Genomic DNA, 121896 nt, shown 5'->3' with positions numbered 1-121896 from the left:
GAGAGTGGAAGAGAAGGAGCAGTTAGACCTAAGAAGAGTCCTCCCACAGGACAGGTCTGCCTGTTTCCTGGACAGATAGGGCATGTTTGTACTGCATGGCCGGCTTGGCCACAATAAATGCAAAGGCCTAATCTTCTCTGTGTTCTCTCCGAAGTCAGTTGGACTTCGGCATAGTTTCATTAGGTTCATCTTCACCCCGACACCACTTTAGATGGAATAGGCTTAGGTAGAGTCTTGACTCGGAATCTCTCCTTGGCTAGGCCCTTGGAACCTTTAACCTCTTGAACCTTGTCCCGAAGGCGCTGATCAATTCCTTGCGGTTAAACTTCATCAGGTCCTCTAAGGTCTCAGGCATTCTTCGAGCCACCAACTCATATTTCAATTGGGAGTTCAGGCCTTCAAAGAAAAGGATCTTCAGGCATATCGAGTCCCAGTTAACTCTGAAGCCAACATTTTAAACTCAATGGTGAAGTCAGGCAAGGCTTATTTCTTGCGTAAATGGACCAATGCAGATCCTGTAACAAGTGTATCTGGCAGGATGATCGAATACGGATTTGAACAGTTCCAAAAATCCAGTAAGGTCCTTCAAAATAGGGTCATCATGCTCCCACAGCCCAAGTCAGTGCTCTTCCTTCCAGATAAGACAGAATGTATGTTGTCTTGGCGTAGGCTGTGGGAAAATTGTTAGGCTGAAGTGCAAAATGCATACAGCATTGATTGAGAAATCCCCTGCATCTCCAGGCCTCTCCAGAGAAATGAATAGGAGCGGAAAGGGTACAAACAGTTTTACTGTCACCTCTGACTGTTTTTCTTCTTTACCTGAGGTAGTAGAAGCGTTCATCTGTGTGTGCAGTAGATTAAAGGCCACAGTCAAGCTATCCAGCAATTTCTGTTGTTCAACAATTTGCTGGGCCAGGCCTGGAATGGCCTGCAACTCGGTGAGCTGAGCTGAATCTATGGCGTTAGCAATCTGTTATGATATCAAGGTGTTTGGTGGATTCTCAGGGTCAACAGTGATGTTATCTCCTACAGGGAGGAGCCCTGTAGGGAGACTGATGCACCGGGCTAGACTCAATAGCACAGACACAGAGATAGTTTCTTTTATTGTACAGCTAGGATGACCACCAGAGGTGGCAGTAGGGAGCAGGTTAGCTGGTAGCAGTCTGTAATCCTTGGCGAGGGAGACCTGTCCCACAATGGTGGTGTAAGGCCCCGATGCAGATGTCCAATAAGGCACTGTAGGAGAGACAGACTGGCAGATGTTAAACACACTCCCGTAGCTGAGTAGAGAGAATCCCAATGAGCAGTAGAGAGGATAGGTGTTAGCAGTCTGTGGTCCTAGGCAAAGGTGGTGTAGGTTCCGATGCAGAGAGAGTGAGGAACTGATGAAAGACAGACTGGTAGAAGTGTACTCACTCTCTGTAGCTGATAGATGGATTTCCAACAGGTTGAAGAATGGAGCAGGCACCAGGAAAGACATATAGGCCCTCGAGGAGCAAGTACCTGTAAGAGGATAGGCACCTGTAAATAAGCATACTTGCTGTGATGTATATGCACTAGCTACATATTTCTTTTTTTTTTTCTCTTTTGTGATTACCTCTCCCCACTAATATGTTGGACGTGAGCTAGACATATATCTTATGATTAGTTGTTTAATTTATTTTTTTTTGTTTGTATTTCATTGAAATTTGTTCTAATTTCCCTTTAGTATCATTGTTAATCTATTTTTTCTGGATTTTTTATGATATAAGTTTCAATAAATAATTGAGGGACTCAAAAAACAAAGCTTTGGATCCATAATTTACTGACTATTATTGCCTTCACTGTCGCTATCACATGGCATTGCTGTGTGGTTAAGAAAAAGTTCTTCTGATTTGATATGAACACAACTACACTGAATATCATTGCGATATCATCAATGTTAACTTATCCAAGTCCTGGTTCAATCAATTGCCCCTGAGGCAGCTCTGTGCAAAAGAGCGAAACTCGGCCAGAGTTGGGCATTTTAATAAAGGGCTTGTTTTTATCATCCGATTCCTATTGTCTTCAATAAATAATTGAGGCAATTTTCAGAAGGTGCAAAGTATCCATAGCAATGGATTTCTTCACTTTTCTATTCCTGGGGAGCTTATGGTCATATTCAGGTTTATCACAACCATGGAGCATGTACCCTATCTGGCCACATTGTAATTATTCCTCAATTGTTGCAGCCACTGGACCTCTTGTTTTTTCCTTATTCAATATTTGTCACACAAGAGCTGTGGAGAAATATCAAGTAATTTGACTCCTTCCATATCTTGAAATCTGATTACTATAAGGAGCATGGTATGGAGAAGGTCTTATTGGCTCTGGTGAATAGTATCAGAATACGGACATATCCGGGGGTAGTTTCATTCCACATTTTGCATAACTTATCAGTGACATTCAATATCATTGAAAATGAGCAGCATCATAAGGACATAAGAACTTAAGAAATTGCCATGCTGGGTCAGACCAAGGGTCCATCAAGCCCAGCATTCTGTTTCCAACAGAGGCCAAACCAGACCACAAGAACCTGGCAATTACCTAAGTAAACTTGATTAATAGCAGTTAATGGACTTCTCCTCCAAGAACTTATCTAAACCTTTTTTGAACCCAGCTACATTAACTGCACTAACCACATCCTCTGGCAACAAATTCCAGAGATTAATTGTGCACTGAGTGAAAAAGAATTTTCTCTGATTAGTCTTAAATGTGCTACTTGCTAACATCTTTTTGTCTTTGTTTTGAAGAGGAATGTCCAGAGATTGTTTTTTAAATTTTTATAGGACAGTGTACAAAAGGTAGTTTGGAATGTCTACTGATGCCCAATATTTCTTACACGTGGTATTCCCTGAGTGTCTATGCTGTGTCTTGTTCTTTTTTAATTTATATATTTATACATCTATTGACCTGAGAGCTTTGGAACCAAGTATTACATTTAGTCAATATTTAGTTGTACAATTCTGTAGAGGGAGTTCAACTGAGAGCAATAACCAGTTTGAAAACCTGTTAAGCCAAAGTGGCTGAATGGTTTTCTACAAACATTGAATCCAACAAAGTCTAAAATCTTGTGGGTAAATAGATAATACAGATCTTTAATTACCTGGCCAAAGATTTTTAGGGGTTGAACTTGGAATATTATCAGAAACTTCATTGTCCTTTGACCCTCAAATAAAAAGGGTGATACTTGGTAAAATCCTCACTAACGCATCTGTGTCAGCTAAAACAAGTTTGTCCCTTATGGAGAGGAAAGGTCTGGCCACTAGTACAAGTCAACTCAATTATTGTAATTCTTTGTATCAATGGTTACCTAAAAATATCCTAGGTCATCTCCAGCTCCTTCAGAACATAGCAGTGAAATTGCTTTTTGGGGGATAATGCTGGTTCTAGAGGAACTGGATTGGTTCCCAGTGGAAAGCAGAATTACATTTAAGATCCCATCTTTTATTTTTAAATCTTTACAATAGATGGGACCTGAATATCTGTCATTTATCTATTGACTAACTACTTTCCACTATGGGATTTGAGATCATCCCATCAAGGTTTGCTGGCCACTCTAGCAGTGAAACAGGGCAGGCAAGCAGATACTAGGTGGAAAGCCTTTAGCTTTTTGGCACCAGGATCCTGTCAGGTTGGAATCAAATTATTTTATACTTGGAAAATAAAAACCTGGCAGTTCATGCAGAATTTTGAGTTGACTTATTCTGGGACATACATACATTCTGTCTTATGCTGATTCTTGGGTTTCTTTTTTTTACTTTTTTGCCTTGGTATTTAATCACTTTTTAATCATATAAGTGTATAGTATATCATTTGTGCTGTATGTATATATTTATATGGAGATATATATTCAGATACAGACCAGATAGCAAAGTTAGCGGATAAACTTATCCGGCTAAATTTGGAGGCATATTCAAAAGTGCAGTCACACTATTGAATATAGCTGGCCATCTTACAGGCCGATTCAGTAAAAGTCGTGGGAGAGTGAGCGAGCGCACAGGCCACTCTCCTGTGCGCGCAATTCAGTATTTAAATGAAGGCCCGCGGTAAAAAGAGGCGCTAGAGACACTACGCGTCCCTAGCGCCTCTTTTTTGACAGGAGCGGCGGCTGTCAGTGAGTTTGACAGCTGACGCTCAATTTTGCCGGCGTCGGTTCTCAAACCCGCTGACAGCCACGGGTTCGTAAACCGGATGCTGGCAAAATTGAGCGTCCGGTTATCAAGCCGCAGGCCGATTAAAAAAATTTTTTTTATTTGTAATTATGTTTTAGTTTGGGACCTCCGACTTAATATCGTCATGATATTAAGTCGGAGGGTGTATAGAAAAGCAGTTTTTACTGCTTTTCTGTACACTTTCCCGGTGCCGACAGAAATTAACGCCTACCTTTGGGTAGGCGCTAATTTCTGAAAGTAAAATGTGTGGCTTGGCTGCACATTTTACTTAGTGAATTGCGCCAGAATAACTAATAGGGCCATCAACATGCATTTGCATGTTGATGGCTTTACCCCTTACTGAATAAGGGGTAAAGCTAGCACGTCGAAAACGTGCATCCAAACGTGGGTTAACAGTGCGCTCCCAGTTATGCACCTGGACTGTTCCTAACTTATCCGGCTAAATTATAGCTGCCTAACTTATTAGCTGGCTAGAATTTAGTCAGATAAAGGCTGAATATAGCCTGGTAAGCCATTTAGATGGATAACTATTACATTATCCATCTAAATGGGTTTTGAATATGGACCTCATGGATTCCAATTATATGTATGCAAATAAGCAGAACATACATTGCATACATACATAAAGCCAACTGCCTATGGTGCCAAAATTATGAAGGAACCTTCTGGTCCTACCAAAGAGCCAGAACTCAAAGAAGCATGCCAGGTGTAATCTCTCAGCAGAGCTGCGCCCATTGCAACAATGGGAAGAGAGATGAGTGTGGGTCCTGAGAGTTGGTATGTGTTGTGATCTCACCCCTTGCATAGGTATCCTTAGCAACAAGAAGTCTATGTGGGAGGAGGGGGCAGGGTCAGCATAACAGCTCACAGACCCTGGATGATCTGAACAGTGTTGCCAATTTAAAGTCCTGAAAAGGGAAGAGGAATTATAAAGGTGTCTATTGCAAGCTGGCTAAGGGCTGGCAGCAAGTGCAGAGCTTTATATGATGATGCAATAGTGCGCTTGGTTAGTTAGTCCAGGGGTGGGGACACTCACTAAGAGGTCGATTTTAAAAGTGTTGCTCGTGCAAAAATGCCTACATACACATGCATGTGGATCAAGCACAAGCAACGCAGATTTTAAAAAGCTATAAAGTATGCACATATATACTCGTATATGCATCAAAAACAAGAGGGTTGAAAAGGAACAGGGCATGGATGGATCATGGGCATTCTGGGGCAGGGCCAACAGTTACGGACCATATTTTAAAACCAGAGTCCTCAGCAGGCGTCGGCTTATTATCCCCGTATCTTTACTGCTGCTCCAGATGAGGAGCAAATCTGTAGATCTCAAGGTATAGGGCTTACAGGACAGGTGAGGGGTCTGGCTCAACTGGAGAATATACAGAATGAAGAGCCAGAGGGGTCTTGAAGACCTCGATATTAACTGGGCAAACTGGCAGACTAATTGGAAAAAGTGGGTTGTCCCTCGCACAAGGATGTTTAAAAATCTGCCTATATACATGCGTAAAAGCTGACAAAGTTGTAGGATAGATACTCAAAGTACATTTTCTCAAGCTATCTCTTAAGATTAAGCGTATACTTACATGCAGGAGGTGTATTTTAAAATGTATGTATGCAAGTGCGCTCTCGATTTCAAATTGCAGTGTGTCTCTGCATGCACACTTGTTTTATAATTATACTGCAAATGAGCACATGAGCATAGTGGAAGCATGTATGGATGTGTCAGAAAAAGAGAAAGTGTGTGTGTCTTGATTGGCTGAGAAAATGTGTGTGTCTGTGTCTGAGAGTGCATCAGTGTCTGAGCATGTCTAAGAAAGTGTGTGTGACTAAGAAAATACAACTGCGTATATGCCAGTTTCTGAGAAAGCAAGAGAATGTGTGCCAGTGTGAACCACCCCTCTTTCCCTACCAATCTGAGGCTCACTAGCTATGCTGATGCCACTGCACAACATGCTTTTAGCTATGTTTTACCCAATCTGGACACTTTTCAAAGGGATCTAGTGACTTTTTTCACATAGAAGTTTGTAACACTGGATCTGAAGTTTATTACTGCTGAAAAAGCTCCATGGCCCATGACCAGTACAGCCAAAGAGGAAGGAAAAGGGAAGGCCTGGGAAAAGGCCAAGAGGGATATGGGGTATACTCTCTTATTTCAGTGGAACCCTCCTCCACAAAGGGCATTTATTTACTTCATGTCTATTGGCACCAAAGTCTTACATTTGGCCTTGTTAACAATCTTAAAACTGACTTTTTCCCATTACCATGGGGAGGACAAGTTGCAAAACTGTTTACTTGCGTAAAATGTGTTTTACCCCCAATAACTGACTGTTTGAAAATTGACATCCCTCAATGCAGCTGAAAGACTGTACATTCTTTATTTCATTAAACCAATTTCTAGATTGCTTTTCCAGCTTAGCCCACCACAATGGTGTACATTGTTTCACAACATGCATACTTTTAGAGGCATTCGCTGGAGTGTGGTAGATGGTATTCTCAGATCTTTGCATGTACTTTTCTAGAAAAATCTACCTGTAGAAAAAGCAGACAAAATCAACCATGTGTACTTTGAGATCTATATTCAAAGAGTTTTATCTGGGTAACTTTTCAGTTACCTGGACAAATCCTATAATTTATTTATTTATTTGATTTATATTTCACATTTTAAGGCACTTCAAAGCAGATTACATTCAGATACTGTAGGTATTTCCCTGTCCCCAAAGGGCTTACAATCTATGGCCTTCATTTCCTAACCTTTTTTCCCATAGACACAGAATGGGAAAACAATCATAGTAAAGCAGACCCTAGGTTTATATCTGAGGTAATGGAAGGTGAAGTGACCTGCTCAAGGTCACAAGGAGTGGCAGCCCTGCTTCACAGCTACTACTTTAACCCCAGGCTATTCCTCTATGCCCCTTAAACATTTCTCTCCTCTCACCTGGTAAAAAGAGGACTGGAGGGGACAGGAGGCGTTCCAGGGGCAGGGCTAAAGTGTAGCCATGTAGCAGCGAGACTGAGTGGATAGGTTTGGTCAGAGAAAACACTAGCCTAATGTTACCTGGGTAACTTTAGGTGAGTATATTCAGTGTCAGACTTATCTGAGTAAGTTTTACTGAATTTCTTGCCTAAAGTTACCAGGTGCTGTTAAATATGGTGTGCTTTGTACACATGATATGTGGAGTATTGGTGCATAGCCTGGGGATAAAAGCATGATAGTCTTTCTTTTAATGTGGACAGTTTGAAAAGGGATCCACAAATGGTTTTAGTTTGTTATTAACTATACAGAAAATCATCATCAGGACTCCAAACCCACATCCCAGTTTTTCTCCTTCCACCTTGTCCTCTTTCCTTTTACAGCCTCTGCCTTATTGCCTTTCACGTTTTGAGATCCTCCTTTTTGAAACTGTTTCTGAAACATCTCAAAGATGTAATGACCCTGCCTTTTCATGTATTCCCTTTTCCTTAACTTATCTAGTCAATGAGAGTGTCTTGGTTGTCTGGTTTTTGTGTCTCCAGTCTTAATGATTTATCTGATTTTGACAGCTTCTTTTGAACCTTTGCTTTCCTTATTCAAATACAAAAAAATAATTACAAAGGAAGCAAGAAGTAGTCCTGTTTCCCTGTATTAGGTGGTAGCACTATCTTTGCACTACCAGGTCTTCCTCCCAGCATGCTCAGCTCAGGCCTTGCCGCACCTGCTGATTGACTCCAGGGAGCTGATTTTCTTATGCTCATTCAATGAGTGCTGCAGAGAGGGAAGGGAGTCAGAATTTGCTGGTTGATAGGTCTGTGCTTTCCCTACTGCCAAGCTAAAGAAATTAAAAAAGAATACAGAGATTGGCAATTAAATGATTTACTCGCTTGTTTGTTTCACAAAATGCATACAATGAGTGAATGAAAGCCCATGGGGTAAAAGTGAAAAGACACACTTATGGCATCACTGTGCTGAGTAACATGGCAACTACACATGGGCATTGGCATGAACGCCCACCTCTGGTTCTTCTTTTTTACTTCTCATAGGTAACTCCTCTTCCTCTTCCTCTTCTTTGTCATCCTCTTCAGCTTTGCAAAGCTTGTTGTATATCACAATGCAGACTCCAGCTATCCAGGCTGCCACTGTTCCACCAAAGAAAATGCCAAAGCCCACCAGGGCCAGGAAGGCGTAATCCCTCACATGGAGGTTGGTGACGCACATTTTGTTCATCTCTTTCTCCATGTCTGGCAGTGGCGTCCCACGCATTTGCAATGGTGCACTGCAGGATATATTAGCAGCATCTGCAGAATACACAAAGGGAAGTCAAGACAAAGATAGCACAAAGGAAACCACAAGCTGGGGGACAGCAGGGAGTCAGCAATCACTCTAAATAAAATACCAGGCTAAGTAGCAGAACTCTTTCACTGGGACCCTACAGGGATATAATACTCCGGGTCCCTCAATGATAACTTCCAGTTCTTGACTAAACCTTCACCCAAGGCCAAAAGTTATTTGGAGAGATTCAGCAAATACAATTATTTGGATCCAGTGTGGGGAGTATAAGTGTGCATATTTCAGAAGTTTAATTTAAATGGCATTTACTCAGGGTATTAAGATGGCCTCCTGCTAGAACTATGAAATACATCATCAGTATTTCACCTCTCCTCTCCTCACTATTGCTTTTAGATATGCTTCTTTCCATCCTACATATCTGGAATAGGGGCAGTTGTTATACACTGAGCAGGCGTGTGGCCTTCTTGCTTCACTTTGAACTGTGGCCTCCCTGGTGTTCTTGCCCTGCCTTGTGGCCTTCAGGGCTTCTAGTCTCTCCATGCCTTGCAGCCTGCTTAGGCCTTCTGTTTGTTTCTCTCTTGTCTTGTCTTACATTAGTTCCAGTTTGCCTGTGCTTGTACCCTGTTCTCATGATCCAATCCAGTCCTAGTTTTGTTATGTCCTGACAAGTCCTTGTCTTGACCAGTCCTTGTCTTGTCCTGTAGCCCCTGCTCCCTGTGGGATTGTTTCAGCCCTTGTTTCCAGCCCCTGCCTGTCTCTGGCTCCTGTCTGACTCAAGTTCTAGACCCTGTCTCGGTTCCAGGCCTTGCCTCCTGTTCTAGCCCTAGTCTTCAACCTCTGTCTGTTTTCATCTCCTGCCTGACTCCATGCCAGTCCCTATCTCCATTTCCAGGCCTTGCCTCTAGTTCCTGCCCACATTCCCAGCTCCTACCTGTTGCCAGCTCCTGCTACTCTCCAGTTCCAGTTCCTTGTCTCCAGATCCAGCCCAGCCTTCAGAACCAGCCTTATCTCCAGTTCCTGTCCTGTCCCACTGCCATCATATACTATGCAAGGAAAGTTCTGCCAGCCCCAGAACCTGCAAGCTCAACCCAAGAGAGAGGAGGGTTGGCCAGGCAGAAGACCTTGTACCCTCTCCTACTGTGAGAATTATAGAATCCAGCCTGTCTGACCGTGGCACTTAGCCGGGATATTCAGCAGCATGGCAGCACCACTGAATAGACCTGGCTATTTTAAAGTTAGCTGTATAAGTATATCCAGCTAACTTTAGAACAGCCTGTGGCCTGATCAGAGTTAGCTGGTTAACATATCTGGCTAAGTCAACTCCTCCCCAATCTACCCATTCCCTGGCTAAAACATATCTGGTTAAGTTTTATTGAATATCAGGCTCATTATTTACAGACGGTAACTTTAAAGCCAGCACACATGAGCACACATTTGTCTGCTTACACCCAGGGTCGTGGTCATTTTATAATATACACGCATATGTGTGCATGTTATGAAATAGCCTGACTGCATGCACATGTGTGCAAAAGTTTAAGTAGGTGTGAAACATAGAAACATAACATAGAAACATAGAAATGAAGGCAGAAGAAGACCAAACGGCCCATCCAGTCTGCCCAGCAAGCCATGCACTCCTCTTTTCTTTTTCTCTCTCTCATACTTGTTACGCTTGGCTTCCAGTACTCTCCAGTTCTATTTCCCCTCCCCCCACCATCAATGTAGAGAGCAACGCTGGAACTGCATCCAAGTGAATATCCAGCTCAATCAGGGGTAGTAACCGCTGCAATAAGCAGGCCACACCCCTGCCCCTGTCCACCCAGACTATGCAATCCACATACAGATCCTCCCTTCCTCATTCCCCCTGCTGTGGAAGCAGAGAGCTATGCGTTGAACGAGAAGTATCAGACTTTCTCCCCTGCCGTTGAAGCAAAGAGCTACGCTGGACATGCATTGAAAGTAAAGTATCTGCCCAGCTACACCCCGCTTCCCTGTGAATACACAATTTTTTTTTCTTCCACATTACTCTCACCGTTGAAGCCCAGAGCAATGACGGAGTCTCATCAACTGTGTGTATGTACACTGAACAAGGATATTATCTCCAGGTAGTAGCCCCCATTTCCGCGAGCCACATTAACAAACAACAAATATTGAACAAGCCTAATAATTGGCAATACCTATAGCCTATGACCTCACCGGTAATTTTACATACTCTTACCCACGCCTCTTTTTTTTTTTTGGAGTTGGCAGCCCTCCATCCTTCCAGTCCGTGAAGGTGGAACACCGACCACTGGCATCCCGCTCCGTGAATGCCTCTGTGGCTACTGCCGCTCCATGCAGTGTTCTGCCACCTCCTTCCACCTTTGGGCTTGCGGGCCCCGGTTATTGATCCCTGCATCTGCTACTTTTCGTGGCTGTGACAACTGCCCCCCCCCCCCCCCAACAAGACCTTTAATTAGGGCGTTCCTGTTCTTCTATTTTGAGCCCTTCTATCTTGAGGGCTGCTGCTTGATCAGCATTCTGTATGCGAGCCACCCCCTCTTTATTCACGTCCTCTAGACTTGATGGATCCACAGTGTTTATCCCATGCCCCTTTGAAGTCCTTCACAGTTTTTGTCTTCACCACTTCCTCCGGAAGGGCATTCCAGGCATCCACCACTCTCTCTGTGAAGAAATACTTCCTGACATTGGTTCTTAGTCTTCCTCCCTGGAGCCTCAGCTCGTGACCTCTGGTTCTGCTGATTTTTTTCTGATGGAAAAGGTTTGTTGTCTTTGGATCGTTAAAGCCTTTCAAGTATCTGAAAGTCTGAATCATATCACCCCTGCTCCTCCTTTCCTCCAGGGTGTACATATTTAGATTCTTCAATCTCTCCTCGTATGACATTTGATGAAGACCCTCCACCTTTCTGGTCGCCCTTCTCTGTACTGCTTCCAACTTGTCTCTGTCTCTTTGTAGATACGGTCTCCAGAACTGAACACAGTACTCCAGGTGAGGCCTCACCAAGGACCTGTACAAGGGGATAATCACTTCCCTTTTCTTACTTGATATTCCTCTCTGCAGCCCAGCATTCTTTTGCCTTTTGCTATCGGCTTGTCGCATTGTTTCGCAGACTTCATATCATTAGACACTATCACCCCAAGGTCTCTTTCCTGCTCCGCGCACATCAGCCTTTCCGCCCCCCCCCCCCCCCCCCATCGAATACAGTTCATTCGGATTTCCACTCCCCATATGCATGACTTTGCACTTCTTGGCATTGAATCTCAGCTGCCATATCTTCGACCACTCTTCCAGTTTCCTGAAATCCCGTCTCATCCTCTCCACTCCTTCCGGTGTGTCCACTCTGTTGCAGATCTTAATGTCATCCGCAAAAAGACAAATCTTACCTTCTATCCCGTCCGCAATGTCGCTCACAAAGATATTGAACAGGACCGTTCCCAACACCGATCCTTGCGGTACACCACTTAAAACCGCTCTCTCTTCAGAGAAAGTTCCATTTACCATCACACATTGTCTTCTGTCCGTCAACCAGTTTGCAATCCAGCCCACCACCTTGGCACTCACTCCTAAGCTTCTCGTTTTATTCACCAGTCTCTTGTGTGGAACCGTATCAAAAGCTTTGCTGAAATCCAAGTAGATGACATCGAGTGCTCTTCCTTGATCCAATTCCTTGGTTACCCAGTCAAAAAAGTCGATCAGATTTGTCTGACAGGACCTTTCTCTGGTGAATCCATGCTGCCTCTGGTCCAGCAATTCTCCAGATTCTAGATAGTTCACAATTCTCTCTTTCAACAGTGACTCCATTACTTTTCCCACCACCGAAGTGAGGCTAACCGGTCTGTAGTTACCAGCCTCCTCTCTGTTCCCACTCTTCTGAAGCGGGACCACCACAGCTCTTCTCCAATCTCTCGGCACCACTCCCGTTTCTAGGTATCTATTGAACAGGTCACACAGCGGACCCGCCAGCACATCTCTGAGCTCCCTCAGTATCCTTGGATGAATCCCATCAGGCCCCATGGCTTTGTCCACTTTCAGATTCTTTAGCTCTTCCCATACATTTTCTACTGTAAAAGGATTTTCATCTACTCCACTCCCCTCCAGTTTGCTGTGTAGAGATGGTCCTTCTCCAAATACTGCTTCTACCGCGTAAGTGGGGGGAATTTAAAAGCATGGGTGCCGACGCCATTACAAGTTTTACCAGTAATTTCTAGTTCACCCAAGTAAAGGATAGGACATCCAACACCCCCTAGTTTAAAAACCTCCCTTCTCCCCTGTTAGCCCCAACCCTTAAAACCCTACTGATACATCTATTTATTTTTATTTTATAACTTGCACGTCATGCATAGCAGAAGTAAAGTTACACAGCAGGGTCGCCAGTGCATGTAAGTATTCACATGCAAATTTCAAGATTGAATTCAGGAACGCCCATGCCCTTCCCAGACCATGCCCACACCTTTTTTTGAACTTTGCCTTAATGCGCGCAGTGGCAAGTACGCACATATCCAGGCAGCTCTTAAAATGTACTGTGTGCATGAGTCTGACTTGTGCGCATATCTCCTAGTTTTTGCACACACAAGGCTTTTAAAATTCACCTTAAAGTTAGCAAATAAGAAAAAGAGAAGCTTGAGTTCTGTGGATATAGAATAGTACAAGGATTGATTGATTGATATTGAAAGTTATTTGATGCCTGTTAATTATTACAATTGCTTTTTTACAGCTCCACAGAAAGGTTAATAAAAAATTAAAAAGTGATACCTTTTTATTGGATAACCTAATTTTCAGTTGCTACATGCTTTCCATAAATTATGCCCAAAGCATGGCAGATAAAATGCAAGCAGTCAAGTATCATCTATATAAATAAAAATGTAATTGTTCGTTTGTTCAAAATCTTATATCTCCGAAAGTTCTTCACCGATTGCTTTTAAATTTTCACACAATGTAGCATTCGATTTCGCGTGTGTTTTTATATACCTATATTATATAGATGTCATACCTGGGACAGGTAAAAACATGCTTTTCGGGAAAAACAGCGCCATCTGTTGGACGTAAAAGTGACACATTCTATCTCTGACCGACGGACCGCAAATGCGCAGTAGAGAGCAGCTCTACCACACATGTGCGGACCATAGAGCTCTGCGCTACGTGCTGGGTGTCACGGAGGGGAGGAGAAAAGGGCAGATGAGTCGCCGCTCCGAGAAATGGCTCAGCCTGTTCCTCCACCACTGGGGAATCAGGGAGGGAGTAGGGACTGCCGGACAGTTACACACAGGAGGAGGAAAGGGTACAAGAGTCGCCGAGCCAGTCCGTCCACCGCCGGGGAAGGGGGGGAGGGAGTTGGGACGGCCGGAGTAGAGCTAATGCACATTGTGAAATTAAACCAGACTGAGCCACGGCAACACGCTCCGAGCAATGGCTCAGCCCATTCCTCCGCCGCTGGGGAAGGGGGGAGGGAGTAGGGACTGCCGGACAGTTACACACAGGAGGAGGAAAGGGTAAAAGAATCGCTGAGCCAGTCAGTCCACCGCGGGGGAAGGGGGGGAGGGAGTTGGGACGGCCGGAGCAGAGCTAATGCGCATTGTGAAATTAAACGACTCAGCTACGGCATCGCATGGCCGGGTACAGCTTGTAATCAATAAAAAACATATGCATACAATAAAAATGTTAATAACAAAACAACAGCTTAAATAATACAATATTTATGATCAATAAAACAAGCCCTACAACAAAATCCATCTGGTTCTTGGCAAGGCTCTTGAAGGGACCTCTCATAGGGGCAAATCTCTTTGGCTCACCCCTTAGGGAGTGACCTGTCATGTCCTACAGTTGGCAGAAATCTAGGCCCATTGATGATATCAAGGAGTACAAAGTCAAATAGGCAAGCGCTTCCAGGTAGGAATGGAGCACTCAGGGGCCAAGGAGGCGGCTGCAGATGGCAAACAGCAGGCATGTTCTTCTCAGATGTTTGCAGGTGTTTTTTTGCCTGTGAACCTGCAGAAATCTGGGTCCATTGATGAGAGTGGGGGGAGGGTACATTTCATGACTACTTTCTAGGGGCTAATACTCCCTTTAGCAGGTCAGAGCAAAAGATGATATTGCCTAAAAGTGCATGTGAAACATAGATGATATTACAATGTTGTTGTGAATGGGAAAGAAGGATGATAGCAACGTATATGTGATATTATATAGATATTATACATACATTTGGTATATACACATACTGATTTGTTGTGTACTTTTATTCACGGTTGGAAGAAGGATTCCAGGGAACAGAGGTGGCGTGAGGAAAGGATTTACACACATACATTTGATTTTCAAAACTATGCTCATAAATTTCCATACACAAAGTTGCACCTGCTCCCGAACAGGTGCAATTTTGTGCACATAGCAGTGACATCTGCAAATTTTCAGAGCAGACTTATGTGAATAAGTCTTTTTGAAATTTTGTACTAAAGTCTGCAGATAGAAAGTGCCCGCTCTATGAGAGTTGTTATAAAATTACCCTTCCAATCAGCTTGCATACCCATGGGTGCAAAGTACCCTTGGATCTACAACCTCCCCACTATGACACTATGCCATGTCACCATGCCTGGTGACATAAAGTATAGGACACTCCTGGGGTATAGCTGCCCAGGATTGGTGGCATGTTACACTGTTTAATACTAAAAGGATAAAGACAGGATGCAGGCAAACAGATTCGAAGTGGTCCACAGAAGGGTTACCAAAATGGTGCAAGGTCTACACCACATGCCTTATGAAATAAGACTAAATGTGCATGCGCCAGCAGGAAAGAGCCAGCAGACACATTATAAAATCAGGGAATATTTTACAGCAAAAACCCACTTACTCAAGTAAAGAAAAGGCCCTTTAAAAGTTTTAAAACAGACTTCCATCCCAGCTCAAATGGCAAAGAGTTCCAGATTTCTGGGGTCACTACAGAGACTCACGATCTTGGATCTTGACTACTCTGATATGTTTCATGCTGGGAACTTCCAATAATCTTTTCTGAGAGGATTGCAGTGTATAAATTGGATAATACATATGCAAGAGCACATTCACTCACAGGCAAAAATCAAAGGCAAACAACTTGTGCACTAAAGAAATTTTATAGGTGAGTCTCCATTGTACTGGAAGTCAGTGCAGCTCTTGAAGAATTGGGGTAAGTGCTCCCTCACCAATTTACCCAAAACTATCCTAGTAGCAGTGTTCTGTAAAAGCTGCAATGTTGAAATGGGAAGACCAAAATACAAAGAATTGCAATAGTCTACGAAGGACATAATCAAGGCCTGCACTGCAAGATGAAAGTCTGATTGAGATAAAAAAAGGTTTCAGACTAGGTATCATATGTAACTTATAGAAGCTGAAGCGGGTGACTCATAAAGGTGACTTTGAAAATTTGAGTTTGAAAAACTGCCATGGAAGAAATGTCACATGCTATTTTTCTATTGTTTGCTTATTTGCATGGCAGATCTGGTAGAAAAATAACATGCACTATTTAGTAAATTATATATGAAGCTCCATGCACTTTAGTACATGAGCCTGTAAGGCTCAAACTGAGCTATAAAATGCAATGAGTGGAGGAGTAGCCCACTGGTTAGAGCAGTGATGGTGAACTCCAGTCCTTGAGTGCCACAAACAGGCCAGGTTTTCAGGATATACACAATGAATATTCATGAGATAGATTTGTATACAATGAAGGCAGTGCATGCAAATCTTTCTCATGAATATTCATTGTAGATATCCTGAAAACCTGGCCTGTCTGTGGCACTCGAAGATTGGAGTTCACCATCACTGGGTTAGAGCAATGGCCTGTGAACCAGGCAAACTAAGGTTCAAATTCCACCACCGCTCCTTGTGACTGTAGGCAAGTCACTTCAGCCTTCATTGCCTCAGGTACAAATTTAGGATTTCATTTACTAAGTATTTTTCCCATAGAGACAGAATGGGAGAAAAGCTTTAGTAAATCAGAATTTGCAAGCCCTCAACTACAGTACCTGAATGAAATATGCTTTGAAATGCCTGAAAAAGTGTAATATAAATCAAATATATAAAGGAAGTACCTATAATAATACTATCAATAATAATTTGCCATGTAGAATATCTTTAATTCAAACAGGATCTCAGTATACATTACAATTTACTACCGAGGAACAAATTTGCAGCCAAACATTTTTGATGCATGACAGCTCCCAAATGGGTTCAGGAAAAAAGAGCAATATTTATTTATTTATTTATTTATTTAAAAAAAATTTCTATACCGTCGTTAAGTTAAATACCATCACAATGGTTTACAGAAGGGCATGATAAAGAGAAATATGGGTGGTATAGATTATAAATTACTCATGTGCCATCATAGTACAGTAACAATTTAAAATAATAAACTAGGTGTGTAAGTTAAACCTGATTGTTAGGAACAAATTAGGCATTTGATTTTAACAATAATAATAATAATAATAATATTATTTCTGGTACCTTATTGTAACTTTTATTATATCCCACCTTGGGTAGACCTTTTTTTTTTTTAACATGGAGAGACAAGTTATAAATAGGAATAAATAAATATGTTGGTGAACTGAGGCACAGTCACTGGTAGACAAGTAGACAATGATTTTTGTAGCCAATTTGCCACAGTTTAATACTTCTTTAATTTCCATAGCGTTTGCTTTGGAAAGGGTGACTAAATGAGCTTGCAGGTTAATGTGTGAGTGCCTCAGTTCTGACACAATGGTTGCTGCAGACTTCCTCCCTGACTGATGATAGCTTATATCCTATGGGGTATGAGTAAAGGGTACAGATGCAATTACACACTGCTATTAAAGTTTAACTCTGTCTTCATACTGTTCCTCAGAAACCGATATGATTCACACAAAATGTGTCAGTGTTAACAGAGCCAGTACAAAGCTGCACTTTAGTGTCAATCTGCTGATTCTCAACCTGGAATAAAGACCAGATCTACAGTTAAAGGAAATAAAATCTTCAGCTATAATTACAATCAAACCTTTTGCCAGTCCAGTTATTTCTTGACTAGTAAAACTCTATTCTGTCCAATCCCAACTCTTCCATCAACCCTTTCCTAACCCATCCCAACCCCTCTTTTACTGTAGGACCATGCCTTGTAAACACCCTCTTACCCCAGCACCCTCTTACCCCACTTTCCATGTATGACCACCAAAACTTTTCAGTACTCATTTGAGAAATCAATGGAACAGTTTGCTAGCAGGCTCTTGGTCCTGATCTTCTCTGTTTATGAAAGATTCTCTCACTATTTTTTTAGTCATTAATTCTACTTTTTCCCAACTGTCTTCCCCTTACAATATCTGGGCTACTGGAGCAGGGAGTCAGGACCCAGTGACTGGGAAATGAGCAGCCAGAAATTACATTGTCAAATCCCCAGGAACCCCGCCCCCACCCTCAGAATTTCAGGGAGACACCCCCAAGGACCAGACAGCCAATGTGATGCTCAGGCCAAAAGGTTTTCCTACAATGATTCTTTTTCTGATGTGTGCCAGTGGAATTTGAGAAATCTCTTTTCTCCAAGGACAAGCAGTTTGGTAGTCCTCACACATGGGTGATATCATCAGATGGAGCCCAATGTGGTAAACTTTGACTAGGCACACTAAGCATAATCAGCATGCCCTATATCATGTGTCCATGTGGAGTCCATCTTTAGTCTCTTTTTTCTCCACGGAGCTGTTAGCATTGCAGTTGGATTGAGCTCTAAAACTTTTGGCTTCTTGCCTCATGGAAAACTTTTTTTTGCAGTTTTTTTTACAGTCTCTCTTCTAAAGTCCATCACCGGGTACCTCTAGGTGCTTCCCTGTAGTATCCTGAATCAAGGTTTTCAGCGTTTGGGTAAATTTTCTTTCACAGTCAGTTCCCCCATGGTGGTGGCGCCTCAGTGTCTGTCTTCCATTGACAGCCGTCGCCATTGTTCTGTCTTTTCCCATTTGTTTTGTCCTGTCATGGCCACATCTGTCTTCCGCTGATGCACCCATTGCCCGAGGACTATGTCAATCACTGATCCTCATGAGGGCTGTATCCTCTGCCTGGGTGCATCGACGACCGGGGTTGCCGCTTATTTGCCCAGATGATCCCAAAGGGACATCAGCTTCAACTCGACAAGATGGACAACCTCTTCAGGTTGAAGAAGTTCAAGCCATCAGCACTGATGACATTGGAGGTTCTCAGAGCCGCACCAATGGACACCATGCCATTGACATCAGCAGAACAGTCAGTCTATCATCCTCAACCGCAGCACCAGGGAAAGGCCAGGCTGAGCATTGTGGGAAGACCAAGAAGCATTGGCACTGGTCACTGTCAATGCATGGTGCTGGTCATGTTGCGCTGGTGGTAGACCCTTGGCTCGAGGTGGGGTTGACGCTACCCATAGGGCAAGCCCCATGGGTCCCCACTGTCAGGAGGTGGAGCAGACCAGGAGATGGAGGCCAACTGGAGCTTCACCTATTCCAGCCCTTGTTCCCCACAGGTTGAGTCCTTAGGTGCCGGGGCTGGCTGGTCTTAGGTGGGCCTCCGTCAGACGACTCCCAGTGGATGTTGTAGAAGGTAGCCAGGGACCAGCAGAGGTATCAGAGGGACTGAGGCAGGTCCGGATGAGGCAGGGATCCAGTGGCCCGGGCGGCATGGACAGGCCAGGAACAAGAGTAGGTGATGCCCAGGCAGCAGAAGGCCGAAGCCTGACAAGGCCAAGTCCAAGGAGATACCAGAGGTGAGGTCCAGAACAGGCTGGAGTCGGGACAGGTGGAAGAGCTGGACGAGGTACAGTGAAGCAAGAGTCAAGGCTGGTAATCAGTCTTGAGCATAGTCCAATGAAGCAAGGGTCAAAGCCAGTAATCAGTCCTGAATGTAGTTCCAATGAAGCGAGGGTCAAAGCCAGTAATCCATCCTGAGCGTGGTTTAAACATAGCAAGGGTCAAAGTCAATAATCCATTCTGAGTGTGGTTCAAACGTAGCAAGGGTCAAAGCCAGTAACCAGTCCAAGGCAAAGGGTAGGTAGGAACCAGGAATGAGGACTAGCAACGAAGTACACGACTAGTGTGGAGACCTTTTACCAAGGCAAGGAATGAGTGGCGGGCCCTGCCTTAAGTAGCAGGGTCCGATGACGTCATCATCCTGGGCCGCGGGCTAGTTTCCCACAGTGGCCCCTTTAAAGGTTGGCAAGATGTGTGAGCTCCTAGAGAGAGGCAGGGCACTAGACGGTGGCGTTTCCCCATGGCACACGTGGGGAGACCTGCTGGGAACTGGGGAGGTCCGCAGAGGAGCCAGGAACACCTGAGGAGCAGCGGGAGCGCAGGCGGCTGCCTACCGCTGTGAGTGAGGATGGGCCAGGTCCGTGAGCCGGGAGTCAGAAGTGAGTAGGCCTGGTTGCAGGCCTGCCATGGGTGGGACACTCAACAGAGCACAGGGATGCACTGGCTTTTGCCACAATGCCAAACCTCCATCGATGCCTGGGGTCCGCAATAGTCTCCACCAGTCCTTCGGAGATAGAGTGAAGAATGCTGTGGCCCAGCTCCGAGACCATCATGAAGCCCTCCAACAACTCTCCACCTACATTCTGGATGCATCCTCCTCATCATGGGCCATTGAGGCAGAGAACCAGGAAGTCTTTCACAAAAGGAAGTACTATCCTCTGCCTCCTTACTCTCATACACACCATCAGAGCTCCTGCAGCCATTCCAGGCAGCAGAGAACTCTTAGCCAGCTGCTCAGTCAACTCCTGGGATGGGACTTTGACCCGGCTGTTGGGAGCATAAGCCAGTTGCCCTTACCCTGGACCATAGAACTTTCAGTTAGGGGCAGGCTGCGGTTCTGTTAAGACCGTCACTTCCCGATGGCTTCACTCCGCCTACCTTTCCTTTTTTGCGACTCCTCCTGCTCTTCACAGCCACCTGGCTGCCGCGAAGTCCGCCTGCCGTCCTCTCCAGCGTCCCTGGACCGGCTTGGACGCTGCCTCCCGCCATGCTCTTCACGTACCTTAGGCCTCATTCTTATTTCCTCATTGGCGTGTTCCTCAGGGGTGTCCTCCTGTGATGACGTCATGCTGCCCGGATATTTAAGCCTACAGTTTATTGCTAGCCGTTGAGTTAGCAAGGGTGATCTTATGGATTGGATTCGCTCTCCGTACCCAGCTGCTTTGCCTTCCAACTTCCACTGGACTCTCTTCTAACGGGGTACCTGCTCCTCGGGGTCGCTCCTCGAGGGCCTGCCTCCGTTCCAGCGCCAGTGCCATCTCCTACGTGGACCCACTGTGTGAGTACTTTGCCAACAAGTCTCTTTACCTCTAGGGATCTGGTATTCGCTCCTCGAGGGCCAGCTCTCCCTATCTTGGGGCTTCTACATATTTGGGACTCTGTGAATGTTCTATTGTACTCACTTTCTCAGTTCTCTCCACTACAGCACTGCTACCGGAGGAACCGCTGTTCCAGCGCCCTGGGGAATACTAGCCCAGCTGGGCTACAGCTTCTACTCACTACTACCACCTCTGGTGGCTTCTCAAACTGTCTAAATAAAGAACTATCTGTGTTTGTGTGTCCAGAGCTAAGCCTTACCTGTGGTCCCTCACGGGACTTCCCCCCTTGGGCGTGGTCAGCTGCCACAGTGTCCAAGGGTCCACCCAAACCTCACTAACTATAACAGGTTCTTTGTGAACCAGTGGCCCAGTGTAACCTCAGACCAGTGGGTTTTATCTATTGTCCACCAGGTATATCAATTAAACCTATTGGGTATCCCGCCAAATTGCCCTCTGTGCACATTTTGGGAGCCTGTAGCGCATCTGGAGGTGCTGTGCTCCCTCAACCTAAAGGACACATACACCCATATCAACTTTTTCCCTGGTCACAGAAAGTATCTCCAATTTGTGGTGGGGAAACAGCACTTCCAGTACTGGGTGTTGCCGTTCGGGCTTACTTTCGCCCCACGAGTTTTCATAAAATGCCTGGCTGTGGTGGTGAAACACCTCTGCAGACTGGGAGTGCATGTTTTCCTGTTTCTGGATGATTGGCTGGTCAAGAGTATGTCTCAGGCAGGGGCCATCTGGTCAATGTGCTTGATCATCCAGATGTTGGAGTCACTAGGGTTCGTTCTCAACTACTCAAAGTCCCATCTCAGTCCATCACCTCAATTGGACTTCATTGGAGCCCTGCTAGACAGGGCTCAAGCCAGGGCCTTTCTGCTGCACCAGAGCGCTGTCTCTCTAGCAACCATTGTGACAGAGGTGCAACAGAGCCAGCAGGTATCAGCTTGGCACATGTTGAGGTTGTTGGGTCATATGGCCTCAACCGTTCATGTCACTCCCTTGGCATGCTTACATATGAACAGAGCCCAATGGACCCTGAGGTTGCAGTGGCACCAGGCTACTCAGAGCCTCCGGGATTGCACCCCATTTCTCCAGGACTATTTGCCCTGGTGGCAGGTACTCTTCAATCTGGCACGGGGATTTCCTTTCAGAGTCTCCCTACTCAAATTGTGTTAACCATGGATGCATCTACCCTAGGGTGGGGAACTCATGTAGATTAGCTTGGCACCCAGAGACTGTTGTTCGTTCAGGAATGCTCTTGTCAAATCAACTTCCAGGAGCTTCGGCGATCAGGTATATATTATGGGCTTTCAGAGATTGGCTGTCCAACAAAGTTGTCCTGATCCAGACTGACAACCAAGTAGCCATAATGGTACATCAGCAAGCAGGGAGGCATGGGATTTTACCACCTGTGTCAGGAAGCAGTCCAGATCTGGTCTTGGGCCCTGTATAATGGGATGGTACTCAGGGCCATGTACCTGGCTGGAATGGATAACGTGGTAATGGACAGGCTGGGTCGACCCTTCAGACCCCTTGAGTGGTCCCTGGACCAGGGGTAGCAATTGGATTTTCCGCCTCTGGGGGAGCCCAGACGTGAATCTGTTCATGTCCTCCTGCAACAGGAAGGTACCTCAATTCTGCTTCCTATACAGGTCAGGTAGCAAACTGCCTTGGACGCCCTTGCCCATCATTAAGGCAAGGGTCTTCTTATGCATATCCTCTTATTCCTTTAGTGTCGATTACTCTCTCGAAGCTTTGCAAGGACAGAGGGACTATGATACTCATATCGCCCCACTGACCGAGACAGATCTGCGGGAGTTGTCCATCTGGAAACCGATCAGCCTGGGGACTTCCCCAGATCTCATCACACAAGATCAGGGCAGGCTGCGACATCCCAACCTTCAGGCCCTGTCGCTCACATTCTGGATGTTGAGAGGTTAATCTTACAGCCGCTTTATCTTTCAAAAGATGTGTCTCGAGTTCTTGTGGCTTCCAGAAAGCTTTCCACTAGAAAGTCCTACAGACTAAAGTGGAAGATGTTTTCTATGTGGTGTAAGCAGAAGGCCCTAGATCCATTTTCCTGCCCCACATAAAAACTGGTCGACTACTGTCTATATCTATCAGAAGCTGGCTTAAAAACCAATTCCGTTAGAGTTCATCTTAGTGAAATTGGTGCATACCACCACGGTGTAGATGGTACATTTCATGCGGGGTCTGCCTCAATTGAAGCCTCCCCTAAGGCCTCCTGTTGTGTTTTGGGACCTCAATGTAGTGTTAGCTCAGCTGATGAAAGCTCTTTTTGAGCCACTGCGCACCTGTGACCTGAAGAACCTGACCTGAAAGGTCATAATTTTGGTGGCGGTCACTTCAGCACACAGGGTCAGTGAGATCCAGGCCTTGATGACTTATCCACCTTATACTAAGTTATATCATGACAGGGTGGTCTTAACTTCCTGCCTAAGGTGCTGACGGATTTCCATCTTAACCAGTTAATCGTCCTGCCAGTTTTCTTTCCCAGGCCCCTTTTGCAGCAAGATGAATGAGCACTGCACAGTTTGAACTGCAAGCGAGCTTTAGCCTTCTATCTGGAGCGGACAGAAGCCCATAGATAGTCCACCAAGCTTTTGGGATTTTTTTTATAAGAATAGGGTAGGCGTTGCCTTTGCCAAACATACAATATCCAATTGGCTAGCAGATTGCATCTCTTTCTGTTATGCCCAAGAGGGACTGCATTTTGGAGATCATGTCAAAACTCATTCTTTCAGAGCCATAGCAGCATTGGTGGCCCAGCTTGCGAGCAGTTCCCGTGAAGGAGATCTGCAAGGCTATGATGTGGTGTTCTCTCATTACTGTCTGGATAGGGATGCCCGACACGACAGTAGGTTTAGCCAGTCTGTCCTCTTGAACCTGTTTGAGGTGTAGAACCCAACTCTCGCAACCTAGGGCCCGTTATTTGGGCTCAGACTGTCTTCCGTTCTGTTACCAACATTGCCGGTGTTGTGCCTGTTGGCACCTGGTTATGTGTCTGTTGGTCCGCTTTTGTGTTTGGGAGCAGCCTGAGCTAGGGATTCATTCATGTATGAGGACTACTATCCTGCTTATCCTCAGAGAAAGCAGAGCTGCTTATCTATAACAGGTATTCTCCAAGAACAGCAGTATGTTAGTCCTCACAAAACCCACCTACCACCTCGCGAAGTTGGGTTTCTTCTATTTTTTATTCTATCATAATTCTATTTTACGAGACTGAAGAGGGACTCCATGTGAATGCCTGGTATAAGGCATGCTGGGCATGTTTTCCAATAAGTTGAAAGTTATACTCTACAGTAACTGAGAATACTTCTAACTCTCTTTTCATTTGGAGCACAAATTTTGATGTGGACACTACAGTGGCTTTTTGGAAGTGCATGTGTGTGTGTGTCCTGTACCCAGTTTGGCTTTGCAGTTTAGCTACCCCTAGCCCATGACCCAATTGAACATAAGAATATAAGAACATAAGAAAATGCCACACTGGGTCAGACCAAGGGTCCATCAAGCCCAGCATCCTGTTCCCAACAGTGGCCAATCCAGGCCATAAGAACCTGGCAAGTACCCAAAAACTAAGTCTATTCCATGTTACCATTGCTAATGGCAGTGGCTATTCTCTAAGGGGTAGATTTTATAAATGTACGCGCAGGCGTACTTTTGTTCATGCACTAGGCGCGAACAAAAGTACGCTGGATTTTATAAGATAGGCGCGTAGCCGCGCCTATCTTATAAAATCCGGGGTTGGCGCACGCAAGGGGGTGCACATTTGTGCAACCTGCTCGCGCCGAGCCCAGCGCATGCTACCTGTTCCCTCCGAGGCCGCTTCGAAATCGAAGCAGCCTCGGAGGGAACTTTCCTTCCACCGCCCCTCACCTTCCTCTCCCTTCCCCTACCTAACCCACCCCCCCGGCCCTATCTAACCCCCCCCCCTACCTTTGTTGGCAGATTTACGCCTGTGGAAAGCAGGTGTAAATCTGCGCGCGCCAGCAGGCTGCTGGCGCGCCATCACCCAACCCGGGGGCTGGTCCGGAGGCCTCTACCACGCCCCCGGGCCTGCCCCCGAAATGCCGCGTCACTCACGGCATGCCCCCCCAACACGCCCTCGACACGCCCCCCATGCAAGCCCTGGGACTTACGCGCATCCCGGGGCTTGCGCGCGCCGCCGAGCCTATACAAAATAGGCTTGGCGCACGCAGGGGGGGGGTTTGGGGTAGGTTTTCAGGGGGTACGCGCGTATCGTACGCACGTACCCCTTTGAAAATCTACCCCTAAGTGAACTTAATAGCAGGTAATGGACTTCTCCTCCAAGAACTTATCCAATCCTTTTTTAAACACAGCTATACTAACTGCACTAACCACATCCTCTGGCAACAAATTCCAAAATTTAATTGTGCATTGAGTAAAAAAGAACTTTCTCCGATTAGTTTTAAATGTGCCCCATGCTAACTTCATGGAGTGCCCCCTAGTCTTTCTACTATCCGAAAGAGTAAATAACCAATTCACATCTACCCATTCTAGACCTCTCATGATTTTAAACATCTCTATCATATCCCCCCCTCAGTCGTCTCTTCTCCAAGCTGAAAAGTCCTAACCTCTTTAGTCTTTCCTCATAGGGGAGTTGTTCCTTTCCCCTTATCATTTTGGTAGCCCTTCTCTGTACCTTCTCCATCGCAATTATATCTTTTTTGAGATGCGGCTACCAGAATTGTACATAGCATTCAAGGTGCGGTCTCATCATGGAGCGATACAGAGGCATTATGACATTTTCCGTTTTATTCACCATTCCTTTTCTAATAATTCCCAACATTCTGTTTGCTTTTTTGACTGCTGCAGCACACTGCACTGACGATTTCAATGTGTTATCAACTATGACACCTAGATCTCTTTCTTGGGTTGTAGCACCTAATATGGAACCCAACATTGTGTAATTATAGCATGGGTTATTTTTCCCTATATGCATCACCTTGCACTTATCCACATTAAATTTCATCTGCCATTTGGATGCCCAATTATCCAGTCTCACAAGGTCTTCCTGCAATTTATCACAATCTGCTTGTGATTTAACTACTCTGAACAATTTTGTGTCATCTGCAAATTTGATTATCTCACTCGTCGTATTTCTTTCCAGATCATTTATAAATATATTGAACAGTAAGGGTCCCAATACAGATCCCTGAGGCACTCCACTGTCCACTCCCTTCCACTGAGAAAACTGCCCATTTAATCCTACTCTCTGTTTCCTGTCTTTTAGCCAGTTTGCAATCCACGAAAGGACATCGCCACCTATCCCATGACTTTTTACTTTTCCTAGAAGCCTCTCATGAGGAACTTTGTCAAACGCCTTCTGAAAATCCAAGTATACTATATCTACCGGTTCACCTTTATCCACATGTTTATTAACTCCTTCAAAAAAGTGAAGCAGATTTGTGAGGCAAGACTTGCCCTGGGTAAAGCCATGCTGACTTTGTTCCATTAAACCATGTCTTTCTATATGTTTTGTGATTTTGATGTTTAGAACACTTTCCACTATTTTTCCTGGCACTGAAGTCAGGCTAACCGGTCTGTAGTTTCCCGGATCTTCCCTGGAGCCCTTTTTAAATATTGGGGTTACATTTGCTATCCTCCAGTCTTCAGGTACAATGGATGATTTTAATGATAAGTTACAAATTTTTACTAATAGGTCTGAAATTTCATTTTTTAGTTCCTTCAGAACTCTGGGGTGTATACCATCCGGTCCAGGTGATTTACTACTCTTCAGTTTGTCAATCAGGCCTACCACATCTTCTAGGTTCACCGTGATTTGATTCAGTCCATCTGAATCATTACCCATGAAATCCTTCTCCATTACGGGTATCTCCCCAACATCCTCTTCAATAAACACTGAAGCAAAGAAATCTTTTAATCTTTCCGCGATGGCCTTATCTTCTCTAAGTACCCTTTTAACCCCTCGATCATCTATCGGTCCAACTGACTCCCTCACCGGCTTTCTGCTTCGGAGATATTTTAAAAAGTTTTTATTGTGAGTTTTTGCCTCTACAGCCAACTTCTTTTCAAATTCTCTCTTAGCCTGTCTTATCAATGTCTTACATTTAACTTGCCAATGTTTATGCTTTATCCTATTTTCTTCTGTTGGATCCTTCTTCCAATTTTTGAATGAAGATCTTTTGGCTAAAATAGCTTCTTTCACCTCCCCTTTTAACCATGCCGGTAATCGTTTTGCCTTCTTTCCACCTTTCTTAATGTGTGGAATACATCCTGGACTGTGCTTCTAGAATGGTATTTTTTAACAATGACCACGCCTCTTGGACATTTTTTACTTTTGTAACTGATCCTTTCAGTTTTTTTCTAACAATTTTTCTCATTTTATCAAAGTTTTCCTTTTGAAAGTTTAGCACGAAAGCCTTGGATTTGCACACTGTTCCTTTTCCAGTCATTAAATCAAATTTGATCATATTATGATCACTATTGCCAAGCAGCCCCACCACCGTTACCTCTCTCACCAAGTCCTGTGCTCCACTGAGAATTAGATCTAAAATTGTTCCCTCTCTCGTCGGTTCCTGAACCAGTTGCTCCATAAAGCTATCATTTATTCCATCCAGGAACCTTATCTCTCTAGCGTGTCCCGATGATACATTTACCCAGTCTATATTGGGATAATTGAAGTCTCCCATTATTACTGCACTACCAATTTGGTTAGCTTCCCTAATTTCTCTTAGCATTTCACTGTCCATCTCACCATCTTGACCAGGTGGACGGTAGTATACCCCTATCACTGTAGTCTTCCGTGACACACAAGGGATTTCTACTAGGGGTGTGCATTCGGATTGACCGCATTAGTAAAACGCTACTCATATTTTTTTTTAACTTAAAAAATTGATTCGACATAAACGATCGGATTTCCCACATATCCAACATAGATATGTTGGATATGTGGGAAATTGCGATTGTTGAGCCAAAATAAAAATATAAACCCCCTCACCCTCCTTAATCCCCCCCCCCCCCGACTTACCACAACTCCCTGGTGATGGAGCGAGGAGTGAGGACGCCATTTCTGCAATCCTTGGCGAGAAGCATGTGACGTCGGCGGCACGTCGAGTGACGCCGGCGTCACGTGATTCCCGGCGAGTTCGCGCCGGACGGCTCGTTCGGCCCAAAAAGAACTTTTGGCCAGCTTGGGGGGGCCTCCTGACCCCCCCAAGCTGGCCAAAAGTTCTTTTTGGGCCGAACGAGCCGTCCGGCGCGAACTCGCCGGGAATCACGTGGCGCCGGCGTCACTCGACAGTGACGTCGGCGCCACGTGATTCCCGGCGAGTTCGCGCCGGACGGCTCGTTCGGCCCAAAAAGAACTTTTGGCCAGCTTGGGGGGGCCTCCTGACCCCCCAAAGCTGGCCAAAAGTTCTTTTTGGGCCGAACGAGCCATCCGGCGCGAACTCGCCGGGAATCACGTGACGCCGGCGTCACTCGACGTGCCGCCGACGTCACATGCTTCTCGCCAAGGATTGCAGAAATGGCGTCCTCCCTCCTCGCTCCATCACCAGGGAGTTGTGGTAAGTCTGGGGGGGGGATTAAGGAGGGTGAGGGGGTTTAAATTTTTTTTTTGCACATATGTACATATACCCAACTCATTGGATTTTTTTTATGTCCATATTGGCCGCAAGTGGGACCCACTTTCGGACATAAGAAATATGAACATAAAATTTTGCTCTGCACATCCCTGATTTCTACCCATAAAGATTCAATTTTGTATTTAGTCTCATGCAGGATGTTTATCCTGTTGGACTCTATGCCATCCCGGACATAAAGCGCCACACCTCCTCCCGAGTGCTCCTCTCTGTCATTGCGATATAATTTGTACCCTGGTATAGCACTGTCCCATTGGTTATCCTCTTTCCACCATGTCTCTGAGATGCCAATTAAGTCTATGTCATCATTTACTGCTATACATTCTAATTCTCCCATCTTACTTCTTAGACTTCTGGCATTAGCATACAAACATTTCAAAGTTTGTTTTTTGTTTGTATTTTTATTCTGCTTTTTAATTGATAGGGATAAGTTAGAATTTTTTAGCTCAGGTGAGAACATAAGAACATAAGAACATAAGAAAATGCCATACTGGGTCAGACCAAGGGTCCATCAAGCCCAGCATCCTGTTTCCAACAGTGGCCAATCCAGGCCATAAGAACCTGGCAAGTACCCAAAAACTAAGTCTATTCCATGTAACCATTGCTAATGGCAGTGGCTATTCTCTAAGTGAACCTAATAGCAGGTAATGGACTTCTCCTCCAAGAACTTATCCAATCCTTTTTTAAACACAGCTATACTAACTGCACGAACCACATTCTCTGGCAACAAATTCCAGAGTTTAATTGTGCGTTGAGTAAAAAAGAACTTTCTCCGATTAATTTTAAATGTGCCCCATGCTAACTTCATGGACTGTCCCCTAGTCTTTCTACTATCTGAAAGAGTAAATAACCGATTCACATCTACCCGTTCTAGACCTCTCATGATTTTAAACACCTCTATCATATCCCCCCTCAGTCGTCTCTTCTCCAAGCTGAAAAGTCCTAACCTCTTTAGTCTTTCCTCATAGGGAAGTTGTTCCATTCCCCTTATCATTTTGGTAGCCCTTCTCTGTACCTTCTCCATCGCAATTATATCTTTTTTGAGATGCGGCGACCAGAATTGTACACAGTATTCAAGGTGCGGTCTCACCATGGAGCGATACAGAGGCATTATGACATTTTCCGTTTTATTCATCATTCCTTTTCTAATAATTCCCAACATTCTGTTTGCTTTTTTGACTGCCGCAGCACACTGAACCGACGATTTCAATGTGTTATCCACTATGACACCTAGATCTCTTTCTTGGGTTGTAGCACCTAATATGGAACCCAACATCGTGTAATTATAGCATGGGTTATTTTTCCCTATATGCATCACCTTGCACTTATCCACATTAAATTTCATCTGCCATTTGGATGCCCAATTTTCCAGTCTCACAAGGTCTTCCTGCAATTTATCACAATCTGCTTGTGATTTAACTACTCTGAACAATTTTGTGTCATCTGCAAATTTGATTATCTCACTCGTCGTATTTCTTTCCAGATCATTTATAAATATATTGAAAAGTAAGGGTCCCAATACAGATCCCTGAGGCACTCCACTGTCCACTCCCTTCCACTGAGAAAATTGTCCATTTAATCCTACTCTCTGTTTCCTATCTTTTAGCCAGTTTGCAATCCACGAAAGGACATCTGTTACGGCTGTGGCTGCTGTGCTACCGCCTCACCACCAGGGGTCCCTCTAGTGCTGGCTTTCCTGACAGGCCCAGTCCATCTCCTATGTCCACTCTATGCTCTGGGTGTGCCCTCTTAACCCTGCCTGACAGTTGCCTCGGTGCTTCGGCATCGAGCTCACCTGGGCTCCCTGCTCTAGCCTGCCTTGCGCGGCCTTCGGGCCTATCCTTGCCTTGCGCGGCCTTCGGGCCTATCCTTGCCTTGCCTTGCGTGGCCTTCGGGCCTATCCTTGCCTTGCCTTGCCTTGCGTGGCCTTCGGGCCTATCCTTGCCTTGCCTTGCCTTGCGCGGCCTTCGGGCCTATCCTTGCCTTGCCTTGCCTTGCCTTGCGTGGCCTTCGGGCCTATCCTTGCCTTGCCTTGCCTTGCCTTGCGTGGCCTTCGGGCCTATCCTTGCCTTGCCTTGCCTTGCCTTGCGTGGCCTTCGGGCCTATCCTTGCCTTGCCTTGCCTTGCGCGGCCTTCGGGCCTATCCTTGCCTTGCCTTGCGCGGCCTTCGGGCCTATCCTTGCCTTGTCTTGCCTTGCGCGGCCTTCGGGCCTATCCTTGCCTTGCCTTGCGTGGCCTTCGGGCCTTTCCTTTCCTTGCCTTGCCTTGTGCGGCCTTTTGGCCTTCTTCCTTGATTTCCATACCTGGCCTACGGGCCTTCCGTGTGTGTGTGTGTGGCCTACGGGCCTTCTGACCTGCCTTGCCCCGCTATTGGTGTGTGGCCTACGGGCCTTCCATGTGTGTGTGTGTGGCCTACGGGCCTTCTGACCTGCCTTGCCCCGCTATTGGTGTGTGGCCTACGGGCCTTCCGTGTGTGTGTGTGTGGCCTACGGGCCTTCTGACCTGCCCTGCCCTGCTTACTGTGCCCTGACCCAGCCTGGACCCAGACACTGCTGACTGCCGCCTGCCCTGACCCAGCCTGTACTTGACACTGCCACTTGCCGCCTGCCCTGACCCAGCCTGTACTTAGACACTGCCATTTGCCGCCTGCCCTGACCCAGCCTGAACCCAGACTCTGATTCTTGCTGCCTGCCCTGACCCAGCCTGGTACCTGACTCTGTTCGAGCTTCCTGTCTCTCTCTACCTGGAGCCACCCTGCTGGGTGGTGTGCACGACTCCTGTCCGGAGCCCAAGCGTAACAGTATGCCGAAGCCATCACATTTTCCAGGGGAAGAGATAGGTCTGTGTCCTGCCGGTGAGTCAACTTTTCACTAATTCAAGATGCCTCCTTCTTTAAAGTTTTATACCTGCCATTCCTGTCAGACTTTGAATTATCCAAGCTATCAGAACTGTCTAGCCTGTGAACTTGTTGGTCAAGAACACTGGTCATGCAATAACTGCAACAAGAAAAATGTCTCTGTCTATCAGGAGTGTTTGAACTGTCTGGCTCCTAAACCAGGGTGGTGGAAATGCTCCTGTCTCCCGTGTTTGTTACCTCCAGGCAAACCCTGCCCCTGTTGTTCTGCTCTAGGACCAGCTGTGCAATTAGAAAAAGCTATCAGCTCTCCTAACCAGTATTCTGTTTCTGGCTCAACTAAAACAGACATTTTTGCTGGCAGTTTGTGGGCAGAAAAACCCAGGACTTACCTGGCCAAGAAGGCTTCTGTGAGACCAGTGCTAGAGCCTCGGGAACAGGTTTCTCTACAACGGAGAGAGCTGATTAACTCTAGCAGGGCTCAGCTTCCCACAGCTGCCAAGTGGACACTAACGAGCACCTTCCCTAGACGTCCTAGAACTGCCTGTGCCTTCTCTAAACTGCTCCTCCAGAAACAAAATCAGGAGCATCAGACTTTGGCTCGAGGTATCAAGCCCACGGCAGTACAATCTGTGTCTTCCATGCACACCACCTTTAACCATGCTACTCTGCCATCTGAACCTGCTGCACTACCCCGAGAAGAGCCTGAGTCTGCTGAACCGGCCCTGCTGCCGTCCTCGGAGGGGTCCGAGCCTGCTACAATGCCCCGAGAGGGGTCCGAGCCTGCTTCATCGCCCCGAGAGGGGTCCGAGCCTGCTACAACGCCCCGAGAGGGGTCCGAGCCTGCTACAATTGCCCGAGTAGGATCCGAGCCTGCTGTACTGGCCCAGCTGCCGCCCCTGGAGGGGCCTGTACCGGTCTTAATGCCGACCTTGGAAGGGTCCGGACCGGTCCTACTATCGCCTCAAGAAGGGTTACGGACTATTTCTCTGCCCCAGGTGGGGTTTGTGTTCCCCTTGTCACCCCAGGAGGGGTTATGGAAATCTGCACCGCCTCTGCTACCCCAGGAGGGGTCTCACCCTGCCGCCTTGTCCCAGGAGGGGTTATGGACTGCCTTATTGCCTCGGAAAGGAGTTGAACCTGCCGCATCACCCCCGGAGTGGTCTCCCGTTATTCTTGATTACCTCCTGCACAGATGGGATCCAGGAGGAGGGGGAGGCCTTGAGGGGGGGGTACTGTTACGGCTGTGGCTGCTGTGCTACCGCCTCACCACCAGGGGTCCCTCTAGTGCTGGCTTTCCTGACAGGCCCAGTCCATCTCCTATGTCCACTCTATGCTCTGGGTGTGCCCTCTTAACCCTGCCTGACAGTTGCCTCGGTGCTTCGGCATCGAGCTCACCTGGGCTCCCTGCTCTAGCCTGCCTTGCGCGGCCTTCGGGCCTATCCTTGCCTTGCGCGGCCTTCGGGCCTATCCTTGCCTTGCCTTGCCTTGCGTGGCCTTCGGGCCTATCCTTGCCTTGCCTTGCCTTGCGTGGCCTTCGGGCCTATCCTTGCCTTGCCTTGCCTTGCGCGGCCTTCGGGCCTATCCTTGCCTTGCCTTGCCTTGCCTTGCGTGGCCTTCGGGCCTATCCTTGCCTTGCCTTGCCTTGCGCGGCCTTCGGGCCTATCCTTGCCTTGCCTTGCCTTGCCTTGCGTGGCCTTCGGGCCTATCCTTGCCTTGCCTTGCCTTGCGCGGCCTTCGGGCCTATCCTTGCCTTGCCTTGCCTTGCGCGGCCTTCGGGCCTATCCTTGCCTTGTCTTGCCTTGCGCGGCCTTCGGGCCTATCCTTGCCTTGCCTTGCCTTGCGTGGCCTTCGGGCCTTTCCTTTCCTTGCCTTGCCTTGTGCGGCCTTTTGGCCTTCTTCCTTGATTTCCATACCTGGCCTACGGGCCTTCCGTGTGTGTGTGTGTGGCCTACGGGCCTTCTGACCTGCCTTGCCCCGCTATTGGTGTGTGGCCTACGGGCCTTCCATGTGTGTGTGTGTGGCCTACGGGCCTTCTGACCTGCCTTGCCCCGCTATTGGTGTGTGGCCTACGGGCCTTCCGTGTGTGTGTGTGTGGCCTACGGGCCTTCTGACCTGCCTTGCCCCGCTATTGGTGTGTGGCCTACGGGCCTTCCGTGTGTGTGTGTGTGTGGCCTACGGGCCTTCTGACCTGCCCTGCCCTGCTTACTGTGCCCTGACCCAGCCTGGACCCAGACACTGCTGACTGCCGCCTGCCCTGACCCAGCCTGTACTTGACACTGCCACTTGCCGCCTGCCCTGACCCAGCCTGTACTTAGACACTGCCATTTGCCGCCTGCCCTGACCCAGCCTGAACCCAGACTCTGATTCTTGCTGCCTGCCCTGACCCAGCCTGGTACCTGACTCTGTTCGAGCTTCCTGTCTCTCTCTACCTGGAGCCACCCTGCTGGGTGGTGTGCACGACTCCTGTCCGGAGCCCAAGCGTAACAATATCGCCACCTATCCCATGACTTTTTACTTTTCCTAGAAGTCTCTCATGAGGAACTTTGTCAAACGCCTTCTGAAAATCCAAGTATACTATATCTACCGGTTCACCTTTATCCACATGTTTATTAACTCCTTCAAAAAAGTGAAGCAGATTTGTGAGGCAAGACGTGCCCTGGGTAAAGCCATGCTGACTTTATTCCATTAAACCATGTCTTTCTATATGTTCTGTGATTTTCATGTTTAGAACACTTTCCACTATTTTTCCTGGCACTGAAGTCAGGCTAACCGGTCTGTAGTTTCCCGGATCGCCCCTGGAGCCCTTTTTAAATATTGGGGTTACATTTGCTATCTTCCAGTCTTCAGGTACAATGGATTCACCATTCCCTTTCTAATAATTCCCAACATTCTGTTTGCTTTTTTGACTGCCGCAGCACACTGAACCGACGATTTCAACGTATTATCCACTATGACACCTAGATCTCTTTCTTGGGTTGTAGCACCTAATATGGAACCCAACATTGTGTAATTATAGCATGGGTTATTTTTCCCTATATGAGTAATTTCCTCACTTTGGGAGTTTCCTCAGGCTCCCCGAAGCAGAGAAGGTGACCCCCCAATGGATGGGGTTACAAATGGTGCCCAACTTTCGGGGTTTGTGGCTGGGTGATGACATTAGTGCTTTACTAATTTTTGTACTTTTGGATGAAAACCACATAGATTTTTATATAGAAACAGCTGAAAGGAGCCTTTTTTGCACTTACCAAGAGTTTCAATAGGGCCACATTTCCTGCTGGCAAGCAGAAGGTGCGAAACAAGAGAACGAGCACGTCCCCATGGAGGTAGGCTACCGCAGGGAACGTGGAACATCATCCCCCAAGTGACCAGAAGCAGCATCGTAGGAGGCAAGAAGAAGGTCGGAGCGAACATGTGCATACGGTGACAGCCATTTTGGAGGAGCCGTGTGACGAGGCGGTGGTGTATGGGGCATACACCACCGCCTCGTCACACGAGAAGGAGAAAATCAGCAAAACCATTGCGCATCCAGCCAACAACATGGCATACTGGCTGAGAGGCCAAATATGACTAACATGATTTTTAAGTAACAGAGACCTAGGGGTCCACGTAGACCAAGAGCTAACTTTCAAAAACCATATTGCCAACAAAACGAGGGAAGGTTACTATAAACTGCTAATACTGAGGAGATTAAAACCACTATTAAATTAAAAAGACTTCAGAACAGTCCTACAGGCATTAATTTTTTCGTCCACCGATTATTGTAACGCTCTACTTTTTGGATTACCTTACTCCACAATCCGGCTGTTACAAATCTTGCAAAATTCTGCTGCAAGAATACTGACGGGTACTAATAGAAAAGAGCACATCACCCCAATCTTATGGGAACTGCATTGGTTACCAATTGAACAACGGGTACAATTTAAAACCTTATGTATTCTCCACAAGGCTATTCACGGGGATAAGGTTGAATGCTGCGATATGCTTACATACACCGCAAAGAAATTTAAGATCTGCCAATAAAGGCCTGCTATCTATTCCATCCCTGGTGTCAGCAAAATTAACAGCAGTTAGAGACAGAGCTCTGTCATTTGCCGGCCCTAATATCTGGAACAATCTGCTAGTTGATTTACGGTTAGAAACAAATACAGCAATGTTCAAGAAAAAAATCAAAACATGGCTTTTTCAACAGGCATTTAATGAAGGCGACAATAGAAAGTAATATAATCGATGAGTAACAGGCACTTAACTAAGGATAAAACAGGAAAAATGAATGATAAGTAAGGCATTTTTGTCAATGTTTGTGGTGTGTTTTTTGTTTAGGAATTTTTTTTTTTAATTTACATTTTTTTATTGGCAACTTCAACCTTATTCAATACATAACAGATCGTAACAACGCTATGATCATTCAGCAATCGCTGATCCACACATATGAAACATAATTAGCCAATATATATTTCACCCCCATTTATCCTCCCCCCCTCCCTCCCCCCCGACACATCATTGATCTAAACAAGTTCACTTAACAAGTACAATGGACAGAAATTAGGTGGAACAAATTAAGTAGATCGGATGTATTATTACTTCCATTCCATAATTTCTAGTGCGAACCCCTTAGCATGGATACCCACTCACCCTCCCCCCCTAGTGGCAGTCCAACATATCCAAGGTTTCCATCCTCAGAAGTCTTTATACTATTTTAGGAACGATTCCCATATGTTATCAATTTGTACTGCCCGCAAATAGTACTAATAATGCACCGACCATAATCTTTTAACTACAGATTGGGCAGTGGGTGGTAGTTCTTTACGCCAATGAGATGCCAACTCTTGCCGCGCTGCACATAAGATATGGTTAGTCAGTGTCCTCATATGTGCTGTCCAGGACGTGGGATATGCCGAGAGCAAATAAACTTCAGGAGTAAAAGGAATTGTTTCAGTCATCATTTGAAGTAGTAGATCCGCAATCCATTCCCAGTATTCCACTACCTTAGGGCATGACCACCAGATATGCAGAAAGGATCCTTCTACATTACAGTTCCTCCAGCATACTGTGTCTTTACCTGGATAAATTTTGCTTAATTTGAGGGGGGTAAGATACCATCAAAACATCAGTTTATAATTTTTCTGTACAATGTTCACAGAAATAGAACTTATAGCTATGTTCTTAAAGCATCGTACCCATTGTTTATCGGACCACGGGCGAACCAAGTCCCGTTCCCATTGAGATTGATATGGACTGGTAGCAATTGAGTATGGTCCCAACCAAGCATACATTTTTTAAATCACCCCCTTAGTTGTAGCTGGTTTAAAACACAGTTCTTCAATTCTGTTTGCACCCTGTGTATATGCTCCTTGAGAAAGAGATCCTGTAAGCAATGAAGAAACTAAAGATAATGAAAATATTCTTGATCAGGTATCTGGTATTGATGTTGTAAATCGGCAAAAGTACGGATTGTTGAATTGGCTATAAACTGTCCACAACACCATATTCCCCACATTTTTCATTTGCTAGACACTTCACCCATACTACTCACTGGTATCCCTCACTTATAAATACCCAAAGATAATAATGGCGATATTGCCTTATGACCAGTCAAAGTCATCCTACAATTGTTCCATATCTTTAATGTCAGTGAAGTAAAGGGATTATCAGCCACCCCCCTCCCCCGTCTGTCAAGGGTAGCCCCCAAGTTTGATGGTACATAGTAGTCCTACCAATTCCGGTTTGCTCAAGTCTGATCCACTGTTTTGGGATTTGACGGTTCCGGAATCATTCAGAGTTGGGCCGCTTGCTAATATTTTAAAAAATTTGGTACGGCCAACCCTCCTTTGTCTCGAGGGCGGTAAAGAACCTTCCTTGCAATGCGCAGGGGCCGTCTTCTCCATATAAAGTAAAAAACCTTAGAATGTAAAGCTTTCAGAAATATATTTGGTATTCCTATGGGAAGTGTCTGGAACAGATAAAGCCATCTTGGGAGGACATTCATTTTAATGACTGCCACTCTCCCCAACCAAGAAAGCATATGTGGGCACCAGATCTCTAAATCCTTGGTTGTTTGTGCCATCAAGGGGATATAATTTAAGACGAATAATTGCTTCCAATCCGCTCCCAAGTGAATGCCCAAATATTTAATGTTATGCGAGGTCCATTTAAAGGGAAAGTGGGCCTTAATGGTAGAAGCCAGACCCTCCATTTTTGTCATATTGACCTTAAAGCCTGATATTGAACTGAATCTATCTAGTTCCTGGACCAAGATTGGCAATGTCAGGTGGATGTGGGCAATAGAGAAAAAGATATCATCGGCGAATAATGTTATTTTATATTGGGTTTCGCCTACTGTAATCCGCCTAATATCAACATTATGTTGTATGGTCGACACAAGAGGTTCCATAAAGAGAGCAAACTGGCAGGGGGAAAGAGGGCATCCCTGCCGAGTACTTCTGCCCAATTCAAAAGTGGAAGAATAAGATCCATTGACTTTAATACAAGCCTAGGGTGAGGCATACATAGCTGTTAGCCAAGTTCTAAAGTTGTCCCCTAGTCCCACCTTGTGTAATACCCGAAATAGGAACCCCCAGTGGACCCTATCAAAGGCCTTTTCTGCGTCAACAGCCATTAACACAGCTGGAATCTGCTAAGCTCTGGCCTGCCACATCAAATTAACTATTTTGCGCAGATTTCCCCTGCTTGCCTCCCTGGTATAAAGCCCGATGGATCATTATGTATTAAGAAGGGCAAAACCTTATTAAGCCTGCTGGCCAGTATTTTCGCTAGAATTTTTAAATCTAAATTTAAAAGAGAAATTGGCCTATAAGATGCACAGAGAGACTTATCCTTTCCCGGTTTTGGCAAGATGATGATGCCTGTCACGTCCATAGAGGGCGGTAATGTAGGATGCTGCAGTAAATCATTATAGACTTTTTGTAAATATGGTATAAGTAAATCCCTAAACTTTTTGTAAAAATGTCCGGAGAATCCGTCCAGGCTCGGGGCTTTATGAGGTTTAAGCGTGGAGTTAGCGTTTAATATCTCCCCTTGGGATATCAGTCCATCTAGCTTAGACGACTGTTCGTCATTCAAAGAAGGCAACTGAACCTCTGTTAAATAACTATCTATGACACTATCTGAAATTGGATGTTCATTGGTATATAACTCCTGATAAAACTGCAAAAATCGGTTTCTAATGTTCATGTTATCCATAACATATTTGCTCTGTGGATCTTTGATCTTTAAAATTTGGCTCTGGGCAATTTGTTGCTTTAGTTGTCTAGTCAATAATTTGCCAGGTTTGTTTCCCTCTGTGAAATAGGTACATCTGGATTTGTCCAGTTTATCAAGGATCTCGCCATCTAATCACTCTTAGCTCATTCCAATTCCCGTAAGAGCATCCCGCCCCCCTCCCTCCCCTGAGTTTATGCTGTTCCTCCATTTGGTTTATATCTCTGAGTAGCTCTAGGCGGGTTTGCTGGGCAAATTTTTTACGTGCCGCTGCTTTAGCAATCAGCTTTCCCCATTTAACCGTCTTGAAACCATCCCAGAGTATGCCAGAGGATAGGGATGTGAATCGTGTGATCGATCGTCTTAACGATCGATTTTGGCTGAGGGGGGGGGGGGGGAATCTGATCGTCATGTTTTTTTTGGTTAAAAAATCGTTTTATCGGGGGAGGGTGGGAAAACCGGCACACCAAAACAACCCTAAAACCCACCCCGACCCTTTAAAACAAATCCCCCACCCTCCCGAACCCCCCCAAAATGTTTTAAATTACCTGAGGTCCCGGTGCGATCTCCCGCTCTCTGGCCACGGCTGCGTTAATAGAAATGGCGCCGGTGGCCCTTTGCCCTTATCATATGACAGGGCAAAGGTAGGGCCGGCGCCATTTTGGTTCCCTCACTATGTCATTCGGGCCGACGTCGCCCGTATGACATAGTGAGGGCAAAGGTAGCGCCGGCGCCATTTTGAATATTGGCAATACGGCCCGCGTGCAGGAGGTCGCTCCCGGACCCCCGCTGGACTTTTGGCAAGTCTTGTGGGGGTCAGGAGGCCCCCCCAAGCTGGCCAAATGTCCCTGGGGGTCCAACGGGGGTCCGGGAGCGATCTCCTGCACTCGTGACGTCGGGTGCCAGGAACCAAAATGGCGCCGGCGCTACCTTTGCCCTGTCATATAATAAGGGCAAAGGGCCACCGGCGCCATTTCTATTAATGCAGCCGTGGCCAGAGAGCGGGAGATCGCGCCGGGACCCCCCCACTGGACCCCAGGTAATTTAAAACATTTTGGGGGGTTCGGGAGGGTGGAGGATTTGTTTTAAAGGGTCGGGGTGGGATTTAGGGTTGTTTTGGTGTGCCGGTTTTCCCGCCCTCCCCCGATTTATGATTTTTTGACGATAAATTGGGGGAATTGCTATTGTATCGCGGCTCTAATGATTTTTGACGATTTAAAATATATCTGACGATTGTTTTAAATCGTCAAAAAACGATTCACATCCCTACCAGAGGATACTTCTCCATTGTCATTAATGAGGAAATATTCTTTGATGTCATCCCTTATAGCCTCACATAACTGGTGGTCAGAGAGCAATGTAGTATTCAATCTCCAATACCTGGTCCCTGGGTCATCTGCTTGCATTCGAAATGACCCCAAAATGGGAGAGTGATCCGACCAAGTAATAGGTCCAGTCTTCATTCCCATACATCCTATACACCAAGGCTTATTACCTAACCACAGATCAATACGGGAGTATGAGTCATGGACCCGTGAATAAAAGGTATGGTCCCTAACCATGGGATTTTGAAGACCCTACAGGTCATATATCCCCCACGTCTCCATTAGAGTTTTTAAACGTTGCCAGTGATTTTTTGGCCTTCCTCCAGGATGGTTACTATGGTCTAGGTGTGGATTCAACACAGTATTAACCCCCCCCCCCCCCCCCATTAGCAAGGGGCCTTGTATAAAGTCACTTAAAGACTGCTCCAGCTGGGTAAAAAATTCTCCCTGGTTGCTATTAGGAGCATACACATTAAGGAAGGTCATTAAGATATTATCTAATTTAATCACCAAGGTGATATAACGCCCTCCTTTATCCCACCTACAATCCAGAACCTCAACTAAGATTATTGGCAAACAAAATGTCCACTCCGTTTTTCTTCTTCTCACAGTTGGAGGCCAAGAAGATCTGCGGGTATGCTTTGTCCCTGAGAAGTTGTTCATCTTTTCTAATTAGGTGCGTTTCCTGTACAAAACATATAGAAGCCCTATACGACTTGGCATCTGCAAAAAGCAATTGCCGCTTTCTAGGGTGATTAAGGCCTTTGATGTTAAGGGAGATAACATTCAGATCAGCCATGTGGCATACCAGGTAAGCAAGCTAATATTCTCCTTGAAGTTAGTTCCATAGCTAAATGCCCATAGTGTAAGATATATGATTCGTTCCATTGTCCCGTCCCCATCAACCTGTCGGCTTCCCTTCCCCCTCCCATTATCCCCCCCCCCCCCCCCCCAAACAATCACCAGTGAGGGACCCATCCTCACTCTATCCACAGCGGAGGAATGATGTCACCTCCTGTAGCCTACTAATATATTTTCATATATTTGGTGCATTTACTAGCACATCCTTATTACTCATCCTTATTACTCACATTATGTCCCCAAACATATAACCCATATTACCACCATGGTTCGAGGGCCCTCAATTCGCAACCAGAAGGGCCACACCAGTAGGAGCCCCTCTTTGAAAATGAACCCAACAACAGTAAACAAGTGAGTGAGAGTTCAATTCATGGGGTATCCAACTGTCCTGGTGGGATGAAATTTGGTCCATGTTTTCAGGTATTGGCACTTGCATCTGGGGCGCTGCGTCCATCTTGTTTTCTCAATCGTTTCCCGCCCTTGCCGACTCTCTGCCAGCGTGGAGCTTTTATGCAGCCTGCTGAAGTGCCTACCTCAGGCTGCGATTTTACTGCAATGCCTTGTTGTCAAAGGAATTTTTCTGCGGCATCCGATGTCCTCGCTGTACAAGAGTGGCCACTAATATTAAACAGATGCCCGAATGGGTATAACCATTTATATCGTATATTCTCCGCCCTCAGGGTGTCTGTAATGTATTTCATGGCTTTACGCCGTTGCAGTGTGGCAGTGTGGCAGTGTGGGGATTTGAATCTTGGATCCTTTCCACAGAATATTACCCATCAGTCTTGATTTATTCATAATCTTTTCCTTAATAGGAAAATCATGCAGACAAGCGATTATGTGTCTTCGTTGATTATTATTGGGTTTTACTAGGGATCGATGTGCCCTGTCTATAGTAATCATATGTACAAACGGTTGATCGGCATCCGTGCTTAATATAGCCTTACATATGGCTTGAACCAATGTAGCATAGTTAGTCATCCCTTCTGCTTCTGGTACTCCCCTGATATTGTTGCATCTATGCCTGTTTTCCAGGTCTTCCATTTTATTAACCAAGTCCTTCGATGCTTGTTGCAACTGCACTATGTCGTTCGAATGCCGTTTTAACTCCGTAGCGTGTTCATCCGTGGCTTGCTCCAATTCATGAACTCGGTCACCGATCTCCATTTCTCTGCGAATAGCTCCCATTGTTTCTTGTATTTCCACCTTGAATGCCTGGATAATTTCAGTTTTTATATCTTGGAGCCACAATCGGAGCTCTTGCCGTGATGGAGTGGCTTCCGCGCTCTGTTCTGCATTAAGTTCACCTGGAGACGCATTTCCCAGTGCCATTTCTTCTTCCTCCCCCTGGGCCGCCATTTTCGGTGCGGAGAAGTTCCCACTGTATGAGAACTCAGCGAGATCGACTGACCTCCGTCTTGTCGCCATAGTCATCCATCTGCTAAATTACCAACAATTAGTAGGGTGGAGGGCCGTTTGCTAATTTAAGCACCGCTTTTGGTCTCCAGCTACATGGAGCTGAAGAGTCAAGTGGCCATCAGCGGAGGCTGATGTCACTTCCTCCTGCTTAGGAATTTTTAACACAAATTCTAACTGAATTTAAAATGATTTAGTAATATTGTTTTATTGATTTTAGTTGATGTATGTTTTTATTTGTAAATTAATGTGAACTGATGTAAACCGATATGATGGTTCTACCAAATACCAGTATAGAAATTCCAATAAATAAATAAATAAAATAAATAAATATAGAACATGGAGACACCGTCAGGAGAGTGGAGTTCCAAGCTTGTCACAAGCTGCAAGAGCCACTCCTGAACCATGTGAGGTGTGCCTTTTGCCAGGAAGTGCTTTATGAGCACCAAGTGGCACAGCAGATGGTGTTTGAAAAGGAGACTGGTGCAGTGCCAGATGGCAATGGAGCCGCAGGATCACCCAAATCTCCAGCATTCTCAGAAAGGAGCAGTGGAGTAAGGAGAGCTTCAGTATGGCTGTCTGAAGTATGGTGCAGCAGTAGCGGAGAGACGCATCGTACCAGGGTGAGTATCAGGACCTGGTCTAACTGTTCGGGGGAATGCCTTGGGGAGGACCCAGAAGGAGAGGAAGCAGCAGCAGAAAGCCTGCAGGGGTGTGAGAGAGAAGCGGCAGGAACAGAGCAGGCCGGGAAATGCCTTGGGGAGGACCCAGAAGGAGAGGAAGCAGCAGCGGAAGGCCCACAGGGGAGTGAGAGAGAAGCAGCAGGAACAGAGCAGGCTGGGGTTATACCAACACATGCCCTTGCCAAAAGACCCTAAAAATGACCATGGTGAGTTACTTATTTATTTATTTATTTATTTATTTATTTATTTAATTAAAGGCTTTTTCTATGCCGACATTCGTAAGGCACATCATGCCGGCTTACATTGAACTGAAAAAAAGTAAATACAAAGAACAAAAAACCAAATCATGGTCATAGCAAAACAAAGAAAGGTATAACAGAAGGCGAAATAAATATAAAGGAGGCATTATAAAACAGATATTCGAGCAAAAGGGCAGGGATGAAAGGGAAAAGGGAACTTTATACAGTCAAAACAAAGTTATCTTAGCTACTTGCTCAATCTAGAGACTCTACTGGATTTTGTGGTACTGGCCATGGGGGTTTATAGTTGAGGAATCTTTATCATCTGGGATTTCCCCAGGCTGGACCTTCTCCAGCCCCGAAGTAGAGACCCGATCCACAGCCAGCAGCAACACCTCATGGAGAAGAAAAATGCTGGGACTGCTCCAGGACATACCAGGCTTGATACAGAAGCGCACACTATGGACCTGGCACTTTCCCTACACCACCAGAATTAAGCACTACCCCCTGGGTGGAACCTGGGTGCCCATGAGGAAAGACACTACCGCAGTGTCCAGGGATGAAAGGTTTGTATGATGGATAGTTTATGAACTTTGGGACTATTCATAACCTTATGTACCTCTCTCAGTAATGGCAGTAATTGAATGGTTCCATGAAGACTGGGTCAGGCAGGAAATCTATAAAACATTTAAGTGAGAGGTGGCCTATAAAGACCTGCCCCATGAACATCCAGTTGTTCGGGCCAGTGCAAGTAAACAGTTTTACCTATGGCAAGAAGGATGCAGTGTCAGGAAGCATGCTGTGATAATTGTGGGCAAGGATGGACTCCCTATTCTATAGCCAGGATCCTTCCAGGAGGAAATTCAGTACAGATCCCAGACACTGCCTGGTACTCCCCTTGAACAGAGTTCCAATTAAAGTTTGCAAAATTAAATGACTGTTACCTGTTTGAAGTTAAAGAAGATGGAAGATCACTACCTTGGACACTTCTTTACATGGTTCTATGTTTGTCTGTTTATCTATGTTTTGTTCTAGGTGTGGTGAAAAGAACCTGCACTGTATGCAAGCTTTAGTGAAGTGAACTTGGCTGATATACTTATGAACATTGCTGGAACTATGGGGAACCAGACCCCTGAAATGATGTCCAACCTAATGAAGAAAGCTCAAACAAAAGAAGAGGTCTTCCAAGTAATGGACATTAATATATTCTTAGGAGTCCTAAGCTGAACATTTAAAAAATTTATGATATATTGCTTAGATATTTGATATTTTAGGAAAAAAAACAAAAAGAAAATGACCTTGTAAAAACAATTGCTCAAAAGTATTGAAAAAAAGCCCCCATAAAATTTTGAAAAATGCTACAAATTCTTACTCTTGTCTCTTACTTGATTCTTTCTTTATATTCTCTCTTCTGGAACAGTGATGAAGGTTTGGAAAAATCTTGGCTAACCTGAGATTTCTTATAGGAAGAACATGAGGATGCTGATGGGGATTAATCATGATATTTTCTCTTCCAGGGAAAAGATCATAGTAAGGATAGGTCCCCTCTAACCCAGAGTGATCCATGGAAAGGTTCTGTGCTGTGTTTTCTTCCTCCCTGGGAAATTAAGTTGGATATGGTACATTTTTGGTATTCTAGAGACAACTCTGACAGCCTCCTAGGGTCTGCCAATGAGTTGAAATGTAATTGCATTGAAATTGATATTGAAAGAAATACATTGTGTTCAGGATATTCTGTGCTCTCTCCCAGAGAACAAAGATTATTGCAAAGATAACACATACGTGTTTAATAGAGGTGTGAATCGTGTGATCGATCGTCTTAACGATCAATTTTGGCTGGGGGGGAGGGAAATCTTATCGTCGTGTTGTTTTTTTTAAAAATATCATTAAAAATCGTAAATCGGGGGAGGGCGAGAAAACCGGCACACCAAAAAACCCCTAAAACCCACCCCGAACCTTTAAAAGAAATCCCCCACCCTCCTGAACCCCCCCAAAATGTTTTAAATTACCTGGGGTCCAGTGGGGGGGGTGTCCCGACGTGATCTCCCTCTCTCTCTAGCCACGACTGCGTTGAGAAATGGCGCCGGTGGCCCTTTGCCCTTATCATGTGACAGGGCAAAGGTAGCGCTGGCGCCATTTTGTTTCCTGGCTCCTGACGTCACGCCTGCTGGAGATCACCCCCGGACCCCTGCTGGACCCCCAGGGACTTTTGGCCAGCTTGGGGGGGGCCTCCTGACCCCCACAAGACTTGCCAAAAGTCCAGCGGGGGTCCGGGAGCGACTTCCTGCACGCGGGCCGTATTGCCAATCTTCAAAATGGCGCTACCTTTGCCCTCACTATGTCATACGGGCGACTGTATGACGATAATTCTAATCGTTCAAAAACGATTCACATCCCTAGGGGCGGATTTTCAGCGCCCTGCTCGCCTAAATCCGCCTAAAACCGGGCGGATTTAGGCGAGCAGGGCCCTGCGCGCCGGTAAGCCTATTTTACATAGGCCTACCGGCGCGCGCAGACCCCGGGACTCGCGTACGTCCCGGGGTTTTCGGAGGGGGGCGTGTCGGGGGGCGGGCCTGGTCGACGCGGCGTTTCGGGGGCGTGTCGGCCGCGTTTTGGGGGCGGGTACGGGGCGTGGCTACAGCCCGGGGGCGTGGCCGCGCCCTCCGTACCCGCCCCCAGGTCGCGGCCCGGCGCGCAGCAGGCCCGCTGGCGCGCGGGGATTTACATCTCCCTCCGGGAGGCGTAAATCCCCCGACAAAGGTAAGGGGGGGTGTAGACAGGGCCGGGTGGGTGGGTTAGGTAGGGGAAGGGAGGGTAAGGTGAGGGGAGGGCAAAGGAAAGTTCCCTCCGAGGCCGCTCCGATTTCGGAGCGGCCTTGGAGGGAACGGGGGGAGGCAGCGCGGCTCGGCGCTCGCAGGCTATACAAAATCGATAGCCTTGCGCGCGCCGATCCAGGATTTTAGTGGATACGCGCGGCTCCGCGCGTATCTACTAAAATCCAGCGTACTTTTGCTTGAGTCTGATGCGCAAGCAAAAGTAGGCTGTTCGCGCGCCTCTTAAAATCTACCCCCTAGTGTTTAATGTATTCTTTCACCTCCAGAGAAGATAGTTTGTTGTGTTGTATTGTGTATATATATTGAAGTAACTTATTCTGTTGTAGGTTGGATTCCAACTGTTTCTATTTTCTCTTCTGGACTCAGACAAATTGAGACTCAAGAAGGCCACTTGATGTCCTATGCCTGTAAGAAGGCATCCTAGACAACTGGTTGTTCCAGCCATGTATTGAACATGTCTATTTTCAGTAGTTATAAGAAAATTATTTCCACTGTACTTTCACAATTTTTCTTTTGTCAGAGGGCAGAGAAATGTGGCCCCTGTGTGCCACAGAAAAGTTTGCAGTGTGTAGATGTTGAGAGTTTGTTGTTTTCTCCTAAAGGAAATTGCCATATGGATGATGAAAAGAGAGAGGTTCCAGAAAGTGTGGTGTCATCTAATGGTCAGAGGGAGTATATGGTAACACTTTGACTGACTGACTGGTTCAGCCCCTAAGGGTTGAGTTTTGGAAAGGGTATATTACCCTGCTTAGAGCAAGGGTAGGGCTCCCTCAGAGTCACCAAGCCATCAGGAGGAGACAGCTGTGATCCCCCTCCCAGGGTTCAGGGGAAAAGAGAAGGGCAGAGAAAGCAACAAGTGTCTTAGAAAGCTTGAGTAAAGAGAAAAGACAACTGAATAATTTAATACTGGAGTTCAGAGTGAATAAAGGAACTGTAAGGAGGGCCTTCAGGACCAGAAAGAAGCCTGTGCCTGATTGGAGCCTCTGAGCAGGGTTAAAAAGCTGCATTTCATCTACAGAAGAGGGAATGAGTTGCCTTGCAGCTATCCTAAATGTTGTGAGTAATAAATTGGATTTAAACTGTTGTGGAAGGTAAGAAAGTCAGGCCTAGTCTAAGGCTGAAGAAAGATTTGTACATAGAAACTGTGATTTGGCTTTGTTGTAAACTCTTTGAGAAAGAGATTGAAACGGCTGATTTTTTCTGGAAGTGTGGTCTCTATAATTTTTGGACTGATTAACCAGTTTATTTAAATAAATTACCTTTTGTTGTGAACAGGGAATTTGTGGAGGTATTTGTGTGAGTGTCCTTGACTCAGTTTGGCCCTGCAGTTTATCTGCCCCTGCTCAAAACCCAGCTGAGAATGATTTCCTCACTTTGAGTGAATTACTCCAGGATCTCCGTAGCTGAGAAGGTGACCCCAGATGGACAAGGGGTTACATCATGATTTTCTAAACTCCCATCAAGTCCCCATTCAGCCATCTCTTTTTCAAGCTGAAGATTCCTATCTTGTGTAGCTTCTCAGGTGAGCTGTTCCATCCTTTTAGTCATTTTCCATCCTTTTAGTCATTTTCTGTCATACTGGGTCAGACCAATGGTCCCATTAAGCTCAGTATTTTGTTTCCAGCAGTGACTAATCCAGGTCATAAATACCTGGCAAGATCCCAAACAGTAGACAGATTCCATATGGCTTACACTTTCAAGTCAATCTGGCTGATATTGATTTATGGACTTTTCCTCCAGGATCTTGTCCAAACCTTTTTAAACTCAGCTATGCTAACTTCCTTTACCATATCCTCTGGCAATGAAGAGCTTAATTGTGCACTGTGAAAAAGTATTTTCTCTGATTTTATTTTAAATGTGGTACTAAGTAACTTCATGGCGTGTCCTGTAGTCTTTTTATTTTTTGAAAGAGTAAACAATTGATTCACATTTAACCACTTCACTCTACCCATGATTTTGTAGACCTCCTTCTTTGTTTTAGCTGGTTGCTGCACTTTGCAGTAACTTGAACTTCTGCTTGGTTTGTACCAGTGGCAATACCTGATTGTTCCATGACTTCACCTTGACCTGTAGTGATGCTCAGGACTCTGAGTTGTGATGTTTGATAAGGGTGATGCATCAAAGTGCACTGTCCAGGTTACTATCACCTAGTCTGTCCCAGGAACTAGAATTCTGTGTCCCTAGTCTTGTTTGCTGTATCCCAACAATAAGCTCTCTGTGGCTCTGTCCATCATCTTGGAGCACTTTCCATTCAGGAAATGTATGTAAGTTTTGCACACGAATGCCCCCAGGTATTTTCTGTAGTGTTACATTTTGTGCAGTGTCATCTCATTTGTTCTTGTTGGCAGCGGGTCATGCAGATAGTTTTCAATCATTAGTGCCTCTCCTCAGAATTCATCAGCAAAGTTGACATCTAGCAGCATGCTTCTTGCCATTTCTATCAGTGTACGGTTATTTCCCTTGGCTACAATGTTCAGATTGGGAGAATTGGGCACTGTGGTCAGAAGTTGGATCCCTTGATGCTTGTGGGACATTTGAATTGCTTTCTACATGTACTCTCCTCTGTTAGCCATGAAGATGGTTCCAGATTTATGCTGGAATTTGTTGCTCATCATACTCCTTGAGTTTCATCAGTGTTTCACTTTTGTGTCTCAGGAAGTAGGTCTTTGAGTACCTAGAACACTCATCAATGAAGATCATAAAGTATCTGTTTCCAGATGGGGTCGCTTCATAGGTCCACACAGATCTCTGTGGGTTAGCTCCAGTAGCTGACTTCCTCTGCAATGGCTTGCTTTTGGTAGCGGTGCATGTGTTGCTTTGCCTATCAGGCAGCATATGCATGCTAGTGTCTCTGTGCCTAAGAATATATTTAAATCTGCCATCATCTACTATTTGGACTTCTGTGCCCCAGGCATCTGTACTATGTTTGTATGCAGTTCGGGTGTGAAGGTTGGGCAATTGCTTTGGCTTCCTCATCTCTGCAGTAATTTTGTACAGGCTGTCAACTGCAACTGCTCATGCCACTATGCTTGCTCCCTTCTTAATCATGCATGCATTCTTGAGGACAAGGACAGTGAAACATAAGAACATAAAAAATTGCCATGCTGGGTCAGACCAAGGGTCCATCAAGCCCAGCATCCTGTTTCCAACAGAGGCCAAAACAAGGCCACAAGAACCTGGCAATTACCCAAACACTAAGAAGATCCCATGCTACTGATGCAATTAATAGCAGTGGCTATTCCCTAAGTAAAATTGATTAATAGCCATTAATGGACTCCTCCAAGAACTTATCCAAACCTTTTTTGAACCCAGCTACACTAACTGCACTAACCACATCCTCTGGCAACAAATTCCAGAGCTTTATTGTGCGTTGACCGAAAAAGAATTTTCTCCGATTAGTCTTAAATGTGTTACTTGCCAACTTCATGGAATGCCCCCTAGTCCTTCTATTATTCGAAAGTGTAAATAACCGAGTCACATCTACTCGTTCAAGACCTCTCATGATCTTAAAGACCTCTATCATATCCCCCCCTCAGCCGTCTCTTCTCCAAGCTGAACAGCCCTAATCTCTTCAGCCTTTCCTCATAGGGGAGCTGTTCCATCCCCTTTATCATTTTGGTTGCCCTTCTCTGTACCTTCTCCATCGCAACTATATCTTTTTTGAGATGCGGCGACCAGAATTATACACAGTATTCAAGGTGAGGTCTCACCATGGAGCGATACAGAAGCTTTATGACATTTTCCGTTCTATTAACCATTCCCTTCCTAATAATTCTTAACATTCTATTTGCTTTTTTGACTGCTGCAGCACACTGAGCCAACAATTTTAAAGTATTATCCACTATGATGCCTAGATCTTTTTCCTGGGTAGTAGCTCCTAATATGGAACCTAACATCGTGTAACTACAGCAAGGGTTATTTTTTCCTATATGCAACACCTTGCACTTGTCCACATTAAATTTCATCTGCCATTTGGATGCCCAATCTTCCATGGCTTGTCAGGCATCTCACTAACAATAGTGTACCTTACAATTCTGGCATGTATAGCATGAGTTCATGTATAGCATCTGTTTCATGAGTATTCTGCATCTGTGTCCAGCAGTGATGGCACATGTGAGTTGCCCTTTCCCCTTCCCTATCACAGAGATACATTTAATATATGCAAGGTACATTTTATATTTCATACTATAATCAGTTTCTGTGAAAATTTCTTATTATTAGTTGTGTGCCTTGTTGCTCCAGAATCAATGTGCCAATTATTTCCCTCAGGGAGTTTAAAGATACAGCTCCAAAGCAATTCAGTGTTTGCCTGGCTGCTTACTCTCATAACTGCTTTTATTGTCTCAGCTGATTACTATCGGGTTTCCAGGCTGGGCAGTTTCTTCTTAAGTGACCCATTTATTTGCAGAAATAACATTAATTGAGCTGTGACCCCACCCCTTGGGTAGCTATCTCTGTTTTTCCTAGGTTTAGCTTGCCCACAACCTTTACCCTTTGCTGTACACCAACCCCTCCCCCTGTAACAAGGTCAGTTTGAAAATCCTTTGTGTCTTTCTCTCTCTCCCCTTGCAGGATTGCTTCATGCAGCTTGTGATGATTACCTTTGTCTCCTTTAGTTTTTAATTTCTGCAAACAAACTCATCTATTAGTCTGCCATTCACATAGTCCAGTGTTAGTTCACATTCTGGTCTAGTCTCAAGTGCATTTATAAATGCATCATATGTGTCTGGTAAGTTACACAACAATATTGCAATCACATGACCATCTTTTAAATCTTCTCCCATGCATTTCAATCGCTTTGTGATTTCTAGCACAGTATTAATAGGCTATACCATTTCTTGGGTTTTGATATGCTTTTTCCAGTTGTGGAGCCCCACAGTAGGGTTCAATCACCCAATGCCATGGCCAGATAAGTCCAGGATTCCATGATAGTATGGGCAGCTGCCGCCGATGTTTTCACAGGCCTGGACTGCCAGCCATGCTGCCGACACCACTAAATACCTGTCCCTGCCAGTGACCTCCTAGGTGTATGTGCATGCCTCTCTGCCATGTGGCCCTCACTGATGATATCATTGCCCATGAACTACTTAAGGTGGGCTCCTGCTTTCAGCCCTTGCCTTGGGAACAATTCTGCTTCTTCAGAGTGTGAGTTAATGAGTTCCTGCCCTTCCTTCTTCCATCCCTTCAGAGTGATCTTGGCTTGATACCAGACTGGACATTGACCTCGCTTCTCACCACCTGCTTCAACCTTTGGCTGGACTTTGACCTTGAGCTTTGCTGCCAGCCCCTGACCTTGGCCTGAGTACCTGTTTTGCTTCTTCTCCATACCCCTGGCTGTTCATCTGCTGATCCTTCAGTGTGCTGCCTGCAACACTTCAGTTACCTGGACCTCTACCTCCGCAGAGGCCCCACCTAAGTCCAGCTGATCCTGGAACCCGAGGGCTCAACCTAAAGGGAACGTGGGATGGTAGTGGCAAAACTCCAGCTGGGCCTCTGCTTCTACTAGCCTTGCCTACTGATGGTAGAGACCTGTGGGGCTCCTCCCCTCAGGTAGCATCAACTCCCCCTCGGTCCAAGGGTCTACCAGCATAACAGATTGCCAAGGCCATGGACTCAGCTGAGGCCTCTGCCCTGCCAGGCCCAGAATATTGAGGAGCAGCAGCATTTTCTGGAAGCTCTAGCAGCCTCTATGAGTGTCTCAGTGCCCACCTAGACTACTCTATTCCCGTGGGAATATCGACCCCCATCTACTGGCTCCTACCACTCCTGTGGCTCCTCCATGCTCTGACATACTGATTCCAGCTCCTCTCTGCTATTCTGGAGAGCCTCAACTTTGTCAGGGGTTCTTCAACTAGTATAACATGCATTTTTGCCTCCAATCAGCATTGTTTCCAGATGATGTCGCTAAGACTACCTACATCCTCTCTCTGTTAGCAAGGCCCTTGCCTGGGCCTCCCCTTTGTGGGAATGTTCTGACCCCATCCTGTGGGACCTCCGGCAATTTTTTTAACTCTTCAAAATGGTGTTCGATGACCTGGGCTGTCAGGTCACTTCTAGTTTAGATCTCCTTCACATCCGTCAGGGCAATTGCTCCCTCTCTGACTACACTATAGAAATCCGTACCTTAGCTACAGAGCTCCATTGGGGTGAGGATTGTCTTCACTCCATCTTCCTGGACGGACCCATATTAAAAATGAACTGGTGGCTCGAGAACATCATGGCTTCTTGGATTCCCTCATTGACTTGACTGGGAGGATTGATCGTCGACTCCAGGAATGGAATTGGGAGTTACAACTCTTCCGGAGATGCACGACCATTGCACACCACCCTCAGCGTCCTTCTCCTCTTCTGGAAGTCTCTTCTTCTCCTTTCAACTCCAGAAACAGCCATTATGAGTACTTGGTCATGCTGTTCGGATTGTGCAATATACCAGCTGTGTTCCAAAACATGATGAACAAGATCTTCAGGGATCTCCTTTATGAGTGTATAGTTGTATACTTGGACGACATTTTATTTTTCTCTAAGGATCTGGTTACCCATCGCCAAGACATTGCCCAGGTACTCCAATGTCTCTAAGACAACTGGCTTTATGCCAAACTCAAAAAGTGTCTGTTCAAAAAAGAGAGCCTCCCATTTCTGGGTTACATAGTCTCCAGATGGGGTTTCCACATGGACCCCGACAAACTCAAGTGCATACAGGACTGGCCTCAGCCTAGTGATCTATGAGCTCAACAGAGATTCTTGAGCTTCGCCAATTATTATTGCAACTTTATTTACAATTTCTCCAAGTTGGCAGCTCCACTTATGGCCCTGACCCGCAAGAGTGCCGATGCCAAACTCTGGCCACCTGAGGCTGTGACAGCCTTCCAAGAGTTAAAGGCAGCTTTCCTCCAGGAACCCTGTCTCTGTCACCCAGACCCACAGCGTCCTTTTATTGTTGAAGTGGATGCCTCTTCTGAAGGGGCAGGGGCTGTCTTGAGCCAGTACTTTTTCTCTGGAACCTTGTTCCCTTGCTCCTTTTTCTCCAGGAAGTTTTCCTCAGCCATGCGTAATTACGGAATTGTCAACAAGGAATTACTGGCCATCAAGCTCATGCTGGAGGAATGGCATCAGTGGTTGGAGGGGGCACAGCATTATATAACCATCTATATGGACCATAAGAACTTGGAGCATCTCCACCATGCCCAGTGTCTGAATCTGCGGCAAGCCCGTTAGGCACTATTCTTCACTCACTTTGATTTCAAACTCAGATACAGGCCCGCAGCCAAAAATGTCCGAGCAGATGCTCTTTCTCACTCCTTTTTGACCCAGGATACCATGGAACCACTCCGGCACATCATTGACCCTGCCTGGGTCCTCCTCGCCTCCACAATGATCATCCCTCCAGGGAAGATGGTTGTTTCTCGTAAGCACCGTGAAAAAGTGTTAAGCTAGTCCCAGGATTCCCACATCGCAGGCCACTGGGACAAGCCCAGATCCTTGCATTGCTCCAGCAATTTTACTTGTGGCCAAATATGCAGAAGGACATTGAGGCTTTTGTGGACTCTTGTCCCATCTGCTTGCAGCAGAAACCATTGGGGGGACAACCTTAGGGGCTGTTACAGCCATTGCTAGCCCCCAAGGAACCCTAGACCCACCTCTCCACTGACTTTGTCATGGATCGCCCCCTCTCAAATGGCAATACGGTCATCTGGGTAGTATTTGACCGTTTCCTAAAATGGCTCACTTCTCACAGCTCCTGTATTGGCTCAACTCTTCATCCGATACGTGTTCCAGACCCTGGACTTCCTAACCACATAATCTGAGACTGTGGTACCCAGTTTACCGCAAGATATTGGCAATCACTATACAATAAATTCAATATTTCGTTGGACTACAGCCTACCACCCACAAGTGAATGGCCAGTCCGAATGAACCAATCAGACATTAAAAAATGTTTTCGGGCTTATGTCAATGCATGCCAAGATGACTGGGCAGCTCTGCTTCCTTGGTCAGAGTCCTCTCACATCTCTCATCCTTGTACCACCATGGGTTCCTCACCCATTCAAATCATTTATGGGAGACAACCGCTCCCTCCTCTACCTCTTCCTCTAAAAGCTCCCTCACCAGCGGTTCAACTGATGGCGCAAGAACTGCAAAGATTCTGGAGCCATACTCAGCAAATGCTGCAGAAAGCGCCAAGCGGGCCTAAAAGCCAAGAAATTCACTGACCTCTACTGTTGACCCTCACCGCAGTTTAAACAAAGGGAAAAGGTATGGCTCAGCACCTGTCATATTTGACTCAGGGTGCCATTTATTCAACTCGCTCCTTGGTACATTGGGCCATTTACAGTGCTATGACAACTTGGGCCAGTTACCTATCAACTTAGTTTACTCACATCCTTGAAGATTCATTACTCCTTTCACATCTCTCTCCTGAAACCCCTAATACTCTTGTAGCCCTCTCGGAAGACACCACAGCTGCAGGAGATTGCTTCTAAGAGCGATACCACGTATCAAGTATGAGAGGTCCTGGACATAAGGAGACATGGCAGAAGATGGAAGTATCTCCTTTACTGGGAAGGATACGGCCTGGAGGAAAATACCTGGGAATATGCCTCCAATATTTTCAATAAAAGTCTGCTCAGTCAGTTCCACGCCTCTCATCCCAGGAAGCCAAAACTCTCAGAAGGGGGATTTAGAGGAGGGAGTACTGTTACACTTGCTGACTGCGGAGCCCCGTGGCTGGCTTCACTCACCTGATGCCATGTCACTGTGGCCAGATCAGTCCCATTCTCCTAGGTGTGCGCAACTTTCTGCTTAATTTATGTTTAAATCTGTTTATTGTGAAAGTAAAAACAGTCTAACAAGCAGAGGCTGAGGTGTGTGGACTCTATAACACCTCGGCTATCTTTAAGAAAAGATACAGTTCAATTATGGTACAATACACATTTTTTCCCCAATGTTCCCTATCCCTCCCCATCCTCCCTCTCCCGTGCCCTTGGCATACAGTAAGATAATCCTCAAGGTCGAATCACTAACTTAGCTGACAGTGTCTACCGATTGTGGTAGTGTAATATCATTTAGAATTAAACTACATGTTCTAACAGATATATGTTGTATATAAAGGTCTCAGATTTGTAGGAAAGGCCAAAGTTTTCGAGACATTTCCAAACGCTCTATACATTTTTCCATAAGGCAGGTTTGAAATAACATATTCTTTAAATGTCCAATGGTTCGAGGGTCGACACTCGTCCAGTAATGGAGAATACATTTCTTAGCTAGCAAGAGCTTTGCAACACCATAATTTGATATATCGATTAGAAAATGTACAAGAATGCAGGTCATCAAATAGGAACACTTTTACTTCTAAAGGTAATAGCAATTTTGTAACTGTGTACACATATTCTTGTACCTCTTTCCAAAATAATTGCAGAGCAGTACACATACTAGGACATACAAAATTATGTCCTAGTGACCCAGTACCCTCTTTGCATTTCAGGCAAATTGCCAAGGACGTTAAATGACACTTGAAGGCCTGAGACTGAGAGCAAAAATTTGAAATGAGTCTCTTGAAGGGCAGCAAGAGTAGTTGTAGTGCGCCCTCTTGACAAACACATGCGTAGAGACTCCTCCATGAGATTTGTATGTAATTCTCTCTGCTTAATTTAAAGGGCCCATGGCAGGAAATTCCCCATGGCCCTCGCTGATGACATCATCACCCAGGAACTACTTAAGGCAGGCTCCTGTCTTCAGCCTTGTCAACAGGTCTGCTCCTTCAGAGTGCAAGTTCCTAAATTCCTGCCCTTCTTCCTTCTATCCATTCAGAATTATCTTGGCTTGACACCAGACTGGACATCGACCTTGCTTCTCACCGCCTGCCTCAACCTTTGCCTGGACTTTGACCTTGAGCTTTGCTGCCAGCCACGATCTCTGCCTGGACTCTGACTTCAAGTTTCGTTGCCGGCCTCTGACCTTGGCCTGAGTACCTGCTTTGCTTCTTCTCCATAACCTTGGCTGTTCATCCGCTGACCCTTCAGTGTGCTGCCTGAACATCCACCACCACAGAGGCTCCACCTAAGTCCAGCCAGCCCTGGCACCCAAGGGATCAACCTAAGGGGAATGTGGGCTGGTAGTGGTGAAACTGCAGCTAAACATCTGCTTCCACCAGCCTCACCTACTGATGGTGGGGACTGGTGAGGCTCCTCCCCACAGGTAATGTCAACTCCCCCTTGGTCCAAGAGTCCACCAGCATAACGGGATTCTTTCAGCTTTAAAGTGTATAATTTGGTATAATTTAAAAAGCAAACTGTTTCTGCTTCACATTCATGTAATCGTTTAAAATTTTGATAAACAAGGAGGTAGGCAATCTAAAAGAGCCGTGGGGGCAACACAAACGATAGATGCCAAGTGATGTCCATTAAGATTCTTTATTTGGAGACTTGTTAATCCAATACAGAAACGCCCGACTGAGGCCGAGTTTCGCCCCCACACGGGGGCTGCCTCAGGGGTTGTATAGGCAATATCTTATATGTGTGTGAAGCTTATCTTGTGCCACTGAATTTTCAAAAAAGCTGTGAATTAGAGCGGTATATCAACAGTGTGACCAGTCTTCTGCAGGACCCGATTGGAAGTTTGATGAAGACAGTGATTTTCAATACGCTGTGATGCGCGCCGAGGCTACTAACATTCAAGGCTGTGGGCATATGAATCAGAGCAATATACCAGACGGCGCGCTAGTCTCCTTTGAGTCAATTACTTTCTTTTGTTCTACTCACTGTTTGTGTTCACAGAGGGTGCCTGCTTTTTTTCAGCTTGTTTCAAACTTGTATCAGCTCTGTGTTTCTCTGGATCAGCACACACTGGATTCAGAACCTTTTTCTCTATGTTCATACTATTAAGAACATAATATAAAAACATATCACTATGCTGGTTCAGACCAAGGTCCATCAAGCCCAGCATCCTGTCTCTAATAGTGGCCAGTCCAGTCCACAAGTGCCCAGCATATCCCTAATAGCTGATGTATTTCTTGTATCTCACTCCCAGGATAAGTGTTGGCTATATGACTAATAACTTTTCCTTCCGGAACTTATCCAACCTTCTTTTGAACTCTACTATGTTTGTTGCCGTGAACCATGTCCTCTGTCAACAGATTCCATAACTTGATTGTGCGCTGAGTGAAAAAATACCCCCTATGATTTGTTTTAAATCTGCTAGTTGCTAGTTTCATGGAGTGTCCCTTAGTCCTAGTCTTATTTTTGAAAGGGTAAATAACCATTCCCTATTTACCCATTCTACCTCACTTATGTTTTTATAAATTTCGATCATATACCCTCTGTTATTTCTTTTCCAAGCTAAAGAGTCCTAATCTGTTTAGTCTTTCTCCATAAGGGATCCGTTTCATCTCCTTTATCATATTTTGTCACTCTTTACTGTACTTTTTCTATAGCTATTATGTCTTTTTGAAATAGGGCAACCAGAACTGCACCATAGACCATAGATCTATACAAAGACATTATAAATCTACTTGTTAGTTCCATGGAGTCTGCCCTAGTCTTAGCACAATTTGAAAGGGTAAATAATCATCCCCTATTGACCTTTTCTACCCCACTCGTAATTTTATAAACCTCTATGATGTCTCTTCTTTGTGATCTCTTCTCCAAGCTGAAGAGTTCTAACCTGTTTAATCTCTCTTCACATTACTGATTTCAAAGAGACAGGGTTTGAGGGAATGGGGGGCAGATATTTGAGAAAAGATGTGGTAGAGACATAATAAGCCAGCCTTCCCTCCTGTCTTCCGCTCAATTCTCCCCCCTTAAAATAGTATTTGGTACCTGCTACTTGTGAATACTAGAAGCCCGCTATTGAAAGAAGAGTGAGTTCCTAATTTATTTAAATAGGCTGAGCCTATTTTCAGCCAAATTATAAGTGTTTTAATTTTAGGTTGAAAATAGGAGCCTAACTTTAACTTTAGATGTCTAAATGTAGTCATGTGCTAAAAATCAGTGCTGCTTGGCTATGTCCTCTCCCTCTGACATCATAATAATACAATAGATGATGGCAGATAAAGACCAATATGGCCTATCCAGTCTGCCTAGAATCAAGTTGTCCAGTTTGGGTAGATGTGCATACAAATTCCCATATGGAGCACACACCCTCACTTTCTTCCTCCAAGTCACTTACCCAACCTTTGCAAGCAATACTGCTGTATTGCACTGTAACTGTCACTCAGTTCAGGTTATCCCATGCCTTCAAGAAACACAATGCAATCATATAACTGATATTTTGGGTTGTAATTGTTGATTTATGCAGGTTACTTCAATGCTTCATTTATTCTATTTATGATCATTTGATATTCTGCCATTCCCAAGTTAGTCACAAGTCAGCAGGACCGGTGGAAGAACTAGGCGATGACCTAGGGCACCACAGGTTTGGGGGCAGCCCAGCAGCCACCTACTGTTTCCACTGGATCTGCTTAGAATTGTGAAAAAACATTGTTCCCACTCTCGATACTGGTGGTAACTGCAAGACCTAGGCAATTGGACTTCCTTCTTCTAGCACTCGGGGACCAGAAGAGGAAATGTGTTGTGGGCCCGCACGGGCAGGTGGAGGAATGGCCCCAGAAGAAGAAACTGAGAGGGTCACACATTGCAGCATTGGCTGGGCCACACAGCTGAAGAGAGGCAGCATCAGCCGGGCTGCGTGATTGAAGAGAGGAGCAGCAGCAGACAGCTGCTCTACAAGGAAGAGATTGGAGGCCTCCTGCTGCCATGGCAGTCCAAGAAGAAAGCTGCTGCTGAGGGAGAGAAAAAAAAAGAGAATATGCATGTAAGCATGTGTGAGTGCTTGTGTATGTGAGAGCATATGGGGAGAGAGCATGTATGTGTATGTGTGTATGAGAGAGCATGAAGGGAAGAGAGAGAACATGAGTGTGTGGGAGAGAGAAAGCATATGTGTGTGCAGAGGCATACCTAGAGTATTTGTCACCTGGCGCAGATATTTCTTTGGCACCTCCCCACCCCCACCCCCCCAATATATAATTTTAAAATTGTCTAAACTTCAATAAAATATTTCAAACAGCAGACACATTAAATAACACCCAATAATTAAAACTAATAAGGATTTTAAAAATCTCCCACTCTCCATATCTGTCATTCTAAGATTGTTGTACCCTGGGAGCACACCTGCACACACACACACACACACACACACACACACAATATGCTCCTTCTCTCTCATACACCCTCATACATGCTTGGTAAGAGACAGAGGGAGCATGTGTGTGTGAGAGACACACACACACACACACACTTTCTCTGTACCTCTCTCACACACAATATGGGGCGGATTTTCAGCGCCCTGCTCGCCTAAATCCGCCCAAAACCGGGCGGATTTAGGCGAGCAGGGCCCTGCGCGCCGGTAAGCCTATTTTACATAGGCCTACCGGCGCGCGCAGACCCCGGGACTCGCGTACGTCCCGGGGTTTTCGGAGGGGGGCGTGTCGGGGGGCGGGCCCGGTCGACGCGGCGTTTCGGGGGCGTGTCGGCCGCGTTTTGGGGGCGGGTACGGGGCGTGGCTACGGCCCGGGGGCGTGGCCGCACCCTCCGTACCCGCCCCCAGGTCGCGGCCCGGCGCGCAGCAGGCCCGCTGGCGCGCGGGGATTTACGTCTCCCTCCGGGAGGCGTAAATCCCCCAACAAAGGTAAGGGGGGGTGTAGACAGGGCCGGGTGGGTGGGTTAGGTAGGGGAAGGGAGGGTAAGGTGAGGGGAGGGCAAAGGAAAGTTCCCTCCGAGGCCGCTCCGATTTCGGAGCGGCCTTGGAGGGAACGGGGGGAGGCAGCGCGGCTCGGCGCGCGCAGGCTATACAAAATCGATAGCCTTGCGCGCGCCGATCCAGGATTTTAGTGGATACGCGCGGCTCCGCGCGTATCTACTAAAATCCAGCGTACTTTTGCTTGAGTCTGATGCGCAAGCAAAAGTAGGCTGTTCGCGCGCCTCTTAAAATCTACCCCTATGTGTGTTCTATGTAAAGGACTGTTCTATGTAAAGGACTGTTCTATGTAAAGCCCCTTATCTCTGTTGGGCAGTTTATCGTTATATGTAAACCGGAGTGATTTATAGTCTCTATAAGAACCTCGGTATATAAAAATAAATAAATAAATAAATAAATAAATATGCTTCTTCCATCATTCTCTCACACACACGCACTTCCTCTGTGTATCTCTCACATGCTAAAACACACATAGACACACGCTTCCTCTATTTCTCTCTCACTCATACATGCAGACAAAAACTGAACAGGAAACCATAAGTCAGATTCTGTATGCAGTGCAACAATGGAAAGTAGAAAATCACTATTCCTCAAAATAATGCAATCAAAAAATATAAATCAATCAGAATAGTAAAACCATACTAAAAATATACATTTAAAAACAGCTGATGAATAGAATAATATTCAATAATTAGAAGCTTCTGTACAAGTTTTTTAAAATGTCCTAAACATAGATAAAATATTTCAAAGTGGTAGACATCAAATATCACCCAGTAATTAAAACTAATAAGGATTTTAAAAAATCCCCCACTCTCCATACCTGTCACCCTGTGAATGTCATGAACTGGGGGTACACATTCACCCCCCCACACACACACACAAATAGAATCTGCTCCCTCTGTCTCTTACACACATACACACTTAGTGAAAAATAGAGAGAGCTTGAGTGTGTGTGTGTGTGAATGAGACAGACACACATTTCCTCCATCTCTCTCTCACACATACACGCTTCCTCTGTATCTCTCACACACAATTCCTGTCTCACCCACCCACACACACACACACACTTTCCTCTCTCTCAGCTCCACCTCCACTGCCGCACACAGGCACCCTCTCATACACACACACAGGCACACAACACCCATACATCCTCATACACCCACACCCACCCTCTCACACACTGGTTCTTTCTCTCACAGGGCCAGTCTCTCCCTTCTTCAGCCGCCGGTGGCACCGCAGGGCTTCTTCTTCTGCCGTCTGCTCCAGGAGAACTGGCAGAAATGCTGGGTCTATTTTTCTGCCACCGGCTCCCAGAGCCCCAGCGGCAATGATGGGCCTGTTTTTTGCCACTGCGTTGACTCCAGGAAATGCTGGTGGTGCCACTGGCCTCTGCCACTGCAGGTCCTTGCTTTTGTGGTGAGGGAAACCCCATCATGTCACTGTTCCGTGCCACTGCAGGACCTTCCTGCCAGGAGCAATTACACCCTTCCCCCTGTTGCCACCTGGGGTGGACCATCCCGCTTGCCCCCTTTAGTATGTGTGTGTGTGTGTGTGTGTGTGTGCGCGCGTGTGTGTGTGCGCGTGTGCATGTGTGGATGAGAAAGCATGCAGGGAAAGAGCATGTGAGGAAATGAGCATGTGTGTGTGAGAAACAGCATGTGGGGAAGAGAGAATGTGTGTGTGTATGAGGGCATGTGGGGGAGAGAGAAGGAATCTGTGTGTCAGCATGTAGAGGAAAGGGAGCATCTGTATGTGAGAGCATGTAGAGGAGAGAGCATGTGTGTGAGCGAGAGAGAGCAAATAGGGGAGAGACAGCATGTGTTTATGAAAGAGTGTGTGGGGAGAGAGAGCATGAGTATGTGTGAGCATATAGAGGAGAGAGAGCATATGTGTGTGTGAGAGAGCATGTGGGGAAGAGAGTGTGTGTATGAATATGTGTGAGTAAGTGAGTATGCTTATGTTGGAGAGTGTGTATGTGAGAGAGAGTAGAAAGTTTGTATATCCTAGCCCCCACTAATCCATGACAAGCTCGGACTGAAAATCAACCGTATCATATTAGAGATGTGAAACCATATCATTTGATGATCACTGGTGCTGAGGTGGGCACCCACCCGGACATTAGAGACATTATCTCCATTAGTAAGCCACTTGCAGGGCATCCGCTGCAAGTGGCTCTGTTCAAACAAATGGTAATGGAGCCTACGAGAGAGGGAGCTACACTTGATTTAGTGCTTACTAATGGAGATAATGTCTCTAATGTCCGGGTGGGTGCCCACCTCAGTACCAGTGATCATCAAACGGTATGGTTTCACATCTCTAATACAATACGGAGAAGTCGCACAAAGACCAGGGTTTTGTGTTTCAAAAACACGGATTTTGTTGAAATGGGGAAGTACCTGGAGGAAGAACTAGAAGGATGGGAGAAAAGGATGGAGCCGTTTCAGCCCTTTAAAGGGCTGAAACGGCTCCAGGCTCACCCTTTCCCTCCTGCGCCACCGACCTGCACTTCTCCTCGGCCCGGGTCGGCCCTCCCCGCGCGGTCGGCGTCGGCCCATCGGGGCCAGGGAAGGTGGACCTGTGACAAGCCTCTCGCGAGGCCTCCGACGCGATCTCCAAAAAAAAAAGCGGCCTTTTAAAATCGGACGGCAGAAGGAAATGAAAACAAATAGGAAGGGAACCGGTGAGCCCTCCCCGGAGGCCCCAACGCGTCCCACGGCTCCCCAGAGCCCTTTAAAGGGGTGAAACGGCTCCAGGCATCGCGCTCCTAAGGAGCACACAAAGGGGCCTGCCCCTTTGTGCGCCCCTTCGTGCACACCAGCACATTGAACTAGAAGCCACCCATGCTAACTCCTTCTGTTATTCCACCCTCTCCTTAATCTAAGTGCTCTACATCAGCTCTCCTCAAGCATTCATCCAGCCACTCCAGCCACTCCAGCATTCATCCCGCCATGCCAGCATTCATCCAGCCACTCCAGCATTAATCCAGCCACTCCAGCATTCATCCAGCCACTCCAGCATTCATCCAGCATTCGCCCAGCCACTCCAGCATTCATCCAGCCACTCCAGCTTCCAGCATTCGTCCAGCCACTCCAGCATTCATCCAGCATTTGTCCAGCCACTCCAGCAACCAGCATTCATCCAGCCACTCCAGCATCTGTCCAGCATTTATATAGCCACTCCAGCATTCGTCCAGCCACTCCAGCATTCATCCAGCCACTCCATCTGTCCAGCATTCGTACAGCCACTCCAGCATTCGTCCAGCCACTCCAGCATTCGTCCAGCATTTGTCCAGCCACTCCAGCAACCAGCATTCATCCAGCCACTCCAGCATCTGTCCAGCATTTGTATAGCCACTCCAGCATTCGTCCAGCCACTCCAGCAACCAGCATCCATCCAGCCACTCCAGCATTCGTCAAGCCACTCCAGCACTTACAGCAGTATCTCTACTCCCACGCAACATATTTCCCATCAACTACGCCACAAAGATGCACCTCTGCACCATACCCACATTCTGGAACAAACTCAGAACGCACACAAAACCTGCATATCATCACATTGCACGTCTACAAAGGCTAATCCCAATAATGATATCGCCTATTACACAAATCCTAGGTCTCTCTCTGTTTACTTTATCCCTATTCAATGCTCAATCGCTCTCCAAAAAAACGCACATCCTCAACGATTATCTTATAGAAGTCAACCCTGATATCTGTGCAATCACAGAAACATGGTTAAAACATACATAGAAACATAGAAACATAGAAATGACGGCAGAAGAAGACCAAATGGCCCATCCAGTCTGCCCAGCAAGCTTCCCTCATTTCTTCTCCCATACTTATCTGTTTCTCTTAGCTCTTGGTTCTAATTCCCTTCCACCCCCGCCATTAATGTAGAGAGCGGTGGAGGAGCTGCATCCAAGTGAAATATCTAGCTTGATTAGTTAGAGGTAGTAGGAGTAGTAACCGCCGCAATAAGCAAGCTACACCCATGCTTATTTGTTTTTACCCAGATTATGTTATACAGCCCTTATTGGTTGTTTATCTTCTCCCCTGCTGTTGAAGCAGAGAGCTATGCTGGATATGCATCGAAAGTGAAGTATCAGGCACATTTGGTTTGGGGTAGTAACCGCCGTGACAAGCCAGCTACTCCCCGCTTTGTGAGTGTGAATCCTTTTTTCTTCTCCCCTGCCGTTGAAGTTATGCTGGATATGCGTGAAACGCACATCCTCAACGATTATCTTATAGAAGTCAACCCTGATATCTGTGCAATCACAGAAACATGGTTAAAACATACAGATACTGTACTAACAAACCAGCTTCCCACGCAATCTTATGACCTCTTCTCAGTCCCCAGACCCAAAAAAAGAGGTGGAGGGCTCCTCCTGGCAGCAAAAAAAGGACTAGGCATAACCTTACAACATACTAACACCTCCCCCAAACTAGAATTCTCCCTCTTTAAATCTGAACAACTTCAATTAGCCCTCATCTACGCCCCACCAGGAACCTTAGAATCAGACCCCTCTCCTTTGATCGAGCTTATAGCCAAACACATTAACGCCGACAAACCCACAATAATCCTAGGAGACTTTAATCTACATGTGGACGCTTCTCCACAATCCATCAACTGCGTAACAGTTCTCTCCTCACTCAATCATTTGGGTTTTACTCAAATTGTCAACAGCCCCACCCACAAGGCAGGCCATACGTTGGATCTCATCTTCATTAACAATAGCTTTACCATCTACTCCAATTCCACCTGCTCTCCAGTTCCCTGGTCAGATCACTGAGTCATCTATACGACCCTTAAGATCAACAATCCTCCACCTCAAGTCTCTACCAAATCCACTATCCATTTCAGGAAACCATGTGCACTAGACCTACTTAGCGAAAAGTTATTTGAAGCACTAAATCAACTAGACCTCACAGACGCAACCACAGCAACCACCTCATGGATCAATCTCAACAATAAAATTGCAGATCAAATCTGCCCTACCTCAACCAAAATCATACAACCCACATTGGACAACAGAAAACCTTGGTTTACCCCTGAACTTAAATCCCTCAAGCAAACACTAAGAAATAAAGAACAAAGCTGGAGAAAACACCCAACCACTTCATCACTTACTATCTACAAATCCCTTCTCAATACATACAGGAATGCCATCCTTAGAACCAAGAAAGACTTCTACGCAAAAAAAATCCACAACTTCATTTTTGACTCAAAAGCACTTTTCTCCTACGTCTCTTCACTTACCAAACTATCTCCTCCCACCATTCCTGACCACCAAGCACTCAACAAAGCCAATGAACTTGCCATCTATTTCAAGACAAAAATCACCAACCTTACCTGTCCCCTCACAACCAACAGCTCCATGAGGGCCTATGTTCCTAATCTCCAAAGACTCCCTTCTGTCTAAGACGTTATCGCAGGTATGGAGATTGTGAGTCATTATTATAGATTGCAGATAGGAACCAGTACTCGCTCCATGAGGGCCCATGTTCCTAAAACCCTTCTCAACTCTCTTCTATCTCAGAAGCTATCGCATACCTATATCTGGTACACTACTATTTCAGATTACAGATAGGAACCGGTACTCTCTCCATGAGGGCCCATGTTCCTAAAACCCTTCACAGACTCTCTTCTATTTCAGAAGCTATCATATACCTATATCTTGTGAATTACTATTATAGATTGCAGATAGGAACCGGTACTCGCTCCACGAGGGCCTATGTTCCTAAAACTCTCCAAAGACTCTCTTCTATTCCAGAAGCCATCTCATACACAGATATTGTGAGTTCTCATTCCAGACTGCATATAGGAACCAGTACACGCCTACGGCTCCTGTTCCTGAATATACTGAAGACTCTCTGTTGCATAGAAGCCATTGCAGATATCTACAATTGTGAGTGTATCATCTACTACTGGTTATGTATCCAGCATACCCTGTCTACTCACTACCTATAGTCTCTCTCTCTCAGCTCAGTAACCCAGAGACCCCAATTCCAGTATCTGAGGGACTTCAGCCCTGTCGGGCACTACTGCTACCTCTGATGGTTCTACTTCCTGTCTAATAAAAGAACTATCCATGTTTGTCTCCATACTCCAGCCTAGCCGGTGGTGCCTCTCAGGACATCCTCCTGGGGGTGCTGTCATCTGCCATTGGCCCAGGGATTCACCAATTTACATTAAGTGTTCATTTCTTACACTACTAGAGCAGTATTATACAGACTTCCACTCTGTGGGAGGCCAACCCACCACATATCATAAACTCCGCCTACGGAGTATTACAATTGTTAAGCTCCTCTCCTTTGGCGGAGTGATCCATAACTGGTTGCCAACTCTCTAGCGGACTTATAACAGATTGCCAACTCCTCCCCTTGGCGGGGTGATTTATTACAGATCGCTAACTCCTAGCAGCAGATTGATAACAGACGGCTAACTCCTCCCTCTCCTGGAGGAGATCGATAAGACTGCTAGCTCCGCCCCCTCTGGGGAGCAGATTTACAACAGATTGCTAACTCCTCCCTCTCCTGGAGGAGATTTATAACACGGTGTTGGGACCGGTCCTGTTCAATATCTTCGTGAGGGACATAGCGGATGGGATAGAAATGAAACATAGAAATGACGGCAGAAGAAGACCAAATGGCCCATCCAGTCTGCCCAGCAAGCTTCACATTTTTTTCTCATACTTATCTGTTTCTCTTAGCTCTTTGGTTCTATTTCCCTTCCACCCCCACCATAATGTAGAGAGCAGTGATGGAGCTGCAACCAAGTGAAATATCAAGCTTGATTAGTTATGGGTAGTAGGGGAAGTAACCGCCGCAATAAGCAAGCTACACCCATGCTTATTTGTTTTACCCAGACTGTGTTATTCAGCCCTTATTGGTTGTTTTTCTTCTCCCCTGCCGTTGAAGCAGGGAGCTATGCTGGATATGCGTGCAGTATCAGTTTTTCTTCTCCCCTGCCGTTGAAGCAGGATATGCATTGAAAGTGAAGTATCAGGCTTATTTGGTTTGGGGTAGTAACCGCCGTAACAAGCCAGCTACTCCCCGCTTTGTGAGTGTGAATCCTTTTTTCTTCTCCCCTGCCGTTGAAGCAGAGAGCTATGCTGGATATGCGTGAAGTATCAGTTTTTCTTCTCCCCTGCCGTTGAAGCAGAGAGCTATGCTGGATATGCGTGAAGTATCAGTTTTTCTTCTCCCCTGCCGTTGAAGCAGAGAGCTATGCTGGATATGCGTGAAGTATCAGTTTTTCTTCTCCCCTGCCGTTGAAGCAGAGAGCTATGCTGGATATGCGTGAAGTATCAGTTTTTCTTCTCCCCTGCCGTTGAAGCAGGGAGCTATGCTGGATATGCGTGAAGTATCAGTTTTTCTTCTCCCCTGCCGTTGAAGCAGAGAGCTATGCTGGATATGCGTGAAGTATCAGTTTTTCTTCTCCCCTGCCGTTGAAGCAGAGAGCTATGCTGGATATGCATTGAAAGTGAAGTATCAGGCTTATTTGGTTTGGGGTAGTAACCGCCGTAACAAGCCAGCTACTCCCCACTTTGTGAGTGTGAATCCTTTTTTCCACATTTCCTCTTGCTGTTGTAGCTTAGAGCGATGTTGGAGTCACAGTAACCATGTGTATGTTTATTGAATAAGGGTATTGACTCCAGGCAGTAGCCGTCATTCTGGCTAGCAACCCACTCTTTATTGACGGCCTCTTGATTTTATGGATCCACAGTGTTTATCCCAAGCCCCTTTGAAGTCCTTCACAGTTCTGGTCTTCACCACTTCCTTCGGAAGGGCATTCCAGGCATCCACCACCCTCTCCGTGAAGAAATACTTCCTGACATTGGTTCTGAATCTTCCTCCCTGGAGCTTCAAATCGTGACCCCTGGTTCTGCTGATTTTTTTCCTACGGAAAAGGTTTGTCGTTGTCTTTGGATCATTAAATCCTTTCAAGTATCTGAAAGTCTGTATCATATCACCTCTGTTCCTCCTTTCCTCCAGGGTGTACATATTTAGATTCTTCAATCTCTCCTCATAAGTCATTTGATGAAGACCTTCCACCTTTTTGGTCGCCCTTCTCTGGACCGCCTCCATCTTGTCTCTGTCTCTTCGGAGATACGGTCTCCAGAACTGAACACAATACTCCAGGTGAGGTCTCACCAAGGACCTGTACAAGGGGATAATCACTTCCCTTTTCTTACTCGATATTCCTCTCTCTATGCAGCCCAGCATTCTTCTGGCTTTAGCTATCGCCTTGTCACATTGTTTCGCCGACTTCAGATCATTAGACACCATCACCCCAAGGTCTCTCTCCTGCTCCGTGCACATCAGCCTTTCTCCCCCCATCGAATACAGTTCATTCGGATTTCCACTCCCCATATGCATGACTTTGCACTTCTTGGCATTGAATGTCAGCTGCCATGTCTTCGACCACTCTTCCAGTTTCCTTAGATCCCGTCTCATTCTCTCCACTCCTTCCGGCGTGTCCACTCTGTTGCAGATCTTAGTGTCATCCGCAAAAAGACATACCTTACCTTCTATCCCTTCCGCAATGTCGCTCACAAAGATATTGAAAAGGACCGGTCCCAACACCGATCCCTGCGGTACACCGCTTAAAACCGCTCTCTCTTCAGAGAGAGTTCCATTTACCATCACACATTGTCTTCTGTCCGTCAACCAGTTTGCAATCCAGGCCACCACCTCGGCACTCACTCCTAAGCTTCTCATTTTATTCACCAGTCTCCTGTGCGGGACAGTGTCAAAAGCTTTGCTGAAATCCAAGTAGATGACATCGAGTGCTCTTCCTCGATCCAATTCCTTGGTTACCCAGTCAAAAAAGTCAATCAGATTTGTCTGACAGGATCTTCCAATGGTGAATCCATGCTGCCTCTGGTCCAGCAATTCTCCCGACTGTAGATAGTTCACTATTCTCTCTTTCAACAGTGACTCCATTACTTTTCCCACCACCGAAGTGAGGCTAACTGGTCTGTAGTTACCAGCCTCTTCTCTGTTCCCACTCTTGTGAAGCGGGACCACCACCGCTCTTCTCCAGTCTCTCGGCACCACTCCTGTTTCTAGGGATCTATTGAACAGGTCACACAGCGGAGCCGCCAGCACATCTCTGAGCTCCCTCAGTATTCTGGGATGAACTTCATCAGGCCCCATGGCTTTGTCCACTTTCAGTTTCACCAGCTCTTCCCATACATTTTCTACTGTAAATGGAGTTACATCTACTCCATTCCCCTCCAGTTTCTTGTTAACTAGTGTCGGTCCTTCTCCAGGGTCCTCTTTAGTGAACACAGAACTGAAGTATTCATTTAATATTTCTGCCATTTCTTCGTCTCTCTCCACACATTGATCCTTTCCACCTTTCAATTTCACTATACCACTTTGAACTTTTCTCTTTTCACTGATGTATCTGAAAAATGTTTTGTTACCACTCTTTACCTCTTTGGCAATCCTCTCTTCCGCTTGAATTTTTGCCATCTTGATTAATTTCTTCGTCTCCCTCAGTTCTACCAGATATTCTTCTTTGTGTTCCTCCTTTTGGGATCTTTTATATTTCTTGAACGCTGTTCTTTTAGCCTTTATTTTGTCAGCCACCTCCTTTGAGAACCAGATAGGTTTCATTTTTCTTTTGCTTTTCTTTACTTTTCTAACATATAGATTAGTTGCCTTGGTGATTGCTCCTTTTAGATTGGTCCACTGTTGATCCACATCTCTCTCGTTTTCCCAACCTTTTAGTTCTTCCTCCAGGTACTTCCCCATTTCATCAAAGTCTGTGTTTTTGAACATCAAAACTTGGGTTTTTGTGCTTCTTTTCCGTGTCCTTTTTGTGATATTAAACCATACCGTTTGATGATCACTGGTGCTGAGGTGGGCACCCACCTGGACATCTGAGACATTAACTGCATTAGTGAGCACTAAGTCGAGTATAGCTCCTTCTCTCGTGGGTTCCATTACCATTTGTTTGAACAAAGCTACTTGCAGGGCATCTACTATTTCTCTACTATTATTAGATTCTGCAGATGGGATTCTCCAGTCTACATCTGGCATATTAAAGTCTCCAACGATCACCACTTCTCCTTTCTTTGCTATCCTGTGGATGTCTTCAATCAGATCTCTGTCCAGCTCTTCCTTTTGGTTTGGAGGCCTGTAAACCACTCCAATAAAAATGGATGCCCCATCTTTTTTTAAGTTGGCCCATAGTGCTTCTTCTTTGCCCCATCTTCCTTGCAGCTCAGATGCTTGGATATTGTTTCTGACATATAGAGCCACTCCTCCCCCTTTCCTATCCTCTCTGTCCTTCCTTAACAAGTTATAGCCTGGTATTGCCGTATCCCAGTCATGATATTCCGTAAACCATGTTTCCGTGACAGCAACAACGTCCAAGTCCGCCTCCACCATTAGGGCTTGCAGCTCTGGGATTTTATTACCCAAACTACGAGCATTTGTGCTCATAGCTTTCCAGCTTTCTTTGCTCAGGTTACTGCTGTTCCTGGACTCCTTTTGTGACCTATTTAGTTGAGTTTTGTTATCCACTTTTCTCTTTGCATTTGTGCAAGGGAAGATATTAATGCCTCTGGTGACAGAGTCATCCATCACTGTGAGCTTTTTCCTTTGGTTTCTGATTTGGAATTTCTGTATGCATTGGGTTTTTTCTCTCTTTTCCGATAACATTTCAATCTTTTTCTCAAGGACTTCTTCAGAATTTAATACAGAGAAGGCATTTTGTACTTGTTGCACTTGATACAGTGTGTGTCTACGGAACACAGGTCTTATTCTACCAGAGCCCACTGAAATACTTTTAAAGTTCCTTAATGGCCTGTGTGAGTGGTGGGATAGAGTTGTGGGTTGCACAGCTTTCAATAATGGGTGTCTGTGGGTTACAGGTCTTATCCTACCTGAGCCCACGGTAAATCTCTTTTTTCTTGAGTTTTGGTTATTCAGTGGTAAGTGGAAATTATTTCCTGAATAATGTACCGTGGCTGAGACTCTCTTTATTGAAGCTAATTCAGCTTTAAAGTCATCCAGCTCCTTTTCCAAGGTAGAGAGTTTTGAACAAAAGGGGCAAGCCTTAAGTTTCCATATGATTACCCTCAATATAAAGGCTCCACAACAGTTGCATTTAATAGTACTCATTTAGGTAAGTTATTTGATTGGTGCACCTAAGGAATAATCAATTTACTAATTTATCTGGTTGCCTATTATGAAGTTAGGATGACTACATTAGAAATACAAACCTTGGGGTGGGTGGGCAGAGGGGTAGGGTGGGAGGGAGTTAAACAGTTTATACCTAGGTCAAGCTGGGTAGGGCAAGACACTTTCTGAAAGTTTGCTTGTCCTTTAGCTAGTAAAAGATCCCAAAGGTAAGCTTTGTCTATTTGCGGATGATACTAACATCTGCAACAGAGTGGACATGTCAGAAGGAGTGGAGAGAATGAGATGGGATTTAAGGAAGCTGGAAGACTGGTCGAAGATATGGCAGCTGAGATTCAATGCCAAGACGTGCAGAGTATAGCATCTGGGGTGTGGAAATCCAAAAGAAATGTATTCAATGGGTGGTGAAGGGCTGATGTGCACAGAGCAGGAGAGAGACCTTTGGGTGATAGTGTGTAACGATCTGAAGTTGGCTAAAAAAAATGCAAAAAGGCGATAGCTAAAGCCAGAAGAATGCTGGGCTGCATAGAGAGAGGAATATCGAGTAAGAAAAGGGAAGTGATTATCCCCTTGTACAGGTCCTTGGTGAGGCCTCACCTGGAGTACTGTGCTCAGTTCTGGAGACCATATCTCCGAAGGGACAGAGACAGGATGGAGGTGGCCCAGAGAAGGGCGACCAAAAGGGTGTATGGTCTTCATCAAATGCCTTATGAGGAGAGATTGAAGAATCTAAATATGCATACCCTGGAGGAAAGGAGGAGCAGGGGGATATGATACAGACCTTCAGATACTTGAAAGGTTTTAATGATCCAAATTCAACGACAAACCTTTTCTGTTGCAAAAAAATCAGCAGAACCAGTGGTCACCATTTAAAACTCCAGGGAAGAAGACTCACAACCAATGTCAGGAAGTATTTCTTCACGAAGAGAGTGGTGAATGCCTGGAATGCCCTTCCGGAGGAAGTAGTGACTAAAATTGTGAAGGATTTCAAAGGGGAATGGGATAAACAAGGTGGATCCATAAAATCTAGAGGATGTGAATGAAGAGAAGAGGCATGGGGGTGGCTTGCGGGAATGACGGCTACTACCGGGAAATAATACCTTTATTCAATAAACATACACACGGTTAATGCGACTCCAACATTGCTCTATGCTTCAATGGCAAGAGGAAATGTGGAAAATAGGATTTCCATTCACAACAGAGCAGGGAGTAGCTTGCATGTTATGGCGGTACCCCAAACCAAATAATGCCTGATACTTCATTTTCACTGCATATCCAGCATAGCTCACTGCTTCACCGGCAGGGGGGGATGAAGAAAAGATTATTTATATTCAGACAACAACCAACAAGGACTGAATTACATAGTCTGGATAAGCAAATAAAAAAAGGTGTAGCTTTCTTGTTACAGCGGTTACTACCCCGAATCAATTAAGCATGATACTTCACTTGGAACACATATCCAGTGCAGCTCACTGCTTCAACAGCAGGGGGGAATGAAGTAAAGTGGAATTATATTCAGACAACCAACAAGGACTGAATTGCACAGGCTGGGTAAACAAATAAGCGTGGGAGTAGCTTGCTTATTGCGGCAGTTACTACCCCTAACCAATTAAGCTAGATACTTCACTAAGATGGAGCTCTAGCACTACTCTCTACAGCAATGGTGGGGGTGGAAGTGAAATAGAAGCAAAAAGTTACTAAGGGCCAAGAGTATCAGATACGTATGAGAAAAAATAAGTGTGAAAGCTTGCTGGGCAGACTGGATGGGCCGTTTGGTCTTCTTCTGCCGTCATTTCTATGTTTCTATGTTTCAAATGCTCCCAGGTATGAACAGCAGGACATTTATTATTATTATTATTATTATTATTTATTTTTTTTAATAAATGTTTATTCATTTTCATGGATCATACACAAAGATCAAGAACAACAGTTGTATGCCAGAAAACATAAAGAAACAAACATGGAGGAGGGGAGAAGAGGATCACCTTGCTGGTGGCTGAAAGGAATCATTAAGTTTTTGCTTGGGACATTGTCTTTCTTAATAGTATTGGGGCAAAGTTAACTATTTGGGAATATTATTTAGTGTGTGTGTGTGTGTTTGTGCTTTTAATAGTCAGTAAGACAGTGAATAAACAAGTTAGACTGTATTATATTCAAGTTAGACTTGAACCTTGCATCACCAAATTCAGAGCCCAGCTCAAAACCTGGCTATTCAAACAAGCCTTTCCCCAACACCCTTGATGAATATTGAATTGTGATGGATCATGACCTGAATTTGACTATGACCTTGTTCTTATGACATTATAGTTCACTTGTTGTTTGTTCCTATGTTTCTCTGCTCTCCTATTGGTTTTTTGTACCCCTTACCCTTCCCCTGTTACTTGTAATTTCCGTTGCTTTTGTTCCATGTAAACCGAGGTGATGTTTCGACTAACATCGGTATAGAAGACTTTTTAAATAAAATAAAATAAATACATTTTTAAATAGTCAGTCAATAAGGCAGCTAGAACGCAGTAGGTAGTGTGTTTATTTTTAAAAGTCTGTAAGGCAGCTAGTAAGCAGAACTGAGTGTTTGTATTTTAAAAAAAAACACAAAAAAAAAGTAGCCAGGAGCAGTGTATACTAGGGATGTGAATCGTTTTTCAACGATTAAAATTATCGTCTGATAATTTTAAAATCATCTTAAATCATTAAAGAACACGATACAATAGGAATTCCAATGATTTATCGTTAAAAAATCATTAATCATGTTAGTGCGCACTAATGGGAGTTAGTGCGCACTAACAGAAAATGATACAAATTGACACTTTTCAGGTCAGTTAGGAATGAATATGTATTCCTATTGGCTGGCTGCCCTCTTATTTATTGATGTTACCAAGGTTCCCACTGAGGTGATGGTTGGGGAGATGGGAAATGGAAACGGTTGGTAGCTTGACAAAAAAAGTAATGTGATCAGTCAATGTGACTAGAACTTGTGCCTATCCCTGATACCAGGAGTGTTGTGATCTTCCTGCATGCAGTGCCCTATCCCTGATACCAGGGGTGTTGTGATCTTCCTGCACGCAGTGCCCTAACCCTGATACTGGGAGTGTTGTGATCTTCCTGCATGCAGTGCCGTATCCCTGCTCAGTGCAGGAAGATCACAACACCCCCGGTATCAGGGATAGGGCACTGCGTGCAGGAAGATCACAACACTCCCGGTATCAGGGTTAGGGCACTGTGTGCAGGAAGATCACAACACCCCCAGTATCAGGGTTAGGGCACTGCGTGCAGGAAAATCACAACACTCCCGGTATCAGGGTTAGGGCACTGCATGCAGGAAGATCACAACACTCCAAATATCAGGGATATGGCACTGAGTGCAGGAAGATCACAACACTCCTGGTATCAGGGATAGGGCACTGCATGCAGGAAGATCACAACACTCCTGGTATCAGGGATAGGGCACTGCATGCAGGAAGATCACAACACCCCTGGTATCAGGGATAGGGCACTGTGTGCAGGAAGGTCACAACACTCCCAGTATCAGGGATACGGCACTGCATGCAGGAAGATCACAACACTCCCGGTATCAGGGATAGGGCACAAGTTCTAGTCACATTGACTGATCACATTACTTTTTTTGTCAAGCTACCAACTGTTTCCATTTCCCATCCCCCATATATTGTTAGTGGGAACCTTGGTAACATGAATAAATAAGAGGGTAGCCAATAGGAATACATATTCATTCCTAAACTGACCTTAACTGACCTGTAAAGTGTCAAATTGTATCATTTTCTGTTAGTGCGCGCTAACTTTCCTGTTAGCGTGCACTAACTCCCGTTAGTGCGCACTAATCGGAAAAACCAATTTTTTAAACTAAAAAATCGTGCCAAACACGATTTTCTTCTCCTGCCAGACGATTTCGATCATTAAGACGATCGGGCACACGATTCACATCCCTAGTGTATACCTAAGTAAAAAGGTTGAAAAGTTCAGTCCAGTTACTCACCTTTGAAAGGTGTTGAGGTAGTGTGACTTGGTTTGAATAGGCAGCAAGAGGGGGGCTTCCCAGTCTTTTGCATCGAGTGTCACATGTATGAATTTTTACCCACCGATGAGAAGTTGTACATGTGCATGCGATGCAAAGAGCTCCTGGCTCTCAGAGAACGAATCCGATCTCTGGAGGTTAAAGTGGCAGACTTGGAGGAGCTGAGGCAAACAGAGAGGTATATAGATGAGACCTTCAGGGACATAGTAGCCAAGTCCCAACTTCAGACTGGCAGCCCTGGTGCTGCATTGGAGGAAGAAGGTCTTATGATTGGAAAGCATCAACCTGGTGTAGCAGGAAAGGATCCTGTAGCAAGGACCTGCTCTTCAGGTGATGCACTATCCTTTCGTACTGAGGATATATCCCCAAGGCCTACTGCCCAGGAGAGAAGGGTTAGGTCGGCCATCATAGTTGGTAATTCAATTATTAGGAATGTAGACAGCTGGGTGACTGGTGGGCGTGAAAATCGCCTGGTAACATGCCTACCTGGTGCGAAAGTGGCGGACCTCACGCGTCACCTAGATAGGATTTTAGACAGTGCTGGGGAGGAGCCGGCTGTCGTGGTACATGTGCTCACCAACAACATGGGAAAATGTGGGAGGGAGGTTCTGGAAGCCAAATTTAGACTCTTAGGTAGAAAACTTAAATCCAGAACCTCCAGGGTAGCATTCTCTGAAATGCTCCCTGTTCCACACGCAGGTCACCAGAGGCAGGCAGAGCTCCGGAGTCTCAATGCGTGGATGAGACGATGGTGCAAGGAAGAGGATTCAGTATTGTAAGGAACTGGGGAACTTTTTGGGGAAGGGGGCGTCTTTTTTGAAGGGATGGGCTCCACCTTAACCAGGGTGGAACCAGACTGCTGGCGCTAACCTTTAAAAAGGAGATAGGGCGGCTTTTAAATTAGAACAAAGGGGAAAACCGACAGTTGCTCAGCAGTGCATGGTTCAGAGGGAGTTATCGTAAAAGGATACTAATGATGCATTAGAATTAGGGCAACTTAACAGTGAGGTTCCAATAATAAGAAAAGTAATCCAAGTGCCTGTAACTAAAAACTAACCTGAGCTAAAAAATTCTAATTTATCCCTATCAATTAAAAAGTAGAATGAAAATACAAACAAAAAACAAGATTTGAAATGTTTATATGCTAATGCCAGAAGTCTAAAAAGTAAAATGGGAGAATTAGAATGTATAGCAGTGAATGATGACATAGACTTAATTGGCATCTCAGAGACATGGTGGAAGGAGGATAACCAATGGACAGTGCTATACCAGGGTACAAATTATATCGCAATGACAGAGAGGAGTATCTGGGAGGCGGTATGATGCTTTATGTCTGGGATGGCATAGAGTCTATCAGGATAAACATCCTGCATGAGACTAAATGCATAATTGAATCTTTATGGTTAGAAATCCCTTGTGTGTTGAGGAAGAGTATAGTGATAGGAGTATACTACCGTCCACCTGGCCAAGATGGTGAGACAGAAAGTGAAAGGCTAAGAGAAATTATGGAAGCTAACCAAATTGGTAGTGCAGTAATAATGGGAGATTTCAATTACCCCAATATTCACTGGGTAAATGTATCATTGGGACATGCTAGAGAGATAAAGTTCCTGGATGGAATTAATGACAGTTTTATGGAGCAGTGGTTCAGGAACTGATGAGAAAGGGAGCAATTTTAGATCTAATTCTCAGTGGAGTACAGGATTTGGTGAGAGAGGTAATGGTGGTGGGGCCGCTTGGTTATAGTGATCATAATATGATCAAATTTGAATTAATGACTGGAAGGGGGACAGTAAGCAAATCCACGGGTTTAGTGCTAAACTTTCAAAAGGGAAACTTTGATAAAATGAGAAAAATAGAAAAAAACTGAAAGGAGCAGCTACAAATGTAAAAAGTGTTCAAGAAGCGTGGACATTATTAAAAAATACCATCCTAGAAGCACAGTCCAGATGTATTCCACACATTAAGAAAGGTGGAAGGAAGGCAAAACGATTACCAGCATGATCAAAAGATGAGGTGAAAGAGTCTATGTTAGCCAAAAGATCTTCATTCAAAAATTGGAATAAGGATCCAACAGAAGAAAATAGGATAAAGCATAAGCATTGGCAAGTTAAATGTAAGACATTGATAAGACAGGCTAAGAGAGAATTTGAAAAGAAGTTGGCCATAGAGGCAAAAACTCACAGTAAAAACGTTTCTAAATATATCCGAAGAAGAAAGCCTGTAAGGGAGTCAGTTGGCCCGTTAGATGATCGAGGGGTTAAAGGGGCACTTAGATAAGGTAATCACGGAAAGATTAAACTATTTCTTTGCTTTGGTGTTTACCGAAGAGGATGTTGGGGAGATTCCTGTTCCGGAGAAAGTTTTCATGGGTAATGATTCAGAGGGACTGAACCAAATCATGGTGAACCTAGAAGATGTGGTAGGCCTGAATGACAAACTGAAGAGTAGTAAATCATCTGGACCGGATGGTATACACCCCAGGGTTCTGAAGGAACTAAAAAATGAAATGTCAGATCTATTAGTAAAAATTTGTAACCTATCATTAAAATCATCCATTGTACCTGAAGACTGGAGGGTGGCTAATGTAACTGCAATATTTAAAAAGGGCTCCAGGTGCGATCTGGGAAACTACAGACCAGTTAGCCTGACTTCAGTGCCAGAAAAAATAGTGGAAAGTGTTAAGAACATAAGAACATAAGAAATTGCCATGCTGGGTCAGACCAAGGGTCCATCAAGCCCAGCACCCTATTTCCAACAGAGGCCAAATCAGTCCACAAGAACCTGGCAATTATCCAAACACTAAGAAGATCCCATGCTACTGATGCAATTAATAGCAGTGGCTATTCCCTAAGTAAACTTGATTAATAGCTGTTAATGGACTTCTCCTCCAAGAACTTATGCAAACCTTTTTTGAACCCAGCTACACTAACTGCACTAACCACATCCTCTGGCAACAAATTCCAGAGCTTTATTGTGCGTTGACTGAAAAAGAATTTTCTCCGATTAGTCTTAAATGTGCTACTTGCTAACTTCATGGAATGCCCCCTAGTCCTTCTATTATTCGAAAGTGTAAATAACCGAGTCACAACTACTCGTTCAAGACCTCTCATGATCTTAAAGACCTCTATCATATCCCCCCTCAGCTGTCTCTTCTCCAAGCTGAACAGCCCTATCTTCTTCAGCCTTTCCTCATAGGGGAGCTGTTCCATCCCCTTTATCATTTTGGTTGCCCTTCTCTGTACCTTCTCCATCACAACTATATCTTTTTTGAGATGCGGCGACCAGAATTGTACACAGTATTCAAGGTGTGGTCTCACCATGGAGCGATATAGAGGCATTATGACATTTTCCTTTTTATTAACCATTCCCTTCCTAATAATTCCTAACATTCTGTTTGCTTTTTTGACTGCTGCAGTACACTGAGCCAACGATTTTAAAGTATTATCCACTATGATGTCTAGATCTTTTTCTGGGTGGTAGCTCCTAAAATGGAACCTAACATCGTGTTCTAAATATCAAAATCACAGAACATTTAGAAAGATATGTTTTAATGGAACAAAGCATGGCTTTACCCAAGGCAAGTCTTGCCTCACAAATCTGCTTCACTTTTTTGAAGGGGTTAATAAACATGTAGATAAAGGTGAACTGGTAGATGTAGTGTATTTGGATTTTCAGAAAACATTTGACAAAGTTCCTCATGAGAGGCTTCTAGGAAAAGTAAAAAGTCATGGGATAGGTGGCGATGTCCTTTCGTGGATTACAAACTGGTTAAAGGACAGGAAACAGAGTAGCATTAAATGGACAATTTTCTCAGTGGAAGGGAGTGGGCGGTGGAGTGCCTCAGGGATCTGAACTGGGATCCTTGTTTTTCAATATATTTATAAATGATCTGGAAAGGAATACGATGAATGAGGCAATGAAATTTGGAGATGATACAAAATTATTCAGAGTAATTAAATCACAAACGGATTGTGATAAATTGCAGGAAGACCTTGTGAGACTGGAAAATTGGGCATCCAAATGGCAGTTGAAATTTAATTTGGATAAGTGCAAAGTGATGCATATAGGGAAAAATAACCCATGCTATAGTTACACAATATTAGGTCCCGTATTTGGAGCTACCATCCAAGAAAGAGATCTAAGCGTCATAATGGATAACAAATTGAAATCATCGGTTCAGTGTGCTGCAGCAGTCAAAAAAGCAAACAGAATGTTGGGAATTATTAGAAAGGGAATGGTGAATAAAATAGAAAATGTCATAATGCCTCTGTATCACTCCATGGTGAGACCGCACCTTGAATACTGTGCACAATTCTGGTCGCCACATCTCAAAGAATATATAGTTGTGATGGAGAAGGTACAGAGAAGAGCGGCCAAAATGAGAGAAAAGATTAAAGAGGTTAGGACTGTTCAGCTTGGAGAAGAGATGGCTGAGGGGGGGATGTGATAGAGGTGTTTAAAATCATGAGAGGTGTACAACAGGTAAATATGAATCGGTTATTTACTCTTTTGGATAATAGAGGGACTAGGGGGCACTCCATGAAGTTAGCATGTAGCACATTTAAAACTAAACTAAAACTAAACATTTAAACCAACTGAACTCCCAATTGTTTACCGCATAATTCACCCCTTCTCCCTTTTCCTCCTTCCCTCCCCCTCTATCCCAATTTTAAATCATTCTGGACTTGATATCCATTTCTCTGATATTGTTTAATAGTTCAAATGGTTTTGTACTGCTACCCATCTGTTACGAATCTGTTTACTGTTTCTTACTAATGCTCTGTTACAAGATAATGTACACTCTTGTAAACCGTTATGATGGCTCAACCGAATAACGGTATATAAAACTCATCAAATAAATAAATAAATAAATAATTGGAGAAAGTTCTTTTTCACTCAACACACTCTTAAACTCTGGAATTTGTTGCCAGGGGATGTGGTTAGTGCAGTTAGTGTAGCTGAGTTTAAAAAAGGAATGGATAAGTTCTTGGAGAAGTCCATTACCTGCTATTAATTAAGTTGACTTAGAAAATAGCCACTGCTATTACTAACATCAGTAGCAGGGGTAGACTTAGTTTTTGGGTACTTGCCAGGTTCTTATGGCCTGGATTTGCCACAGTTGGAAACAGGATGCTGGGCTTGATGGACCCTTGATCTGACCTAGTAAGGCAAGTTCTTATGTTCTTATAACAGAGAGCTCTTTCTGCTGGGAGACTCAAAGACACTAATCTGGGGACTCATTTTCGTTAAATGCAGAAAAGCAAACTAGATTGTCAATGAATTTAGAGAAGGGAAGGACTATAAAATCAATATAATCATCCACCTGAGGACATATGACCTTGCTTGAAACATCATCCAAGCAGTTAAAAGAGATTTGCAGGTTTTAGGGAAGCAGTTTGGGGCACATGGTGAAGACTATTACCTTTTCAGAAGTGTTACCTGTTGACGGGAAGGGAAAGAAAATGCTAACCCATATTACTTCAATACATGGCTCAAATACTAGTGAAAAAAAGTTTTATAATATATTGGAAGCTAGAGCCATGTATGGAATAATATAGAACTATAGGGTAAGGATGGTACATATATATCTCTAGCAGGAAAAAGGATCGTAAGTGAGCAATTAAAATCATATGTCATGAGGCATTTCAACAAGACAATGGGGGTAGCAAAAGGGAACCAATGGAATTGGAATGTTGTCCCCAAGAAATAAATAAAACTACAGGAAGTGGGTGGAGAAAGGGCAGAAAAGGTGATCAGGAAGAGCACTAAACCAAGAGAGAAAAGCTGTCAGCTTGTTGCAACTCTGCTGCTACTTACCCATCTGCCACTGGAGCCCATTTCCTGTGAGTCATATGCAGCTGATGAACAGCCTGATATTATGTGCATTACAGAATCTTGATTATATTAGATTCAGATAATGTGCTTCTTTTGCAGCTTTGCCCAGCTAATTATGGATTTTTCTCTAAACCACAATTGGTAAGTAGAAATGGAGGCCTATTAATAATATGCAAGAAGTTAAATTTGAGGGTCTATTCATAAACAATTTTGGAATTTGCCTCTTTTTTTTGTCCCTCTAGTTTGGTAAATAATAATATGCCCCAATGACTGATGTTTAAATGGACACCATGCATGAATTAAATATCATAGTCCTGGGAGATATTAACCTTCACATCAACACTATTCCTCTCTCATCTTCCTGTGAAGATTGCTTTTGATCTGCAATGAATGTCTTTGGGTGGGAACAATTAGTCCACTGGCTAACTCAATGGCAGGGCCATACTCAGAGTTTTTATGTGAAAAGATGTCTGGTCCTGGGTTTTCTGGTATTTCATATAGTAAAATCCTGTGAAGTAATCACTATTTGATTAAGTTAAAGTAATTCTCCTTAAGGTACCCCACACAGCAAATAAGACCCATTACCTCTCAAAAAGAGGGTTTATTGATGTGGAGAAACTGCATGAAAAGTGGTTGCCATCCATACTGAATACTGATACTCAAAACATTACTGAAATTGTAGATACTTGGAATAACTCTATCTTAATTAACATCATTGCTCCTCAGAGATTAGTTAAAATCAAAAGGAACACTAGGGCCCCCTGGTTCTCACATGAATTAAAAAAAAAAAAATCAGAACTGCATAAGAGTGAAAAGTGATGGTGTAAATTCCATAGAGGTGAAGTTCAAAGACAATTACAATGTTGTTTTAACTAGGTAAAAGGAAGTAGTAACAAGATCTAAATTAATCCTTTATTGGTAAATCAATCCAGGCCACAAGCAGTAATACCAACAAATTATTTTGTACAGTTACTATACTAACAGTTATTATTTAGGAGAGGTGTGGGTGGATCCTTGGACCAGTGGCAGATGACCCACACCCCAGGGGGAAGATCCCGAGAGGGACCACCGGTCAGGCTCAGAGTTAGGAGACAGACACACACTAGTTCTTTTATTAGACAGTATACTGAACCACCAGAGGTGGCAGTAGTGAGCTGGAATGCCCGGCTGGGCTGTAGTCCCTCAGATACTGGAACATCGATCCCTGGAGGCTGAGCTGTAGAGAAACTGAAATATAGTGAGTAGGCAGGGTATGCAGAGTTCATGGACAGAACCTGATGGCAACACTCACACAATGTCTCATAGAAGCCCAGGAGCTGGATGAAGTAGGCCCTCGAGGAGCGAGTACCTGGTTCCAGGGAAAGCTCTGAGAGAGCGATGGTAACTCACAGATGTAGTAGGCAGTGATGACTTCCAGGCAGAAGTGAATTCCGAAGAAGTCCGGGAACGAGGGCCCTCGAGGAGAGAGTACCAGTTCCAGACTGCAACCTACAAAGTAAGAGAGAGAGCGAGGCCCGCAAGGAGCGGGTACCCCTGGTAAGTCTGAGGAGGCAGAGTAGCTTGGAAAGTCGTAGCGAGTCCGTTGCCATTCCTTGCTAACTCGACTTGTTAGCAATTCAGAGACCTTTAAATATCTGAAGCGGATATTGCCATCTCAGGGGGACGCCCCTGAGGTTCACCACTTCTGGTACTTGAGGTGGGGCCATGTTGTGCGCGCACCCCTAGGCATTAGGTCAGCATGGCGAATTGCAGCGTTGGGCCGGCCCGGGGATGCTGGACGAGGACGGCCGAAAGACGCCGTGGCAGCCAGCCTTCCATCCAACCATGGAGGGAGTCGCCAATGCGGTAAGGTGGGTGGTGTGGAGAGGTCGGGCAGCGACGGTCACAACAGTACTCCTCTTCAAAGGGCGACCTCCTCTTCGGGTACCAGGTTTAGCTTTTGAAGGATGCGTGAGATGGAACTGACGAAGCATCTCTTTGTCCAGGATATCGGTCTGAGTCTCCCAAGAGATCACTTCGGGGCCGAAACCTTCCCACTTTAAAAGGTATTCAAAAGTCTTGCCTCTTTTACGAACATCCAGAATCTCTGTGACTGAGTTCTAATTCGTCTTCTGTGTTGATGATAAGTGAGTCTTGAGATATAGAGGATAGTTCACTAGGAGTTGTATCATCTTCGTCTTGAGATACTGAAGAACATTCACTGATTAGTGTATTGTCGTCGTACATAAGAACATAAGAACATAAGAACATACCATACTGGGTCAGACCAAGGGTCCATCAAGCCCAGCATCCTGTTTCCAACAGTGGCCAATCCAGGCCACTGGATTGGCAAGTACCCAAAAACTAAGTCTATTCCATGTTACCGTTGCTAGTAATAGCGGTGGTTATTATCTAAGTCAACTTAATTAATAGCAGGTAATGGACTTCTCGTCCAAGAACTTAACCAATCCTTTTTTAAACACAGCTATACTAACTACACTAACCACATCCTCTGGCAACAAATTCCAGAGTTTAATTGTGTGTTGAGTAAAAAAGAACTTTCTCCGATTAGTTTTAAATGTGCCACATGCTAACTTCATGGAGTGCCCTCTAGTCTTTCTATTATCCGAAAGAGTAAAAAAACTATTCACATCTACCCGTTCTAGACCTCTCATGATTTTAAACACCTCTATCATATCCCCCCTCAGCCGTCTCTTCTCCAAGCTGAAAAGTCCTAACCTCTTTAGTCTTTCCTCATAGGGGAGCTGTTCCATTCCCTTTATTATTTTGGTAGCCTTGAGATATTTCAGAACATTCACTGGGTATCGTATCATCTACCTTTCCCCCAAAGCAAATGTCCGCACCAGCTGGCGACTCTGATGGTTGAGTAAAGCCCTTCTGGAGATTTTCTTCCATAGTTTCGGACATTGCTTTATTCTCAAAAGCTGAGAGAAAGTACACCTTTAGACTTCTGTCGTATGGCACAGTCATAGGGCTCCTGTGGAGGAAGAATATCAACTACTTCTTTGGCACAGTCATAGGGCTCCTGTGGAGGAAGAATATCAACTACTTCTTGGAGAAGATATCCCCGAAGGGGGTGTACTAGAGCGGCAGTCCCGGACTGCTGAAGTCACAGGCATGCCAATAATAGGCAATATCTCCTTAAGGCATTTCCCATGACATTCTGGGCCCCAGTGGGAGAGATCCAGAGATGCCCAGTCAAATTGGGGTTGGTGTACTTGCAACCAGGGTAACCCCAGGACGATAGGGTGCACAGTCATTTCCAGTACGAAGAAGGAGAGTGTTTCCGTATGAAGAGCTCCGGTGCGGAGAGTAACTGATTCGGTTTGGCAAGTCACATCTCCCGGTAAGGGCTCTCCATGAATGGAGGATAATCGTAGTGGGTCTTTCAATTTGATGAGGGGGATCCTCAAATATTCCACTAGCATCTGAGAATGAAGTTGCCTCCTGCCCCCGAGTCCACCAGGGCAGGAGTCTGAACCGTGACTGGTCCGTAGGTCAAGGAGACTGGGAGAGAGAGCGTAAGAGAGGGTGCAGTAAGGCCTAAGAAAAGTCCTCCTGTAGGACTTTGGCCTGTCCGTGCTTTTGGACGAGTGGAGCATGTACCACAGTACATGCAAAGGCTGCGCTTCTTCCGAAATCTTCTCTCCTTGGAAGTCAGGCATCCATGACCAAGTTGCATCGGTTCTTCTGTATCAGCAGAAGGGGTTACTGGAAGCATCCAAGGTGCACAGATAGCACTGGCTTGTTTCAACACGGGTAACATCTTAGGCTGGTTTTCCTTCACCTTGTCCCGGAGTTGTTGATCAATCCGAGTGGCCAAGGCTACTAATTCGTCCAGCGAGTCAGGTGTTTGGCGAGCAGCCAGCTCGTCCTTTAAACGGTTATCCAGGCCTCTGCAAAAGAGAGCCTTGAGACATTTGGGGTCCCAGTGAAGTTCTGCCGCAAGAGTTTTGAACTCTATGGTGAATTCAGCCTGTTGCCTTGCTTCAAATCCACTAAGGCAGAACCGGTTACAGAAGTTCGAGCAGGGTCATCAAAAACGGATTTAAACAAGTCCATGTCCTGCAAAACGGATTTAAACAAGTCTATGTGCTGCAAAATAGAGTCCTTGCGTTCCCACAAGGTAGATGCCCAAGACAGGGCCCTACCATCCAGGTGTGAAAGGATGTAGGTAGTCTTGGAGAGAGCTGTAGGAAATAGAGACAGCTGTAAGGCAAAGTGCATGCAGCACTGGTTCAAAAATCCCCGGGTCTTCTGGATTTCTCCGGAAAAGCGGATTGGAGCCGCCAGTGGTACAGCAGTCTTTAAAGTTACCTCCTGTAACTGACCTTCATGGCTGGAAGCGGTGCCTTGAACCTTCTGTATGTGTAGCTGACGAAACGCTGAAGTAAGGTCCTCCAAGGTGTCTTGCTGCTCCACAATGCGCTGGGCCAGGCCCGGTATGGCCTGCAAGGCATTGGGTTGTGCCAGATCCATGGAGTTAGCAATCTGTTATTATTTAGGAGAGTTGTGTGTGGATCCTTGGACCGGTGGCAGATGACTACGCCCCGGGGGAAGATCCCGAGAGGGACCACCGGTCAGGCTCAGAGTTAGGAGACAGACACACACTAGTTCTTTTATTAGACAATATACTGAACCACCAGAGGTGGCAGTAGTGAGCTGGAATGCCCGGCTGGGCTGTAGTCCCTCAGATACTGGAACAGTGATCCCTGGAGGATGAGCTGTAGAGAAACTGAAATATAGTGAGTGGCAGGGTATGCAGAGTTCAAGGTCAGAACCTGATGGTAACACTCACACAATGTCTCATAGAAGCCCAGGAGCTGGAATGAAGTAGGACCTCGAGGAGCGAGTACCTGGTTCCAGAGAAAGCTCTGAGAGAGCAATGGTAACTCACAGATGTAGAAGGCAGCGATGACTTCCAGGCAGAAGTGAATTCCGAAGAAGTCCGGGAACGATGAGGGGGATCCTCAGATATTCCACTAGACGTGTGAGAATGAAGTTGCCTCCTGCCCCCGAGTCCACCAGGGCAGGAGTCTGAACCATGACTAGTCCGTAGGTCAAAGAGACTGGGAGGGAGAGCGTAAGAGAGGGCGCAGTAACTCCGAGGAGCGGGTAGCTCTGGTAAGTCCGAGGAGGCAGAGTAGCTTGGAAAGTTGTAGCAAGTCCGTTGCCATTCCTTGCTAACTGGACTTGTTAGCAATTCAGAGACCTTTAAATATCTGAAGCGGATGACATCATCTCAGGGGGATGTCATCTCAGAGGGATGCCACTTCTGGTACTTGAGGCGAGGCGGGGCTGTGCTGCGCGCGCGTGCCCCTAGGCATCAGGTATACATGGCGGATTGCAGCGTTGGGCCGGCCCAGGGACGCCGGACGAGGACGGAGGGAGTCGCCAATGCAGTAAGGTGGGCGGAGTGGAGACGTCGGGCAGCGACGGTTGCAACAACTAACAAATGATAACTTCAACAATGGGTACTGTTAACAATCAATTAATAGCTACAATACAATCCCTATTCTTTAATCAGGTCAAAGAGACCCTCTATAGGTGCAATTCAATTCCATCTCTGCAGAAAGTATAGCTCATATAGTAAAAAAGATGAATCAGACAAGCTGTCCTTTATTTCCATGCAGCATTGCAGTGCATTGCAGTGATGAGAGCATTGATAGATATTAGTGCAGCCCTTACCAATTTGGTAAATATTTCTCCTTCCACACTTCCTCAAAGGCTGCCTTGTTCTCCATAATCTTGTTACTTGTTTGGGCAGGCACCTTCCAAACTGGAGATCATCCTCTATTGGAAGGTTTTCCTTTGCTAATGGGTTCTACAGTCTTTGTTGCCGGTTGGGTCACCAGGCTGACCTCCATCGGTTTGCCCTTTCATAGTGACGATCCCAGGCCAAGTGGCCTAATTTCTTACAGTTGAAACATGCAGAGGAGTCTGATGATTGTTCTTTAAGTTCAGAGGCGGAGTTGTCCTGGTCTGGGGATTGTTGCTGGAGTCCTGTACTCTCGCTGACATGATAAGAAGCCTAGGCTTCCACACTATTTCTGGCCTCAGCTGAGCCTGATGTAAGGCGTCTGTCACTTCCAACACTTTCTCCAGCGTTAGTCCTTTGTGTCAAAACACCCAATTCCACATTGTTTGGAACAGTCTGTCCAGGAACTGCTCCAGAAGGACATGATTGACCAACTTAAGGCCTGTTTTCACCTCTAGTTGTAACCATTTCCATCTGGCATATTTATCTGATGAAAGAGGCTATGTGGGCTGTAAGGTGCTTCTTTGGCACTGCTGCTGGCAGGTCTCCATCATTCCAGGATGACGGTTTTGACCGTGGAATAGTCAGCTCTTCCAAATTGGTCACTTGAAAAGCAGCTTGGCTTTTGCTGGTGACTAGATTTGTTAAGTACGTGGTCCAGCTGGCTTCTGTCCAACCTGTCAGGTGGACAGTTCTTTCAAAATTCTTTAAGGCACATCCAGGTCTTCCCCCATCTTTATGTTAAACAGAACAGGAGGTGGAAGGCATGCCTGCATCATTGTGATTTGCATTATTTGTGCCTACTGGATCAGTATCATTTGCTGGTTGCTCACCAATACCAGCTGCTGGGCCACTTGTTTAGTCAGGGTGTGCACCTCCCCCCAAGTTTTCTGCTGCCCTTCCGTGAGGGCCTGTATGGCTCGCTCCATGCTAGCCTACTGGCTCTGGTACCACAAACGTTTTCTGAAGTGCTCTGCTCTGTTCTGGAACATTCAGACACAACTTCCTTTCTTCTTGCAGGAAAAAAATTAAAATAAAACCTGCCTGTTCACAGTGACTCACTATAGATATAAGTCCCTCACCTCAGGTGAAGCTATCCTTCTTACCCTGTTTGTAAATTTAACTTTCAGCTGCTGCTGCAGCAAGGTCCAATAAAGGAGAAAGTAACAGAAAGAAAAAAAAGTCCCCTTTCTTTGTTTTCTCTGTGTTGCAAAGAGAAAACAAACAAAAGCAGCTCTGCTATTCTTTGCAGTACAACATCATAAATGTGGTGTTACAACTTACAGTTCAGCAGTAATCTCTTTTTCTAGGCTTCCTTCTCTCCCTTGAGTTTGTCTAGTTATAAACCTTCCCAGGGAATCCTTAAATTTTTACTTGTGAAGGGGATACAGGAGAAAACCCCAAAACGCCTTATAAGATTAGATCCAGAGATCTGGCCTGGTCCTCCTTATGCCTAGGGCTGCCTAGTTATACACTTTCCTAGGGACCTCCACCGGTCCCTAGGAAAGTGTATAACTAGGCAGCCCTAGGCATAAGGAGGACCAGGCCAGATCTCTGGATCTAATCTTATAAGGCGTTTTGGGGTTTTCTCCTGTATCCCCTTCACAAGTAAAAATTTAATTAGACTTGTTATATCTTTTGGCTGCCTTTGATATTCTTAATCATAAAATCTTATCTTGCCTGGCACAGATTGGGATTGATGGTATGATCCTGGAATGGTTCCAATCATTTCTATCAAATATAGGTTAAATATAGTGCACAATTTTCAACACGGTACCCATTAAATACTGTGGCATGCCCCAACAGTCTTCATTATCTGCCATTTTATTTAATATTTAAATAATGTTATTTTGCAAACTCCTCTCTGATTTAGGTCTACATTATTACATTTATGCAGATGACATATAGGTTTTTTTTTCCTACTGCTCTTGATATTATCATCCCACTTTTGGATTGCTTTCCATATATTTAACTTCAATAAAAATCTGGTTGACACATAAAAGCTGTTGTTAAATCTGGCAAAAAACTGAAATTGTTTTCTGAGCAGGTCCTCAAACCTGTCATTTTTTCATTTGTTCATTTTTCAAGGTCATACCATTCCCATAGTAAAACAAGCAAGGAATTTGAGTATAATAATTGAATCAGATTTATCTTTCAAAGTACATGTAAACACTTTGGTTCAAAAATCGTTTTGGAAGCTACGTATGCTACGCAGATTTAAACCGTATCTTAGTATAGCTGATTTTTGTTCTGTATTACAAGCATTAATAATATCTGGCATTTATTATTGCAGCTCTCTTTACTTGGGTTTACCCCATTATATTGTGAAGACTATGCAGATAATTCAAAATTAGGATCTTGACTGGGGTTTCAAAATTTGTTCACATCACCCCAGTACTGAGCTCCTTGCACTGGCTGCCAATTAAGTAACCAATTCTGAACAAAATTGTCATCATGAATCACAGTGGTTTGAATGATGTTGCCCCTCTTTGCATTAGCACCCTGTTAAAAATGTATTGATCAACTAGACGTTTGAGATCAGAGGGACACAATGCCTTCTTGAGTTGCCCAGTTACCGGTCCATTAGCATGAGAAGCTTTTCTCGATGCAGGACTGACATTATGGAACCAACTTCCTGTTACATTACATAAGCAGATCTGCATTAACATTTTTAAGAAATATCTGAAGCTTCATTTATTAAAGCAAGCATTTTGCCTACCATAACTTAGTTGACACTTTTTCTGTTCCAAGTTCATTTTAAAGACAGATTATTTAAAACTGACATGCTAAATGTTTCTAAAACAGTCACGGAACATTTGCAATTAATATAATTCTCACATGCCATGTGATAATGGCAACCATTGATTATAGTCACAAATGTGTAAAAGAATTTGATTTTATAAGTTAAGTATATATAAACAGCCTTAAGTAATATCCAGTGTGTGACTATGTATATCTGTTGAATTGTTTTTGGGTTTTTTTGTGTTTTATAATGTTTTATGAATGTTTTTTTGTTAGCTGTTTAGGATTTAGTATAATGCAGGCTAAAATTTTTCAAAATAAATAAAAGCTGGAAAGCTATGAGCACAAATGTTCATAGTCTGGGCAATAAAGTTCCAAATTGGCAGGCCCTTATGGTGGAGGTGACTTAGACATTATTGCAATTACAGAGACATTATTCAGTGAGTCTCTTGATTGGGATATGGTCATAACCTGTTGAGGAAGGATAGAGATGACAGAAATGGGGGAAGAGTTGCTCTTTATGTCAAACACAATATCTAAAATTAAACCATCTGCATATGGTTAAATACAAAAGAACAAATAACAAGGCTGTAGAGGTCAATGCTCTAATTTTCAAGCTACCAGTTGTACATTGGTATGGTTAGCCTTTTCTCATCATCACCCTCCTCTACCCTTGTTTAACTGACAATTTGTTTTTAGATATGCTCAAAACTGACCAATGTGATTATTAAATGTTATCAAAATGTATCTGAGCCTATAAGTTGAACATCAGTGTCTGTAAGCTGATATTGAAGAAACTCGACATGGGCCGCAAGTTGAAAAATCAGCATTTCTTCTTCAGGGGATTTGTTAGTCTTGTCCAAAAGAAACACTATTCAAAAAACTCCCAAGAACTGCCAGCATTGTTCCATGCTTGGCTCAAAATGAAAAGCTGGACAGCACCCAGCCAGAAATGGAAATATCTTTATCCGTGAAAATGTCACCAAGGTAACCTCTACAATGGTTACTAGCTGTAAAAACAGCAGGAAATCACAGTATGGATTGCCATTCAGTTTCTTCATTAAGTCTGAAAGGCACTACACTTCAAGGAGAAAATCCAAAACTGTTCTTTTAAATTAAGAGCTGCTTGCCAGGCCCCAATCTCTCTGGTGGGAGCAGCAGTAGGATTTGGCCCTGGCTTCCCTGGTTTGTAGCCCACTCTTCTAACCACTATGCAGCTACTCTACTGGAGACTATATCAAGGACAGAGACAGGATGGTGTGGGTGTCTGCACTGAAATAAGAAATGAGATTGCAGGACCCAAATATGTATACCCTGGAGGAGAGGAGTGACAAGGTATGCTATGCAAGTCGGATTTAAAGATGCTGCTACATGCATTGGTGATATCAGCCATTGATTATTGTAAGCCTAGCAACAACTCGATGAAGTAAATGGATTATTACTGGCATCAATAGCATGGGATCTACTTAGTATTTGCGTACTTAGTATTTGCTACATGCATTGGTGATGTATGTAGCTAAACACATCAATACCAACTTGATATTGATGTAGCTAAACACATCAATACCAATTCACCAGCGATCCTGCTAGGAGACTTCAACATTCATGTTGACTCCCCATCTCCCTCCGCCAACTGCGAAGCCCTCCTCTCTTCCTTCATGGCCATGGGCTTCAAACAAATTATTAACAAACCCACACACAAAGCAGGACACATGCTAGACTTAATATTCACAAATGACCTGATCTCGACCACTTCTCTTCCTTCCTGTACCCCCATCCCCTGGTCAGATCACTCGATGATTGAAACTGAAATATCCATAAAGAAAAAACTGACCACCAACATCCCTAAATCCTCGATCCAATTTAGAAAAACATGCTCCATGGAAGCCCTCAGCAACACTCTCACCAAGGAACTAACTAACCTGGACCTCACAAATGCGGACACCACCATGAACTCTTGGCTAACTATCACCCACTCAGCAGCTGATAAAATATGCCCCTTGACATCCAAAAATATCAATCCTGCCCGTACTAACAAAAAACCCTCGTTCTCATCAGAATTATGAAAACTCAAACAAGACCTACAACATAAAGAACAACACTGGCGGAAGGATCCCACATCCACCGCACTGGCCGCCTACAAAACCGCAATGAGCTACTATATGGCCACTATTCTTCGTACCAAAAGGGACTTCTACGCCAAAAAAATACACGGCTTCCTATGCGACCCAAAAACACTTATGTTTATGTTTATGTTTATTGGTTTTTATATACCGACACATCAGACAGGCCTTCACATCGGTTTACACATAATAAAAATTAGAAATACAATAATCATAAATAGTAACAGCTAAAAACTATATAAGGTAAAAGAATAAATTAGCTGTTAAGAAAGATAAAATCATAGATTAAGTAAATAGCATAATCGTAAAACACTAAAATACAATTAAACTAAAATATGTTGCAGCACTCACCACCCCTATTCCTCCTATCATCCCGGAAGAAGAAGCACAAAACAAATCCTCAGAGCTGGCAGTTTTCTTCGACAACAAAATAAAAAAGTTACTTATTCCGCTAACATCTTCTAACCCCATTCCAAACTCCCAGTCTCCACCTGACCAAAACCACCCCCCATCGATACACAAACGGTCTCTAGAATCTTTTGATACTACATCATCCTTGGAAATAGAATCTATCATCAAGAAAATGAAGCCCTCATTGCACCCAATAGACCAAATCCCGACCAAACTCCTTCTCACAATCCCTAACATCATCGTCAAACCTCTGGCCGACATCATAAACTGTTCACTCACTCACGGAACAGTCCCGGATGCTTTAAAAACAGCATCTCTGAAACCATTACTAAAAAAAACCTAACTTGGACCCATCCAACCCCATAAATTTTCACCCCATCGCCAACCTACCTTTCATAGCCAAGCTAATGGAAAAACTGGTCAATACTAGACTCACAGACTACCTCGACTCCCATGACATTCTAAATCCATCTCAATTCGGTTTCAGGAAACGCAGAAATACAGAATCTCTCCTACTCTCATTAACGGACAACATCCTGTTGGGCCTCGACAAAGGTCAATCATACTTGCTAGCTCTGCTAGACATCTCGGCAGCATTCGACACAGTGAACCACACAATCCTCATCAACCGTCTGATGGAAATAGGCATCTCAGGTTCTGCACTCCTCTGGTTAAAATCCTTTCTAAGTGACAGATATTATAAAGTAAAAATAATCAACAAAGAGTCTCACCCTGTAGAGGCCAAGCAAGGAGTTACCCAGGGTTCCTCGCTCTCGCCGACCCTATTCAGCATATATCTTCTCCCCCTATGCCAACTTCTCAATAACCTCAACCTCACCTACTTCATTTATGCGGACGACGTGCAGATCCTAATCCCCATCAAGGATCCCGTTTCCGACACTCTAAACTATTGGAATAGCTGCCTTCATGCCATCAACCTCCTTCTCACAAGCCTCTGCCTTGTTCTCAATACGTCCAAGACCGAACTGCTAGTCATTTCCTCCAATGATAATAACCCGCTAGCCATCACTACTAATACTCCATTAGTAAATCAAGTGAGAGACCTTGGGGCCATCCTAGACTTCAGAATGAACTTTAAAAAATTCATTAACAACACCACTAAAGAAGGTTTTTACAAACTACAGGTCCTAAAACAGTTAAGACCTCTCCTACACTTCCACGACTACCGTTCGGTCCTTCAAACCATTCTATTCTCAAAGATTGATTACTGTAATGCGCTGCTGCTTGGTCTCCCAGCCTCTTCTACCAAACCTCTTCAAATGCTGCAAAACGCTGTAGCCAGGATCCTCACAAACTCTCGCCATATGGACCACATCACACCGATTCTAAAAATACTTCACTGGCTACCCATCCGCTACAGAATTCTCTTCAAGACACTGACCATCATTCACAAAACCATGTTTCAGCAATCCTCTCTCCAACTCACCATATCCCTCAAACCACACTCCTCAGCAAGACCCACCAGATCTGCATATAGAGATTCCCTCCAGGTTCCCCCGAAAAAATCCGCTATACACAACGCCATTGAAAGACGAGCGCTATCAACTGCCGGTCCGCATCACTGGAATTCTCTCCCGCCAGATCTCCGCCAGGAACATTGTCATATCACATTCAGAAAAAAATTAAAAACATGGCTGTTCGCCCAAGCATATCCTTGAAGAAGCCTCATGGTCACCCACACGGTCCTACACCCCACGGTTGCGTCCTCTTTCCGCCACACAAAGGAACTGTTTTTCTGCTAACTGCGCTTTCATATAACTTGCCTGTGTAAATTGTATATAATTCTTACCATGTAAGCAATTACTCTCTGCTTACATGCTCTGCTCTCCAGTTAGAAATTGTTAACCTATCCTTTTTTTCTAACAGCCCAGTTCCACACTCCCTGTTGTAATTTAACTTTCGCTTTCATTGTTATTTATTTATTTATTTATTTATTTATTTAAAAGTATTTATATACCGTTTTTCAAAACAAGGTTTTTTTTTGTCAAAACGGTTTACATTGTAAAATGAAAATAAAATAAAATAGAGTTAAAAATTGAAGATAAAAGTAAAATTAAATTAAAATACAATAACTGGTATATACCTCATGGTAACAAAAAATCTAATTAAATAAAATAGAAGTGGAGCTGGGCCATAATACATTTTTTTATGGGAGGGAAAAGGTAGGAAGAAATGAATGGGGAGAAGGGGAGGCATAAGGTGGAAACATGAGTGATGTTAAGGGTGTGGAAGAGATTGTTAACTGGTTTACCCCCTAGTTTATTGTAAACCAGTACGATAAGACCTGGTCTTGAGCATCGGTATATTAAAAGAATTTAAATTAAATAAATAAATAAAATACTTGTCAGGAACTTGTAGCCTGGATTGGCCACTGTTGGAAACAGGATGCTGAGCTTGATGGACCCTTGATCTGACCCAGTATGGCAATTTCTTATGTTCTTATGTTCTAATGCTCTATATATTGGCTTGCCAATTTGACTTTGCCGCAACTTGGATTGTAACTGGTTTAAGCGTGTGTGACATGACTTCTGTTTTGTTACCACTGTACTGGTTGCTGATTAGCTTTTGTATTAAGTTCACGATAGAAGTCAGACTGTGAATGGCTTTAAATACCAAAAAACTATTTTTCTTAATGCTGCTATAAAGATTTATCAGCCTGCTTTAATTTCGAGGTTACATTGGCAGATTGGCAGAGTGTAGGGACCATCTGTTTTATGTAGCTGGGTCTTAATATTTATTTATTTATTTATTTATTTAAGGATTTATATACCGGAAGTTCCTGTATAATATACATATCACCCCGGTTTACAGGGAACAGTAACTATCGCTTCAATTAGCGGTTTACAATGAACATAATTAATCCAAGTAACAGAATAGTATATAATATTGCTAAACAGTTAATAAATAACATTTTTATTTATTTAACAGTTTTTTATACCGACCTTCATAGTAAATAACCATATCGGATCGGTTTACATTTAACAATGGTATAACTGAAGTAACAATTCAAGTAAACGAAAGATAACAATGGGCAGGAATAAGTCAAAGTTACAATCAACAGGGAAAGAGAACTTGGAAGCTTGCAACAAGCTGGAAAGAAGATAAGGCAGGAAATAAATATAAAGTGTCACCATGGAGCGTACGGGTTAAAAGCTTAAAAGGTGCTTTAGCCTGGAAGTGTCGGAGTCCAATGTTCGTGAGAATACATGCCAGACCGGGTCAGAGTGAAGGACAACTAGTGATTGTCTGGTGGATCGGCGAAGGCTTGGTGAAAGAGCCATGCGAGTTAATAAGTAAATAACATGGTTATATGTTTGTCAACATGATTATATGTTTAAGTACAGTTCAATATTGATCTCTTCAGGAAGATATGTGCTGGGGGAAAAATGGATAATATGAGAATGTCTTTCTTCCTGCTTGTTTGAACAACCAAGTCTTAAGTTTCTTTTTAAATGTCGCGTGGCATGGTTCAAGGCGAAGGTCTGGAGGAAGCGAGTTCCAGAGTGAAGGGCCCGCTGTGGATAGAGCGCGTTTCCTCAGAGAGGATTTCGCTGGTTGTGTGATTAGTCTGTTCTGATATGCGCTTCTAGTCGGTTTCATGGATGTGTGTAGCTGAATTTGAAACGTTAACTTGAGCGGAGCGATGTTATATAAGGCCTTATGTATCATCATTAAGGACTTGAATTGGATCCTGTATTTAATCGGAAGCCAGTGGAGATGATGAAGGATTGGGGTGATATGGTCTCTTTTTTTGGCATTAGAGAGAATTCTTGCCGAGGCATTCAGGACCATCTGAAGTGGTTTTGTGGTGCATGCTGGTAGGCCTAGAAGGAGAGAGTTACAGTAGTCCAGTTTTGGGAGTATGATGGCTTGTAGCACCATGCGGAAGTCTCTGTATAGAAGGAGTGGTTTTAGTTTCTTTAAGGTTTGTAGTTTAAAGAAACATTCTTTTGTTGTGTTATTAATGAATTTGTTGAGGCTGAATCCGCTGTCTATGATGACTCCCAGGTCTTTTACTTGTTGCGAAGAGGTATCTGGACTTTGGCTAGTGTTAGGAGGTGTGGGTGGGACATAGTTTTCCGGTGCTATAATGAGGATTTCGGTTTTGTTTGTGTTTAAGACTAGGTTGAGGCTGGTGAGTAGGTTGTTGATAGCTGAGAGACATTTACTCCAGTGTGACATGGCTTTGTGTAGTGAGTCTTCTGTAGGGATGAGGATTTGTATGTCATCCGCATATAGGAAGTGAATTAGCTTGAGGTTGGTGAGTAATTGACAGAGCGGGAGAAGATATATATTGGAATGAATATTAATATTAATATAAATATTAATATAAATATTAATATTAATATAAATATAAATATTAATATCAATATTAATATTAATATATTAATTAATATGAATATATTATATTATATTATATTAATTATATTATATATTATATTATATTATATATTATATTAAATTATATTATATATTATATATTATATATTAATATTAATAATTAATATTAATATAAATATATTAATATTAATATTCATATTGATATAAATATAAATATTAATATTAATATTGGAATGAATGAGGAGATTTAGTCTGAAACATCTGTGTGTTACATTCACCACTCGCAGGATGGCTCCGCAAGCAGTTACACTCACCTCAAACACCACTAACAATCTCACACGGCTGGAAGCAACCAACACGCAGCAAATGTTGCTGCTCCTGCAATGCTTCTTCCGAGGCATGCATGCACAAAACACTTACATTTAAAGGGCCTTTGGTGTAAAAAGCTTGTGACACCCTTGGATGATATCACAACTTTCTGCCCTATAAAAGGTCTCTTCAGACAATCCAACTTTGCCTCAGCAAAGGTCTCCTGTCTATCAAGCCTTGTTCCAGTCAACCTTGTTTCAGTCAGCCTTGCTCCATTTCTTCAGCCTTACTCCAGTCTACTTCTTCAGCCTTGTTGGCAGCTTCAGCCACAGCCTTGTCCTCAGCCATAGCTTTGCTTTTGTCTTCAGATTCATCTACTTCTTATCTTCAGTCTTTGCCTTGCTTCCACATAGCCTCCTGGACTCTGTCATAGGCTGGCCCAAGCCAAGTCTCATTCACCCACCGTCGGCACAAGCCTTTGGGCCCTGCCTCCAAGGTTATCTCAACTACACTACAGCAGGAGAGGGTCATGCTCACATCATTCAGAACAGGTTGCTGAGTCCATGAGCTCAGTGAACACGTCTCCGGGATGGGCCATCACTGCATTGGCTTCCCAGATACAGGAGAAAAAGACTGAATTAAATGGTGTCCTGAACAAGTTCATTCAGCAAGCCCAGCAGCAACTCGATCAAGTAAACAGGTTATTACTGACTTTGTCCCAGCACTTAGATATGATTTGATCCAATGTCCAGCTTCAGTCCCAGTTCCAACTCTGGTGAATCCTGCAATGGCACCTATCTGGACCGAAGTATCCATGATTCAACTCCCACCACCTCCGAGGTATAGTGGTGATCCTAAGGGGTGCAGAGGGTTCCTCAATATTTGCAAGATGCAATTTGAGTTACAGCCAGCACACTTATTTTCTGATCGCATCAAGATGATGCCTGTTGGACGGTCCTGCTCTCACCTGGGCTTCTCCCCTAGGGAAACAAGATGATTTATTTCTCAGGAACTTGGATAACTTCACATAACAATTTTGCCTGATTATTTTATCAACCCAGGCGTGTCTCATCCGCCACCACAGAACTTCTTCATATTCAGCAAGGCACTTGCTCAGTTCGCAAGTATGTGGTCAAGTCTCGTACTCTAGCTTCTGAACTTGGTTGGGGTGAAGATAGCCAAACCGTCATTTTTTGGAAAGGTTTATCCGGGAGAATAAAAAAATGAACTAGCAGCACAAGCCCTTCCTCCGACCCCGAAAGCACTTACTGCCTTAGCTATTCAAATTGATCTGAAATTTCAGAAACGAGCTTAAGAGGCCTCCCATCGAGCTCCTCCCATAGCTCCTAAACCCCTGAGTTCCTTGGACTCCATCCTGGAACTGCCTAAGGTTGTTGCCTTTGAAGAACCCATGCAGTTGGATAATACTCAACTTTCGGTCGATGAGGCAAAAGTGAAGACAGAATAACCTCTGCCTATTCTGCATAGCACAGGGACATTTTGTTAGTGCCCCATTAGAATGGGAAACTGAAGAAACACATCTAGTTGGAAGGGTAGTTCTTCACTATCCTGCTTCTTCTCCACAACTGATGGTATCTGATGGTATCAGTGTCCCTCACCTTCAGGAAATATTCACTTCAAACTGACGAATAATAAATAATTTGATCTAGGGACATAGATACCATTATTTGGTAGTATTTTTCCCTCAGTTTCTGGGAAACTAAAAATTTTTGTCTGAAGTGTGTGTTCATTATTGTTTTTATTATGTATGTATTTTTGTTCATCGCCTAGGCCTATTCTGTGTTAGGCGATCAATAAATTTTAATAAATGAAAAAAAAAAAAATGAAATGGAGCAGGCGGCAACTTTATTCAAGATTCACTGTTATACCAATGTAGCTGCCCTACTACCAACTTGACTACTCCTCTTGTTATTTCTTCCATTTTTGGAGAACCCTTACTAGAACACATAGCCACCGCGCCTCTTTCCATGCAGATAGGATCTCACCAAGAAAATCTTCAGTTCTATGCATTACCTAAGGCATCCAGCCCTCTGGTACTTGGATTACCCTGGCTCAGATTATATAAACTGTCCATTGATTGGAACACCTTACAAATCAACCACTGGGATCCATCCTGCCAGGAGCATTGCGCTATCTCATCCACGGATGCTCCGCTCTGAACCACCCTGCCTGAACGATCAGATCTGCCACTCTAGAATACATCCTGCTCCAGCAGGATTCCTAAATTCCACAATTTAGGAGGTGAGCGTCCTTCGGCCCCCGAATTGTGCCCGAGGAGGCCTCCATGATCAGCCTCTCATGGGCTCTCTGTTTTCGCCCCGAGTGAGGCATAGGAAAGTTTTTTGCAGGCAAACAGGGAGAGAGACTCTACACATCCTCCCTGTAGCTCGCCATCTTGGATCTCCCCCTAGAAGGCTTATTTATTCTAACAAGTCTACATGTAGTGTTAGTTTGCTCCACAGTTATGTGAGTGAGTTATGGCAGGATTAAATGGGGAGATTGATGGGTGCAAGCTTGTACTGTAACCTGGAGATAAGGGCTGAATTAAAAGCTCTAACATGTCACAGCATCTCAATTTGATGTTGATAATGGATGGTGGGATCAGGGTTTTATATAATGTGTTCATTTTAGTCTACAGTTTTATATAATTTGTCTTTTAGTATTCATTTATGCTTGCTATGTTTATTGTTCTTTGATTTCTAGTTATGTCTGAGATATTTTATTATCTGTGATTTTTGTTTTGTTTGATTTTATGAATGTTTAACTGTAATCAACCTAGAATTGTGGATAGGAGAGCTATAAATATCTTAAAGAGATAAATATGATACAGATTTTTAAATGTCTTAAAAATACTAATGCTGCACAAAAATCAAAACTTTTCCGATGGAAAGGAAGTTGTAAAACTAGGAGCCATACACTGAAATTCCAAGAAAATAGACTCAAGAGCAACATCAGAAAATATTTCTTCATAGAAAGGATGGTGGATGCATGGAATGCCCTCTGAAAGAGGTGGTGAAGACAAGAACGGTAATGTAATTCAAAAGGGCGTGGGACACAAACAGAGGATCCCTAATGGCTAGAAGATGGAAATGAAGAAAAGGGGTAACTTGTTAACTTTGGGTGTAAGATCTCTGCTTGGGGATAACCTGCATGGAGCGGCAGTTAATATCCTAAATAACTTGCTGGGCAGACTGGATGGAGCATTGGATCTTTATCTGCTGTCATATACAATATTACTATACTGTGTTACTATGGCATTGCTTTGCACCTCTTTTAGTCCATTGGAGTCGTGTCTTGGGGTGTGGCTGCCTCTATTTGGGATACTTTTTGCTGAAATGATGCCTTCAGCTATTCACGCCACTTTCAGTTTCACTTTGACAGTCTTGGTATCTTGGAATACTCTTCCGATGATGTCTATCCACAAGTTCCTTAGAATTCATAAGAAAATCTCAATATTGGAGCTCAAAATAGTATGTACTGCTTCTTTTATTTATTTTAATGGGCAATGAATGAACAAATAAACATTTTTTTTATATGAAACAAACAAAATGGAATTTTGGGGCATACAAAACAAATGAACAAACTGAAACTTGTTTCTGTGCACATCCCTAGTACATATTGTAGATGATATTATATACCAGTTAAATTTAAATTGGATATTTATTTAGCAGCACTTATAATCTGCATCCTCCTTACAGTGTTCAGTTTGGTTAACAATTTTTATAATCATAATACATAAAAATACCAACCATTCAGTCAATGTTTAAAATAATTGAAAACAATATGTAAGTTATTCAGTAAATTCAATAGTAAAATAGAATTCCATGACCTGCTTCCTGTACAATTTAATATAAGATAGTACTCAAAGATCACGTGATAAGACATTCCAAATATCTGGAGCCGCATTTGTAAAAGCCCTTCACCTGGTAACTTGCAAATTACATGAGTGCACTACTGGATCCATAGTAAATGAGCCTCCTGAGACTACAGATTTCTGTTGGGGACATACTGAGAGATTTTCTTTGACAGACCACAGGGATTTTCTAAATTGAATAACTGAGACCTTAAACTGCATACACAAATTAACTGGCAGCCAGTATAAATTCATAAGCTCAGGGGTGATATGATTTTATGATTTATACAACTTTTATTGGTCAAAATCCTTGCAGCTGCATGCTGTAGAAGCTGTGAGGCATGCAAATAATTCTTAGGCAGACCTATATATAATATATGCTATTACAATAACCAATTTGACTAAATAAGATTGACTGCAAACATTCTTACATCTGTTAGAGGATGTGTGGAGGAAAAGAGATGTTATTCTATATATATATAGTGGCAATGCCATGTAATTACAATCATTTGGTTTGAGGCCTGACATGATGGGCCTGTTATTATCTTGTTTGATTCTCTAAAGGAGCAGATATCACTTAGGTCTAAGAAGGGAATCCCGTTGATTAATCATATGTTAGTAACAGCAAAATGGATAATTAGTTTTGAAAGAGAGGAAATCCTACTAAAGCTTCCTATGAAGTCTGGATGGTAATTTGGGATACATATGCTTTAAAAAAGTTAATATAAGAAATAAGAGAAAATTAACATAATGTTGCTGAAACCTGGAAACCTTTCCTCAACTGGGGAACAGGAGTTGTGGACTTGATTAGAAAACTCTGAACATGGCTCATAAGGGCATGCGATTTTAACTCATATGAACATTATAATATATGGACTTTTTGTTTTATGGTTGTTTTGCTTAGTTTTATTTTTTGTTAGATTTATTTTACTTTATCATGCTGCTGTATCTGACTTCCTTCCTAATCCAAAGAGGGCCATTATTGTGCGTGTTTGTTATTGTATTATGATTTGTTGATTCTTAAGATTTGCTAACTGGTTATTCATTTTTAAATTTATAAAAGATCTTTAAAAAATATATATCTATTCTGTAGTAGTGCAATGGTGTGAGGGTCCTAGCACTGCTGCTATTTTATGTAAGGGGAGCTTGTATTGCTGGGCTGTACCTGTTTTGTGGATAGATTTAGAACTTAAATTTCATTGCTAGCAATTCTACTGCTTTCATCAGTAAGGAGTGAGAGTCCTGTCACTTATTCCCTCATCTCTCAGGAACAAAGAAAACTTGCACAGCAGCTGATTTACAAAACCAATGACTGGATGTCAAAACAATTTGCATTTTTAATGGTCCTGGTCCATAGGGAGATTAACTTTGCATCTTAAAATCTACTCTGGTGAGAGAATCCTCCCCGCAGGCACTGACCCTAGACTTTTTGTCAAGAAGATATTTCCAGAGCTGAGTTAGGTGGTTTCTTCTTACTTACAGAATGCTCCTATCTCCTTTCTTCACCTTTTGACAGTCTGTAGCCTTCCTGCAGGCAGGCACTCAGAGCTTAAAGCTGCAGCATTCTACATTTCTCAGCCTCATTCTTAGCTCTGTGCACACTCTGCTTTATTTCTTCATATTTCTGTAGGATAAGATTCCTTGCAGGGGGCAATGTGTGTAATGCAGATTTCAGGGATTAATGCAGGATGTCACCCATCCCTGCAGGGGATAATGTGTATAATGCAGAATGTCACAGGAAAGATAGGCTTTGGTATCAGACTTTCTAAATCAAACCGGTATGATTTGTAGTTTTGTACAGGAATATCAGTATATAAAAATAAAAAATAAATAAATTAAATAAATAATTATCACTACTCATTATAATTTCTATAGTGCTGCTAGACATACAGACTTGATATGCAAAGCACGTTCAGCACTCAATAGCTGGAAAAAATAGGAATTAACCAGCTATTTAACAGCCGCTGAATATCCGATTACATTCAGCGGCTACTAGATAGCCAGATAAGTCACTTATCTGGCTCTTTCCTAGCCGGAGAACTTTGCAGGTGGACAGTGGGTGGATCAGGGCAATATTCACTCTTAGCAGGTTAAGTTAACCGGATAAGTTAGACCTGCCATAGAGCAGGTCTAACTTAGTCAGATATAACTTATCTAAGTAACGAATTGTACATGGATATTCAGCGGCATACCCTTGCCGCTGAATATTCCTTGTAACTTAGTCAGATAAGTTATATCCGGTTAAGTTTCTTATCTAGAAAGCTCTGAATATTGGGCTTGCACAGTACTATACAGATCCAGTTAACAGACAAATAAGATGCTTCAGGAAATTGACTTATTACAGTAAAAATCTACAATACTGATCAGGAGGAGATATCATTTAACACTTAAAAACAACCTAAAACATGTGACTGAGCATACTATACTCTTTCAGCATATTTGTAAAGATGCATACTAATAATTGAAAACTAAAGAATAAATGCATCAAAATATATAGATTTTTAGTGAGAATTTGAATATGGCCAAAGAGGGGGCATCACACATCAACTCAGAAAAGCTATTCCAGGAATATGGATCAGAGAGGTGAAAAGCATGGAGTCAGGAGCCTGTGATGGAGGAAAAGGGCACAGAGAAAGGCATCTTGTATGATGAATAGAGGTCACTAGGATAGGTGAAAGGGGAGATAGGAGAGGAAAGTGAGGCACTGAAGAATGACAAAACAAAGAGGTGAATAGGAGATGCTTGAACTGTATGCAGAAGTGGATGGGAAGTCAGTGTAGTGACTTGAGAAGTGGGGTTACAGGGTTATAGTGGCAATGGATGAAGATATGTTGCTGTCAGGTTGGGGTCCCTGCAGTTATAAGCAAAGTTCAGAGTTCTAACATTGAAACAAGAATTTATTCACATATAACTAAAACAAAGGCAGGACCTAGCTTATATAATATATATTATTCAGGAACACAAACCAGGCTGCAGTTACATCACTCACTTTAATATTTCATAACCTAGGTCAGAGTCTAGGTATAAGGTAAATCTTCAATTTTACTTCAGGCAGAATACACAAACTATATGTCAATATTTCAACATACTTCAACATCATTGTTTTAATGTAACGCCTTAGCCGCGATTGTTCTGTTGTATTGTAAACCGATATGATTTGTAAATCATACAAGAATGTCGGTATATAAGAATTCAAAATAAATAAATAAATAAATAATAAATCTAGGAACAGATAAAAAAACTTCACTGAGTCCACAAGGCTAAGTAGTCCAAATGCTGGGAAGAGAACACAGAGATGTTCCCAGTTCCTTCTCAAAGTCCTGAGGAGCAAGCTAGTTCATCCAAGGGTGGGATCACTTGAGCCTGTACTTACCTACGTCATGCTGTGGCTCTGAATGCAGAACATTAATCTACAATCCAACAGACCTAATAAGACTAGCTAGAACACATTTTGCATTGACATCATCACCCCCCAGGGGTAATCTCCATGCATCCCAAGGATCTTCCAGGATCCAAATCCAAGTACCTTAAGTTGTTGTCATAAGAATATGCTATGCTGGGTCAGACAAAGGTCTATCCTGTCTCTGACAATGGCCATTTCAGGTCACAAATACTCGGCAGAAGTGGTCGAAGAAGTGCAGAGTCATGCATCTGGGTTGTGTTAATCCAAAATAACTATATTTATTTATTTTTTTTTATTTTATAACTTTTATATACCGGCATTCGTAAAAAACATCATGTCGGTTTACATGTAACTGAGAAAGGAAATTACAATGATAGGTGGAAGAAAGATAAATAGTTAAAAGGTAGGTTAACTTTACTGTGGTGCCAACATGCATCACAGTTAAAACGCGATTATATATGATAAACCTTATTAGAGAAGAATTATATGATAAACCATATTAGAATTATATGATAAACCATATTAGAGAAGAATTAGATAATATTATACAAAGTTAGACAAAATTAATTAATTACAGGGGGAGGTGGTGCGGGGGGTGGAAGGTGAGGCGTGGGGGGGGAGGGGGAGGAGGAGGGGCTGGGGAGGCGGAGGGTGACAGGGGAAGCAGGGGCAATAAAAGGGAGGGGGGAAGAGGGTAGGGTGGTGGAGGGAGGGAGGGGTGCTGTACACGAGATATGGCGAGCATTATGAGTAATTGTACAAGAGGCGGGGGGAAGGGTGTAATAAGTGGGGGGGGAGGGGGGTGAAACTGTACAAGTGAGCTGTGGGTAACGGTGAGGATGGTGAGTTGGTAACAGAAAGAGGAAGCTGCTTAGAGGAAGGAAGGTGGTGGAGGTGGGTGGGGGGAGGTGAGGGGGGGGGGGCAGGAGGCAGGGGAAACAGTGAGGGTGTGGGGAAATAAAAGTGTTGCGAAGGAGTTACAAAGCTAGGATTGTGACGTGTTGGGATAGGCCTGTTTAAATAACCAGGTCTTGATTCCTTTTTTGAATTGATTAAGTGATGGTTCTAGTCGGAGCTCGGCAGGGAGGGAGTTCCAGAGGGTGGGGCCGGCGATGGAGAAGGCTCTCTCTCTGGTGGTGGTGAGGTGAGCGATTTTGAGTGAGGGGGTGTAGAGGGTGCCAGCAAGGGCGTTTCTGGTGGGGCGGTTGGCCTGGCGGAAGTGTGGCATATCTTCGATCCATGGGGAATTATTTTTGTATAGTGTGTTATGTATGATAGTGAGTGTTTTGTATTGAGAGCGATAGGTGATTGGGAGCCAGTGGAGGTCTTGAAGTATGGGGGTGATGTGATCAGTTTTTCTTGAGTTTGTGAGGACGCGGGCCATGGCGTTTTGTAAGATTTGGAGGGGTTTGATTGTGGAGGAGGGAAGGCCTATTAGCAGTGAGTTGCAATAATCAAGTCTTGATAGCATGGTGGTTTGCATAACAGTGCGGAAGTCGTGTACGTGGAGGAGAGGTTTTAGTTTTTTGAGGGTTTGTAGTTTATAGAAGCCCCCTTTTAGGAGCGAGTTGATGTGAGATTTGAAGCTTAATTGAGTATCTAGGGAAACTCCTAGGTCTCTGACAGTGGGTGGATGCGTGAGATTTTGTGAAGTGTTTTGATGCGTTTGTTGGATGGAAAGGCTGGGTTGATTAGTAATAATAAGAATTTCAGTTTTTGAGGTATTGAGTGCAAGGTGTAGGTTGGAAAGGAGGGAATTGATAGATGCAAGGCATGTTTCCCAGAAGTGCAGGGTTTCGTTGAGGGATTTTTGGATGGGGATAAGTATTTGTACGTCGTCAGCGTACAAGAAGAATTTTAGTTCCAGTTTAGATAGGAGGTGGCAAAGAGGGAGTAGATATATGTTAAAGAGGGTGGAGGAAAGGGAGGAGCCCTGGGGAACGCCTTGTGCAAGAGGAATGTGTGTAGATTCGGATTTATCGAGTTTGATTAAATATTTTCTGTGGTCAAGGTAAGAGGAGAACCACGATAGGGCTGTGTTTGCGATGCCTATCTCTGCTAAGCGTGATATTAAGATTTTGTGGTTCACCGTATCGAACGCTGCTGAGATATCTAGGAGGGCTAGAATGTATGATTGGCCGTGGTCCATACCTTTTAGGATGGTATCTGTTAATGCAAGAAGGAGCTTTTCCGTACTTCGGTTTTTACGAAAGCCGTACTGGGCGGGGTGGAGGATATTGTTGTCTTCTAGGAAGTCGGTAAGTTGTGTGTTGACCACTTTCTCCAGGATTTTAGAAATAAAAGGCAGGTTGGAGATGGGCCTATAGTTTGCAGGGTCATTTTGGTCAAGGGTGGGCTTTTTCAGTAGGGGCTTTACAATGGCGAGTTTGAGCGGGTCAGGAACCGTCCCGAAGGCGAGGGAGCAGTTTATGATATCCGCTAAGGGTCTTGCTATGACGGAAGGAATATTGAGGAGGAGTTTAGATGGGATGTTGTCGGCGATGTGGGTGGCTGGCCGCATCTTTCTTAAGATGGATTCGACTTCCATCGTGGTGGTGAGATCAAGGGATGTGAGGTTAATGTTGTTGGTGGTGGGTGGAAGATCGATGGGAGTGGGGTTAGGGGGGAGGCGAGTGAGAATGTTGCTGATTTTATTTTTAAAGTAATCTGCGAGTTTATTGCATTTCTCTATGCTATTATCTTCCTGGGGGGATGGGGTAGTGGATTTTGTGAGTTCTGCTACATAGGAGAATAGGGCGGTGGTGAGGGTGATGAGGGGTGAAAGACTGATGTGGGGTGAAAGACTGATGTGCATGGAATAAGTGTAATAGTGTCTGGTGATCTGAAAATGGCAAAACAATGTAATAAGGCGATAGCTAAAGCCAGAAGAATGCTGGGCTGCATAGAGAGAGGAATAACCAGCAGGAAAAACGAGGTGATAATGCCCTTGTACAGGTCCTTGGTGAGGTCTCACCTGGAGTACTGTGTTCAGTTCTGCAGAACATACTGCAAGAAGGACAGAGACAGGATGGTGGTGGTCCAGAGAAGAATGACCAAAATGGTGTGGGGTCTGTATCAGAAAACCTATGAGGAGAGGCTGAAGAATATGAATATGTATACCCTGGAAGAAAGGTGGTGCAGGGAAGATATGATACAGACCTTCAGATACCTGAAAGGTTTTAATGATGCATGAACTTCAAATATTTCAGTTGGAAAGAAAACAATAGAAATAGGGGTCCCAAAATAAAATTCCAGGGCGGATGACTCAGAACCAATGTCAAGAAATATTTCTTCACAAAAAGGTTCATGGATGCCTGGAATGCCCTTCCGGAGGATGTAGTAAAGACAAAAACAAAGAATTCAAAGGGACATGGGATAAACACTATGGATCTCTAAATGCTAGAGGATGAAAATGAGAAAAATGTGCAAGAGGTTAACTTGCTGGTGCAATCGTTACTATCCTTAGCAGAAGGCATGGAAATTACTAGTGTCGCGGGCCCGGGCCGTGCCCCGGTCCCTCCACCTACCTCAAGGATGCCCCGGTCCGTTTTGGGGCCTTTGTGGGCCTGCAGGCCTTCCAGCACGTCTCTCCCTCCTCGGGAGAGACGCCGAAGATCCGCCGCGGCTGGCCCTGCCCCCTTGACGCGCGCGCGCGCACGCGTGAAGAGAAGTCCCACTTAAAGGGGCCAGTGCGGGAAAACCTCAGTCCTACCTTTGATGACATCAGATGCCTTCAGGGTATTTAAACCCTGCATCTGGACTCCCTCAGTGCCTTGCAAGAGGTTCCCTCTGTTTCGGAGTGTCTAGTTGCTGCGTAGGATCTTGGATCATCTCTTCCGTCTTCTGGCTTTGACCCGGCTTCGTCTCCTGACTTATCTTCAGTTTCCATCCCTGGTTTTGGTATTCAACATCTGACTTCTGGCTTCTGACCCGGCTCTGTCCCACGACTCTGTCTTCAGCTTCTGCCCCTGGCTTTGGTTTGGATCTCTGATTCCTGGCTCCTGACCCGGCTTTGTTCCTGGACTCCGTCTTCGACTTCTGCCACCACCTCAGGTATCCGGTTCCTGCTGGCCCAGAGGATTCTACTAAGTCCCAGCGGCTTGGGCTCCTCACGGGGGAGCCGCGGGCTTCCGAGGGTGAAGACTCTCTTGCCTCCTGGGCCCACCTCTTCGGATGCTGCCCGGATCCTTGGTCGCATAGGGTCCCACCTAAGTCCAAGTGGTCCGGGTCCCTACGGGCTCCTCCTGGGGGGACCTCGGACTTCCGGAGGTGAAGTCTCTTCAGAGTCTCTTCTGTGCTGCCTCTTGGCTGTGACTTTCGCTGTGGGTCTCCACAGCACTCCTCCAACTGTCTCAGCCGGCCCAAGGGTCCACAACCGTAACAATTAGCCGTAACCAATAAGCCTTGATGCTTTTAATGCAACTGCAACATTGCTCCCTGTTTAGAAGGATAGAGGACATAAATGAAAAGAATGAAGGGGGGGGGGGTAACTTGCTGGTGCAGCAGTTACTACCCTTAACAGATGCTCCTTGCTTAGATGGCGGGGGGAAAAGAGGACTTGGATTCAAACGACAACCGTTATCTGGGATACTGACATGCAGACATAAGAGAAAAAGCACAGGACTGCTTCTACAGCCAAGTCCTAAAGGAAATGAAGAAAGCATGCATAGGGGGTAACTTTCTGGTGTAGCGGTTACTACCTTTAACAGAAGGCTTGGAGATTTCTAACCTTAACAATAAGCCTTGATGCTTTAAATGCAACTGATGCTTTAAATGCAACTGATGCTTTAAATGCAACTTTAAATGCACTTCAGCATTAAGGGAAAAAGAGGAATTGGATTCAGACAACAACCAAAAGGGCCCCAACTTGATGGTCTGGGGAACTGATATACAGATTTGAGGGAAAAGCACACGACTGTTTCTATGGCCAAGTCCATAGGCAAAGCACGTCAAGCAACACTGTCTGAATTTTCAAGAAAACTCATCACCCAGTAAAAAATGTTACTAGCTGAAATTTTTAGTGGTTTCATAAGGTTTGGAGATAACTGCACAGAGCGACAGTTATCACCCTTAAGAGAAATATGGGAGTAACCTTCACAGAGTGGCCGTTACTATTTTAAGTTTGATAGGCAGGCTGGATGGACCACTTGGTCCTTTTCTGCCATCTTTACTATGTTTCTATGTTTCAATGAGATGGGGCAACCAGATCCGCACTCAATACTCAAGGTGCATTTATTACATCATGGATCGATATAGAGGCAATATAATATTTTCCGTTTTATTTTCCATTCCTTTCTGGATCATTCATAACATTCTATTTGCTGTTAAGATCACAGTTGCACATTGAGCTGAACATTTCAATGTATTGTCCACAAAGTCCTTTTACTGGATGGTGACTTCTAATATGGAGCCTAGTGCTGTGTACCTGTAGTTGGGATTATTTTTCTCTATTTGCATCAGTTTGCATTTTCTTTATAAATTTAATCTGCCATTCAGTTGCCCAGTCTCCTAATCTCTCAGGGTCCTTCTGCAGTTCCTTACAATCCACTGCTGTTATAGCAACTTTGAATAATTTTGTGTTATCTAAAAATGTGATCACCTTACTTGTTTCTTTTTCCAGATTATTTATACCTTAAAAAATAGAGGACCCAGTACCAATCTTTATGGTTCTCCACCAATGATCTTTCTCAATTTGTAAAACTGAATATTGCGTCCTACCCTCTGTTTCACCAGTTGTCAATCCACAATAAGACACTGCCTCCTATCCCATGACTTTTTAATTTTCTGAGGAGTCTCTCATGGGGAATTTTGTCAAATGCCTTCTGAAAATACAATCAACTGTCTCACCTTTATCAACATTTATTTACACTTTCAAAAATCTAATAGGTTTGTTTGGCAATGTTTCCTTTTGCTAAAATCATGTTGACTATTTCCCATTAGGATCAGTAACTTTGTAAGAATAGCTACTACCATTCTGCCTGACACCAATGTCAGACTCACCAGTCTATAATTTTGTAGATCATCCCTGGAGCCCTTTTTCAAAATCATTGTTACTTTGTCCATCTTCTAGTTTTCAGGAAAACTAACTTTGTTAAAATGGAGCAGTACCTCATGGAGTTGTTAGCTGGATGGGAAAATCTATGGGAAGTAGAAGAGTAGTGGACAAAACTAAAAGGAGATATAAAGACAACTAATCTTTTTGTTAGGAAAGTAAATGAAGGCGTCATGTGTGGGAAGCCAGATAACATCAAGGGGCACCCTGCAGCACTTCTCACCCAACAGTCATGGGAGGGGAAGTGAAGGAAACAACTTGATCTTCACTTGGAACTGGAAAGAAGCAGCGATGTAAGTGCTGCGATCATTAGACCCGCCCCCCCATGACGTCACTAACATTGGACAGTTAAGACAGCCTCAACACCAGGCGTCACGTGACAAAGGGGCTCCCCCTTTGTGCACCCCTTCGTGCAAACCTTTGTGTATATGTAAAAATTTATATTTATGTTTCCTTTGTTAACTAAGCTATTTCATTGTATTCGACTAAGGAATTTTTTCCTGCTTTTTCTGTTTCACTGTAAACCGGCATGATTTGCATTTAATGCAAGAATGTCAGTATATAAAAGTTAAAAATAAATAAATAAATAAATAAATAAATGAAGTAAAAAGGAAAAAGAGGCCACTATGATTTTATAAAGAAGTAGCTGACAAAGTAGAGGAAAAAGATTAGCATTCCTAAACTACAAGAGATAACAGAAAAAGGAAGACAGGCATCAATATCTGAAAAAGGTAAGAGAAGCTGGGAAAGTAGTCGGGAATGCAAAGATTCAAATAAAATAATAAATAACAAATACGCTAAAACAGGGAGACGAGACTTTAGTTAAAATATGTTAGTGATAGGAGGAAGTGCAAACGTGGCATTATAAGACTCCAAGGTAAAGGGGAGGAATACTGTATGTAGGGGTTGATGAAGAAAATGTGAAATTGCTAAATGAATATTTTTTGTTCAGTGTTCACTGTGGAAAGACCAGGTCCACATAAAATAAACACAAACAACACTGGAAGTGAGGTAAACACTCAATTTTCAGAAAAGTGTGTCATGTGGAGCTAACTAAAAGTAGATAAGGTGAGGGGCCTGATGGGATACATCCAAGGATATTAAGGGAACTTAGAGAAGTTCTGGTAGTTCCACTGGATGACCTCTTTAATACATCTTTAGAATTGGAAGTAGTTCCAGAGGACTAAAAGACAGATGTGGATCCTATTTGCAAAAGTGAAAGTAAGAAGGAGGCTGTGAACTGCAGACCTATTAGTCTGACCTCTTTGCTGAGCATATTAATGGAATTGTTGCTGAAACAGAGGATAGTGCAATTTTTGGAATCCATTGAACTGCAAGATCTAAGGCAGCATGGTTTTTACTAGAGGTAAATCTTATCAGATGAAGCTGATCAATTTCCTTGACTGGGTAACCAGAGAATTGGATGTACTGTACTTGGATTTCAGGAAAGATTTTGACACGGTTCCGTATAGGAGACATAAATAAATTGAGCACCCTTGGTATGCACCCTAAAGAGTCTGAATGGGTTAGAAACTGAGTGGGAGACAAGAGTAGTAGTAAATGGAGTTCACTCTGAGGCAGGAGGCATTACAAGCAATGTCCTTGGACCAACCTGTTCTTTTCAACATTTTTATGAGCAATATTGTGGAAGGATTGTAAAGAAAAGTTGTCTTTTTGCCGATGATACCAAAATCTGCAACAGAGTAGACAGCCAGGAAGGTGTAGAATATATAAAGAAGGATCTAGGAATGGTCTAGGAACTGGTAGCTAAGATTTAATGCTAAAAAATGCATTTAGATTGAGAAAAATTCAAGGGAGAGTTACAGTATAGGGAATAAAATTCTAAGTACAAAGGAAAAACAGGATCTTAAGGTAACCAAACAGGTGAATATAAAGTGACAGCAAAAGCCAGAAAGATGCTTGGGTTCATATTGAGAGGAATGGTCAGTTGAAAAAGGGAGATGATATTGTCCATGTATAGGTTGCTAATGAGGCCTCACTTGGAATACTATGTCTAATTCTGGAGACTGCAACTTCAAAAGGATATAAACCAGTTGGAGTCTAGAGGGTGACTGCTATAATGATCTGTGGTCTTTGTTTTAAAGCAAATGGGGACAGACAATGATCTGATTCTGAACATGTTTCCCTACAGGAAAGGTGAGATAGGGGAGATATGATAACATAGAAAAAAGAAATGATGGCAGAAAATGACCAAATGGTCCATCCAATCTGCCCAGCAAGCTTATGGCAGTATCTGCCATGCCATATAAATCACCCTCCTACTTATCAGTTTCCCAGATCATCAAAGTTAGGGCCCTTTTTGGTTGCTGTTTGAGTCCAATTTCCCATTACCTCTTGCTGTTGAACAGAGAGCAATGTTGGAGTTCCATCAAAAGTTTCAGGCTAATAATAACCAATAGGTTAAGGGTAGTAACAGCTGCATCAGCAAGTTACCCCCATGCTTATTTGTTTTCCCAGACCATTAAATTCAATGTCCTTGTTGGTTGCTGTCTTACTCTAATTACCCTTTTCTCCCTGCCGTTGAAGCAGAGAGCAATGATGGAGTTACATCAACAGTATGAAGGCTTATTGGTTAAGGGTAGTAACTGCCACACCAGCAAGTTACCCCCATGCACTCTATTCTTCATTTCCATCCTCTAGCCTTTAGGGATCCACAGTGTTTATCCCATGCCCCTTTGAAATCTTTCACTGTTTTTGTCTTTGCCACCTCCTCCAGAAGGGCATTCCAGGCATCCACCACTATGATAGAGTAATTAAAATATCTCCAAGGTTTCCATGCACAGGAGGTGGGCCTCTTTGAATATTAAGGAGGCTCTAGAATAAGCGGTCATGGGATGAGGGTTAAAGGGGGTAGACTCAGGAGTAATCCAAGGAAATATGCATGGAACAGCCTCCCCATGGAGGTAGTAGAGATAAGAGCAGTATCTGGATTCAAGAAAGCATGGGATAAGTACAGGGGAACTCTGAAGGAGTGGTAAGGATTATATAAAGCTGAAATAGTTGGTGTGGATTGACAGTTTAGATAGGCTGTATTGTCTTTTTCTGCTGTCATTTTTCTATTTATAAATGATCTGGAAAGAAATACGACGAGTGAGGTAATCAAATTTACAGATGATACAAAATTGTTCAGAGTAGTTAAATCACAAGCAGATTGTGATAAACTGCAGGAAGACCTTGTGAGACTGGAAAATTGGGCATCCAAATGGCAGATGAAATTTAATGTGATGCATATAGGGAAAAATAACCCATGCTATAGTTACACAATGTTAGGTTCCATATTAGGTGCTACCACCCAAGAAAGAGATCTAGGCATCATAGTGGATAACACATTGAAATTGTTGGTTCATTGTGTTGCAACAGTCAAAAAAGCAAACAGAATGTTGGGAATTATTAGAAAGGGAATGGTGAATAAAATGGAAAATGTCATAATGCCTCTGTATCGCTCCATGGTGAGACCGCACCTTGAATACTGTGTACAATTTTGGTCGCTGCATCTCAAAAAAGATATAATTGCGATGGAGAAGGTTCAGAGAAGGACGACCAAAATGATAAAGGGAATGGAACAGCTCCCCTATGAGGAAAGACTAAAGAGGTTAGGACTTTTCAGCTTGGAGAAGAGATGGCTGTGGGGGGATATGATAGAGGTGTTTAAAATCATGAGAGGTCTAGAATGGGTAGATGTGAATCAGTTATTTACTCTTTCAGATAATAGAAAGACTAGGGGGCACTCTATGAAGTTAGCATGTGGCACATTTAAAACTAGTCGGAGAAAGTTCTTTTTCACTCAACGTACAATTAAACTCTGGAATTTGTTGCCAGATGATGTGGTTAATGGAGTTAGTATAGCTGTGTTTAAAAAAGGATTGGATAAGTTCTTGAAGGAGAAGTCCATTACCTGCTATTAATTAAGTTGACTTAGAAAATAGCTACTGCTATTCCTAGCAACAGTAATATGGAATAGACAGTTTTTGGGTACTTGCCAGGCTCTATGGCCTGGATTGGCCACTGTTGGAAACAGGGTGCTGGGCTTGATGGACCCTTGGTGTAACCCAGCATGGCATGTTCTTATGTTAAATGATAGGTTACATATTACTAGTAAATGGTTTGCATTTTCATGTTTGAATTCTTTCAAGACTCCTAGGTGGACACCATCTGATCCTGATGATTTGTTACATTTTAGTTTGTCAATTTGATCTATTATATCTTATATTGTAATGGAGATTTACTTTACTTGCTCAGAATAATTGCCATTAAACTTTTTTGGTGTGGATATGTTTCCAACATCCTCCTCAGTAAAGACTGAGGCCAAGAAATCACTCAGTTTGTATGCTATTTTCATGTCCTCCCCGAGTACCATTTTTACTCCTTGGTCATCGAATGACCTTCTTAAAATGTAATTGAAAAAGTTATTATTATTAGTTTTTGTCTCTATGGCAAGCTTCTTCTCAAATTCTCTCATCTAACTTGCTATTCTTTTGACTATTTTCTTCATATGGGTCCACTTTCCATTTTTTTGCTCTTTTGTCTTTAACTAGTTTTGAAATTCATGGTAGCAGTCATTTGGTGTTCCATCAACATTTTCATAAGTAACACTGGAAAAGTTTGTCTTTTTGTGGATGATACCAAACTCTGTAACAGAGTAAATACCCTGAAACTATGAAAAATATGAGGGGGATCTAGTGAAGGAATAGTCTAGAATCCAGCTGCAAAAATTTAAGGAAGCAGTATAGTATAGAGGGTGAAGTTCTTCTGTGCACAACAGCATGGTGTGAGGATGATAATATCTTATGATCTTAAGGTGGCCAAACAGGTAGACAAGGCAATAGCAAAAGTAAGAAATACAATATGCTTGGATGGATGTGTAGGGAGAGGAATAGCCACTAGGAAAAAGGAGATATTACCTTTGTGTAAGTCTCTGGTGAGACTTCGTTTGGAGTACTGTGTAGAATTCTGGAGACTGCACCTTCAAAAGGACATAAACCGTATAGAGTCAGTCCAGAGGGCAATTACTAAATTGGTCAATGATCTCCATCATAAAACATATGGGGACAGACTTACTTATTCATTGAAGAAAAGGATGGAAAGGGAGATATAAGACATTTAAATACCTCCTTGTGACCTTGGGCAAGTCATTTTACCCTCCGTTTCCTCAGATACAAACTTAGATTGTGAGCCCTCTGGGGATACCTGAATATAATCTACTTTGAAATGCTGAAAAAGCAGAATATAAATCAAATAAATAAGCAGAAGGCTCTGGAGTAATCTAAAGAAATAATTTGGACATATGAAACAGTCTCTCCGTAGTGGTGGTAGAGAAGGATAGTATCAGAATTCAAAAAAGAACATAAGAACATAAGAACATAAGAAAATGCCATACTGGGTCAGACCAAGGGTCCATCAAGCCCAGCATCCTGTTTCCAACAGTGGCCAATCCAGGCCATAAGAACCTGGCAAGTACCCAAAAACTAAGTCTATTCCATGTAACCATTGCTAATGGCAGTGGCTATTCTCTAAGTGAACCTAATAGCAGGTAATGGACTTCTCCTCCAAGAACTTATCCAATCCTTTTTTAAACACAGCTATACTACCTGCACGAACCACATTCTCTGGCAACAAATTCCAGAGTTTAATTGTGCGTTGAGTAAAAAAGAACTTTCTCCGATTAGTTTTAAATGCGCCCCATGCTAACTTCATGGAGTGTCCCCTAGTCCTTCTACTATCCGAAAGAGTAAATAACCGATTCACATCTACCCGTTCTAGACCTCTCATGATTTTAAACACCTCTATCATATCCCCCCTCAGTCGTCTCTTCTCCAAGCTGAAAAGTCCTAATCTCTTTAGTCTTTCCTCATAGGGGAGTTGTTCCATTCCCCTTATCATTTTGGTAGCCCTTCTCTGTACCTTCTCCATCGCAATTATATCTTTTTTGAGATGCGGCGACCAGAATTGTACACAGTATTCAAGGTGCGGTCTCACCATGGAGCGATACAGAGGCATTATGACATTTTCCGTTTTATTCATCACAAGCCGTAAAGCCCGTTAAAACGGGCTACATCCCTCTGTCTCTCACCCCCCCTCTCCCTCACTCCCTCCCACTCAGTCCCCCCTCTCCCTCCCACTCAGTCCCCCCTCTCCCTCCCACTCACTCAGTCCCCCTCTCCCTCCCTCCCACTCAGTCCCTCCCTTCACCCACCTCCATTTCCTCCCGGCGCCGTAAGCGCGACTTCCCGCAACCCTCACCCGGCTCCATTGACTCCTCCCGCTCCTGCCGGCAGATCTCGGGGGGGGTGTCACTCCCGCCGCGCGGCAGTGACCCCCGCGAGATCTGCCGGCAGATCTGGGGAGGAGAAGTAGCGGCACCGCGCGCGCGCGGTGCCGCTACTTCTCCTCCCGCTCCTGCCGGCAGATCTCGGGGGGGGGGGCGCGGGAGTGACACCCCCCCCCCTCGAGATCCGCCGGCAGACCTGGGGAGGAGAAGTAGCGGCACCGCGCGCGCGCGGCGCCGCTGCTTCTCCTCCCGCTCCTGCCGGCAGATCTCGGGGGGGGGGGGGCGCGGGAGTGACACCCCCCCCCCCCCGAGATCTGCCGGCAGATCTGGGGAGGAGAAGTAGCGGCACCGCGCGCGCGCGGCGCCGCTGCTTCTCCTCCCGCTCCTGCCGGCAGATCTCGGGGGGCGCGGGAGTGACACCCTCCCCCCCCCCCGAGATCTGCCGGCAGATCTGGGGAGGAGAAGCAGCGGCACCGCGCGCGCGCGGCGCCGCTGCTTCTCCTCCCGCTCCTGCGGCCCCACCGCCATTTTTTTTTTCCTGATCGACGTCCTTGCCCGCACATGCGCAGTAGAGCTGCGCTCTACTGCGCATTTGCGGGCCGTCGGCCACAGGCCATTTATAAGGTAGATTCCTTTTCTAATAATTCCCAACATTCTGTTTGCTTTTTTGACTGCCGCAGCACACTGAACCGACGATTTCAATGTGTTATCCACTATGACACCTAGATCTCTTTCTTGGGTTGTAGCACCTAATATGGAACCCAACATCGTGTAATTATAGCAAGGGTTATTTTTCCCTATATGCATCACCTTGCACTTATCCACATTAAATTTCATCTGCCATTTGGATGCCCAATTTTCCAGTCTCACAAGGTCTTCCTGCAATTTATCACAATCTGCTTGTGATTTAACTACTCTGCACAATTTTGTGTCATGAAGCAAGCACAGAGAAGCCCTGAGGAGAGGAAACAGAGATGTGCATGGACAGACTGGATGGTCCGTATAGTCTATATCTGCTGTCATTTACAGAAAATTTAGCAAAAAAGACTAACTCTTCAGAGTTAAGAAAAAACAAACTTGCTGATTACATAAGAATGTTTTGATTGATGTATGATCACTATTAATAAATTATTTTCTATTAACACAGGCTTAGGGTTTTACCTCCCATCCTAAAACAGTTTAAGATGTATTATCCTATTTTTTCAATAGAAAATACAGTGCTACAAATCCCTGAATAGCATAGAGATAAGTTCAATGAAAAGAATACAGCAGAAATATGTTGCTCTTCAACAAGTCTTCTGCTTATCCACACACTGGGGCCGATGCACGGTAAAGCATGCATTCATATTGAGTGCCTGTTTTCCTAACACATGCACATCTACCTTTCTTGGACGCCTGATGCTGTATTTAATTGAGCTGCCCTGTTATAGGATGCGCTAGGGAAAATTGTGCGTCCCTAGCACTCAAATGCATCGTGCACCCAGGAGATGTGGCTGTGTGCCCGTAAGGATGGAAAGTAGCAACCAATCAGAATCTCCAGGCTCGAGAGGGGGCTCTGTGTATCCTGTGACTATGGTATGGAAATCCTGTACACAACTTGCAAATGGGGGGAGGGGTCACCGTATATTGCAAAAATTAGGAACAAATGCCCTGCACCAAGCGATCTCCATTTTTATTAGTTAAAGCAGCAAGCCCCCAAAATGGTTCAAAGAGAAAAAAAACAGAAGCAACTGTTTCTGGAAGTCGATTGCTCTGATTTGTGGAGCTGGAAATAAAATGTAAATTAAACCGAATTGAGGCACTGCACATATACATCCCCTGATACTTTAAACTGGAGATCACACAAGTAATTTGGGGTGGGGGGGAGGAGAAAGTTCATTTATAACCCTCTCCCCAATCTCTGTCAAGCAGCTATCGATTGAAGAGCAGGAATCCTCTGCAGCACATCCGTGGGGCATGGTGCATACATCCCTCACCCCTCCAAAGTGATAAACCCCTTCAAGGAAAGGGCTGAGTGATTTAATGCCAGCTCTGGAGCTGCTGTTAAGTTTGCCGCATTAACAATAGTGTGTTGGGCGCCAGGGGATTTTCTGCATTGGGGTAATAGCTAATATCCTCATTCACATGAAAATTACAGGTGATGAGCATTATTGGCTACATATTTGTTTGGACGCACGTTTTGGACGTGCTAATCCCTTTATTGCATCAAGTGTTAGTCTAGCACATCCAAAACACGCATCCAACCATGGGTTAACCTATGCACTAGACTGAGCGCACTTATTGCATCAGCCCCACTGTAATTCTAAAATTTCACCATCCTGATGACCAGTGGAACTTAGCCTTCATGTGTTCCAACAATACATTTGGATATGGTGACTACTCAGAAGTAAACCTGCTCTGTTTTATAGGTCATATAATGTAAGCTTTTAACTTTGTTTCTTTGAAAACAGCCTTCCACAGCTTCTAAACCTACTATCCTAAGTTTTACCTCTGATGAGGTTTACTTTGTGGCCTTGCTTTTGGTTGTAGATTATAGATTAAAAACCTCTGGTATAGGCAATAGTGACATACAGTCTATATTTAAAAGCATATTTAGACCACCTCCCAGTCATCGACTAATTGCAAGGTGATGTACAGAATAAAAAGCTTCCAGATCAAAAGTACAAATAAACAAATTGAAACAAAAAACCCAATTACCAGATGTTTCCCCAAATTTTCACAAAAATGCCAACTCTTTTTTGACGCCAGCTCTCCTAAAACTAATATTGCTGCAATGCACTTTAACAGAGAATTAAAACATCTCTGAAGATTTTTGAAATGTTTGTGTGCTCCAGAAACAACTTTCCAACTCCTCCAGACTTACCTGGAAAATAGAGGTTGCTTTCATTGATCCAGCTGAAGAAATCTTTCATTGAGCAATAGCAATGCCAAGGATTGGAGCTGAGGTCAAGGGTGCGTAGGTTGGGCAGCTCACTGACTGTGCTTATGTCCAGGAAGACCAGGCCAGTCCTACTAAGGTATAGCTCCCTTAGTCCTGTGTTGTTGGCAAAAGCATCCTTCTTGATTTGCACTAAGTTGGGATTGTTGGACAGCTTCAGCACTACCAGGCTTGTTAGCAGGTAAAAGGCACGGCTGTCTATTTCACTCAGATTATTATAACTCAGGTCCAAATAGACCAGTCGCACAATGTTGATGAAAGTGGCTTCTATATCGCTGATGGTGTTGCTGCTGAGATCAAGATAGACCAGATCAATCAACAAATTGAGTTCCACTGAGGGTAAATAGGAGATGATGTTCCTGGCCAGAACTAGCTGCCTGGTATCCATTGGGATAGCAAGTGGAAATTGTAATAGCTTCTTCTGGCTACAGTTCACCAGCAGTAGCTCACAAGTACACTTTTCTGGGCATCCTAGGCTGACTTCAGCCAGGGCCGTTGTGAAAAGCAGCAAGAAGCTCAGGGGTTGGAGACCAACATAATGCAACATTATATGCTACATAAGTGCCCCCCCCCCTTTTTCCACAAACTGCCACGTTCCCAGGATTTAAAGCATACCTGCATGGGAGAAGAGTTTGCTAGCAGCAGCTGTACTGCCATACAGCAGTCCAGAACTTGACTACCATAACACAAATCAAGAGAACTGACAGTGTCACATCCTTTTTCTGTCCTGTACAGCAGCAGCGTCCTCTCCAATATCTTCCTCTGTACTAGATATTGTTTGGTGTCTTCCTATCTCTCAATCTGTTTCTTTGTATTTTCCTAGATTTTGCATTGGTTCCATCTCTCTCTCCCAGGCTCTCTCTGCCTATGTTCCTTCCTTTTACTGCACTCACTCTATGATAATGAGTCTGTGTGCTCTTTTTCTGTAGTGTGTGATACTTGATATTTGTATGCTTGTGCTGTCGTCTCTTTTTTCTAGCTCCCCTGCTAGCTCATCTGTTTGCCTGCTTTAGCTCACAAAGTGTTGCTGTTTAGTCCTTTTTAACTGGAACATTTAGAAGCAGGTTGGATCACCCGCTGGGAATATCTTCAGATGTCATAACAGTTCACCTTTGTGACATCAGCATCAGGGACAAGCAGCCCAGTGACAGTGCAAGGAAACCTTCCGAGCTCAGTGTAAGTTTATGTACAAGAAGCATGAAAATGTTTATGTACAAGAAGCATGAAAATGTGTGAAAGAGTGCATGTGAGAGAGTCTATGTATATGTGTTTCAAAAAAGTGAAATAATATTTATGTCTGTGAAAGTGCACATACGTTTTTCAGGCATATGCATCTGTATTATCCCTTCATGCTAAGTTATTCTGCAGGAACAAGCTGAAAATATTCCTATCTTTAGAATTTGATAATAGACAAAGATCACCAGGCCCATTTAATCTGCCCTTCGTGTTGCAATGCAGATATGGTTCACCTTTTTTTTTGTCTTGTTTTTGGTATTTTTCTATTTAATGTTATTCAATTGTACATTGCTTAAATTAGGTATCTAATAAATGTAATAAGTAAATAAGATCCTATTAGATCTCTGGCTTTATTTCCTCTTGCCTAAGGTTCCCATGTTTTCTTACATTTTGAAGGGTTTTGACACTATTCCATTTATACAACAGTGTTTCCTTATGTTATCCCTTCATACTTCACAATATGACTGTAAAACAGCAATCTATTGAAAGATACCCTAGAAAATTATGAAGAGGGAAATCTTAAAGTGTCAAAGCTTTCTTGCTGTCTCCTGAGATGTAATGTTATAAATAGGGATGTGAATTTGTTTTTAATTTGAGTGTTTGAAAATTCACCTAAGGAATTACGTGTATAAATGTAAGTATCGTAGCAATTTTCAAAAGCCATTTACGCACATAGTGGTAGATTTTAAAAGCTTGCACGCAGGCATACATGTGCGCATGCAAGTTATAAAATCAGGAGTCGGCGTGCGCAAGGGGGTGCACAATTGTGCACCTTGCGCGCACCGAGCCCACGCTGGCTTCCCCCGTTCCCTTCCCTTCCCCTACCTCCCCTGCTCTTCCCCCCCCCCCCCCCCCCCCCCCCCCCCCTTGGTCAGGCCTCACCTGGAGTACTGTGTTCAGTTCTGGAGACCGTATCTACAAAAAGACAAAGACAAGATGGAAGTGGTACAGAGAAGGGCGACCAGGAAGGTGGAGGATCTTCATCGGATGACGTACGAGGAGAGATTGAAGAATCTAAATATGTACACCCTGGAGGAAAGGAGGAGCAGAGGTGATATGATACAGACTTTCAGATACTTGAAAGGTTTTAATGATCCAAAGACAACAACAAACCTTTTCCGTAGGAAAAAAATCAGCAGAACCAGGGGTCACGATTTGAAGCTCCATGGTGCCCTCATGCCATATACGGAGACGGGCTGGAAACTGAAGAACAAAATGCTTTTGTTTTTGAATTAACAAATTACAGACCAGAGTGAAATCCTTCTGTTGCTGTGACACTTTAAGAGAATAATCCTGGAAGATTCTAATTTTCTGAGAGTCATAAACAACTTTCTATCTCTTTGTATGCTTGTAGCATCTCCTGCTTATGCACAAAATTTAAAAAGTTTGCAATAACCACCCATGGTCTTGTCTCTCCCTCTTGTCTCCCCAACCGATGTGCCCTTTCAATAATTACTTTTTCCTTCAGATGTGGTAAATTTTAGGGCCTCTGTTAACCACATGGTCAGGATGTCCATCTACTCGCATGGGAAGGTTGCGGTGATGAGGACAACACTTGGGAACCTAGCCGCAACATCCTGGACAAGTCCTTGTTACAGCAGTTCCACCGTGACCACCCGGAAAAACCCGGTCCTCTCAAGAGGGGCCGTAAAGGGGGGGGTACTGTTGCGGTCCCCACCGCTTCCCTCCGCTTAGGGCTCAAACCTGCCTACCTCCGCCTTAGGAATCTCCGCATTCCGCCCGCTCTGGACCCCAGGGGCTTCTCTCACTCCACGTGGCGGCCGCCAT

The 121896-nt window shown here is 44.1% G+C and overlaps 1 protein-coding gene across 1 annotated transcript; it reads right to left on the bottom strand.

Annotated features, from left to right (window-relative positions):
* Window positions 1-8108: 8108 nt before the first annotated feature.
* LRRC52 (leucine rich repeat containing 52) lies at window positions 8109-119419 on the bottom strand. Its single transcript, XM_029618764.1, has 2 exons — window positions 118798-119419; window positions 8109-8468 (listed from the first exon to the last, which is right to left on the bottom strand). Exons 1-2 carry the CDS (start codon window positions 119417-119419, stop codon window positions 8155-8157), a joined length of 936 nt encoding a protein of 311 aa, XP_029474624.1. The 3' UTR covers window positions 8109-8154.
* Between the last annotated feature and the right edge of the window lie 2477 nt (window positions 119420-121896).

This window comes from Rhinatrema bivittatum, chromosome 10 (assembly GCF_901001135.1).
Source record: "Rhinatrema bivittatum chromosome 10, aRhiBiv1.1, whole genome shotgun sequence".
Classification (NCBI taxonomy): Eukaryota; Metazoa; Chordata; class Amphibia; order Gymnophiona; family Rhinatrematidae; genus Rhinatrema; species Rhinatrema bivittatum.
Note: the sequence above shows the minus strand (reverse complement) of the source record. Positions and strands in the feature narration are given on the sequence as shown.

Excerpts from the sequence above, each read along its gene's own strand:
- LRRC52 (XM_029618764.1), bottom strand. The coding sequence starts at position 119,419 with ATGTTGCATTATGTTGGTCTCCAACCCCTGAGCTTCTTGCTGCTTTTC. Across the intron at positions 8,469-118,797 it reads AAGCAACCTCTATTTTCCAG|ATGCTGCTAATATATCCTGC; the intron begins GTAAGTCTGGAG and ends TGTATTCTGCAG.